Source organism: Ammodytes marinus (genome assembly GCF_949987685.1).
Source record: "Ammodytes marinus genome assembly, chromosome: 18".
Taxonomy (NCBI): Eukaryota; Metazoa; Chordata; class Actinopteri; order Uranoscopiformes; family Ammodytidae; genus Ammodytes; species Ammodytes marinus.
Window position 1 is genome coordinate 24,802,501 of NC_137222.1, and position 144,179 is coordinate 24,946,679.

The window sequence follows — 144,179 nt, forward strand, 5'->3', positions numbered from 1 at the left end:
ATCCCTTCAGTTGTACGCTAAATTGAGTTTTTCTCCACAGCTTTAGTTTGCCGCCAGACAGCCGTTTATCTTTGTTTTCTTGTGTCTCTTGAATAATCTGCAGTAGCTCTGGGTCCAGCAGCTGATTGGTGGAGTGATACAAAAAATAAATATCTGTCTGGTGGCAAAGTAAAGCTGTGGAAAAAAATCTCAGTTTGGCGTACAATTGAACAGATGTTTCGGTTTAAGTTAATATATACACTCACCGGCCACTTTATTAGGTACGCCTTGCTAGGACCGGGTTGAGCCTTCTTCGGCCTTCAGAACTGCCTTAATTCTTCGTGGCATACTTTCAACAAGGTGTTGGAAACATTCCTCAGAGGTTTTGGTCCATATTGACATGATACCATCACACAGTTGCTGCAGATCTGGCGGCTGCACATCCCTGATGTGAATCTCTGGTTCCACTTCATCCCTATTCTGTTGCTCAGTTTGAACTTCAACAAGTTGTCCTGTCCAGGTCTACATGCCTAATTGTATTGAGTTGCTTCCTCATTCAATGCACCCAACTTTCCAAACAAAACGTTCTTAAACCTTTCCACAGACATCACCAAACCTGTCCGCTTTAGTGTTAAAGATCGCATGTTATGCTATTTTCACTGTTAGAGTTAATGTATAGTTAAACACTTCAGCGACAGTGACGCTAATTTCAGTTAGCATGTCAATAGCGGTTTCCATTTAAACTAGCACGGTCTCGGATAGCTCTGCTACCGGTGAATGTAAACATGATCGCTTACACAGAATGTTTTAAATTAGTTAGAAACTAACACCTAAACGAGCTAAAGACTATGTAAGATGCAAAACTGCCCATCATTTTGTTTGCGAATATAAATGCTGCTGCCTTCAAGCCGCAATTACCAATAACAAACATTTTCACCTGCTTTGCCCATAAAGAATAGAGGATTATATGGCGCAACAAATATTAAAGAAAGAACATAAGTCACATTGACGAGCGATGTGACAGCCATTTCAATGACTGTGTGACACTGCCGTGTAGGCTACATCTGTTTCTGTGTCCCAATTTGATAGACGGGTTACATTTAAGCATACATAAGCTAGGCCTACTGCTTCTTACGGGCACTGCACTAGTCATAATAACTTAACATTTTACCCCATTTTTATACAGCTTTTGATTGAGAAATGCAAAGAACAAAACACGATGACAATCTACTCACAACCATAAAGGTGAAGTAAGCGTTTTATTTATGTTAATATAAGTGTTAAATCGCCCTTTATTCATATAGTGATCACTTATATAGTGTGCGCGTTTCATAAAGCCAATCTCTCAGTCACTCGCTCTGCATGTAATCGGCAAACACACTTTTTGGGGATCCCACTACTGTTACCAATCAGAAGAGAGAACGCTACAAACCAGCACAAGTCTCGCCGGTGCATGTGCAGAGTGACAGATGGGTGAATGTGTATGCGCCTACAATGGCGGAGCATGTAAAAATCCTTCCCAATGTCTGCTTTGATGGTTTTATCACACGAAGACCGCAGTGTATTAATGTGGTGACGTAGGGACGAGGGAGGGGACTGCTAACTGCAGTTACTGACAGGAAGTTAGCTAAACTGAGCATTCCGCTTACTGAACCTTTAACGCAGGATCAGGTGTTTTAGGAGCTTGACCCATACCAGGCATCAGAGGTCAGGGTCTCTCCTGCAAAAAAACGACCATGTATTACGTGAGTCATGAGTTCACAACGTTATGGAACACCAATACTAATTTCCAAAGTATCTCTTTAACAGTACAGATATATCTACGCTCCGAAAAAGTTAGAACATTATGTAAAACGTATATAAAACAGAATTTGGTCATTTGTTAATCCTTTTTTTCTTTACATACAATCAAGTTGAAAACAATACAAAGGCAATATACTTTATGTTTTACCCTATCTATTTCACTGTTTTTTGCTTATTCTTAATTTGAATTCTAAATTTGATGCCAGCAACACATTTCAAAAAAGTTGGGACAGGGGCAAGGTCCAAAATTAAAATGTAATGCCCATGACCTCAGGTGACACTGCATTACAGTTTTTACCAAATGCTTACATACATGTTGCAGACTTTGGCCCACTGTGTCAAAACTTAACACACAGGCCGAATAGGACAAAGCTCATGGAGATAAACTTCTAATTTATACGGCAAAATGAAACTCTTGAATCAAAACCTAACAATCCCATTTCTAAACTGTTTTTATCATCAAAACAATACACACATGCACTTTTGAATTACTCTTTCCTAGCAGCAACAACACACAGATGTGCTTTATGCAAAACACAGCTGTATTCAGTACTTTGGATGGTTTTTGACTTTAAAAGTCTCATACAGATTTTTTGTGAAAGATTGATCCACTACAGTTGATCTAGACACATGAAAACAAAATGTAAACGCTTCAGATTTTTATTTTGCCATTTCAGGTTTTTGCAAAAGTAAAAACACAAAGACACACAATACAGTAAATGGTACAACTAGAATGATCTACAAAACATAGTGTTGTAGGGGAATGATTGGAAGACATTTAGGCTATGGATCCTGTCTCCTGTTGGCATCTGGCCACATCACCTCATCCACGTCACAGGCAATGTCCTCCCTTGCCAAGCAACGGGGGAAATATTGCCTTGCCTGCCATATCCAACCTCTTGCAGAATTTTTTGGAAAGATTGATACACTATATTTTCAATTAGACACATGGAAAAAATATAGAAAAGCTTCTGAAAAAAAGTTTATATTGCAATTTCATGGTTTTAGCCAACAAAAGAAAAAAACACAACGAATAGGTAGGATCGCAGTTCAACAAGCAATTCAGTGTGTCACTATGAACTCTGAAACAATTACAGTAACATTAAAAAAATTATTGTTGTAAGGAATGGGGCGGGTGGATTATGAAACCTTTGGATACCGCCTCCCGTTTGTGTCTGGCCACATCGCCTCATCGACATCACATGCAATGTCATCCTTTGAGAAGCAACAGCGAAAACATTCCTGATATCCAGTCTAAATATCCTTATTATGGAGCTATTGTGTTGTTGGGCTGAAATCTCAGACCAGCCTCCTATATTGTTAGGCCATGATCTATAACATGGTCCACTATAGTGACCCTGTCTCCGTCTGTTGTCTCCTTTGTCATCGTCCTCCTGCCGCTCTCTCTTGTCCTCTTCCCCTGACTCTTTCTGTCTCACAAAGGAGCTGAGCTCACCTGAGGTCTATTTGTAATGCCAAGGCTCACACTGATTGGTATTATATTAGCTTTATTTTTTATTTTTCATGTGCGTGAGTCTGTGTGCTTTTCCAATTTTAGTTGTGTTTTGTATTTTAAATAGATGTGTTTTCCCAATGATTGCAGGAGATTTCATTTTTTTGAACAATGTGTCTTATGTGAAAAACAGTGTGTAGTGTTTTGCCAGAAGTGTTTTGGAGAATTTCAAACAGTGCAAAGCAATTATTGTGTTTGTAGGGTTGGTGCTTGTTTTTAGGGCATGGTCACCAAAAAGTTAGAGGTTGTGATGCTTTGGGCATAACAACCACTTTTAGTGTTTAAGCATTAGGTAAAAACTGTAAAAAATGACATGATGTTATAAAGGATATCACTACATGGGCCATGGAACACTTCAGAAAACCATTGTCGGTAAACACAGTTCGTCGCGACATCCACCATGCAAAGTGAAAGCCATATATCAACAACATCTATTACAAAAACAATTGGGTTTATCAGTTTGAACAAATACATGTGATGTACTGTATGTGTCTGTTATTCATTGAATACATGTCTTTTACACACATTTTACAAAATGTCTGAACTTTTTCGCCCCCTCGAAAACGCGCTGGAGCGCGAGAGCTTTTATTTGAATCGTGTTGTCATCTGATGACAGGGACCTACAGATGGAGAGGCAGAAAAGAAGCTCTCGGGGGCACATAACAGAAAACGGGAAGATTGATAAGGAGAATGATTGCGTGGATTAAAAAAAACTTTTCAAAGTGGTTGAATGAATAAATACACCGTACACAGAGTTTGCCAACCTTTGTTTTATATGGCCGATTGTATTGATTAATGCGCACTGATCCTGTACTCAATTATTATTAGGGAATTAAATCGTGCCTTGGAACAGTGCATACAGTTCCTATATTGTTCTGTGCTTTTGACCGCAGGGATTTTATAAAAACACAGGTCATCTGCCTTTCTTGTATGTGCAGGATGGTATGAGATTAAGGAAAATATATAGTCACATGGTCCATGCCAAATTCACTGAAAAATTTCAATAAAGTGTGCTTTATTTAACCAAACACTTCTCCTGTCTCAATGTGTGGTAACAATAAGATTATAATAAGGGGGGAGCTATAAAAGTCAATAAATGTTGGCCCCACTTAGATTTATTCAATGTTTTGCTATAGCCTATCAGTAGAGCGTCACTGGCCAAACTACATTTCCCTTGATTCTCTGCTGTGATTGGACTGCCTATAAAACGGTGTCATACCGACACACGTTTGATCTGATAGGCTACTGATTTATTAACTTTTTTTAAAGATATATTTTTTTGCATTTTTATGCTTTATTGATAGTGTAGATACAGAGTTGAAATGGGGCAGAGAGGGGAGTGACATGCAGAGAACGACCGCGGGCTGGAATCGAACCCGGGTCCGCTGCTGGCCGAAGCCCATGGGGGGGACGCACTACCAACTGAGCTAAGGACGCCCCGGCTACTGATTTTTTGCGTTTATTCCCGCATCACCTGCAGTTTATTTTGATGATGGCGTGTCCCTTTAACCAAACAGGAGGTAAGAGCATTGCTATATTTTACTTTAAGAAAAACAAATATGGAAACAATGTTGCTGTGTTAGCCCGGTTGTTATGTCACGGTGACCACTAGCAGACAGCCCCGGTCTGTTCTTATTAGGCTAATATTAACGTCAGCTGCTTATTAAGTATTCGGTGGCATTTAGATACATAATTAACTGAAAATGATGTAAGTAGCCTACATATGTAAAATGTGTCCTATACACAGTCGGCACCAAACTGAAGCCTGTCGTGTGTTATTTTCAGAGATAGAAGCGAACTTTAGCTTTAAAAGAAATAACAAGCACCGGACTAACTGAGCTGTGACCAACAATGAGTCTTCATCCAGATAATGAAAGTATGCTGTGACAGTTGAGTCCTGTTTCGTAGAGTTTAGATACGAGTAAGTGTTAAAAGCATAGATAGTATATAAAAGTTAATAGTCACCTTCCTCTGTGGTGTACTCTGCCACTGCATTGATTTGTCTTCTTCTGGTTCCCTTAGCGTCACTGCCCCCTGCTGCAAACAGAGGAGATGGGCAAGCAGTGTAGGCCATATGTTGGCTTCATATCCCGTCCACCGATAGTCAACAACTTATTCCTTTTCTTCCCTCACTGCTGCAAGAATGTATATATAGGCTACTTTTGAGGGGATGAATGAAGCATTGACTCTGTTTTTCAGTGAAGAGTGGGCTTACATTTCTTAAATATCTATGAATATTTTTATTTGGCATTTAATAATAATTATTATAAGGGTTATTTATATATAAAGGTCAACCTAAAAGTGAAAGACGATATCCATAAACCGTGCAAATTACAGTATAAAAAACAAGTCTTTGTTGGTTGCCGGAGGGGAAAATAGTTTTTTTTTTTAATCTAAATTGATGATCCAGTGGCATAGTTCTCTCCCCCTCCTGTTTTTTTTCTTACACAGGCTACACCCTATAAGTCAAGGCTTGATTGTCAAACTCGGATTTATTAGTAAAAAGGGTTAGTTAAGGTATTTTAACTGAAGACATTTTGAAGTCATATACTTTAGGAAAAGCATATAGGTGTACATGGTCAAATGTATTGATGGCTTAATTCCATGCAGCTGCTTCAGTGTCAGGTTCCTGGTGTTGTTCATTCTGGCTCACAACTAACGGCTACACATCACTACTCCACATGGCATTTTTGGTTGCAGCATAAACTGTGTGCCTTTCCATTAGCCGAGTTGAACCCAGGCCTCCTCCCTCTGGACTGGATTCTTGGCACCTGGGAGTCAGACGAACCTGGAGAGGGAGGTTTCCCCACCATAAAACCTTTCTGCTACGGAGACGCTGCACTTCACCCACGATGGACAACCAATCATCAACTTCATGTAGGTCATCTGTAGACTTTTGACCTTAAAGATAAACTCGACACCGTGTTTCAAGCCGGTTTCACCTGCGACCACACCTGGTGTCATTAGTGGGTGTTGTCTGAGGGGAACTTTGAAGCACCACACCCAGTAAATCACTGCTGTGAGCCGAAAGTTCTGTGAGTACCAACCATGGACTAGCTCACAAAATATGTTCCAATTCAACTTCATGGTTAATCTACCACAGTGCAAGCAACAAAAAAAGACAGACACCAGCCATCAATAGTCGGAAAATTGCAATTCAACTTTAACAACAATTTAGTGAGATGAACAAACGCTGAGTGTGTAATATTCGGTTATGTGAGGGCAACTAGATATATTAGTCAAGCCGAACCCCTGTATAGGTGAACTAGATTTGCTGGTAAGTTTCAATGTTACATTTACTGTCGGCTCCAGAGTAAAACAAACTCCTGTTTATGGACCATGTTGACAGACTTGAGCTGATTTGTCATGGTTTCTGTGTAGGGACAGGTTCAGTGCCTTCCACTCAGAGACCAAGAAGCCTCTGCACAGAGAGTGTGGCTTCATTCCAATGCAGCCGGGAACCAACAGAGTGGCCTTCATCATCGCACAGAACTCAGGTAGGTCCATTCATGACACTGGAGGTATCCATGTTTTTATTAACCAGGCTCCCACTTGTACTTATGGAATATATTAAGAGGGTCATTCTGGGAAACTGAATTGCTTAATGTAAATATTCAAAATGTGTGTTTCGCGTTAATTTAGCCTATATTAGATGCGACTCAGTAGCCTGGTGCTACCAGACCATCATACTTCATTTCATTTGTACAGAAGGTCTGGAACTGCAGTAATTGGGAAACGTTCACTCACTTGGAGGCGGGTGTCTGTTGAAGTTTAAAACTATTGGATCTGCTCAGTGCCACTCTGGATTAGCCAACCAATCGCATAACGTGTGGTCGTGCCGTACGTCATGAGCCGGCTTCTGACAGTGCGACAAATTTCCGACTTCACTAGCCTACATATTGTAGTCTATGGATCTACCGGCAACTTGCTAGAGCCTAACGTTTAGTTATTTGGATGAGAAAGGTTTTAGGCGTCCATACTTTCCCGAGCAGATGCATTGGAACACAGACAGGTCGGAACTCGGAACTACCAAGTCGGAAATTTCATGTGTTCCGAGTATAAAGGAACTCATCTGCTCTCTTTCAATCTTTTCTTTTCAGATTTCTCGAGTTTTTCAGCTCCGACCAGATGGGAGGCTAGAGCAGACCGTCTCCATGGCGACAGACAAGCAGCCACTGATGCAGCACTTGCACATCACCTACCGTCGGACCGACAAGACTAAAGGCTTTTCATCAATGATGGTGGGGGGCCGGCTGATAAGATAATTAAAAAATAATGATAAATAAATGCACAGCTATACTAAGCGATAATCCTGTAATGGTGGGTGTGTCGAAGGTGTTTATTGTTGCTATTCTGCCCTATCTGAACGTTGCTGCTGAGTTTGGCAGATAAACAGTTCTCCAAATGACAAACAAAGGCTTCCAGTTTAAGGTGATTTATTGCCTCTCATTTAGATAATTATTTTTGTAAAACTGAAATACAAGAAAACATGCATACAAAACATTAGCATATGCATTTGCAAAAACGTAAGCATACATGTCCAAACAATGTATTGTTTAAGCCAAAACATCTTCTGAATAGCTAGCATAACTGCTATAGGTAACCATTGGAAACAAGTGCGAGTGCCGCTAGCAATGCTAACATACATGGGAAATGCCATTGACGCGCTAACGAAGTTAGCATTACTAGCGTGGTAATAACAGTATTTACCACATTTTACTAAACATACAAACAACAACATGATTTTAGTACTTACAGATATATATTTTCTATGCTATGTGGAAACGAAAAGATGACTGCTGTCTGTCCTGCATTGAATGTGCTCTCCCTTGCTCCATACTGACCAACTGTGGCAGTTCTAACTGTGGCAGGCTTACATCAAACATTTATATTAACACTTGCTGCCAGTAGAGGGCAGCACACTCCCTGCCTGGTAGAATACTTATACCACTACACATTGTCATTATGTAAGAGTAAAATTACTTCTGAGATTGGTCGCAAATACACTTTAGGAGTGCCCTACTTGACTACCCTCACTTCTACCATACGAACCCTATTGTCCTGACTAGGTACAGTCTTAACAACATGTCCAGTGGGCCACTCAGTTCTCCTGTTCCGACTTCCGAGTCCTTTGACAGTTCAGCATCTACCACCTGTAGATTAGGCCTCTCGGAATGTCATTTTTTCCTAGGTCGAAACATTGTCGGTATTCCTGTCTCCATTTCCACCGGACTGCTTCGGCAAGACCTTGCACTCTTTCCCAGTGCTTGATGATATCGAAGTCGGGAGCAGACAATGTATCCGTCTTCAGTGGCAACAACATCTGAGGTCTCTTGGTTGAAGAACGTCGTAGGGATGAGAGACGTTGTACAGCTTGAGGTCTGTTGCTTGGGAGGCGGTTCAGTGGTGCCCGAACAGGAAGAGGGCAACACGGGTGCCTGAACTGTCTTCATACACTTGGTTCTCTAGCATATCCTGGAAGATCTCTTCTTCAAATGAAAGAGCAGGTGTATCATCATGCTGTGAGCTCTGTAACACTTGGCTGCCAAGATCGTCTGTTTCTCTCTCCAGATGATGCGTGGGGCTTGAGGACTCGGGTTCGGAGTGTGACTGAGCCTTTCTTTGACTTGAATGCTGTTGTTGCCTGGAGTCAAGACTGAAGCTTGTCCATTTTGCAGGATGTTGGTCCTGTACACGCTGACACTGGTTGGCTTATGTGCCTCTCCAAGACACACTTCTCCTACAATGACCCACCCAAGGTCAAAACGCTGAGCGTATGGTTCGTTGTGGAGCCCATTATACTGTTCCCTGACCTTGTGGACACAGAGAATGTCTCTGCCAAGGAGGAGGAGAATTTCAGCATCAGGATCGATTTCTGGAATTTTGCTCACTACTGTCAAAAAACTGTCTTGGCTATCAAAAAATGTATATCAATTTCAAATAGATTATGCAAACTGCAAATATTCCATTTTTCTCAAGTGGAGCAAAAACTCCCGGTGGCTCCAGCAGCAGCTGTGTGGAGCGTGAACCTCAAACTGCATCTTTACTAACTGAGTCAAGTGACAACACAGCATCGGACGAATTTAGTAAAGCCTCATTCACGCAGCCTTTGTGACGTTATGGTCGCCCCACGTGCCCCTAATGACCAGTCGCCACTGGGTGGTGGCATGTTTAGTTCGGCTGTTGTGGGTCTCCACTTTCCTGCGCGGATACTTCCCATGCTTGAGCTACTGCGGCTGCAGCTTCTTTCTGTGATTTCAGTATAATCAAGTCTGCGTCTAGATCATCTTTGCTTTTAAGCTGCTCAGCTTGTCGTTTCAAGATGTCTGCTTCCTTCTGTGCAAAGGAGAGTTTGACTTTTGCAGCTTCTGCCTTTGCACGTGCTCTGAGAGCAGCGGTAGATGACGTGGTGAGCTGGCTGGAGCGTGATGAACCAGTTTCTAACGATTCTTCCTTTGCTTCGTCCGCAGGAGTTGCCATGTTTGCAGAGCCTTCTCTGTTGCTCATAATATGCAACTGAAAAACAGTCTGTCTTGCTTATCCCAGCAGAGCGTGATGAGAAGGATGTCTTTTTACTATTCTGTCCTTCCTAGACGTTGGTGCTGAGTTTGGCAGATAGCTAAACAGTTCTCCAAATGACAGACAAAGGCTTCCAGTTTAGGGTGATTTATTGCCAGAAAAAGATTTAGGATGTCCCAATACATGCACGTCAATTGCAGTATGCCAAAAATACCTAGATGCCCACTAACTCCATTTGCATTTTGGAGTATTCATCTCTATTCTTGACATTTCTTGACATAATGAAAAAAAAAACTTCCTTATCTGATTTTTTTTACTTTAGTATGTAGTGTAGTGAAAAGAAAGAGTATGTGATTTGAAACGCAGGGCATGTGGTCCATGCAGTGAACATATATCCAAAACATATGAAGAAAGAAACACCTTAAACTTACAATTTTTTTTTCTCGTTATTTTAAGTATTTATTATTTATCATTTTATTTTTAGTATTTAATGTTATCTATCTATTTTCTCAGTGTGAAATATCACAAGCAGATTGGCAAATTAGATATTATAAATAAACACCAACACAAGACTCGAAAAGAAGATGCTGATTTGAAAATATATCACAGCTTTTGTTGGTGGGTGTAATTGTGTTTTAGCGGGTGCATTTATGCCAGAGGAATGTGCAAGGGTGTGAGGGAAACAGAGAATAAATAGATAAGGAATATAAGCAGGTTAGAAGTAAATACATCAAAGAAACCAATCACATTTAAATAATCAGTAGAAAAAAGGGATATGGAGTGGTGAAATTACGCACAAATACTGTTTGTATATATTATATTGATACTAATATGAGTAACAGTGACTCAGGTGGGCTAACTTTGATTTTTGTCTCTGTGTCTTTCATGTTCTCATCAGTTTCCCACAGGTGTCACTGTTTTTTTAGAGCACCCCGAAGTACAAAATATAAAAGAGAAATAAATGAAAAGAAAAAGAAAAGTTGTTACAATGAATAATGACTAATAATTAATTAAGAAATAAAGCGCTTTGAAATGGCATAAATAAGTCAAATAAGGACCACAGAAGAATAAATCAATAAGATATACAATCAAATAAATGAATTAGTGAATTAAGAAAAAGTAGGATTAAGCATGGATTGCATTCCTAACAAATCGAAACAATGAAACTTGTTTTATGCTAGATATTTTCTAAGTTATCCAGTAGCTGGGTTGCTAACAGTGCTCTAAAATGTACCTGAAAACCATACTTGAGTAAGAGTATAGATACCTAACTAGAAATATGACCGAGTCACAACTTACAAGTCACCTATCACATGAGCAAAAGAACAGAAGTATCTGATTAAACGTATTTAAGTATTAAGAGTTTTTTTGTATGTTTAATCAGGAAAATGTCCTCAGAGTATTAAATGTAAAAGTGAGTGTCCTTATATTAAATTGTTTTTACTCATACGTTTATTAAAAAGCAGAGTTTGTAATCGGAACTGCAAATACATTTTATTTTCATTGTAGATTTTTCTTCCATAGATTCATTGGTTGAGAAGTTGGAATATTTGCATTACAAAAGACTGTAATCAAAATAGTAATTAAAAAATACATTTTTTGACAAGTCAAGTTTTTGATTTATCGACTAATGTTTTGTGTTTGAAGGCCTATATACTGTTGGGTAGTATTCAATATTTTATAAAAATCTACATATGTTTCATGTGAAAGCATCTTAATTGGTAAAGTTTCAAGTAACTTTGGTTATCAGATAAATGTAGGTGAGTAAAAAGCTGAAAGTTTCTCAGGGAATTGTAGTGGAGTAGAAATGTTTGTTGCATCACTGTCTCACATTAGCTGAATGAGAAATGTGCAGCCAAAACATGGCAAGAAGGAGATTTGGATATATGATACATGATTCTATATGCAATTTAAAATTTTTACCAATGGAAATAAAAAGAGATGTCTTTTTACTTTTCAAATTCCATTTTAGTCTTGATTCATTTCCAATTTTATTGTTTCGTGGTCAATGTTTTCGGCGTGGAAAAAAACAACTATTGATGCATATATTTCTTTACAACGTCCAGTAACAAAATGAAAAGCACGTTTAAGAGGTGTTGTGTATTTTAAACAATTCCAAAGTTGAACTTTTTAAGAAATTCATAAAGCTTGGTCTAGTTGAAGATACAAATAAGATCAGGCAATGCAAGATGTTTGAACTTGTGGGCCTTTACAGAGTGGATCCTGAAGGGAGAGCTGGAGCATCTGGATGGAGTTCACAGGCGGTCAGAGCATCTGCTGGGATCAGGGGCAGCTTTGACTGATCCTGGAGCTCAGGGTGACTGTAGGCGCTGCTGGCAGGAGCCAAGGAAGAGCCAGGCTGCTCACGCTCCCAAACTTCCTTTAACTCATGGTGGCTATATGAGGTGAATGCTCTCCTACTTCATTTAAAGGTGGTGTCAGCGATTGTGGAGCATGTTTGTTGTCAAGTTTTGTTTTGTCAAAATCAGTGAATGTCTCCTCACAGATCCGCTTCCTGTCCGTACTGTGTGTGCAGTGCACTGAAACAAATTTGGTGTTAATACACAGTCTGGGCCCTCTGTTTTTTTAAGATGTCCTTTGTTTACGTTCCAGTTTACAGAACCTAGGCTGTATTTTAAGACCAGATTTTTTTTAAGCGCACACAAAGTACAGACAGGTAGACAAAGTGATTGTAACAACAAGCATTCTCCAAAAATCATAGAATTCACCTTTAAGCACAAAGTATGCAGTTGTAACCATGCATTCTGTGGCACTAACCTTATATTCATTAATGGCTTTGGTTGTTTAGTCACAATTTTTTCACAAGATTCAAAGCGATGGGTTGTCTCAGTCCAAAGGAATACTCCCAAACCAATAATTTTTTCATTAAACAACAATAAAGCATTTCCACCTGTTTTGAATGAGCACATCTTCTATCTGTATTCTGTCTAACCCTAGCAGATCTTTGGGGTGTGTGATCCATATGTAAAGACAGGAGGGATCAAGGTTGTTGCTCCAGCCCTGGCACACTCACTGAAATGGAAGCAGGAAAGGCCCTTTGGATGAGGTTAGGGGCTGTTTTGTTTTCTTAAGAAACACACAGTTGAGGTCCATAGTTTACATACACATATCAGAGAGATGTACTGCATAGTAGCTGTATTAGAATTAGATTTCATATTTTATACATATACAAAATCTAATGGGTTTTTGGTGTAATACAACACAATACACAATTCACTAGTCTGATAACATGTTTAGAAGGGGGTTCAATTTGAAACAAAAGTAATTTATTTAAATTGCTCTTTAAATATTTTGTTGTTTTTTTGAACAGTTTAAGTGCTTGTAATAATTTGCCGACGTCTTGGCTATATGTCATTTGGAGTAAATAAGAGTTAAGGGCGGCGTAAGCAATTCTGGAGAACGTTTGTTGACAAAATCACTTTTTGTCAAATCAGTGAATATCTCCTCACAATCTGCTTCCTGTCCGTGCTGTGCATATGCTGAAAACACAGCCTAGGCTCTGTAAACTGGCATGTAAACAAAGGGAATGTAAACAAAGGGGGCCCAATGTAGTGTGTAGACATGCCCGTTTACAGAGCCTAGGCTGTGTATTAAAAAAAAAATTAATGAGGGATGGACCTATGCAGCCTCGTGAAGCTTTGGGGTCTTTTCTTTGTGTTTGGGCTTCAAACTCAGCAAACATTGTGACATCTGGTTGCTCGACACACTGACAGTGGCCCGCGAGGACCGGGGCCCAAGAACAACCACACTTGACTGATTTACATAGTCTCATACATGTGCAATTCAAGTCCAACAAGCCTGAATGTTATTATTAAATCTCTATCTTCATAATGTCTGTGTTAAGCACAGCGCCAACGTTCACAGTAAATGTAAAATAAATGATTGATATTAAATATTTATATTTTAATAAATATTAATATTAAATATGGTGATGAACTGTTAAAGGGAGACCAGGAAAATGTATATACCAAATGTACTTGTCTCAGGATCTCTTGGACTGGACTGAACTGTTGGATAGACTAATGGCCTGTTATATATAATGTGATAAAGACATGTTTTTTTAACCAACTTTGAGCCACCATTCTCTGAGAAAGGACAGGTGGTTCCTTCAGTTGTGTTCTGTTATATTTTCATTTCAAAGGCCTAATCTTTTGCCTGGAGGCGGCTGCAGTTTGCATCTACTGCTAACATAACATCCTTAATGCTTTAAAAAGAAGCTGAGTGTGTCTGAAGTAAAGGACTTGAGGAAGGGCGGATCTGCCTTATCTATCTCTCTGTGGATTTCCTGCACTGAAGCCTTCTCTGTTTGAGAAGCACCTCAGTGGGGATTTAGAGAAACAATAGGAACCATGTGTATTTAGATGGAAGAGCACAGTGCCAGTCCAACTCTCACCATTTCTCTTCTATGTCGATGAACTGTAGCTTCTGGGTAATTATTTTTGGTCTCCATTAAAAACAGAATACATTGGAGGATGTGTTATTGTAACCCATGTTGTTTTATTTTTACGTGTGTACTTTCATTTTTTTAAATTGGTAATTATTATTATTATTATTATTATTATTATTATTATTATTATTATTATTATTATTATTATTATTATTAAACCTTATTTAAGTGTGTTAAATACACTCCATTTGAACTTTAAATTCTGTTTTGGTGTCCTTTAATGCTTTTCAATACTCTGGCTCTTAAAAATCTATGGTTTTCTGTTCACACAAATTCACTCTAATGGTAACTTGTATGACTATTGGATGCTATTAATCTAAATTTCACTCTTACTATAACGTAATAAGGGTTATATTATGGTTCAGAAAGTCATCCATTCATGTAAGACAGTGTCTCTAAGCCAAAACCTACTGTTACAAAACAAAACAAGTGAAGTTGATTTTCTGTCCAACAAACCCCATGGGAACAGTGAGTGATTGGTGGAGAGGTGACCAGTAACACCTCATATCCCCCTTATTGTTTCAGTGTACCAAGAAATGAAAGAAGATAAATCGAAAGCAAAGCAAATTGTGGATCAATTATGTCATTAGGAACATTCAAAGAGTACAGAGATCGGATTTTCAAGCACATATCGGGAGTTTTAAATATTAAAATCCTTCATAGGAAAACAAACCAGCCAAGTGTACCGAGACACTAAGCAACAATTAGCAGATAATTTGGGTTTTCTCTTCATTGATTTATGAAGCATTTACTTAAAGGTGAAGTAAGCGATTTATTTATGTTAATATAAGTGTTAAATCACTCTTTATTCATACAGTGATCACTTATATAGTGTGCGTGTTTCATAAAGCCGATCTCTCAGTCACCCGCTCTGCATGTAATCGGCAAATAAACTTTTCGGGGATCCCACAACTGATATCCAATCAGAAGAGAGAACGCTACAAACCGGCATCCGTCTCACTGCCGGTGCACGCGCAGAGCGACAGATGGGTGAATGTCACAATGGCGGAGCAGGTAAAAATCCTTCCAAATGTCTGTTTTGATGGTTTTTATCATGTTTTATCACACTTATGGATCTGAGATGATGCTAGATAACTAAAATTAATGTGGTGACGTGGGGACGAGGGAGGGGACTGCTAACTGCGGTCACTCTGACAGGAAGTTAGCTAAACTGACCATTCCGCTTACTGAACCTTTAACATTTGCAGTGCTTACATCTCATGTTGAACTTTGAAAGTGGCCCTTTTCTTCTTAAAGCAGGAAGCATGTTGGATGCATGTACCAGTCTTAACAACAATCAGTCTTTTGACAGTATTTTTCTGTGAAATTGTACAGAAAACAGTTCCTGAAGAGTACAATTTGGGCTAATGGTGGTGGTCAGTGGCGGCTCCTGACAATAATCTCAGGGGGGGCAATTGTTGCCATGATGGGAAATATGACCCAAAATTAACCTAAATCAGATAGCATATGACAATGTCATATTGCATTTAACTGTTTGTTTTTCCTGTTCATCTGGCATAACCACTCTGGCAACATTAGACAAGCATTGCACTGTACAGTATTTTTGGAAATTAAGTTAGTTAATTTCTTGAATAAAATTATTTTAGCTCTAAAATGATTAATTATCCGGCTGTGGCCATCACAGATAACTTGTCATCTACCAGTGTGCTCCTCAGATAGGCTTCCTTTAAAAGTTAGGAGACAAAAATGGATGCTGGCATAGCATGTGCAACATTAACAGTGCTAATCATCACATTGGTTTGGGTTACTACTGTCTACAGCACTTGGTAGGCGGGTTTATGTCGGACGGTGAAAGCAGCTGTCAGCTAAACGACGATCAACAGCTGATCACCGTTCAATAGCCGATCAGCTGTTGAACGGCGCTGGCTCGTATATGCAGATTGATGTTTAATGTTTGTTTTACCTTTTCTGAGAGATGATGCATAGGGGTGACACCCAAAGTTATCCATGCGGTCTCTGTGCTGCCATCAGGATGGATAAAAAGCCAGTATACAGTCCATATCATCATGCAGCGGCAGCAGGACAGAGCGTTAGCGCATTAGCATCCTGCTAGCCTCGTTAGCCGTTCAAACGAGCCCCGTGAAAATCCGCGTTTATAAGATCCCCCAATCCATCTTGGTAGATACTTGCTTGATGGTTACATTTTGTCTGGGAAAGACCTAGTCCGAGTCCGATCAAGTAAGTAGCTTGCCAGCCTAGCCTGAGTTGATATAAAGTTGTGTTGGTCTTGAATATGACCGCTCTGGGCTGCATACTGGACATGTGACTGTATCAGTCACTGTAATTGGTTTATTGTTTACTGTACGTATGACGACAACACGTTAGTGCGAGCACCCCCGGAACCCATAGAGATTGCATTGCGAGGCTTGCAGTTTGAAAAAAAAAAGTTTTACATTGATGTCTATGAGAGCGCTGGGGGCGATTTTCAACCAGCCCGACATCGCCCCAGAGTGACGGTACAGAGCACAGACGCTGATTGTACAATGATATTCAGACTTAGATGCAGGTAAAAACTGTATTGAAATCATAAATTATGATTATTAATACAAAAAAAACAAAAAAAAAACATTATTATTATTCATTATTATATTTTCGTTTTTTGCTGATATGGCTCAAGGAGGGCGGCGCCCTATCGCCCTCTATGGGCGAGCCGCCACTGGTGGTGGTGCTAAATACATGTTGTGACATCCACTTCTGACCCAATGATGATCAAAATTGGCTTTCCTGGTGGGCAAAGCATGGAATAAATCAGTGATTCTTGAGAACCGGGACAAAAGGCCGTCTTCCATATTTAACTGCTGTTATTAGGGATTAAATAGAATGTCTGGAGCACAATTAACCCCTTAAATGTAATTGTATCATTATTATGTCAAATATATGACACTTGTTATCTTCTCACAACGTCCAAAACAGAGAGGGTTTCAATCCTTCTTATGCAATAAAACCTATTAAAAATGTACTTTTATGATTAAAAAGTGCTTTTTTCATCAAAAGCAAAACTAAATAATCTCTCATATCAATAAAAACAGTTTTTCTTCAACACATTCATGTTTTATATGGTTTCAAAGTGGTGGGACACTTTGTCACCAATCCATTAAAATGTAATAAAATCAGCCAAAATAAGGGGCAGCTGTCACTATGAAGGACCTCTTGTCACATTCTACCTCTGCAGAGTACACTGTAAGAAATTTGCCTGTAAAAAAACATTAATCAACTGGCAGCAGGGTTGCCATTTTCTTACTGTTAAATTAACATTTTATGACTGTCAATAAAATTTACAGGATTATGCTGTTAAAGGCATCATAGGAGATTATCTGCAATATGCACTTTTTAATATGTTGTGAAAAGTGCTTTTTACACCCCAACAGCAATAAATGACTTATGGGCAATGAAAAAGAAACGAAAAACCCCCAAATTCTGTACCTTCTATAAACCTGTTAAAATGCTGACCAATCGGAGACGATGGACCCGTATCTAAAGAACCAATCACAATCCTGCGCGTTCTCTCCCCTCTGTGTGCGAGCCTGAGCGCGTTCACGGAGGGCAGAGAAAGCGTTCGTGCCATATCGTAGTAGGCTACCTGGCAGTGGACTAGACCTAGTGGAAGTAGCATAACAAGCTTACACAATGGAACCTACACAGAAGTTACCAGAGGTGTGGACTAGACTCGAGTCATGAATTTGATGACTTGAGACTCGACTTGACAAAATGTAAAGAGACTTGCAACTTGACTTGGACTTTAACATCAATGACTCGTGACTTGAGCCTTTTGACTTGACAAGACTTGCTACTTTCCCCAAAACCCAAAGATTAAAAAGTAGGCTATATTTTTAAGTAGGCTACTGCTCTGTATCTTTCATCATGTAGCCTAGTGTAGGGGAGGAAACTGGTGGATGTTGCCTACCGGTACCGCGCTGATCTGCTTATCACTGGTTTCACTTCAGAGGTGTCGGCCAGAACACCACTTAAGGCCAAAAACGTCAGACTATAAGCATGAGAAGAGGAGTATGGTTTTTCCGCTCTTTATTTTCCTTCTTTCACAGGCACAGCAGCATAGATCGCAGGAAAAGAGACACAGGCTTACATTCCGCTCGTGAGGAGACGTTAGAACAGCTGTTGCGACCTGCGAATCGCGGCCGTCAATAACATCCATAAACTGTAACTTATAACAGCGATCGGGACTGCATGTACTTACTCACACACGGGTGATTCACATACACGTTTCAACTGTGTCGACTACTGCGGCAACATGCGCGCTCACACACCTGACCGAGAGAGAAGAGAAAAGGAAACTTACTAGACAGACCCTCCGGCCGACTGACGTCACGGCCACTAACTGACAGCTATACTGTCATCCACACTGAACAAAACTCATCTCAACACTCTATAAGAAATAACAACACTGTAACCTATAAACTTTGGGGCCTTTTCTGCATGTAGCCTATGTGTGAGTGTTTGTGTGTGTGAGTTAAATGTTAACAATCACTGGTAAACAGTGCAATTGGGAAGTGCAGCCAGCAGCGCTCGTGCACGGCTGTGTGTCGAGGGGTGGGGGAGGGAGTCCCGAGGGGAGAGGGAGGAGTTAAACGGAACTCCGAGGACAAGCTAATTTCAAATCATGCTAGCTCTCTCAGATCGTACAGTATAGCTTTAATGAAGAAAACTGTATGAACCTGTTTTTTCAGTAAAAACAGTAATCAACTGGCAGCAGGGTTGCCATTTTCTTACTGTTAAATTAACATTATTTGACTGTCACTAAAATTGACAGGATTATACTGTTAATGAAAAAAGGGATGAACCTGGACTAAATGTTTGTTATGTTGTTTGCACCGTGAGCAAAGGGGATGTTATATTTCATTGGGCAGATCTGTTTCATTCCATATGTAAATGTACTATGTCCCCTATTTGTTCAAATGCTAAACACAGAGAGCAGCTTCTTTTTGTTACTTCAAGACACTTTTTACAATATATCAAGTTCAATGGAATGATTCATTTCTATTGTAAATTGTCTCCTGAGTTGAACTAGGGATCTTGTTTAAGATTTCCACAAACCGTTTGTTATAACCAAAAATAACAGTTAGTTCACACAGAAATGTTTTATTTAAACAAAATGCATAGTGAGGTAATGGAATGAAACATCCTCTTTACTGAGGGTGCAAATAGCAACATAACAAACGTTTAGTCCAGTGCAAGTCATTGTGGGAAAGGGGGCGTCTCTACAATACACTTTGTTGTGCTTACTTGATTTATCTAAGGCAATCCGTTTCCTTCATTCTACTGAGTAAACACAACTCTTCAGTTAAGTAAGACTAACATGGTTTAATTACGTTAACTGTACTTTCCATTTCCAAGTAGATATAACTCAACTTTAAGTAAACTTAACCAGAGGATATACAGTAAACAACACTTATTAGTTAAGATGTGGATGGATGAGGATTAATGAAGAAAACTGTATAAGCTTCACATGTGCAGGCAGCTCATGTCAAGTTGTCCCTTCCAAGTTTGATGGTAAATTAACAGGAAAGTTCAGTATTTTTGAAAAACATTACCGTTCCGTAAAATAACAGCAAAGGACTGTAATTTAACAGACTGCCTTTTATTTTAACAGTTAAATGCTGTTTTTATAAATAACAGGTAAATGCTGTTGAAATCCTGCTGTAAATTTACAGCAATTGTTTACAGTGTACATTAGAGTCAGACAGGCTCTGATAAGTGTTGTAGTTTCAGAATATTTTACATTCCGAATCTTGAAAGTCCTGTGTCACAACCATGATACGTCAACACCGACTTACAATTTCTGAAGAAGTTATTTGAAATGTTTCGATCATTTTATTTTCCTGAAGTAGTTCATACTAGCACCTATCATCAACAGAAAAACCAAATGGCTACTAGATAAATTCCATTTGTTATGTTTAAGAAACGTTAAATATGTCAACACCGTCAGATGTCTAAAAAATGTATATTCATATACATTTTTAAAATATTTGTTGTGGCCTCTGTCAGTCTTGGTGAATATTTGTGATCACTATACATATCATGGGTCTCGCATAAATTGAGGAAAAATGTATTTGTGTTTTTGGTGTCTGACGGTGTTGACACAAAATAAGGAATGGCAAGATAAAAAGCCCATTTTGATAAGGAATGGCAAGGTAAAAATGCCATTTTGATAAAAAGGACAAAAGCTGGGAGGTTGCGTCAAAGCTTAGCTCAGTAGTTTAGTATATGTTGGATACATACATGTAATTTAATTTGCCTAAAAATAGGTATTTTTTCAACATTGCACCCTGTTATGATTTATATGGGAAAGTTCGCATACAGAGCAAACAGGCTGCAACATCAGGGGATGTTCAATACCATCACACCAAACAGACTGCTCACCAAACTAATGGACAGACAGTTGAAAGTGAACTATGTAACTGAATAAACAAACTTTCTTCACAGGAAAATCGGATCACTGGTTTGCGGTTATTACGCTCCCTATAAAGTTAATGTTTTACTGTTTTTGCTTACAGCAGCAGGGCCTGTAATTTTGTGCACAAACATTCAAGTCTTGGGTTTGGTTCCAGGTTCCCCAAAATAATTTAGTTTTAAATAATAGTTTAGTTTTGATTTATGATGATATAATTATTCAATACTAAGAATGACATGTTGAGAAAATATTTTTTGGCAAACTAATCCCAGGCCCTGCATATGTAAACAAATCCCCCAGCCCTGAAACTGCATAGTGCACCTTTAACCTTAGGGATATCAAAGCTAACTTAATCACTTGTAAGGTCCCCCTTTTTTCAATGAAGATGTTTCAGTCTTCCTAGCTTACATCTTTATTAGAAAAGCTGTCCCCGCTCCTCTAAAGCGCCGTACCTATTCCCCAACTAATAATAAAGCAATCAATACATAGAGCAGATTTAATGCGTGCTGAACCATGTGGTCGCCATGGGACTCAACCTTTTGTCTGACAAAAGACAAATTACTTTGGTTATTTCTACACCTTTGATGTCTTTGTGAAAGCTTTCATAACATATGACACGTAAGTGCTGTGGTGGACCTGTGCTGTCTTATAAATAACATAAAGTAAAGTTATGAGAGAATCTGTTTTAAAATTGGATATTCTGTTAAAGGAGAAATAAGCGATCTGGTCCTTTAAGCTAACTTCCTGCCAGTGACTGCAGTTAGCAGTCCCCTACCTCGTCCCTATGTCACCACCAAATTAACACTTCGTCTTCATCAGATAATGCAGCGATGGAGAGCAGTGAGTCACGGGCACAGAGACCCGCCTCTTTATAGCGTTCTGTCTCCTTATTGGATTATTGGGATTCTCTAAATTTTATCTAGCAATTACTGCATAGCTGAATGGAAACCTGTGTTATGAAATGTGCACACTATTTAAAGGCCTACTTCACCGGTTTGAATATGAAGGTGTATTGAATTCTGAGATCCTATGTAGTATAAATGTGCAAAAAAAATTAAAATCGATTCATCCTAGCCTGAGAAAAGGCAGAAAGAGTGTTTTTTTTAACCCTATATTTCTCTTTCTCGTGACATCACAGAAAGAGAACCAATTTCAATTTTTTTCGCACATTTATACTACATAGGATCTCAGAATTCAATACACCTTCATATTCAAACCGGTGAAGTAGGCCTTTAAGTGATTTCTGTGTGAATATAGAGTGATTTAACATGTATATTAACAAACAAAATATCACTTACTTCCCCTTTAATTTATTCTTTGGCAACCAAGTTATAGTGAGGAGTGTCCCACTGGCTAGTGCAGTACCCTATGATGTGGTGGGTTCTTCTACTTAAAGGTTGGTCGTGTTGTGCGTTCAGAGATGGTACTCTGCATACCTTGGCTGTAACGAGTGGTTATTAATTTACTGTTGCCTTTCTATCATCCCGCACCTCCCCTGATCTCTGACATCAACAAGGCATTTTCATCCACACAAATGCCGCTCACTGAATATTTAAGGCTAAACCATGATGAAGGGAAGGAGGGAGGAAAAAGCGGTAAATGTTCTTAGCAAATGTGTGTGAATTTGCTAATAAAAAGATAATGTAGCTAGAAAAAAAAGCCTCACTTAGTGGCTTTCATCAAGCCAGAAGTTCTATACACCAGTTTCCAGTCAGAAATGGAAATTGAAATTCGAAGTGGCACACATCTGGGTATCAAAGGAATTGCGATTTAATGTTACTGAACTTTTTTTTCAGAACAAAATATCGTACTGCAATTTTTTGCAGTGTACAACATCAAGACTACTATAAAACCTCAGACTTAAAATACACTGTGATCTAGTTCAACTTTACAAATTGGATCATTATTATGGCTTCCCTTGTTTTTCAGCATTTGAGTTTGTGCTCAGAACTAGCACCTGGTTGAAAAAAGGAATGAAAATCACAGTATCAGCTAACATGGTATAAGTGTGCCAAATGGTGAGGAACATCTTTCAGACTCACCTGGAGCAGCTGCTTACAGAAGGAGCAGCCTCTCACACTGCTGGCCCTGTAGCAAACTGTGCTAATGTAGCTGCAGACAGGTGTCAGCCATCTTGAATGTTTATGGACAGAGCCCTTTTCCCTGTATGTTGGTGATGTCATCATGAGCCTGCTGTTATTAATGCATAATGTCTGGCAGCAGGAGCTTAGGTTTCTAGCCCTGGTTTAAAAAATTATTCAATAGCTTCAAATGATCTCAGCAGAGGGCGGGACGGAGCTCTTTATAGAACAATAAACAAATCAGCCTCAGAAGTCGGTGAAACAACTCCTATTACAACAGGACCACAGGGGCCTCATGCAATGACAGACGGTAAAATTGGCCCTGTTGGCTGGCCGTGACCCATATACTCAAATATTAGTTTCGTAAAGAAAAGCAGCATTTCGTTAGCCTCATAGCATAATTGCCTAAATCATATTTACTCTACTCTACTTTTACTGTATCTACTCTATTCTACATCTACTCTACATCTACTTTACCCTATTCTATAACCCTTAAAATACGATTTAGGCAATTATGCTATGAGGCTAACGATTTGTTTTGGAAGTGTACGCATTGATGAAATAACATTCTCATACACAGTTCAGCCACAATTGATGACACTAATGATGAATATACTTTCAGATTTCTGTTGTCATGGAGAATGTGTTAGCCTTAATAAATCATCCCCAGCCATGGAACTCAATGCTCAGGTTCTTCGAGGCATTGGTGAAGGAGTTGGAGTTGCAACTCAAGTCTATTAATCAACCATCTAAATGTAAGGCAGACTGTGCAACCTTTTCATGAAAATACAAAGTATGGAATCACAGAAAAATAATCCCTCTCCATGTCCACTCCTGCCACATAGGCACTTGTTGCTTGAATGTTTTAATTTTCTAATAGAAGATACAACCGTTATAGTTATCTGGTTATCATGTATGAAGATCAGGCTTCGACATGTTTGAGAGAATGCAGCCAGGCTCTTTTTGCACTCAACAAAAAGGGAGTCTGACAGGAAGTGTCAAGCATGGCAGCTCTGTTTTCAAAGAAGAGGGGTGAAAACCATCAAACATGGGAGAGTGTGCGCAACTACCTGCCCTCTGGCCGCTATTCATCTGTCTCAGACGCACACTGAATTAGGAGGGAGTGTTCTTCTTCTGTGAGGTGAGGAAAAGTATGGTAGTAATGTGACTGAGGCCAACAGGTTACAGAGCTTAGCAGAAAAGTGGGGTTGTTCCCAGGTCTGAGGAGACCCAAGGTGTCAGCCATTTATGCAGAGTTAACCAATAGCGTTGCTACTTCTGACAGGAAAGTTGTCCTCAGGGGGAAGAGAGCTGTGTGGTGACATGAGTGGCGGCTCAACCAGATGTATTGCTCTGTTCGCTCACACCTGTGATGTCAGATTACCACAGTGATAAGAGGCAGAGGAACAGCGTGCTGTCAGCATCTGTCTCACAGCTCAGTGCAGAGGGCCCAGAGTGGAGCCCTGGGGGACACCAGCCACAGACACTCACCATTTACCTCATATAGAAATGAGAACGCAAAGAATGTGTGAGGATTAGCATTCCTGTAACTTAGATCAAATCTACAGACATGTGAAGAGGCTAAGGTTTCTTATTGTAGGCAACCAAATGTCTCCTGTTCATCATGGCAACACACAGCCCTGTGATTTGTTAAAAACATGCTTAATTATTAAATGAATCCTTTTGTGAGCTAAGGATACATTTCTGGATAAAATTACTAATACATTTTCTGACCTGTCTGAACAAATATAGATTACTTTCTTAAAAAGGTGGTATTTGTTAGGTTGTTCAGGTGTTTTTACCTGAATTGAACTCATAAGGGAAGGCCTAACATATTGTAGGTGAAAGCTGAAAATGGTAAAGCAGGCTGGAAAAAAGATCTGCCGGTTCAGAGTCAAAATCAGCAAATAGTAAATGAGTAAAAAGCAGTCAGTCACCAAGTATGACAGGAATCAAAAAGTGTCTATACACTGCTGAGTCTATCTGAGTCGGATGATCAACTTTTGATGTCAAAATATGTGTACCCAGGAAGACACATAAGTGCTTAATCTGTACTTGAGTAGTTCAGTTGTACACAATAACATGGATGCAATATGTTTAGTAAATGATTCTTAAGATTCTTCCTTTTCACTTTGACTTGATTACATTTTGGTAGAGAAATCAATATTTTTACCCATGACATTTAGCTGCACTTTCAGGGACCTCGATAGCCACGGTCAGAAAACAGTCTATGGGTCAGAGCTATTCACGGCGCTGGCCGCACTTAGCTTGTGTCATTGTGGCAGTGGGACACAGTCTAGCCCGCTGATTAATTCAATGATTATTTGGAACTTCACAAATAAAAATATATAGACTAATATAGACTAATGAATGACAATCAATTCATATTTTACAGGCCTATTTTAAATAAAACAGTCCGTTTCTTAATTTCTTTTTCGTGTTTTGATTTCAATATGGATATAGATTCAACAGACTATTTTCCTAGCCTTCTTGTTTTCTTACTTCTCATGAGGTACCATGATGAAAGAGAGTAGCTGTGAGCTGTGTTTTTGTAATCTTGGCCTCTGAATCATCGGGGGAAATGTTTGCTGGTAACATAGAAGTCAAACGTTGTTGGGCGGCAGGTTTCACCGTGCAGAAAAAGCCACTGACATCTGTCTCACTCTGTCTCTTCCCCCTGACTGAGCTCAAACCATGAGCTGTCTTTGTGTGCAGCCCTGTATATGCATGCCTTTTTTATGATCAATTGTTTGGTAAAGAGGCGGCTGTTTGTCTTTCACCCAGCAGCTTGACGGGGCGGAAGAAAGTTATTCCACTCATTTACACCCACGGCTCATACAAAGAGGTGGAAGGAATATGTTGCACGGTGGGTAAATACAGTTGCCGTATGTCAGTCATGAGCTACAGTACATGTCACTGTTAAGTGACCCATATATAACATTGGCTTATTCAAGGTATATACGCCCTAAATTAGAAAATGACATTGCAGGAAAGATTGGATTCAAATTTGTGGTGTGGAGTTTTTGCAGAACCTGTCTGGGCTATATGTAACTGATCTTTCTAGTACGTACCCACAGGTAGGTGTGTGTGTGTGTGTGTGTGTGTGTGTGTGTGTGTGTGTGTGTGTGTGTGTGTGTGTGTGTGTGTGTGTGAGGACGGGGGGGGGGGGCTCCATTTGTTTTAGGATCAAATGTCTCAAGGGTCAGAAAGTGAGGGATTTAGAGTTAAGATAATTAGACTTAGAATAAGTTAAACATTTGCATAAATAGTGTATAAAATGGATGTAGCATCCGGGCTGACCTCAATTCTCCTGGCTTATGCGTCACCATCTTGTCAGATTTTTACTCCACCTCATTTCCTCTTACCGAAAAAGGGCATCGATGTGACATCGGGGGGAGGGAGATACGCCCATCTAGCTGACGTATACCTCTGAGGCTAAGTGAGGGCCAGCGGGCGGCTAGCTGTCACTCAAGAGACCGCGCCCCTAATTATTTGTACATTTTAACCTCCAAAAGTTTAAAAACTAGTGTAATCAAGCAAACATTTAAAAAGTTGAAGAATGGGTCAATGCAATGACTGAAACTGTGATTTATGAATGCATGTTGAACAGATAGAGGGACAATTTGGAGGATGGGACGTCCCCTTGGGAAGGGTTCTGGGACCACATAAAGGTGGAAAGTGATCCCAACTAATACAGCTATGACTGTGAAGGTAGCCAACTTCACCAATTCTATGGTAACAAATGTATTTATTTATGTATTGTCATTAGCTGGCCTATATTTGCTTGTGGGGTCTTATCATGGCACACTCCCAGGGTGACTCGAATGAGGGAGACCTGTTATGAACTGTGCATACTGTTTAAGTGATTGCTTTATGAATATAGAGATATTTAACATGTATATTAACAAAAAAAATATCACTCACTTCTCCTTTAACCAGGTTAATATTGGAGTATTGCTGTGCATGTAAATGTAGTCACTGAATATCTCCTCACAATCTGCTACCTGTCTGTACTGTGTATATGCTGAAAAACAATCTGGTGTTAATGCACAGCCATAGGCTCTGTAAACTGTTATGTACACAAAAGGTATTTAAACAAAGGGGCCACCGTATCACCGATTACAGAGCCTTGGCACTGGATTTTTTTTTACAGTGCGCACACAGTACAGACAGGTAGCGCCGGAGCGAGAGGAGATTTTTACTTTTATTTTAGTGTTTTTTCTGTTTTTTACATACGGACAAAGAAAAACTGAATAAGTAAACACATAAAATACATACACAACCCCCACCCCCCCTCCCTCACATAAACAGACAAGAAATACAAAAAAAAGTGAGATAAATAACTAAGACAAAATTATTAAGAAAATAAGCTATAAATACAAGATTTGGACATTCCCAAAAGTGGTGAGCAAAGTACCCTCGGCAATCTTACACCTGTTACCTAAAGGCAAAAGATCTGAGAAAATGTTATGCAGTTTAACCTTAGAATAGTGCAATCTAAGTGTGACCTTAAATTGAATTTATTTTAATTTTTTTTATTTAACCTTTATTTACCCAGGCAAGCAAATTAAGAACAAAATTCTTATTTTCAAGTGCAGCCTGAAGGGGAAGAGGGAGGGGAGTGCTAAAAGTGAAAACAAGGTTATATATATATTACACTTTTACAAAAATATATAAAATACACTTTAAAATTGAATTAGAATTAACTGAAGCCTAGAGTTTATAGAGCAGGATTTTATGCTTTTTAGCGCTCCCTCCCAGACATCGTCAGCTTTTCCAATGTTTAAGTCTTTTTCCCAGGCTTGCTTTATTTTTAAAGTAGATTTGTCCTGCCGGTCTAAAAATATTCCCACAAAAGATTAAATCAGGTTTTTAGCTTCTGGTGAGCCCAGTAAAATTTTGGACAATGAATCATCTGCGGGCAGGGATTCAAAGGATGGTATATTCTGTCTGACATAATTCCTTAACTGTAGATACCTGAAGAATTGAGCTTTCGACAGTGAAAACTTTGATACTAGCTGATCAAATGAAGCAAAGTGACCATTTATATAAAGGTCCTCAACTGTTACTATTCCCTTCCGACTCCAATCTCTGAATGCTGAATCTGTGAACGATGGGGGGAAGGCATGATTATGCCAGATTGGGGCATGTATGGTCGTGCTCGATAGTTCACAGGCCTTCCTAATTTGGTTCCAAGTTCTGGGAGAAGAGAAAAGGAGGGCAGTAAGAGAAGTTTTTGGTTTTTACAAAAACTTCTGTCGTTGAGCAGAGAAGGGCGTAGACGCCAATTAGCTCGCTGTTTGGATCTCCCTAAGTCAAGAATAATGGCCGCTGGGGCATGATCCGAGATCAGGATGTTGTGATATTTGGTGTCTATTACGTTGGGTATGAGTCTTGAGTCTAATAAAAAATAATCAATACGAGAATAAAAAGGAGTAGTCTCTGTCTGTGGGGTGCTGTATTCTCCAGATGTCAACTAAATTAGTAGTTGAAATTAAGTTTTTCAGAACTGTAGATGAGTTAGAAGGGTAGCTTGTTTTCTTTGATGACCTGTCCATATGCCAATCAAGGATTACATTGTGGTCCCCTGCAGCAATCACATTTGTGCCCGAAAGGTCGGGTAACATATCAAAGGTTTTACAGAAAAAGGCAGCGTCATCTATTTGGACAATAAATGTTAAGAAGTGTTACATGAACAGAGCAAAGGTACCCAGTTACTATAAGGAAACGACCATTCGGGTCACTTACTGTAGAGATATGTCTGAAATCTATGTTTTTCTTAATAATAATTGCCACACCGCGGGCTTTGCTAGAAAAAGTGGATTGAAATATCTGGTCCGCCCATCTGCAGCGCAGCCGGTTCCGCTCTGATGGTCTAATGTGAGTTTCTTGGAGGAACACAATATCAGCAGATAGAGATTTAAGATGGGAGAAAACCTTAGCTCGTTTAATTGGATGGCCCATGCCTCGCACGTTCCAGCTCACCATGGTAACCCCCCTGCTTGTATCATCCCCCCCGGGTATCATACAAAGTTATAAGCCATAATACACACGCAGTGACACAGTAGTTTGCCCCAAACAAAAAGACAGTTAGACCACTAGAACAAAAACACATACAGCCCTCGAACCTGCCCTCCCACCCTCCGCACTTTCCCAAACAAAGCGAGGGAAAATACCCTAAGGATAACCCTCCTCCCCACCCCCCAAACCCAATGTCCTCATCCCCAAACGATGAAGACAGGAAGTTGAATGTAGGTTTAAACTTCCGTTGCATCTTGACAGAAAAAAAAAACGCAATCCTCTCTTCATGCAGAGAGGCTCCGAGCATTCAGACAGAGCAGCGTGGGTGCATATAAAACACAAATGAGCACCACAATTGAGAAAAGTCACATATTTAGGCACTGTTTGCCTAGCATATCCAGCCAATAAGAGAGCCCGACGAGAAAGAGAGGGGAAAAAAATAAAAAATAAAAAGGGGCAAAGAACGCACAGAGGATCAGTGCTCGGCCACCAGGCGATGAGCAAAAACATCAGCAGCCCGCAAAGGACACCTTAATCTGGATGTACTGTATATTAGTTTTAAAATAACTAGGCCTATATAATACAATAAATTGATTTAAACAAAATAAAACTCTGGGCGACTGGATGGGGCCGGACAACAGTGATCGACAAAACGATGTGTAATAAACAAGAAAAAAAAGAAAAGAGAAAAAAAACACACGCAACTCAGCTGGGAAACCCCATCAACGTTCAACACCAAAACAGTGTGGTTTCCTAATACATATATAAGGCCCGTGTGGGGATGGAGTAGCCTAGATAAATGTTTTAAAAAAACAACAACAACAACACCCCACACACATCAGCTGGGAAAATATTCTTTAAGTGGCCAATATTTAGGGTAAAGTCTTTTTTACCTTACAGGATGAGAGAGTTCAGTAGTCTGAAAATCCTCAGCGAGCAGAAAAGTGCGATTCGTAAAATGCCTGGGCTTCTTCCGGGCACTTAAACAACCTCTTCTCTCCGCGGTGCTCTACGCGCAGACGGGCAGGAAACAGGAGGGAAAACCTGACTTGCTTCTCGTAGAGGCAGCGTTTCACACCGGCAAAGGATGCTCTCTTCTTAGCGATGTTGGCGGTCATGTCGGAGAAAAAGTAAACATTCTGTCCATGGTACCTGAGCTGCTGCGTGTCCCTCTCTCGTCTCAGAACACGCTCCTTATCGCTGAAGTAGTGGAATCGGACAATAAATACTCTCGGTCTGGACTCCCTGCCCTCCTCCGTCGAGCGCGCTGGGCCGATGCGGTGAGCTCTATCCAGAACCGTTTGGGAAGAAAAGAAGCCGGCGCCAAGGACCTTGGTGAAAAAGGTAGCCATGAACTTTACTGGGTCTGCTCCCTCGGTCTTCTCCTGGATTCCAATCACGCGTAGATTATTGCGACGTGACCGTGATTCCAAATCTTCGGTCTTAGCCATCAGCTGTGTATTTTCAGACTGCAAACGTGCACATGTCTGCTCGAGGGCGGTGTTCCGGTCGCTGTGGTCAGACAGGGCTGTCTCCATGGTGGTTATCTTCAGGTTGAGCGAGTCGGTGGTCAACTTGACGGCATCTAAGGCAGCGGAAATGGGCCTCAAGGCTTCACTCACTTCCATTTTCATGGTTGTAGTAAGGGTTGTTGTTAGGTCGGATAGCAGCACAGCGCGGAGCTTGTCGAGATCAGGCGGCAGGGAGTCGACTCCGCCATGACAGTCCGACATCGTGGCTGCCTCTTTCTCCGGCGAATTCTGCCCTTTCTGCTTCTGCCTGCTGCGGCCCATCATCACCAAACAGTCAGTGGTCGCAATAACCAAGCAAAAAAACGGCTTTCAAGTAGTGTGTGGTGCTATGATATATAAAAAAGCAGTGAACGCTTGGGAGCCCCGGCGCAACACGTCCTTCTTCTTCACATGCTGAACCGGAAGTCCCGAGATTTTCACTGATTTTGACAAAGTGTTCTCCAGAAACTCCCTCCACCTTTAGTGAAATGTTTCAGACATTTACATTTTTATTAATATTATCTCATTCATATTTATTGATGATCCCGAGATAATTATCCCAAGGACTTACGGTGATCCCCTGACTTGCCACCTAGCATCACATAGTCTGAAATATTTCAGCAGTGGCCTGTTTTGAGTACTTTTGATTGATTTTTACTGATTTGTGATTAGTTTAATGTACCTACCAGTGTTTGCATGTAATTCAAGAAAAGATGATGAAAATTCAAGAAAAGGCATTTTTTATTTGAAATACCAACATCGATAAGTTAGCAAATTCCAAATGGAAAAAAATAAATAGCAAATTGATTCTCATTTCCACACTCATAACACTAATACTATGATAAATAGCAGAATAAAACTAAACAGACTTCTGATGTTTTTTGGACTTTACAATAGGATCATATTGTCTTTTTAAATAGAAATTCTTGATTTACTGTATTGTACACCAGCACTTAGGTTATAAATAAATAAATGGCTGTCCATCCTAACTTGCACAACTGGATGTTTCTGAAGAACATAAATAATAATGTATAGAACATTATATACATTTAGCAACAGGTACAAATCAGTTGGCTCACAGGGTCTTGTTTGTTGTCTTTTTTACAGCAGGGAAGCTTGGTAGCTGGATACAATGACATCACCTAAACAATTGTTTTGCTTATTGGTCCCAAGGAAACATATAGTCAAATGTTTCAGCAACACGGTTGTTTGATTTGGACAAAGTTACCAACTAATCTCCGACTTGAACTTTATTTTAACTTTTCAAACATCTCCATTGTGATATCTGTACAAATATTAACAGCTATCTCTCTAACAAAATGTACTGCTTTAACCCCCCTCCCCTTTATTATGCTTAGTAAGCTTTAACTAACAGTTTATTAATGTACCCTTATTGTAAAGTGTAGGTGGAGGTCAGGCAGGTATATTTGGGTGGATACTGTCCTGCAGTCAATTTTCTCTGGTAACTTATTCCCGTATGGCAGGAGAAATCCAAAGGCCTGTGTATCTTCCGCCTGCACTGTTGAGTGTTCACTGTCTGAGGATTGGGACGTACCCAAAGGTAAAGGTGTTCTCAGGAGGCAAAGTAGGAGCTCTGCATGGAGTACAGGTGGTCCATGGGGTTCCCAGCCCCAGTCTGCAATGAGCCCATATCTGGAGTGGCCATGAAGCAGTCACTTAGACTAGTCAGAGACGTGTCACTGTCTATGTCCTGGAAGATGGAATCAGAGCCTGAGGAGAGAAGAGAAGTCAAGTCAAACACATATATTGCCTGTTTGTACATCATTTCTGGTTAGTCACCCTGTAGAAGGCCCCTTTTTGCCATGCATTAGCCGCTTCAATGAAGGCTTTTTAACTTGTTCAAGTGAACGCCTTGGTGTTTTCACTGTTTTGTTCCTGTTGGATCACCCCTGCACCAGATAAGAGAGCACCTTGTTACATACATTTTCCCCCCCACCACCAAAACGAAGCGCTCCTTTTCTCTGCCTCTCTTCAATGTTGTAAGGACTCTGGGGTGAGTCTTTTTTAAGGAGCTGAGCGGGCAGCGGTGAATATGACCCAATATGATCAAGCAGCGCGGCTCTCGCGTTTCTCACGGCAACCGTTGGCGGCGGCGGGTGCAGTGTGTTTGCACCTAAAGTCTGCATTTGCCCCACATAGAAACAACCACATTCCCACTCCAATCTGTACACTACATATGTGGTGTTGCAGTTCACAAATGAGTTGATGCGATATGTTCTGGGTTCGCGACAGTGTGATGACAATAGTTACAGTTCCCACATGGCTGGTTACCTGTGGGTTTAGGGAGCCGGCTAGGCTTGGTTAAGGGAGCCGGATCACTCTGTACAAGTTTATCCTTAAGGGTGGGTACCCTCCTAAAGGAGAATGCTGGGGGCTATTTAAACACTTCCCATAAACCAGGATCACTTTCAATAATGCTCCAGTTGAGTTTAATGATGTCCTTAACTCGAGTTGCCTCTTGACTGTACTGTTTCACAAAATACGATTGTTTTGAGTGCTTAGACCTTAGTGATTATTAATATAAAGAGACTTTCTCTATCTACAGATTTGACTTTTGTCATGGACTGGTTCAACAGACTAGGTTGATATCCCCGTTGCTGAAACCTGTTATGCATCTCCGCAGCCTTCTGCTCAAAGTCATCATCTCTGTCACAAAAACAGGTGGTCTCAATAACTTATTACTCACATAGTCTAAATGTACCAGCATTTGGCGAGTGTTATATTTGAGCCCTGCACGAGAACCTTCACTGATCACCATGATAGTGCCGTGGAGACACCGTGCATGTTGTCTTCTAACTTCTAACTCGCGTGTGGGTATTTTGACAGCAAATGTAATAACTACGCATTTGCAGAGTGGAGCCGTGACGTCAGCGTTACCAGAGAGACCAATTTCACTAGTTCACAGGGGCCGCTGCAGTTGCATTTATATTAAAAAATCCACCTTGGGAGGTGATTTCAAAAGTTTACGTTTTCAAGCCTACGTTTACTGTTATCATCAAATGATAGGCTGCATTCGTAAAAATACTTTTGCGGATGCACCATTACCATTTCCAATGTAAAAACTACCTGAGACCGCAATTTTAATTAATAAAAAATACAAATTAAATAGTAATTAAATATTTTACAGAGTTCATTGTGCCAGTCATAATGTAGGCCTATTAAAGGTCACTTTCATAAAGTTTGTTTATTCAGTTAGGAGAATATACCTTGTAAAAATATTCACTTATCTGACACACCAAAAGTCGCATAATGCACCTTTAAGCTATTGGTTTTTGCAAATAGCATTAAGCAGCAAATGTGCCAGATGAGCAACATACTGAACAAACGTTGAACAATGCTCACCGTAGGGATTCATGTGGTCCCCAGGCATCTGAGGCGGGGTGAGGCCCTGCTGGAAGGGGTCAAGGTTGTAGCCATTGTGCTTTAGGCTCACTAGCTGCTGCTGCTGGCTTGGAGGTATTTGCCTAGAGTAAGAGCTGAGCAGGCCCTCCATGCATCCGGGGATCACCTCTGGAACAGGCAGTGGCAACAAGTCAGACCAGGGTTACACATGCATATATTGTCTTCCTATATTTGTATCCTATTTTAATATCTTCACACACTGACTCTAAGTTAACCATTTTCACTCTGACCTTTTGTCCAATACTATTTGGCATTCAATTATGACTTAGTAACACAACACTGATGTAATTCCTTTTATTTAGTAACAAGTAAGGGTTAGTGTAAGTTAGAAATTCCACCTTGACATACTTTCTTGGGTTAATATCAGTTTGATGGGTCTGTGATCAGTGGATAGACTGGTCCAGGACCTGCTAGTTTGGTGCGGGGGCTCCAAAAGAGGAGAATTGCAACTCTCATTCATTCCAAAGTCCGGAGGTTAATCTTAAGTGTAAAAAACTATTTTACATTTGGCTATAAATTTGTTCAGACTAGGCCTATATAACACACATTGTTATTGAGCAGTCATATCATAATCTTCTCCAATTAACGCTGACTGCCTTTAAAAAAAAAATTGTCAGTGTGATGTTTGTTATCAATAGGGTATTATCGCCAAAGACTCTTCTGAGTTTTACCTTAATCATGAGCATATTTCAATCATTTCAATAGTTCATTCTTTAAGTCTTTCCTGATTGAATGGTGGTTACATGTATTTTGTATGTACATGTACTGTATGTAATTAGGGTCCAAGCAACGAAACGGTGCAAAGCCCTATTGAAATTGCTCAGATTTTTTTTTTCCTATTTCTATTATTATTCTTAGTGGTTTTTGGCACTTTTGACCCCCTTGCCATGCAGGAAAAGTTGCGATAACTCGACTGAGCCAGATCAGAAAATTGCCACTTTAAATTGGTTCCAGGGCTATACCTCAGAAAATTACATTTAGAATAGATAAAAATTTGCGATTAATTGCAATTAATCACGAGTTAACTATGACATTAATCGATTTATTACGATTTATCTGTAAAGATAAAGATCTTTTCTTTCTACAGTAGTTTATGTGCTTTTTGGCCAACTTGCCTAATGTACATGGTTGTATGGAATTACAAAAATGTGTCTATTCTTGCTTTTAAACATTGACCACCAAACGTCCATGTAGATGTGAATACAGACATCACATCCATATTTTTTTCCTACAGACTTTGAATGCTGCACCCCAAACAGTTTGATACAAATTTACATATCGTCGCTGTCTTGTATCTCTTATCTTTATTTTTCTTTATGTATCAGCGCTATTGGTCACATATGACGTGTGTGTGTTTTATGAAAAGTATGAAGAAGACCTTGCGAATTTGCGACGCAGAGTTGGTTTGCTTTAAAAATGCAGTTTTTTAATTTTTTATTCCGGACAAATGACCGTTAAGGAAATACAAGGTTTCCGACCGACAGTGACGATATCATACTGTTAACATAAACTGACTGGCTGTTTGATCTTGAAGTTATCTCCCCGCTCGCTTCATCTCATCCTAACATCAACTCCAAACAACCCCCATTTGTTGGTTTGCTTAGCTCATTTGGTTAACAGCAGCAGCCTCCACTATAATAAACCCTGTTGCTATGCCAATATTGACAAGCTGGGATTCCCTGAACAGATAGAGGCAGTGCCTGCCAAAGCACCGGGACACTTATCTAAACTGTCTGCTCATATCCGCTGTGAGACCAATAAGCCTGCTAGCTATGAGGAGCTGTGTAGCAGAGAGAATGGTGGCTGTGATCCACACTTTATAGCCCTGCCGTCGGAAAAACTCATATTTACCAGCTAAGATGTCACTCTGGCTTCAGAGGATGGGACTCATTTATAAAGTCTACAAAACTGGGAGTGTTTGCCCAGTGAATGTACTCTGTTTATTGTTCCCATAATAAATGTAATATCTCAAGCTGTTTCTCCAAATAATTCATAAATGACCATAAATTAAGCAAATTCTCAAAGTAATTGTCAGTAATCAGTCTAATAACAAATGTAATTGTACAATTTCATCTTGCAAATTGTCATCAATTGTGAATTTTCATTTGTAACACCAGAGAAAGCAGCAAACCAGTCAATATGATAAATCCTCACCTTGGCCTAGCCTTTGGCTATTGTGTTGCTCCTGCTGTTGCTGTTGTCTGCGGGCTAACTTCTTCATCTGTAAAACAATAGACAGTAAAAAGCTTAGTATGACAGGCTTTTATTGTGGAGACCCTGAAAAATCCTGCAACACACCTGAGACAAGACCAATGACCTAATTTATAACTTAAATATATATTTTTGGTTGAAAATCAGCCAGCTATAACTCATGTAGTAACAGTGTCTTTTGATGTATCTCTTGTTAATATGCTCATGTCTCTACAAAGAAAGTTTGTTTATAATGTTCAATAACAACTGTACTTTTTGACTTGATGATGTAGGCTAATGGATTGTAGACTTCAACCAGGTGATGTTAAAAAGTTGCTGATGGAAATGGCTGCTGCTGTCAAGTCATAACACGTGAATGTTACATTGTGTCCCACCTGATGTAAACACAGCATTAACCATGTATACAGTGTGAGTGTTGAAAGCTTGGATTTTGTTGTACTGTTCTACTGACCTTTGCCCTCTGGTTCTGGAACCAGACCTGGACCACACGTACACTCAGTCCTGTGTCAGCAGCCAGGGTCTCTCTCACCTGCAAGTCACAGCACAGTCACACTCATCACTTTAAAACCATGTTTTAACTAGAACATCACATGTGTTCAATTTTAGCTGTTGCTTATATTCGGAGAGATGTATACACAGTGCATGAAATGCTGCTCTGACATACCAACATTGTGTGCTACATAGAAATACGTAAAATCAATATATGAAGCATATTTAGAAATTAAGTTTTTATGTTATGTTAACTGGAAAAACATTGCTTCACCAGAAGTTTCAATTTTATTTTGTATTTTTCTGCGTGCATTTCCTGTCCCGACTGCAGGCTCAGTGTCCTGAGAGGGGAGTGTGCAGCCAGATCCCTCTCGGCATGTTATGGGGGCATCCAGTTGATTGTTATGCTTTTGAGCATTTCATCACAAAACTGATAAGTTAGCCAAGGGTAATTCACAAACACTACAAAAGGCCCACAGACAGTGGTGAAATGTTAGCAAGTCTCTCCTAAAATCCCCAAGATGTGCCGTTTCTGTTTCCCTTTGACCCTTTTGACATATATTAAAAACTCAAATCCTGTGTCATATGGAATACACATATGAACACTTATTTTTCTGCCCATGTTTGACATGTTTGTCATTTTATATGATTTTAAATACTTTGAAGTAATAATAATAATAATTGATAGGTTTTATATAGCGCTTTATTGCCGAGGCACTCAAAGACGCTTTACAGGGTTCCTGGTTCAATTCGTTCACACACAGTCATACCGGTGGTGGTAAACTACGAGAGTAGCCACAGCTGCCCTGGGGCAGACTGACGGAAGCGTGGCTGCCATTCAGCGCCAACGGCCCCTAGAGGGTAGAGGGTCAAGATTTAGGATTCCTTTATGTAGCCGATACTAATGTCTCATTCAGTTTCAAACTGGCTTTGTCATACCAAATTAAGTTATGAATCCCTGATTCCAGGGTGGTAACCCGCTTTGCTAATAACCTAACTTCCTACAAGAGATTTCACATAGGGAATGACAGAAAAGAAACAAGAGATTAACAGTTCAAGTCTGGACACCAAGCAGAGCTTTAGAAAGCCATTCTACAGTTCTATTATCTCAGTAAAGTACTGGATGCTCTGTGCTCACCTTTCTACAGGGTTTGGAGGAGACCTCGAATGAGGCCTTGAAGGCTCTCCTCTGCACCGTGTTGAGGATGGTGCGTGGGCGTTTGGGCCGGCGAGGGTCATCTCTGCCTTTTCCTGCTGCAGTGCGTGTCTCTGACTTCACATCCAGATCCTCATTCTCACTCTTATCTGTCACAACACACATACCTCATTTTTTTTAGCAGATTTGAATTGACAATGTGAATTTCTCCTTTTCAAACTCCATCTGTGATATTCTCCAAAGGAATCCTTCATGTTACCTGAGTCGGAGTTGTCTATCCTGGCTGTGCTGAGCGGGTCCTTCTCCCTCTCATAGTCACTCTTACACAGCAGCTGACCTTCCTTCAGAACAAACTGGTCTCCTTTGCAGAGCTGGCGCTCACACACGCAGCAGCAGAAGCAGCTGAGGTGGTAAACTCTCTCCAGGGCTCGGATCACAAACTCTGTGGGCGCTATCTTCTTCAGACAGCCGCTGCACTTGGTGGCAAACAACCTGTAGACACACAGCAGAGAGGACTGTAAACTATTCAGAAGTAACAGGGAAACGTGTTTATACCCACATTAAAGCTATGCTCACTCAGTCATATTAATCCAGAACACCTTTTTTTTTATCAAAATCAGCTAATATCCCAGGCCACTCACTGAAGTGTCCATCCCCGAATTACTGGCCGCAATCAGTTAAAAAATGTATACCCCACCTTTAATATCCCACTTGATTTGAGGCATTCAACCAAAAATACAAATGGAGTTGTCAGTGGTAAAGTCTCCAATTCTTCGATGTCGACAGCTGTCTGACTTTGCCTTTTCAGCCAGGTTGACCAGTCATAATTGGTGTTGTATAGCTCAGCACCCTATCAGATTCCTGGTCCGTCATTTTGTTCAGTTATTGTCAAGGGTTTTTAAACTACATATTCAGATATGATTAATTGCAAGCAGCAATGGAGCATATGGCAGCATCATTAGACACTGGAACTTGTTGCTAGCTCTACTGGTTGTTTCATTTAAACTATATTTTCATCTCTGTAATCTCCCTATGGTTTCGCACAAAAGTTACTCATCAAGTTCCTAACTTCACCTGAATTTACTTAATTTAATTTACTCAGCTCAGTATTGTCTTTCACCACACACTGACATTTACCAAACGTTGCAATCCAGAGGGGTGCTGTTTCACTGGGCTACCTTGAGAAGCTCAATAGAAAATATGTCTGAATTATAGAAAGTGTACGTATTATGGCCACTGGTATAAGGCATGTCTTAGTGGGACTACCACAGCTGTTGTTGTTGTTGTGGTTTTTGCTAAACCTTTTATTTACACTTTTACTATACTTCTGGCTCATGGAGGATTATTATTCTGTGCACTTAAAGACACCCTAAAGCTTTTCCCATCAAGGGCCTGTCAACTCTAAATTCTCAAGATCTTGGCTCAGAATATCCATATATTATATACAAATACATAGATATATGGACTGTCTTGAGATAGATTTGAACAGAAAGGAAAAGAGCTGGTGACAAGACAAGAAATAAGAAGAAATGCTATCTGTCTACCTATAAAGCAAGGAACGTCTGTGTGTCTGTGACTGCATATCTCTCTGACCGTTAGTCAGATCGGCACGGCCCGAAGGTGTGCATCCTTGATTGATTCAGAAGTTTTTGGGACCAAATATGTAGAAGTTATCATATTTATATAATTTTGTTTTGTTGTTTTGTTTTTCCACAATGTCATGTTTTCAATGATTTTATGACAATTGTATGCTTTGTAAGGTGACCTTGGGTGTCTTGAAAGGCGCCTATAAATTAAATGTATTATTATTAGTATAAATGGCAGGTGACAGTGGCACACAAATAGTACAAAAAGGTTTATGACACTGAATCAGTGTTAAACCATCCGCTAGAAATCTGGGCGTCATTTTTGATTCTGAGCTATGCTTTAAAAAGCAAATCTCATCCGTAGTGAAGAACAGCTTCTACCAGCTCAGAACCATCTTTAAAATAAAGCACTCCCTATCATATCACAACCTTGAAATAGTTATCCATGCTTTCATAACATCACGGCTGGATTACTGTAACTCCCTCTACCTTGGTCTCCCTCAGTCCCTCATATCACGCCTCCAAATAGTTCAGAATGCAGCAGCAAGACTGTTGACAAAAAAGTCAAAAAAGTGGGAACACATCACACCCGTTCTTGCTTCCCTTCACTGGCTACCAGTACAACAAAGGATCATTTTTAAGACAGTTCTCATGGTATTCAAAGCCCTCAATGGTCAGGCTCCATCTTATATAGCAGACCTTTTACACCCCTACTCAGCCCCTAGGTCAAATAAGGGTCTTCTCCACATCCCCCGATCCAGAGTCAAACAAAAAGGTGACCGGGCCTTCGCAGTAGCGGCTCCACGCTTGTGGAACCAACTGCCACCTGACAACGTGATGCCCCCTCCATTTATGCCTTTAAATCAAGGCTCAAAACCCATCTGTACAACCTGGCTTTCCCTCCCCATTAGCTATCTGACCTCTGCACTACTGCCTATTTGTGTGTGGATGTCTGGGTTATATGCCTTTTATATTTTAATTTTTCTATTGTTGTTGTTATTTTGCCTTCATGTTGGCCTACTGAATGCACTATGTACAGCACTTTGGTCAGTGCAAACTGTTATAAATGTGCTTTTATAAATAAATGTTACTTACTTTACTTACTAAACGATAGGAACCTGTAGGCCTACCTTGATAAAATATAGTGAAAAAATTCTAAATGTCTAGTCAAGAGATGCAAAGAAACAACCCGGGCGGGACGCGAACTCGGGTCTGCTGTTTCATAAGAGAATTACCTAACCGCTGAGCCAAGGGAGCACTAGGTCACAGTGTCACCCCCTGGTACATATAGCAACCTGCCTCTGTAGTCAAGGCTGTATAGGGCTAATTCTCATCGATTAGTCAGACCTGCTCAGGAGGCTATGCTAACTACCGTGACCGGAGCAAGTCTGACTGTTTTATAAAGAATCTGTCATTTCAAAAGCAACAACAAACAGATCGCACATATCCTTACAACGTAAAGGACCAGAGACATGAATTAATCAAAGGACGACAGTTTTAACACAAACACCAGCCTAATGGCCAATCAGTGCCAGCACAACGGCCGATAAAACCAATCCAAAAAATAATCCCAAAACCAGAACTCAAAAAAACAAACCAAATACAGCTGTTGAAATCCAACAGCATTGCTATCATTACCAAATGTATCATGAAATGTAAAGATTGTTTGTTCACTTCAAATGACCTACACAGTATTTGTGCTTACTGTATCTGACAAGCGTCCAGAGGTGGAGAGTACTTTTAAAAATATATAATTTTACTTGTTAACTACATTTACTTGAACATCTGTTACGGTTACTGAGTAAAAAAGAAAAAGAAAGTAAAAGAAAAGAAAAGAAAAAAACACATTTGTAAAGGTGTTTATTTAATTAAAAACAAACCAGTTTGAGATTAGGATCCCCTTATCCACCTCTGCCAGCGTCCCTTTTTTGTTTTGGACACTCCATGAGCCAAATCTCAACAATGCACAAAGGGTATCACAAAGTCCAAAAGGGAGATTCGTGAGATTTTTACTGAGCCCATTATTGCTCCCTACAACTGCTAAGGCTTTTATGAAAATTTGAATTCTGTCCCACACACTCTCTCGCTCTACTTAAAAAACTGAAGCTTCAAGGAGCAGCAAGTGATGCTTTAGACCTAAACAAACAGCTTCTAGTGAGACTCTGCTCTTGTTGATTTTAAAATGTTGTGTTGGTGCGGCTTTCAATGTAAGCAAACGCTTGTTCCAACACAGGATTCAGGAGTCTTGTGTGATTCCTTTCAGTGGGGAGAGGGACCACCGCGGCTAGGGGCCAACCTCTTCAGTGGGAGAGCCTCCTTGACCCCCTGGCCCTGTGCCCTGGGCCTACACACTGCTCCAACGGCTTAACAAGCATGAAGAGGTACAGGATTAAAGAGGATAAGAGAAGTAAAAAACCGACTGTGTGTGTTCCTTCCACTCTTCTCTTATTTGTTCTGCCTCCTAAGGGAGCCGGGTGACCTAAAGAAGGAGGCTGACAGGCTGTCTGGCTGGATAGGTGTGTGGGTGGCGCCTTGGGGGGGGCAGCTAGTTGGAGTTTTAATTAGTAGGGCTAATCAAAAGATTATTGTGAAGGAGGCAATGGGAAATAAAAGCAGGATTTACAGAGATGGGGATGTGCTGTTTGCTCAGCCAAAGCTCAAAAAGTCAGACTCTACTCACTACGTGTTTGGTATAGCAGGGGAATGATCTCAGCAGTCAATGAGATGCACTCGTTCATTCACCTGCTGGAGTCTATCAGAGCCGGGCGGAGTGGATAGAGAAATCCACTCTGATCCATTGTGTCATGCATATGGCTGCAGGGATTTTCCCCCATTCAGCATCAAGAGCATCAGTGAGGTGCAACACTGATGTTGGGTGGTGAGTGTCCGGCTAACAGACGGTGTTATTTAGTTTTCCTTATGGACAGGCTTTTTGTTACTATCTTAATCTCCAATTTTACCCTTAACATCAGGGACGTGAACAGACATTTTGGGGGCAGGGGCTAAAGCAAAAGAAAAACGAGCATGGACCCACACACACATTTGTAAATTGCCCTGCATGACAGGGACAATGTTTTAATGTAAATTAGACTACCTTGATTGTTAGCCAGTACAGACTATATACATGGTTCATAATGAGGGAATTACAAACAAGACCTTCTGACTTACTTCATTTTACATACTTTTTAAATGGATAACATAATAAGTCAGTTTTGTTTTGTCTGGTTTCATAACTAAAGCAGCGACTACCTCCTGATTGATATAATATAAGCCTACTACAACAGAACTGGGGTGGGGTTGGAATGATGCATACTTTCCATGACAAGTTAATTTGAGAGGGCAGGGCATGCCGAGTACTTTATAAATTGATAAGGCATATTAGTTCATGGATACTACGAATCATTTAATTTTTTTTTATTTTTAAATAATTTAAAAAAAGTTTTTTTACCAAATGTTTTCATTTTATAAAGGGAATTTTGGACTCTGGGGGCACAAGGGCCTGCTTAATGTTAACTAACAATGTACATAATGGTTAAAATGTATCTACTACTTCGTGCAGTATATGAATTTTATAGAAAACCAAATGATTGATGAATTATACAAACTTTGACCCATGACTGATTTCACACATGTATCACTGCTGACATCCCTGACTGACTCAGTCATTCAAACAGCTTCCTTGCTTTGACCAAACCAAAGATTCAAGGTCAGGTTGCCATGGCAGCTGTTGGCAGGTTATGTGATATTAAATCTTGGCTGTGATGAAGCGAGACGGGGGAATCTCTATGTATATGTGTCTGTTTGTGCATTCTAATTTATAGATTATGCTGAAAGGGTTTTTACCAACTTCAAGACTACAGTGCAAGACTACGAGTGACCAATGCAGTCTACACAGACAAGCACATCCAATCAATCAATTATTTTTCCACGTTTGAATCCGTAGATGGACATGGTTTTAGCACAGTGGGATTTTATTGCAAAGAAGGGAGGTGTGGGGGGAGGAGGGGGAGCTGAAGTTGGAATTGTCTTGAATTGTTGGCAACAAAGCAGAACAAAGTCTGATGCCAAGTACCACACACAGAGAGTCAAAGACACTGAGTGAGGGTGAGCCAATAGAGAAGAGGTCCTGAGGAGAAATTCAGGTCACTTTGATGACAGTGAAAGTAAAAGAAAAATGCAAATACATCAGGCATCAGCATCCCAAAAAAAGGACCGTTTCTAACAGGTCATGTATAGCATTGAGGATATGCCTAAATATTCTTTTTTTACAGTAAAAATTCAAAAGGTAATAAAAATCAGATGAGAGGTTTTTTAAACTTTAATCTCAGTATGTCCACTACAGAACTGCATCAGGTTGCCTCCAGTCTATTCGTTAAGCTAGGAAAACGTTATTCTAATCATATCAATCAGGGTAAGACAGCGGAGAAAAGGTTTTAGTCTCGCACAGCCAGGCCAAACTACAGCTTGCGGTATTGTCGAGCTCTATCCCTTCTGACATAGGGGGAATGAAATTGGCTGGCCTCTTTCCATGGCTGTGTTTGAAACGACCTACTCACGTCCTCCGTACTACATACTCAACATGTACTGTATATACTACATCTCAAGCTACCGAAAATGAATGCCACTAACGTTCATGAAGCTTTTGGTGTAAGCCAAGGGTTACAAGTATTGCAAATGACAAGTTTCCTGATTAGAAATCGTGAAAGTCGAGTCTTGAATGCAGTCCTGGGTGGGTTGTTGTGGGTATGGAATTAAGGACTCTTTTTATTTTTTTGTTTATATATAAAGAAAACAGTGTAATAACGCAGTGACTCTTGAGAAGTGGGACAAAACAGGGTGCAATGTTGAAAAAATACAAACCCTATGTTTAGGCAAATTAAATGACATGTACTGTATGTATCCAACATATATTCTAAACTACTGAGCTAAGCTTTGACACAGCCTCCCAGCTTTTGTCCTTTTTATCAAAATACATTTTTAATAGGTTTAATTGCACATGAATGATTTAACCCTTCTCTGAGGACACACTGTTTTGGACGTTGTGAGAAGATAACAAGTTTCATATATTTGACATAATGGTGATAAAAATTAAATTTAAGGGGATAATTGTGCTCCAGACATTCTATTCTTAATCCCTAATAACATCTACCATTTTAAATATTTTTATTTTTAATATTTACAGCAGTTACTATTGCAAGACGTACAAATTAATAATGGATAGGATTTATATAGCGCTTTATTCCCTAAGGACTCAAAGCGCTTACCTTTGAGTAAACTCAGGTAAACAACTGAGCGCCTTAGTTAAAAGAGTAGTTAAAAGGCACAACGTAGCATTAAAGGACACTTCCAACAAGCTAATAATAGACAATGAAATAATTAATAAGAAATTTGCAACATTCTATGGAAATTTATATAAATCTGATATAACTGAGAAATCTGACCCAATGCCCTTTCTAAAGTCAGTTAAACTTAAATGTCTCTCTGATGAACAAAAAGAAGACCTAAAGAAGGAAATAACAATATCAGAAGTCAAAAGTGCGATTGATGGTTTTCTCCCAAAAAAGGCATCAGGAAATGATGGATTCCCAATTGAATTCTATTCTATATTCTGGACACAGATTAACCCACTATTATTGAAAGTTATTAATAATGCATGGAAGCACCAGGCTCTTCCACAAACAATGTATCAAACAATTATTAACGTGATACCAAAACCAGGACGGGAGTGCAACAAACCATCTGATTTTCGACCTATAAGTTTAATAAATAGTGACAATAAGATTATTACCAAAGTCCTAAATAATCGTATAGCCAAATTATTACCTGATATAATCCACCATAATCAAACTGGCTTTATACAAAATAGGAGTCTCAAAACTAATATTAGAACTTGTATATCATTAATTCAATATGCTAAAAGGCAAAATATTGATCTGACATTGATGGCTGTGGATGCAGAGAAAGCCTTTGATCGTTTAGAATGGGTATATCTTTTTAAAGTATTAGAATTATTTGGATTTCCTGATGAAATAATTACCATGATAAAGACGATTTATAAATTACCAACATCACAGGTTTATGTTAATGGGACTTTATCTGAAATATTTAGGTTAGAAAGAGGCACTAGACAAGGATGCCCGTTATCCCCCTCCTTATTTGCGTTGGCCATTGAGCCCTTGGCTCAGAAAATTAGACAAACAGAAGAAGTGAGCGGTATTAGTGTAGATAAACAAAAATATAAACTGAGTCTATTTGCTGATGATTTATTGTTATATTTAACTAATATTAAAACATCTCTTCCAAAGGTAATGAAGATCATAGACAAATTTTCTAAAATATCTGGTTAATAAATGAATATTGAAAAAACTGAACTGATGCAAATTAATAAAGGAGCGTGCATCCCAGAAGATTTAAAGAACCTTCAGTGGAAAAAAAAGTTAAAATACTTAGGTTGCATCATAAGCTCTGAAAAAACACAATTATACAAAGATAACTTTATCTCTCTAATAAATGAATAAAAAATTAGTATTAAGAAATGGTCAGACCTGCCCATAAATATAATTGGAAGGATAAATGATGTGGTTACCAAAATTTCTCTTTATCTTCCAAACAATACCTTTAATCCCTCCAAAACAATTCTTCACACAACTAAACTCTTTACTCACCTCGTTTGTCTGGTCCAATAAAGCACATCGACTGAGTAGAACTCTTCTTCAAAATGTAAGAACAGAAGGTGGTCTTAAACTTCCAAATTTAGAACTGTACTTCTATGCATCACAGATGTTTTACATAGATCGGATAATCAATAATACAGCTGAAGAACCCTGGATTGATATAGAAAGTAACCAACTAAAACCCCAAAACCTGTTCACAGCTTTGTTTACAAAACGCAATATAAAAGTATCAAACTTTGTTACAAATAGTACTTTAAAATCATGGAACAAAATTGGAAAAATACTTGGAGCGCAGATTAGTATCCCTAGGAACACAGAACTTTGGAATAACCCATCAATTAAAATCCAGAATGACGAGCTCAATTGGAGCACTTGGAGTACAAGGGGTATTAATCAATTGTCAGATCTAATTTCGCACAATAGGGTTCAACCATTCACAGAGCTTCAGAATAAATTCAAACTGTCAAACCAAGAATCGTTTAGATATTTACAGCTAAAAAACTGGATAATGGAAAACTTTAATTTACAATATGATTTGGTTCCAGGACCATTTGAGGAGGTTATGTTTAAAAAAGGAAAGAAGAAACAGTTAATTGGTAACATATATAATATTCTCTTGAAGGAAGAATCTAAACACTACTCAATGCATAAGCTCTATGAACAATGGAATAAAGATCTCCAATTCAAAGAAGCCAATATAAAATGGAAGAAATGCTTGTATCTTACAAATAAAATTACTGCTAATGAAAATCTCAGGTTAATACAATATAAACTGATGACAAGAATATATTATACTAGAGATAAATTACATAAGTTTTATGCTGACTCCTCTGACCAGTGTGTGAAGTGTGGCTCTCAAGACTCTCTCATACACGCCTTTTGGCATTGTATGAAAGTGAACAAAGGATGGAATGAAATCCAAGACTGGATATCAACCATTTGTAAAACAAAAATGCAGTTCTCAGCTCAGCTGTGCATTTTTCAGAACCCTGAGGGTGTAAGGTACCCTATGGGATGGCTAATTATGTTTTCTTCCCTTGTTTACAAGAAACTAATTTTAAAATACTGGAAAGATGCAGAGGCCCCTACATTAAAGAACTGGAAAGAACTTATGAAATATTATCTGACCATAGAAAATACATTATCCGAAGACAACAACAAAACAAAACAATTTAATGAAGTATGGAAACACATCTACGAGGCACTATGAGAAAGAAAGCTTGTAGCATTGCTAAGAAGGGAGGGGGGGACTACGGTGGAGATCACAGGACATGGATTTTTCTTTTTGTGTTTGTGTGTGTCTTTGAATGTTACGTGTGTGTGTGTGTGTGTGTGTGTGTGTGTGTGTGTGTGTGTGTGTGTGTGTGTGTGTGTGTGTGTGTGTGTGTGTGTGTGTTCATGCGATGAATAACTTCATGTAAAAGTATTTTATTTATTTTATATATAGGTTTGAAATCTTTAAGGATGCATTTCTCTGCATGTTTTCAGAGGGTGTCAAGAAGATCAAATAATGAACAACATACACATCTGTCCACTTTCTTTCTTTTTTTTTCTCTCCCTTCTTAGTTTGTATGTACTGTTTGGTGTTGTTTGTTTGTTTGCTTATTGTTACAAAAAAACAAAATAAAAAGAATTATACAAAAAAAAAAGGACTCAAAGCGCTTACAGGGTTCCAGGTTCCATTCATTCACACACAGTCATACCGGTGGAGGTAAACTACCATAGTAGCCACAGCTGCCCTGGGGCAGACTGACGGAAGCGTGGCTGCCATTCCGCGCCAACGGCCCCTCCGACCACCACCTCAAACATACAGCAGTCATACACATTCACGCCAGGGAAGGTGGGTGAAGTGTCTTGCCCAAGGTGGGCATGCGGGGATCAAACCGCCAACCCTTGGATCATTGGCCAACCCGTTCTACCAACTGAGCCATGGTCGCCCCAAAAATTACTGAAAGTATTATGGTGGAGGTAGTGCTAAGTCAGGTTGGTAATGAGGGGGCGTGGCTCCTCCCCTAATGACATCATAAGGGGAGAGAAATCTGACTGGGTTTTCAGAAAGGTGGAGATCACCATTCCTTTACCCAATAGATTACAATTCTTTTTCTAATGGAGGTTTAAAGCTTATGGCCACCAAACACATTTCCTGTCCCTCTTGGATGTATCTACTGAGGAGGAGACCTGGGAGCCGCACCTGCTGCAAGTGCATGGACGTGCATGATTCAGTTTAAATGGTATTGAAACGACCTAATGACAAACGAAAGTCACTCAAAGAAATGGAGTTAAACTTCTGGAATGTTTGAATTACACGTTTTCTAATGTTTAGATTCATATTTTGCAAATAATTTAATATGAAAATCACTCAAATGTGCACCTTTGAATTGTATTTTTATTTTTACATTTAGATTTTTTTTTTTGTCAGATTATTTATAACATTTTGGTTAGAACACTAAAGTAAAAACCTCTCAGCTCCTCTGAACTAGTGGACGCCCACACACTGACTTAAAGCTGGGGTATCTGATTTGTGATTGGTCAAAGTTAACATGAGCGGTACACTTTGACCAATCAGAGCGAGGCTCCGATTCTCCGTTCTTATTGGCTGTTGGGACTGTCCATTAATTTTGGCACTGACGTTGTTGGTGTAGAGCGTGTCAGGGAGGGAGCATAGGGCAGGGACCAAAGAGAACAAGTGCAGCGGTTGAGGTATTTGGATTCAAATCGCTATCCCAACTGCTATTTTCTCCCCAAATCATATACCCCAGCTTTAAGTCAAACCTCTCAGCTCCTCTGCCGTGGCAGAGCCGAGAAGGACCGGACAGGCAGCTGGTGGGATACAGCCTTAACTGTAGACGTAACGTTGCGTGTTGGCGAACGAAAAGTCTCTCAACGGTTGTGAAATGTGAAATCCGTTCATGTGTTTTTACCGACGTAAGTTGTCGTAACAAAATTATATTAAAATGCGACTGCTAGGATAATAGTTTGCATAACTGTCTGTCTCCTAGAGAACAAGAGAAACAGAGCAGTGAGACAGGGACAGAGACAGACAATTGTCTCTGAGTGGAGTTCCCATGACAACAGCCTGAACAATAACAGATGGGACCATCCCCAAAACACAATTTTGCGACCAAATGACTAAAAGTGTATTATGTGTGTGTGTGTGTTTGAATGTGTGTGTGCGCGACTGACTGGAACTCAACATACTGTTTAGACATTGAACCACAAAGCAAAAAAAGCCCTTGAAGTCCAACCTTGTATGTCCATAACGGTCATTTTTCAGGAGTAAAAAAAACAACCGCATTCTTAGATCAAATCAACTCTGCGTCGCCAATTCACAAGGTTTTCTTAATAGGGGAGAATGGGATGAGTTGTGCCAGTGAGGAAGAAGTGCCGCCCCTTGTTTCTAGAAAACCATAGAAGAAATTGGTCATGTGCCATATGTTTGAAGAGCCATCCATTTGACTCATCTTGTAAAGAAGGGAGACACATGGAATGAGAGGTAAGCACATTTTTGCCTTTCAAAGTAAAATTTCTATGATCAAGGTTTTTTGATCATTTTGTCTGAACAATTATAGACAAGTTTGAAAACATTTGACACGTTTTAGTGCTTAGAGTATATAAAGTTATCACAATGTTAGCCCTAAACTGCTGCATTATGCTAGTTTTTCCAAAATGTTGGGGTTGGGGTGATTTGTGCCAAAGGGCCTGGGGTGAGTTGTACCAGTGGCATGGCTGTATACGCTGGTCACCAAAAAGAAAGTGATTGTCTACAGTAGCTCAGAAGAGACTGACATCTCCATTCCACATAACAACACCACTGATGAGAGTTCAGATGGCCAGAATGATGATGATGAGTCTGCTGGTGATGACTGTCATTGTAAGCTTTGCAGTAAAACCACCTAGACCTGCTAGGCCTTGTTAAAGAAAATTGACCTTCAATCTTTGTAAAATATTTACGTTAATAGCTTTAAATACACCTTAAATTAGTAATTTTCTAATGGATTTCTCTTGCTTTTATATAGCATTACAGTTTATGAGATATATACTGCATCAATGGCACAATTTACCCCAACGTATTCTCTCCAAATGCACAACTTATCCCGCACCGGGGGCAAGTTGTGCCACAAGACCACTTTTTTTTCCAAAAGCTATATTTCTTAAACAGTTTATTTCAGATCCAAAGTTATTGTTGTCAGGGAGGCACCACATACTGAAATATACACATATATTTTAGTTGGAGACATTACTGTCAAGGCCTCACTTTAAAGTCACTTTGAGTAAAAAGTGGCACAATTCACCCCACTGTCCCCTACTTTTAATTAGTAAAACTTAATAAAACCCACACACAGACGTCAAATGTCAAGAAATGGAGATACAAGGTTTACGCCAGACAGCGACGATACATGTTGATGTGGATCTTGGGGATTTCTCACCCCCTCTCTATGTGTTTGTGTACACATACTTGGGTGGAGGTCTAATGTGTGCTTATGTGCATTTGTAATCACTGTCTCAATCTTCATTTCTATATAGGGCAAGTATACACAGGTGTACCGACCAACTTCTCACACACACACACACACACACACACACACACACACACACACACACACACACACACACACACACAGAGGTCCAGATAAATCTCTATCAACTGACTGCTCGTGTTCCATCTCCTTTTTAGAAATGTAATGGTACTGTCTTCCCAGAAGGCAGATATAACTTTGGTTTAAAAACTATGTTACCAGATATTATTGAACCAGAATTATCCTTTAAAACCCTTCTATTATCAGTAGGCTAAAAATATCTATTTGTCTCTACTCCAGGAGACACACTGTAGCTGTACACTACAAATAGGAGATCTATGTTTACAGAACATTAAACAAACCACATCATTAGAGATGATTTACTACAGGTGATCACTTTGCTTAAGTTTGACTGAAATGCTCATACTTTGCAAACTCCATTATCATGTCAAGTGTTTTTGTCAACCTAGAACTCACGAACACCCTTAAGGCACCGTTTGAAATACTTGGAAATACAACAGTGTTATCGGAGGATATAAAACTTATTTTGTATCTTTTTTACCTTTTTCAAAAAAATAAATGTTTCTGTTGCAAATCAAAGTCAATGAAGTTAACATAGATGAGTTACATTAATTCTCTCTTCACTTTTTCAATTAAATTCAAATTAGCTTTAGCATAGCGGCTAGCTCTTTCTATCTCTAACTCAATCCTGTTTTTGCGGCTGCTGTCAGCTGATGCGACCCTCCTCCAACCAATTCACAACCCACCCCCTCCCCCCCCCCCCGCACACACACACACCATTCATTTATTGTTTCTCTTGCCCCTGCCTTGATGGAGTCCTGTAGCGTGATGACACAGCCTCAGGCTCCCTGGTACAGCGGTGGCACCAGCTGGCTGTCCCTGGCTCCAGGCCCCTAACCCTAACTCCCCTAGGGCACACCTCTCACCTGGTTCCCTCACTGCTGCTCTGCTCATGTCAACACATACATCCTTATTGCGTTTCCACCCAATGAGAAGCTCAAGGACTCCCCGTTGTTTGAAATGTAATCCACATGCAACGTGACTCATATTAAATAAAGAAAACACTTCAAAACTATCCAAATATGGGGGCACCATTCGCTCATGAGTGCGTACCATTAAGTACTTGTCACGGCAGTCAGCCCTGGATCTACTTCTGCCTGGGTCGTTTACTGCATGAGTTCCCTCCTCTCTCTCTCCATTTCAACTCTGTGCTTAAAACTATACAATGACGCTGAAGCTGACTGTGAAGCTCATGGTGTAGTAGTGTTTAGAGACAACCGACCATGGGTTCAAATCCAGCCCGTGGTTGTTGTCATTCCCCTCTGTGCCCCATTTTATCTCTGTTTAATGAAGCATAACAAATGCCCCACTAAAATATATATATATACAGAATGATCAAACCACAAAACTATCCAAATGTAGTATATAGCATTATAATTCATATTAAGGGTTAGGGGTAAACAAAAAGGGGGGGTACAATCGAGGTGAAGCACAGCATTGATCAACCGGGTAAAGTATGAGTGCACCCTCAATAACAAAATACCAGCTGCTGCTGTTTGATAAAGGCAGCAAGGCTCTTGAGACTGTGTTTGATTTGAAAATGATTGAGTGCTGACTCATCATCCCTCAAGCTGTCTCTTCAACCATCTACATTATAAGGCTACACTGTAACTATTGTGCTAATTGAGCAGGCATGCGAGAAGTTTAGCTAGAACATGGAGAGTATTTTTCTTGTTCCTGCTCACTCACACATGCACGTCTGAAAAAAATACTGTCACTCAAAGTCATAGTGATATAACACTAATAATGACAAGATCCAGTATTATTACAATCGTGCTGTAAAACAAGGGCTCGTAGCTAGCTGGAACATACATACATCAGGACCTGTCAGAGAACTGTTCCATGGACTGTAGGTAGAGAAAACATAGTCCTGGAGTGACATATCTCAGCTACTTCAATGAACGGTGGCAGAGCCTGGCCTATTGCAAATCTGTTACAAGTGAAATTACCTGGAAAATGCACTTCACTTAATTAAATGTTGAAGGATAATATTAGGATTTATTTATTGAGCCAAAGAATATAATTAGTTTTGCTTTAATTGCATTTTAAACAGATTCTCTATTTATGTTCTATTCATTGTCAAACGTAAGCTTATTGCTTGTGGTTATTGTGACAATTAGTTTAACCTTTATTTGTCTTTGTTTTCTTGGTTTCAAGGCCTCATATATATACGTAATCTAGCTACTTTCTTATGTCATCCTCTTAGGTCCGCCTGACCACGGCATAGTAATAAGAGTATGCGCCCACTTTGTCTCTATGTAAGCCATGTCAGCTAGTTTGTCAAAAACCGAACTATTAACTTATTAATTACGAACTACTTAACCTACTAAACGTATTACTTTTATGTTAAAACAAATATCTGTAAACAGATGTTTTTTCCCTACGCTTCAATTTTGCTTCATTGTTTACTGCTGTTTACACTCTTTATAGTTAGTTATAGTAGTTAAGTCATTCTTACATTTCTTCACTTATTTGTCATCCAGACTTATCTAAATAAAGGTTGTTCTGTCAGTCAGCGCGTCAGTCAGCCTGAACCTGCTACTAATAAATCTCCTGGAGGCTTCACAGCACTCATAGCCTCATAAATAGGCAATACAAGGCTTTGAGGAGATATAATAATATGAAGAAGAGGGGGTTGGAGGCAGACTTTATTTCCCAGGAGATCCATCCTCCCCTCTCGTCCCCAGCCAGATATATTGGTATGAGGAAGAAGACAACAGAGGCAGTGCAGCTTGTCTCTAACATTAAAAGTTTAAAATGATTTTTCATACTGTAGATGTAAGACTAATTTGGCTTAAAGGTGCAGATTAATGCTGAAGACGGAAATGCCTTTAGTGTCTGGTCTGCAGCAGAACATTTGTGATCCAAAATCTAAATGAAAATGTCTGTGTCAGGCTACTGCAGCATAAAGCAGCACAAGACACTGACAGCCATCTGGATCACAGGCAGAGGAAGCTGGATACAATGTGTGACTAACAGGATTACATGACTTATATTATGTTTCAATAGAAATGAGTGTCTTATTGGAAGAAATGTTAATAGTGAGATGTCCTGTCGTAAGATTGTCTCACTTAACAGGCTATACAGTATATTCCCAGTTGAGGGTATATGACTACACCAGTAGGAGATTATTTTTGTGATTGTTCTAAATATTTTTTTTTTGTGTGGCAACAATCATATACTGTTTGGAGAACTGCATTGCTTATACATAAGGACTTTTTGGAAATAAATCATGAAGTAAAAGTCTGACTTTGTGTTGTCACTCTTCATCAGTAGAGTGGGGGGGAGGGAAATAAATGAAAAAAAAATTAAACCATAGAGCTGCTTGACAGGGGATTTGAAATGTATATTATTCTAAAGTGGTGTTCACTACTGGCCCCAAAAATTGTACCCGTTCCAGCCAAAAACCTGATAGCACCTACACACGCATATGCTTACACACAGACTAGACATGTTGTAGGCCTACTACACATATATACTGTACATATTCCACAACACGAAGGTCCAAAATGTCCTAGTGTCCTAGTTTTCCAACAGGATAAGGAGAAACAGAACGTGCTATTGACTACAACTGTGTCCAGTTTCAGTGAACAGCAGTGGGTTTTCATGATGAAAAACAGGGAGAGAACGCGGAGGCAGACATAATAGTAAGCTGGCTCTGAGCCTCATTAACCACTGCTGCCCTTTAAACACCCACACTCTCAATACTCACCCTTTTATTATAGGCCTACAGCTCTTGTTTTTGTCATTTAGGGCTGGATACTGGTTCTGTTATGGTTTTGATGCAGTGAACCGCACAGAAAAAAATTACTTTATGAAGATGCCTCAGCCACTGTTCACACCAAAAATAGCACTGTGTTTAATCAAGACTTCGAAACAGTCCACAAGCAAAACTTTGTCCAGCTAGATACACATACATCCACAATGTATGCGATTAGCCGAGGAAATGCAACAGTTAATTCATGAATGAGCATGGGATTTAAAAAAAAGCAGAGGCCAAGACACCAAGATCAACTGTGTATTCCCACCAATAGAGAAGCTGAAACAATGATCTACATTCTTTCTCATGCAGTGTGTGCCCAGCAGGAACTTGACTTTAGCAGACCAGGGGCCTCATTTATAAACGTTGCGTACGCCCAGAAGAGGGCGCACGCCAATTTCTAAGCAAATATTGGGATTTATAAAAACCAAACTTGACGGGAGATGTGCGGTCCTCCACGCAAACTCTGACCCATGCGTACGCACAGAAAGTGGAGAAGGGAGAAACGGCGACTCCGTCGGCACATGTATGAAGTGCGAGAACGAATGTGTTTGTGTAAAATTTATCCAGATAGGCCTATTATAAGCCATGTAGGTCTATCATATATTGGGAGTTCCTTTGCAAAACCGATGAAGCCATTCTTACAACTAATGAACAAATGCCTCCACGGATTTTTCCATGGAGTGATACCAACAAAAACAAAACGAATTAGGATCTTAAATAGCCTACAAACGGAGACATATGAGTGCAAATAAAAACAAAATAGCAACGTTCGAATAAGCTCTGCAGTTATTAAAGAATAACCTATCTGCATGTTGTGGAATTAATTCTGATAATATTGAGGTGGAATACAGCCTATTACTTTTACACTGACGCTGTTCTCGATGCCTCAGTCAGGCAGACAGGAGTGCACCTTTTCATACACTAATGATAAGCCATACTGTACATCACATAGGCTACTGTGATTTTTTTCACGGCTTTTAGTCCGTTTTATTTATGTGTTTTTCTTTGTGTTTAAGCACGTCGCGATTGTGTTTTGAAAGGGACTGTGAAGTTTATTATTAACCCTCCGCCGCCCGTCACTGCCCCGGGATGAATTCTCCGAATCTGTATCTCATGGGGGGTCTCAGTGCCCCCCGCTCGTGGCACAAACACTGTTGTGTGAGTGAGGATATGCACTTGTTTGCGTCCACTTTTATGTCGGATCACTTTTTATTTCGGCCACAGCGTTCACAGAGATCGCCACAGGCTGCACTCTATCGCCTTTACGCTCACACTGCCACCAAACTATATTTTCCCTGTTCGCCACTTCTCCAACGGCTACTTCGGGGTGACCGCAGTGATCCACACCGTGTGGAGTTTATTTTTCCATTTCCCTTTCAGTCGGCGATTGCCACTACCGCCTTCATGCACTCAGTAAATGATATTAATTCGGGCGTGTCGATGACTATGTATGGGTAAATATGGGCGGTACGTGAAGCCCGCAAAGGCTGCGCCACATTTAGAGTTGATTGTGATTTATAAAGGGAAACAGGCGTAGGACGTGAGTGCGCACTGTTTTATAAATCCGAATATTTTTGTTCGCACGTACATCCTACATTTCTTCCGTACGCCAGCTTCCACGTGAATCCCACGCAAAGCTTTATAAATGAGGCCCCAGATGACCTGCATCAATAATTACATAATTAGATAATGGTTTCTATATTTCAAAGGGCCTTATTCTCCTCTGCAGAAAGCCTGGAGAACTAAACTGAGGCAAAAGGTGTTAATGTGTTAAGCGCAAAGACCTTGCTGGTAAATAGGGTAGGATTTTTAACTTATAGATATTGTGGTAGATTTGAATGGTATTCACCAGAGTTGCTGAGCGTGTATATCTAAAGGTTTGGGGTCACTGCTAAAGAGACGAAAACAGTCTATGTAAGGGTTTGTTATTGGTACTTGTTGTGATGAGACTACATGTCTATTTGCGAGTTAATAAACACCTGACACCCCACTCACACAGAGATATAAGACACTGGTTGGGGCTATCGACTAGTGCCATTGCGGCCTCAGCCTGCTGCTACTATGCTACTATGAAATCCTATGTCTGATATCTGATGGAAATCTCCTCTGCATAAACCTGATCACTGATGAAAAGTCCAGTCTGCCGCCTTTGTCTTTGTCAAAGCCATGGGGAATTCGGCCACCACATTTGGCGTCACGATGACGGATATAACAGGAACATAATGTATCTACCTGTACTTGGACGGAAATCATCTGATGAATAGAGAAATGCAGAACAAAGTGGGAATCCCAGAAGAACGCCCAAGTTGAAAGGTTCATGTCTGTTCCAGTATCTAAAAATAACTGAGAACTGCTACGGGAGATGATGTGTAAACGGCTGATAGTGCTCTGTGCCAAGTTCAAGGTCACGGCGTGAGCGTCCGGTCTGAGGGACTACACACTAGGGGTGTGCACGTGTACACGTGTACACGTGTAACCGTTTAGTAAATCATAACCGTTTAGGAAAAATCAATAAACGAAAACCGTTTTTTTTTTTTTTTTTCTTAAAATTTCAAAGTTTTTAAATATGTTCTGGAGACACGCGTTTATTGATTTTACATCACTAATAAACTAATTGGGGAGGATAAAAGCTAGTCTGCCGAGAATCTCTGTCCCTCGGCGAGTGTGTGTGTGAGTGAGTGTGTGTATCGGCGCACACACACACGGGGAGTCGCCGTGCTGGGACTCGACTCACAGCCATGGAAGAGTGATGAAAGATAACCTAAAGATTAAAGTTACCCAGTTGACGTGAACTACTCTCGTAAGTAGCCCGAACTTTATAGCACCTGTTCAACATGCATTTAACGTGGACATGTAGAAAGCGATAGGCTATATTAATCAGGAAATTAATGAAGCGCGATTATGACGGCGAACGTGTGTGTGTGTGTGTGTGTGTGTGTGTGTGTACCATGGACCTATTATAAGAGGTGTGTAAACGAGCGTAGTTCATGTCAATTGTGTGTTTACAGGCGAACGAACGCGTATGTGTGTGTGTGCGCGCGCGCGCCTACAAGACGGCGGGGGCACGAGGACAATGACGTAACGGTTAACCGTGTACACGAAAAAAAATTCGTCGTGTACACGGTTAGGCATTTTTGTAAACGTTCACACCCCTACTACACACAGAGGCTCCGTTATGGCCAGGTATCCACGTAGTTCCACTGTTATAACAAAGAAACCGTGTTTCGCGTTTGCGGAAATAATATTAATCTCAAAAGGAATCTAGTTGAAGTCTTGCAATATGAGACCCCCTGTCTTTTCAAAATCTCACTCTGTGACAAACTAATGACTAGTTGTCTTCAGGTGTGAGTTGATTGTCTTTAGCTGTAAGAGGGTTTCAGTCTCAGGGTTTTTCCTGGCTCAGAATGGGCCTTTGGGGGGTCAGTACGCGACCGACTTTTTTTGGGGTCGCGACAGTAAAGGCAAACGGTTTGTGTATTTTAAGAGGGGTGTTGGGTTGGGAGAGGGGAGTTTCTGTCCAGCTCAAGAGCATTTCAGTCAGCCTGTCAATCACTGCGTTACCATGGAGCTCACTGACGCTTATGAAATCACAATAAACAACCTGTAGATATGAAGTCAAAATACTAATAATGACTAGGCCTACCTGTTTAATACTTCAATTGTTTCTAATTGATCTAAACCATGGAAGAAGGTAGGGCTGCTCAATTATGAAAAAATCATAATCATGATTATTTTGAGTAATCACATTGTGTTATCACGATTATTAAAGACAGTTAATCATTGATTTAAGAACATTATGCATTTATTTTACTTTTAACAAGGTTTTTTTCTAAAAACACCATGACTTTGGACTTTAAACAAAGGCCTAATTGAACTGAAAACAGGGAGAATAGAAATAGGCTAAATAAGTGAAACATATTTTTAATAATTTAATAAAAATATGTCAAAATAAAAATAACCAGTTGTAAATGGTGTTGATAGGGCACGTCTTTTGATAGCATTAAATGTAAGGGCATGATTTATTTATGTCATGGAGCTGGCTGGATAGGCAGTTGCATTGTAGTGTTGACAGTTGTGGTGGCAGGAGTTAAGGAGCTTTAAACTTCCTGTGTTTTTATTCATTGATTGCTTGGTCATAGACAACTATGACTCGACTTAAAGTGAATAAACAAATTGGTCGGGATGTTTAGAGGTGCAGATCAGGTCGTGGTAGGCCTATATCACTTTTCTTTCTCTCTCTGTCTCTCGGTCGCGTATGTCATGTTACTCGCGTGTCCGCGCGTGACAAATCTTGCACATTATTTTAGTTTGTTGTGAGTCTGAAGTGTTTTCAGACAACACAATTAGTTTTACCTTTATTCTCGTCATCTAGAAGTTTTTCAAAACACCCGGCAATGCGCAACATCTCCCTCGTACTCTCTGGACTAGCCGTTAGCGAAACTATCAGGTGAGGGAGGGGCCGAGCGGAGCTCACGGCTGAAAGGGTTTGCTGCATTTATAAGCCTGCATGCCCCGGCGAGCGGAACAATGATAGTTTAGTTTAATAACGATTATCCCCGACCTGATTTCTTTTTTTACAACTGAGATTGCAAGTAATATGACTGGAATGGTGCGGAAATGGAAACACATTTGGAGCCGTTTTAAGTAGATTTTTATTTATTTAGCTATATATATAAAAAAAAAAACACTTTGGCGCTGAGGATTTTCCTTTGGGGGGCGCCAACATTTTTTGAATGCAGGAAAAACCCTGAGTCTTCAGTCTTTTCAAAGTCTTTTAAAAGTCCTTTAGTGTAAGCCCAGCATACACACACAAGTTGCTTTTATCCAAAGCGACTTACAACTGGAGCACACATTCATACACCGATAGCAGCAGCTACCACGCAGGGTGCAAGCTAACTTTCAGGAGACATTTAGGGTTCAGTGTCTTGCCCAGGGACACTTGGACATGTGGCGGAGAGACTGGGGATCGAACCACCGACCCTACAGTTGCGGGTCGAGCTACATCCCCCCTGGTTATTCCTCTGTGTTTTTGAATAGGGTCGTGGTAGCTCTAAGTCGAACAGCTGATTGGCGGAGTGATGCGCTGCACTGCACCAGCGTGAGTTAGCTTAGTAATACAATGGCCGAACTACGCTTGAAAAAAAAGTGCAACAATAAACAGCTGCCTGGCGGCAAACTAAAGCTGTGAAAGATATCTCAGTTTAGCGTACAATTGAAGGGATATTTATTTTTTAGGTAAAAGTTTTTCTTCTGTCCCTGTCTGCAACAGTAGACAAGGCTGGCTTCTGATACAGCAACATCTCCACTTAACTCCTTATAGTGACTGCACTGATAGCCATCTCCATAAGGTAACAGAATAACTATGCACAAGTACCTTCAAAAATACTATATCCCTTTAACACAGGGGTACTGATTCAGAATTTGATGGTCTCGTTTGCTGTTACAGGTTATTTATGATCATCAGAGACTGTTTCGGAAATATTTAAAAGTTCCTTGTTGCACCTTTAATATTAATGAGCGCACTGTAGATTTGGATGGACCAGTCTGCAAAGTATCAGCATTGCTTTAAAAGTTTGGAGCTTTGTACGGTGGCCCTGAGAGCTCACAGCACTGCAACTTAAATGTCACATATTATGCAAAATGCACTTTTTCAATGTTTTTGAACATAAACATGGGTCCACGGTGTGCCTAGAGACTAAGTAAAGTATAAAAAAAAAGAAAACTCTCCCCCTTTCTGAAACCCCCACCCCTCCCCCCCAATGTACTCCGTTCAGAATTCTTCCCGATATGTCGTCACTAGGGATGTAATGATATGAAATTTTGAGTACGATACGATACGATATTGCGATTGATATCACGATACGATATTAAGCGCGGAATTAATTTCAACCCCCTTAAATGAAATGTTCTACCGCTGATTTAAATAAAACACAAACGAATAATTCAAATTTTTATATCTTATTATGAAGAGATTTCTGAGAAATTTAAACAACACTGCTTCTCTACTATTTTTTTAAAGAAGCATTACACCTATAATTTTAAAATTAAATACGAATTTTAAATCTAAACTTTAGGCACTTGTCTGTAACTGTAAAAGTATGCATAAAGTAAAATAATTTAACAATAGTGTGATAATTTTTCCATGTCTTATTTGCTTATCAACTCTATTTTATTCAACACTATTTTTGCAAGCCATGCTTTTACCTTAATAGGCCTACATTATGACAGGCACAATGAACTCAGTAAAATATTAAATTATGATTTTTATTTGTTAAAATGCAGTCTCAAAATCAATGTTTTTGCAGTGCACTCCTCTCCCTCCTCCCTTCCTCACACTTTCGCAACTTCACACATGCGCAGCATTTGGAAAACGCGCTGCAAATAGTCCACAACTAAACGGAAGTGTTTCCAGAGGAAACTTAAAAGTGATGCACACGTTTTATATACTATCTATGGTTCGGACGCAGATTTTGACCATGATTTTGACTCACAGTGCTATTAAGGTTATCTTTCCGTCTACACTAGCCTACGCTGTGTAGCAAAGGTTGGCAATCTAAAAGTGTGATTAAAGCCGTTTTACTGGACTGTGGAGGAGACTGTGTGCAGGAAGACTGAGAGACACCATCTGTCCGAAATGTAAGTAGTCCTATTCTTAAAATAATTCTGGCCCATTGTTAGTTGAATGTCCGTATCCCTCCTATAATAACCAACACTGACTGAAATGAGAGAATGCCGCTGGGTTTAGTTAGCGTTAGCGTCCGCTAGCTTAACCGTTAGCTTTAGGCTAACCGTTTGAGCTGTGGAGTCTTTGGCAATGACTGTTTGTTGTCGCCTGCGGCTCGTTTTTGTGAACTCACATTAGACCTGCAATGAAGGTCCCTGTGTGAAAAACAAATGGTGAAACTGACTGGTGTGTTGGAAACTGTAAAGAGTATTAGTTTTGAATATCTTCAGGCTGCTACCTGCTAGCTGTCTGACTGTAAGCCGTAGTGGTACAAGCAGCAGTATATATCTCCAGTGTAATGTGTATACAGCCAAGCTGGAGCTTATTTTCATACGGCCCGTAGGCAGATTTCCCTGTCCACACAGTATAAGCGGCGAACAAGATTGTGTCTCCGCAAACATTTTCTGAATATCAATCATAGGCTTGTGGCGTGTAAAGACGGGAGTCGGAGGCGGAGTGTCAAAAGACGGAGCTAACTGCTTTAATGACCTTAAGACACTTGTCGAGTAACAACAACGGAGCAGAGTCAGACATGTCAACTCCTGCTAGTCTCCACATGCCAACAACACAAAAAAGGAAATTCCCCCAGTCATAACAGTCCCCCCGGAACCCCGGAACTTCAGTTCCATAGGTGAATTATGTAAGATCACTACACAAGCCCCCCCAGAATTCACCCATAGTCAAAGTCCCCGCGCCGGAAAGGCACGCTGGCCCGGCCGCGACTAGAACGAGTGGCAGGGGCCGAAGAGGAGAGGGGCGTGGTGGGTGCGGCAGGACCAACATCAGTTGCGGTCGTAGCGACTGTGGCACCGATGGTTACAGGAGCGTTGGTTACAGGAGCGCTGGTAACAGGAGCGTTGGTTACAGGAGCGCTGGTAACGGGAGCGTTGGTTACAGGAGCGCTGGTAACGGGAGCGTTGGTTACAGGAGCGCTGGTAACGGGAGCGTCGGTTACGGGAGCGCTGGTAACGGGAGCGTTGGTTACAGGAGCGCTGGTAACGGGAGCGTCGGTTACGGGAGCGCTGGTAACGGTCGGGCGTGGTGGCGTCATCTAGGCCATCCTGCTTCGGAACCATGTGGAGTGGCGAGGACCACGGACTGTCGGAACGGCGAACGATGCCCAGGCGCTCCATGTTGGCGAATTCAGCCTTAGCAACCGCCAGTCTCTCCGGAGCGAGCCGTCGGGCCCTGGCATGGACGGGGGGCCCTTTCGTCTCAATATGGTGCTCCACACCGTGTTTCGTCGACGTGGACGAGAAGGTCGGTTGCAGCAGGCTAGAGAACTCTCTGAGCAGCCGCTGGTACCCGTCACCCTCAGAGAGCGAGCTAGCAAGGCCGTCGTATGTCCCCTCATCGCAGACACGTGCGAACGAGGAGAAGGTCAATGCGTCATGCTGTTGCGATCGATATTCAAATCAGTCTCGGAATCTTCAGCGGGACTGACGTCAGGGTCACCAATGTGGCGTGTAAAGACGGGAGTCGGAGGCGGAGTGTCAAAAGACGGAGCTAACTGCTTTAATGACCTTAAGACACTTGTCGAGTAACAACAACGGAGCAGAGTCAGACATGTCAACTCCTGCTAGTCTCCACATGCCAACAACACAAAAAAGGAAATTCCCCCAGTCATAACAGTCCCCCCGGAACCCCGGAACTTCAGTTCCATAGGTGAATTATGTAAGATCACTACAGGCTCATACTTCTCTTTAGACCATATACTATTGAAACTGAAGTTTTTTCATTTCAAAACGCCACGTCAAGCGTTTTATTAGCCCAACGGCTTTTAACGGCTTTCAGTTGGTTTTCGAGGGAGGAGGAGGGAGTGGGCAGCCGTGGGCAGCTCGGCTAAAACCTTTAGCTTACAATGCTAGATGCTACGGATGCTACAGAACGAGAATGATTCTACATCCGCTACCAGTCCGCTACGTCATGGCTACGCTTGCCGCCCTCGTTTTCGATAGGTCCATAATGCCGCTACGTCATGCTTTTGGGCCGTATGAATTTCCGCATTAACACTTCCTTGTGGCTTCCCTGCGCCAATGAGCAGCTTTCATAGGAATGAATGGGCGCCATGTTTCAATACGGTGTCCATTTCTTTATATGTCCATGGACCTGAGGGAGCCTGTGTTTGATGAGGTGTCCATTGACCCACCCGGACCTTCACACAGCTATCTGTTCCATCAGAGGAGGACGTTTTCACGGTAAATACAGTTTAAATATGTCAGTCAATAACAGAATATGAACTAAGTATTTATGCATAAACTCTCTAAACTGGTAACATATACCCTGTTTTACGTTTGTCTTTACAGGTTCAACGGAGGAATGACCTGTAACGGTTAAGCTAGCGGACGCTAACGCTAACTAAACCCAGCGGCATTCTCTCATTTCAGTCAGTGTTATTATAGGAGGGATACGACAAAGGACATCACAGACATTCAACTAACAATGGGCCAGAATTATTTTAAAAATATGACTACTTACATTTCGGACAGATGGTGTCTCTCGGAAAGATAACCTTAATAGCACTGTGAGTCAAAATCATGGTCAAAATCTGCGTCAACAACAAGCGTGTCCGAACCATAGATAGTATATAAAACGTGTGCATCACTTTTAAGTTTCCTCTGGAAACACTTCCGTTGTGTTGTGGACTATTTGCTGCGCGTTTTTGTATTGTGTTTTTTTGTGGACTATTTGCTGCGCGTTTTTGTATTGTGTTTTTTTGTGGACTATTTGCTGCGCGTTTTTGTAATGTGTTGTGTTGTGGTCTTTGCAGCGCGTTTTCTAAATGCTGCGCATGTGTTGTCAAATTAATGAAGATGTTTTCTTAATTTGCTTGTGTTTTATCTTTGTGCATGTGTTTTCTTAAGTTGCAGTGCTGTGAGCTCTCAGGGCCACCGTAGCTTTGGCCTGTATTACACTGTGTGGTGACTGTTTGGTGACCAACGTGTGGCTAAAATGATGTGGGCTGGAAGCACAAAAACAGACAAGCTGTTGCTGTTGTGGGAAGTGAACCTAAAACAATAAAGCAATCGGTATAGTCTGGCCAAGCCTTGGGTGAAGCCATGACATAGTAGGGTGGCTATGTAAATATAGTGTCAACACCAGGACGCCCTTTGTCTCATATGAACTATTGTTGCGAGGGATGGGGTGGATATGGTTCTTATTTTCTCTCTGGCTTGTCCCTGTTAATACAAATAATGAATTTGACACACTCCTCGGACATGACATGCCAGTCGCCCATGCTCCCATAAATCCAAGTGTTATGGGCCACACCGCAGAAGAGCTCCACACCCCCTTGGCTTGGTGGTTTGGCTGTGCTGCTGCTGTGGCTCACTCTTTGAACCCCAGAGCTGCAGTCAATCTACTGCATAAAGCTTCAGGTCAGAGACGCCTTTAGATGGTGGTAGGATGGCCCTAGAGAAAAGAGGGGCCGACCAGTAACCATGAGGTCTCTGGTTGGATCCCTGGCACCGGACAGGAGGGTGTTAGTAGTAAAACTAGTAGTGGCTGCTATTACATCTACGGTGCCCACCATCTCTTCCATTGTGTCCTTGAGCAAGACACTAATGCCTCGTTTCCACCGAGTAGAGCGGGTCGGGTCAGAGCGGCTCAGAGCAGGACAGCTCACTTTTAAGATTCTCCATATTGTTTCCCCCGCCGACCCTACCCTTACTGGTAGGGCGGGGTTTAGGCTGGACTGCGATAGCTGCCGCCAGAATATGGGTCAAACTATCGGCCTGTGGAACAATTGTGGTCAAGCCAGCGGTCTCTCGTTTTTTGCTTGGTCAAACCAGCCGCTTCTTTATTTATTCCCCCCGTGTTGTTGTGAGCGTAAACGCACAGAGACGGCTTGGTGCAACTGAGAGACAGTGAGCGAACAGTGAGCGCTGGCTGCGGCAGCTACGTGACATGTCACGTAGCAGTGGGACACAGTGTAGCCAACTGATTAATTTAATGACGAGGAAAAACACCACACAATAAACAGTGCTGCGCTCACATTTTCGCCATAGCACAAGACTCTCTTCACTCTTGCCGAGGTGACTACACACGGCAGAAATGATTCTTTCGACCAATAAACGGACGGCATGTGTAGCTCCGCCTTTTCGGCACCCTTTCAGGCGGCTGGTACCCCAACGGAGGAGTCCCGAAATTAGGAGCAGCTTAGAGCGGTTAGGTGCGCTTATATCCGTACCCTACCCAACTTTTGGCAGATGAAAAGCCAAAATACCCGGAACCGCTTTGACCCGCTCTACTCGGTGGAAACGAGGCATTATTCCCAAACTGCTCCAGAGGCACTGTACTATGGCTGTCCCTGCGTGAGGACCCCCACCGAAGTGTGGTTGCTTGAGAGGGGATATGTGGAAAGACAAATTTCAATGTGCCATGTGTAAGTTGACAAATAATGAAACCTAACTTAACATAACCTTACTTAGAGCCCCACACTACTAGGTGCTGGAAGGTCCTGGAAGAGGGACTGTTAGCGGATAGAACTGTTAACAGTAACAATGTTGTATTTTCACTAGAAAGTAAAACCCACAGACCAGACCCCATTCACTGGTTATTGACTGTCACGCAAAAACAAGACAAAGGCAAGGTAACATATAGTGAAAAACTGTCCAAAAAGGGCTTTATTTTCTTAGATACCCCTTCCGGAAGCAAAACACAACAATGTTTTTCCTCATATATAAGGTCTCCCTTGTATGAAATGGATTCTTGTAATTCCATCTTGGAAACATCCTTCTCTATAGACGTAGTGAACCCAACATTCCTTTTCCTCTTCTTTGTTTTTGCACATGCAACATGTCACAATTCCACAGAATGGCTTTTGTAAAAAGAATCAGAAACACGGGGAAACTGGATAGACATTATGCATTTTTTTTGTTATATTCTAAAATAGGATGTCTATTTGTATCAGTCAGGTCTTGTATGCTGAATTACAAAAAGATTCAATAAAAGGGGGGGGGGGGGGGGATTAAATAATAGCAGAGTGTTGTACATCCCTTGTGGTGGCTCTGGTAATAGTAGTATATTGCAGTTAAATCCATATACCTCTCGTACACAGCCCGGAAGGATATACCGTATTTGTCTCCAGGAACTTATTAAAACTTAATTGCCGAACACAATATTTCAACGTAGGGGTAAGAGTAAGGTTAGGCAACTAAACTTGGTTAATGTTGGGTAAAAATTGTGGATATGGTTAATAAAAATGATCAAATCAATTCAAGTTCTAATGTATTTATATAGCACATTAAAAAACAAGCATAGTTGACCAAAGTGCTTTACACAAATTACCAGTCTTTGATGTCAGACACTGTCCTGACCTCCACACCCTTACTGAACTGTCTTCCTCCTTACAGGAGTTTACCTGTAGGCACGCTGTTCACTTTAAAATGAGTGCACAAACTTTTAGAATCATTATATTTATACCATGTAAATCATCCAATGCCTAAAAGTAGATAGGAGCTCTGATCACAAGCTATCTCTCTCAGAATCCCAGAGAAACCTTTGAACTAAAACCTGATCATTCACACAATCTGCCATGTTGGGACTAGTGCAAAGAGCCAACATAGTGCTGTGTTGTAGTTGTAACAGCTCTGCTGGGGTACTAAGACATTATTGATGGGCTGCATGTACGTTCATCATCATCCACTCATTCATCACACACTGCCTGCAGCCCCCTTCATGATTTGTGGCTCTCTCAAACTTTAGACTGTGTCCCAGTGTGGTAGAGGAATGCCAAGCTGTTCTGGCTGGGATCAGTAGGAGGGAACACAGATCACTTCCTAAATACCTAACCTGGTGTCATAAAAGAGAAAGCTGAGTGAATCTTATCTAATATATAGTGTTCAGTAGCGCTATGCTGTGTCCAACTAGTTGACACAGCAGCAACCAGTCCTGGTTGCTAATAAAGGCATTTATGCAACCTTTATATTAGAAAATCTAACATTTATAGTGCAAATTGTTGAATGTTATTTTTCCCCCAAGCTTTTGTCTAATTTTTCTTTTCATGAATATAATCAAAACTAAATAACACATGTAAGCAATTGCAGCTTTACTGTGTTCATGACGAACTATACAGGTTACAGTTATAGAGACCTTTGGCATATTGGGTCAGTGTTAAACATATTGATTCTCGTTTTAGGGATGAATACAAACAGCCTTGACTAATGTTACACAGCTGTTATTGTTACTTCATGATTCAAAGTTGACACTGTTTGTGACTTGACAGGAGACAGGAAACAAAAGAGTTGGAGTTAATAAAGTTCACCCAAAGTGCATGCAAAATGGCCAGAGAAGCTATTCAGATCTGTGTCAATGGCTTTTACATGCATCCTGGCCTCCTCCCAATATGTACACACTCTGCAGTAAATAAAATCATGCAATATTCTGAGATGTATTTCCCACTGTAAAACCTCCTCTGTTTTATTTCCACCTGGATCATATTGACACTAAAACAGCTTTGATTCAGACTCGGTTTTGACTTACTTTTGTCCTTTTCAAGTTCTTTAGTATTTTTTGTCGGCAGCTAAACTATAACATAGAGATTCATTGAGTATACACGTCTGTAGAAAACTAAGCACAACATCCACTGAAGGATTGCGCCGGTTTTGCGACCGCTAAACCAGTGCAAAAAAATTAATATTTAAAATCCAGTGCTAAATTGCTCCATTCCTATGCAAATAATCCTTGTCGCAAATAGCACTTTATCCTCAAAGGCCAGCGCTAATTGCAACAAGCCGTTTTAGTGGAGCAAATACCACTTATGAAAAGCGTGTACAAAATCTAGTGCAATCTGATCATCTTTCTTAACTACCCCTTCTATCTGTCTCTCTCTCTCTCTCTCTACAACACTTGGGAGCTTTGAATGATATTGAATAATATTGAGTCATGTTATAGGGAAAATCTACGGGAAATGGGTTGTACTATATAGGAAAAAACCGTTATGATGGAGCTGAGGCTTATTTAATAAAGGCTGCCTGCATTATTAAAAACAATGTCACTGTATAAACCTGTGATCTGTGTGTAACAGCCAACCTGTGTGGATGTTAAGCAGATTATAAAACATTCACAGAAGTTGTTTTTTGTTTTCTCCTCCGATTGTCTCCCTGTGCCTCCCAGCCCTCCTGGGCCCAGGACAACTGTACAGGTGTTTCCCCCTTGACGGCGAGCCTGCCCGCTTACTCACATTTACAAAAACTGAGGCAAACTGCGTCCAGCTGTCAAACCTTGTGGCCGTGTTAGCGCTGGTAAAGTGCAAATTCCTTAGTTGATACTGTGCTAAACCAGAGCAGATTGCGGACACTATTTTGCTGCTATTCGTGGAGCTATTAGCACGCGCAATCCATTCTCAGTGGATGTGGCCCTAAGATTTCTAAGTGTCTTCTAACAACTTCAAAAGCAAGCACAAGATTCAAGATTCAGCTTCAATTTGTCATTGCACATGTTACAGAACAACGATAATCTGTTTACAGTTATACCCCGCCAAGAGACATAGAGTGACAGTAACCAATACACCACACAACAGCTTAGCTCAAACACTGGTAGTCAATGGGAGCAGGTCAAAAGATAAACTTTACAACATCACGTTCCTGTGTGCATGTTGGGACTTGTTTATTTAGCACTCTATATTTTTACGCATTATGTCAATTAAAAACAAAATACATACTGGAAGGAAACCATGAAGTGCCTATGACGTTCACGTATGTATTTGATTCTCAAATTCTTGAGCTGGAGAGTGAGGCAAAAAGCTCAAATATAAAAATGTTGAACTATTTCTTTAAATATGCAATGGCTCCTCAGACAGAAGCTGAAAGTTCTCCCTCTTCAGCTCCCCGTACACACCGCGTCCACACACTGTTTCATGTAGCTCTGTTTGAAGTCAAGCCTGGGTCATTGGACCAGTGGCATAAATCACTGGAGGTAGATGATGTTGGAGGCTGTGTGAGGAGGACAACCTGTGGCTGCCCGGGCCAACAGTCTACCCAGGCAATGAAACCCAAGCTGCTAACTTTAATGAAGGCTTGTTTTTCTAGTGCTGAGTGCGGCCGTTGATCAGCTGTGGTATCCAAACAGAACAGGGCTTTAAGGAGCTCCTGCTGCTTCCTGTGTTGTTTCTTTGGCTTGATGTTGTACTCCCGCCTCTCCACCCCTCTCTGCCCCATGGCCCTAGGGGGACGGACAGTATTTAAAGCCCTGGAAAGCCTGCTGTGTCTGGGTCCAGGATTTACTCCTGGACCCTGGCTCTCTGCTTTGATTTATGCTGAATACACCAGCTCCTCTGGTTTCTAATCAAATAAACCTGCTCACTTTTACAATGACATATCCCACATACCTCCTCGTTTAAAAAATGAATAATGGAGGGCTTAAACAGAAAGCCAAAGAGCAAAAAGGTCTTGTGAGGAACACAAGACCGACCAGAACAAATGTAGCAGTTTTTAGCACCTGTTTTAGCATCACTTTTAGCCCAACAGACTTCAAAAAATGTAGGACAAGAAACACATTCCTCTTGTGTGAAAGCTGGTTATCCAAATGTATCAGTATAACTACTAAAATAACAAGAGAAAACCCTTAGAAACACATCGATGAGCCACAGTGCACGGGATGACATTCATTACCATCAACACACACACTGCAGCTTATTTGGAGTCACAACTACATACATACGCGCTGATTGGTGATTTTAATTGACAGACAAATGTCGAATCCTCACCAATAGACTACAAGAGGGGACAAAATGAGGGCCAAGCTAACTATTGAAATGTTTTACAAGCACACATTTTGCCACCTTGACAAAATGCATATATGTATACTATGGCTGTCAAATTAACGCGTTCATTTTGATTAATTAATCACAGAGCCTGTAATTAATTAGATTAATTTTTTGAATCGCTTGACAGCCCTAATGTATACATTTACAGGGCATCATGCAAGACAGACTTCTGGGGAAGCACTTCAAGAAGGGGAGCAGGGACTCCTTCCCCAGAAAAATATTTATGTAATATCAAAAAGGATGCTATGCTACTTCAAGTCACGACTAATTTTGCAAGCAAGAAGGCTAAAACACTGCATTGAGGGATTGATGACCACTCGCTTTTGCTAATGTAATTGGGGCTACTAGCCAAATATCTTACAAAGACAACTATGGCTGCATTCCAATCCCCATACTTCCCTGCTATTTAGTATCATAGAAAAAGATTTAGGATGTCCCAATATGTGGTCCAATGCAACATGCTGAAAAATACCCGGATGCCTTAATACATCTGCTCTTGATTTTAGTGTGGAAATCAGCATGCTATTTGGCCTTCTAATCCACTGCACACAGGAAGTGACGTCACTCATCGACGGAGGCTCCGAGTGAATACAACCAGCAATGAGACGGATATTAAAGCAAAACGCAAGTTCAAGGAGCCATCTTATGATGAAAATAAATAAGAACAATTATGTCCCAATTGTATGCCTACTGCATGCTAACTAGATACTTTTTATGGTCATGTATGTATGTAGAATTGTAAAAGTGCCAATTTGTATGAGTATTTACGTATATTTCTCAAATTCTATCAAGTGTGTATTCTCACTGCATTTTATTTTCACACATTTGATAAGGAGTTGCTGCTAATCACTTAAGCAGGACACCATTGCGGTGTGGCCAGCTGTCACACATATCTCCTCCTGTATAGTTATGCTGAGGGAGAGCGCACAGTGCACGCATTGAATCCGATACCATAGAGAAAGAGGGGTTCATGCAGTTATAGGTATAACAACCTTTGACACTCAAAATATAGATTATCAAATTAAATATAAGAGAAGAATATTCGTAAATAAATAAATAAATCCAGATATAAAAAATGTCAATAAAAATAGTGGGCACTTGATTTTGGCGCCTCTGATATATTATTCCCATATATTTTTTTTAGTGTTGGAGAGAGTCAGGGAACACAGAAACCTAGCTGCCAACAAATTATTTTGTAATTTGTGAGCGCATGACAAAAAAATTAAAATTATTCTGCAAGGACAGCTTAAATTGAACAACATAATGATCCAAAAGGCTTCAACTACAGTTTGTCCTGTCCAAAGCGCCTCAAAATACAGTGAAAGAGATGTGTTTGCCAGTTGGCTGTTAGTGAACAATGAAAGCAGAAGCCACGTCAGGATCACAGAAGAATAATACGAAATATTGGTGATAATACTTGTCCATGATGTATTGTGTCTTTACCAAATGATAGAGTCTTTTCCATTCATGGAATTTTCTAATTTTGAGAAGGAAATAATGACATTTTAAGATATTGAGGAATTTTGCTGTGATCAAGACAAAGAGCAAAAATAGGCAATGAAGAGATAACACAAAAGAGAATGTATGGTAGAGAATCCAAAAAGAGCACTTGGTAGTTTCTAAACTGCAAATCGTAGTCCACAACCAAAAAATCACAAGTTAAGGTTTTATGCTGTTAAAATATAAGCGTTATCTAGTATACCATTGTTATCATGTATATTTAATTTATAAATGAATTAATTACACACTGGAATAATTAGTTATCCTCCTAGTATTTCCTTCCTTAAACCATACAGTGTGATTTTTAATAAAATACAATTGAACGATATTTTACTATAATGTAATATTTTCCATCACTGCTATGCCCTTAATAACATCTTGGAGTTGTTTGATGCCATTTCATGTCATTTGGATCAACATGTAAGTCCAGTACACCAAGCTTGCAATCAGCACAAATATTCCTTGAAAATGCGGATTTAGTTTTTAGGGACTCATTTCATCCTTATTGAAGTCAATTGAACCAAGCCAAACTGAAGCTGCTTCAGAGTGACGTTTCAACATTCAAGACCTGCATTGGATTTTTCTCCTTATTTCCATCCTGCTAACCACATGAGCCTGGCTGTAGCCTCAGCGCTAGCTCTTTGTAAGTAGTTCCCAGGTCAGGACTTAAAACAAGATGGGACTATAGGCCTTATAGGACCCCTCAACTCATCAAACCATCTGTCAGAAGATCAGGCAAGGCAGCTCTTTGAAACACATTATATACACTATATATATGATATTCTTAAGTTTTCATTACTTGTCTTGCTCTCCTAATTTGAATATTAATTAGCATTTTTTTTTATTCTTACTCTTTGCATTCTTATTATTTTAAGTCACTTTAGTTTTTTTGCATTTCTTGCTTCTTACGGCTCCAGTGTTTCTTTTTTTATTATCTGTTACACATTTTCTTTAAATCTTAAACAACCCTTAAATTAAAATTTGCATATATATTTTTTTTTAAATTGCCAAGAATAGTCGATCGTCAAACTGTGAATGGTCCACAATATCAAATTCATTGTTTATACTGAAAGTGTACGCGCTCATGTGTCTGCAGTGCAATATTATGGTAAATGCATGTTTCCCATTGTAGCCAAGCAGACTTCCAGCATACACTAACATGACCATGGCAGTTAAAAGCTGCACGACAGGACAAAGGAGAGGCAGACAGGCTCACAGAGACAGTGAGACGGCCCGCTGTCTGTCTGTCTGAACCTCAATACAACAGGCCAGACCACCCAGCTGCAGGGTCCCCCCTCTGACAACATGATCACAGCACACAGCACACTAGAACCACATTCAAATATAATACATCTAGCTGCTTTCTGATCAGATTTCAACACAGTTTCTTCTTTGTCTTTTTTACACACCTGTTAAGCCAAATTATTTTGATGTGAAACTGTTACTAACACTAACGAGAGCACATTTATATGCAGTCACCTGCAATTTCACAAGATGTGCATACATGTGTGTATAGAATAACTTATTCGGGAAAAACAAAAAATGTCAAAGACCCGTTTGAGAACAGTTTGCTACCAAAACCTTTCATGTGTCAAATGGTGTGAAATGGTGCCATGACATTTGTATTTGTGAACTGTTAAAGTATTTTCATGTAGCCTACATTAGGCCTATATGTGACAAAAAAGTCATCCAGTGCATGCTTCTCTTTAAACATCTTAATTGCTGAATTGAAAAACAAAATCCTTATATTTCAGTTGCCCATTATTAATTAATTGATAAGTAACAAAATAAACTCGCTTCAATATCTGCCATGAAGATTTATTTTACATTTAAAATCACAGGTACTCCAGAGTGAAAAAGAAAGACAAACAGATTTGACTGTCTTTATTCTCCTCCAGTCTTTGAATGGATCTGAGATTTGTGACCATTATGCCAGTAATGTGAACAACACAACGCAGTAAATGATATGCATAATCATTTCTTTCATTCATTTTGTATATTTTTGTAATCTTAAAAATACTTCCTATTTTCACAGTTTTAAAGTCATTGTCTTTGTTCAACACGTTTGTTTACAGTCTGAAGGATTCTAAAATTGTAGGTGCAAAGAAACGGTGGAGAAAATAAACGTTTTAGGGCAGTGAACTTGAGGCTGAAATTATAATTTTTTGAATGAATAGAGACTATAGCATTGAGAAAACGGCTTAAAATATAAGCTGCTGCTTAAAAGAAAAATTAACAAAGACAAAATGAAGAAAAAAAGGAAGTGATAGGCCTTCTAAAACATTTCCTTTCAGCTCCATTCCTTGTGCGGAGGCCGAGCGGTGCCGCACACACACTAGTGAAGTAGAGCCGGTAAAGGGCGCCTTGTCTTACCGCTGGTAGTCGGCCTTGCAGTACAGGCTGCTGTCTCGCTGGTAGCAGGTGGAGGCGAGTGGCTGCTGGCACGCGGTGCACTGCAGACACTCCTCGTGCCAGGACGCGCCGTTGACGCGCATCAGGAAGCGGCCAGAGATGATCCGCGCGCATCCCGCACACACCGCCTGCTGCTGGACAAGGTCCCCGCCTGGAGGAGAGAGAGAGCCGGGACATTCAACAGCGGAACACAGGGGACTGATTTTCCTTCGGTCAGCAGTGTGAAGTTGGCTCAGGGGAACAAGTGCCCTCTCATCATAGCCTACTTTAAATATGACAAACATTATTACACACATTGAGGACACAGTAGAGGTGTGGCTTTCCTACATACTTTCTGGGAAGATTTACACACAGGCCGAATTCCAAGGTGTCATTTTCAAAGTCTGTCCAGATAGCCTAATATAGGACGCAGAATGCCGATACAGATAGGCTAGTTTCTATTGTATTGGTCCAGAAGTCTATTGTGAGGACTGGAGACTGGACGTTGGCGTAAGTTAGCCTACATTACATTAGGCCTACATGTCATTTTAGCAGACGCTTTTATCCAAAGCGACTTACTACTGGAGCACACATTCATACACCGATAGCAGAAGCTACCACGCAGGGTACAAGCTAACTATCAGGAGACATTAGGGTTCAGTGTCTTGCTCAGGGACACTTGGACATGTGGCGGAGAGACTGGGGATCGAACCACCGACCCTATAGTTGCTATAAGTAATATTTTGTAATTAAACATCATGTTTTCACACACACACACACACACACACACACACACACACACACACACACACACTCAGTAATTACTCTATGGCTGCACAGCTCACCTGAAACTGATAAAGATAAAACGTTGTGTTAAAAAATGTATATTTAATTTGACCTAGGAAAAGATTAAAGTGGCTTTCGAGCAAAACTCTTTGCTCACAGGCAGTTATTTTCACATTCAAATGTCTGCCATTCATAAAAAAACATATAGGCCTACAATTTTAAAATTAGGCTATCAGAAGAAAAAATAGTAAAGGCCTATTATTAACGCAATAGGCCTGCAGCAAAAAAAAATAGACGCGTAATAATCTAAAGGCAATTGAATAAGCCTACGGGCTACACGATTTCTAACTCTGGTTCCAGCGTTGGCAAATGGAAAGAAGAATATAGCCTTAAAAAAGAAAGACTAGTTCTACGAGGGGTGATTGGCACAGAAAAAAATAATTCGGTGGAGTAAATAAACAAAGTTCACAGTTCCCCAAACCTGAAAAGTGTCCAACTGTGTTGTAGCTGGATTCATGTGGTGTATCCTAGACAAAACAACAACAACAACAACAATGTAAACTGACCTATCTTAACATCCAGACAGCTCGCATCAGTCCTCAGACGGTCTTCTAGTTTAATGTCGTTGAGCATCTTACAGCGCGCAGCAGTGAATGGACAGATCCCGGGCCTGTGCGCTCTCACCCCAGAGCACTGGCAAACAAATCCCCTTTGTACAATACGCTAAAGCTGAACACCTTCTAAAAGTTTTCGTCCATCTACAAGAAAGATTGAAGACCGGAGCCGATGATGTAAATCCAGATGTGTGCCGTGAAAAGGCTCCGGGAGACGTGCTTGACTGGACGAGCCATCACTGAGCTAAAGGCACTCCGCGGAGACTCTGCCCCTCTGCGCGGCAAAGCAGCGGTGATTGGTGGCCCGCAGTCTGGATGGATCCGCCTCCAAAGAGTGAGTCCACCACATCACGAAGGCTGTATGAAATCACATCCAATATCCACACGCATTTCAGCACCATGGAGTGACACTGCGCTAGCTTTAAAGCAGATAGCCTAACAGCGCATTCAAAAAGCCTGATAATATAGTAAACCTGTAGCCTATAGGCTAGCGTACTGTAGGCTAGCACTGGTGAAACTCAAAAGGCCATGTATCACCTTTATATGATTAAGGCCAAATAAATAGACTGAAATTAATATAATAAAAAAGATCTATTCCTGGAAGCATTTAGAGCAGCCCTGACACCCTACTGGTTGCCTACCACCCACTTAGATTTGGGTCATTCAAATAGGCATGTCCCCCAAAAAATATAATTTAACATTAATTTGTTATATGAAAATTCGAAATAATACGAAATAAGCAGGCAACGTCTGACATCACACAGCAAACATCGTAATTCTTACTTGCCCCGATAAGGTAGGCCTTAGACACTAGGTTTTTAAAAAAAAAAGAGTAGGCTACCGTTTAAATTCCCTAGCCTAACCTTCACATGTTTAATACCTTGTAGCTACACAGTTAGTTAGAACGGGGAAGAAAATAAGACAGTAAATAGAAAAAATAATGACTCCTTTATTATGGGCCGCGTTATTAAATGCCTAGTATCATTTGAAGACTTCATTTATAGGGATTGTGCTGAGAGGAACTGGCTAACATGAACTTTGACAATTGTTTGCTATGGCCCTGTCGGTCCTGTGTCAATATATAAAAGCATTCGTGTCTGCTTGAGAATACGTTTAATTAAGCCTGGCCTATATTGTGTGCTGATTTTCATGATGGAAACAATGACAATCCCTATTTCCCTCTTTGAATCATTATTTATCCTAAGCAAAAATAGATAGGCCTAGAGAAATGTAGGTACAGCCTATTGTTTTTTAAAGGGTAAAAATTACATGCTGTGGATCAGAAACGTATGAGCTGACTCGTTCTATCTCTTCCCGTGCAGTCTGACTGACAGTGCATGATGACCTGCACTGTTAAAGGCAATAGGCGCCATTCATGTTTCCTATTTAATATTAGCCACGCACCGATTAGGCTATATCGCATCGTTCTTAACGGGGGGATATGAAACGTTTTAAGTAAAGCAATCAGATCTCCGCTGATATCAGCAGCTGTGAGAAAAATAGCCTAATAAAAAAACCAATATTCATAAGCTGTCACAGATAGAAATCCTCATGATAGATGAGCGGCGCCGTATGAAGGTTTTATTAGAGGGAAATTAAATATTGAAGGGAACGCGCGGCGGACTGATCAGTAGGCCTAGTGACACCTTCTACTAAAGCGCCGTGTGTTCAGTCATGGTGGACCAACTATAACATCCTTCCAACAAGTAAATATTCTGCATTGAAAAATGTTATAATATGGACTTAATTAGCCTTATACAATTGGCTAAAAGCAGACCTATATCCTATACTCAACTTGACTTTTATAATATTATAATATAATAAGATTGTGATTACTCGACTGTTGTTGAGATGTTTCATTTCAAACAAACAATATTTTATAAGTTCTTTTTCTTGTATTCAAAATCTTCATTTGTAAAGTAACCAGTAACTGAAGTCACAAAGTACAGTATTTCCCTAGTTGAGTAGAAGAGAGAAAGTGATTTAAAAGAAAGAGTTCCAAATGTGAACTGTAGTAAAGTGTTTAGCAAGTTGTGCCCATAAGCTACACATTTGTATTGTTTTATACTTTAAAATAGCCTTTATATGATTTTACTCACCAACAGCAAAACCATGAAATAACAACACAACTTGGTACGCAATGATCATCTAACTTTTGTGAGAAAATATGTTGATTGTATGAGTGTTGTTTTTTGGATGATTGTCCATGCAGTGTGTTTATAACTATCTCAAACATATCCATATATGTTAATAATATTCCAATCAATTTCACATCAAATAAAATTAATATCTACATTATATTTTCAACGGAAAAGAATACTAGGCTATAGAATTCAGGTAACATGTATGTTCATCATACAGAGGGCAATGCTGACACCCTGTGGTCAAACACTGAAGCTCAGTGAACAAGAACAGAGCCTGATAAAATAAATTTAAATCCAACAATGGATTTCACACCGGACTTACAGACAGGGAATGGTATAGGATATACAGCTCTGGAAAAATTTAAGAGACCAGTCTGGATTTTTCTTCAATCTTCATCTCTACATAACTTATTGAAAATGCTCTTAATGACAAAAAATGTATTGGAATTAGTTATAAATGTCATCAGTAGTTTATATAATAAAACCAAAATGTTCATTCTACTCAAACATATGCCTATAAATAGTAAAACGAGAAACACTGAATATTTGGAGTGGTCTCTTAATATTTTCCAGAGCGGATATAGGATTTAAGTCTAACGTGCTCTCATCTTAGCTGTGCTTAGGTCTTCACAAGCCCTCACTGACCATATGGGATCCCATTCAGTGGCAGTTTTTCTTTACAAACTACTTTATGCACCCGAATAAATGATAAACATGACAAAACCTGTAACTTTATATTTGTGAAAAAAAAAACAATTTAACAAGCAATCAACCAAATCAGCCTCTAAGTATTTATGTGCTTGTGTTTGCAGCAGATAAACTGGCCATGGTGCCATTCTAGATTTGAGTGAAACTTAATTGTTGCTCTCCCTTACAGCTCATTCTGCTAATTTTCCAGTTGCTTGTAAACCAAGATAAAACAGAAGCAAAAGAGAAAAAAAAAACACTTTAACCCACTGCCTATAAATGCACCGCAGTGCATGTATACACTAGCATGAGACAGTCAAAGCACAGTGGAGTCTCTTTGATGACATGTGTCGCACAGATTGGATTTTAACTAGCAGCTTTTGTCAAAGAGAGCTCTAAAACAGTTTGTCAGGAAATCGACGGCCGCTTTAAACGTGCAGGTTTTTTTTTCATGAAATGAACATGGTGTGGGATCTGTGCTGGTGGCCTCCATAAACTGTAACCAGTTCTCAGATAAAAAAAAACTAATGATTAAGGTGGGTTGTGCACTTTATATACATTTTCTGTTTTCATTTAACTTAATACATGTGTTAAGTTATAATGTTTTTTTTCTAATGAAGTCCATGTAATGTTGTCTCTCGTTGGATGTACAAAATGTTTGTGTTGTTTAACCAAACATTGACGTAAAGTGAATAAGGATTGACATACTTCTTTGATGTACCAGTGAGTGCAATGCATTATGGGATTTTTAAGTGATGGAGTTTAATTATTCCCTGTGTTCCGAATCGCATACTCTTTCTTTACTACATCCCACGATAAAGATAATCTAGTTACGATGCAATAGGCATACATTGCGCCTTGATCTTGCCTCTTGCTATATATATCCATCGCATCCCCGTTTGTTTTCATATGGAGGCTCCAGTGATGTGACGCCAATGACAAGTGACACTGATTTAACATGAAACCAAGATACTGCAGGGTTTCCCACACATTTGTTCACAATTAACCTACAATAGCGCCACATAGGTCTATTAATTTTAAATTTTACAATGATTTGAATCGGAAAAATATCCTCATTGAACAGCTGCACGCCATGCACTCTCACTGTATTTCTCTCAATGGCGGACTATGCAGCAATAGTCAGACAGCGACAAACCAGGAAATTCACAATTTAGAAACAACAGCCGGCGAAATCGTAAAGTACATGCGGAAGGAAAAAGGCGAGACGCGCAACTATACAGTAGCGGATCTGTGGAACGGAGGAGATGCTGCGAAGCGCCGCATATAGGCCTACTCTAGTAGGAAATTAAACCCAAACGTGACACCAACAGTAACTTTCAGTGCATGCATCATAAACTCAAAGCAACTGGAGGAAAATTAACTTAATAAATATTTTTTTATATAAATATAATAAATATAAATGTGTCTATACTTTATAAATATAGCTTTACTAAGATCATTAAACCCTTACAGCTATTAAAGGTACCTTTTATAAAGTTCACTAGCATTAAATCTCTCCAAAACACCATCAAATGGTTGTCTGTGATTTACTCTTAGTGACTTAGGAGTCCTCTCGAGGACTACTAGCTTTTTATAGATTTAGGAGCTAGTTTTAGCGCTAAAATGCTTTGTGAATTACACTTATCTTAAAAAGTTAGGAGTCCTAAAATTAGGAGTGAAACGCCCCTTATTTTTGAGAGTTACTCCTAAATCAGCACGTTAGGACCTACTCTTAGCCTTAAAATGTTTTGTGAATACGGCCCCTGGTCTTCATCTGCAATCAACTCCTCTTCATATAGCCTACTCCTGGATTCTCTGCAGTCAGCTCCGGATCATATTTCGCACTCCCGTGTACCCCCAGATCATTCACTCCAGCCTGCCTGCCGCACTCTCTCCCCTGCTTCCCCATTCACCAACAAGCCATTTCCCAGCCCCGTTCCAGGGGCCTGTTTCAGGTAGCTGGTTTTGAGGCAACCCAGAGTTTGTTCGCTCTGAGTTAGTGGAAACAGTTAAGGTACGAACACACTGCACTCCGCGGCGCGGTGGTTGGCCGCGCAAATCGCAGGTTCCGCGCCGCGTGATCATATTGGGTCATATTGTGTATGCCGCCCGACCAGAGTAGCCTTCTCTATTCCGGGGATATGCTGGTGCTGGTGCTAACCGGTGCTGAGAGCACCAGTCTGCTGTGCTGATGGTGCTTTACCCAAGCTAACCGGTGCTAACTTGGTTCATAAAGCTGCACACAGCAGGCAACAGACACAGAGGCTATTCACAGAACTTATGGGAGCAAACTGTGACTATTATGTTTTCATCCATCTTAATTTCCTCTGTCAGTCGTCCCGAAGCGAGTGACGTCGGGAGGAGCTCAACGCTGAATGGCTATCGCGGCGCGGCCGGCGGCGAAAAGTTCAATATATTCAACTCCTGCGGCGGCCGTGCCGCCCTATTCGCGCCGCGTGAACCGCTCGCCGCCGGCCGCCCATTCGCGCGGCGGCGCTCGAAATACATTGACTTTCTATGTAAACTCGCCGCGCGGCGGTGTGCAGTGTGTTGGCACCTTTACTGCGGCAACATATGCCGTGGGTCTAACCTGCTGGATAGGTGATTTGACCTAGGCCTACTCTGAGTTTGTTTTCACTTTACGCTGCAGCTCCGACTGAAGAAAGAGTGTCACTGTCACAACGCGACCCTGTACCCTGTACGCGACCTACATCGGGATGTTTTTATAATTTCCTGATGATTTTACGTTTGATCGATCATTTATCTGATCAGTAGCATAGTTCTCAGCCCTCGTGCCGTTCATATGCGACCACCTTACACATCGCGAACATGCTCTACATTCAGATTAATAAACCTATTGTATTGTATGTAGCCTATTTAAAAAAAAAATGATTAACAGGAGTTTTTTAACGTCTGTGCCACTGAACAGACTCTGTCAGTTTGAAATGTAATTCTGCAGCTGCATGCGATCGTTTCTGTTCACTTGCGTAATCACAAAATCACAGACAAGCCTCGTTAAATTGCCTATTATGAATATAGAAATTATATAATAATAATAAACTGTGATCACTAGAGGACAAGGGATCTGGTAATAAATCAATCAGGCTCTACAATGGAAACTGTCACCTAATGTGTCTGACGTTAATGTCTTTCACTCCCCATTTATAAAACACAAAAAAAACCTATGTAGTAGGTAACACATATCTATGTAGTAGGTAACACAAAAAAAACCTATGTAGTAGGTAATGCATATCTATGTAGTAGGGGAGAGTGGCCTATGTTGTGCCACTTTTTACTCAAAGGGACTTTAAAGTGAGGCCTCGACAGTAAAGTCTCCAACTCAAATATATACATATATTTCAGGGTGTTGTGCATCCCTGGCAATACAAACTTTGGATCTGGAATAAACTGTTGAAGAAATATAGCTTTCGGAAAAAAAGTTGTCTTGTGGCCATAGACGTCGATTACGGGGGGATGGGGGGTACATGTACCCCCCACTTTTTGTCAAGACTCATTTTGTCCCCCCCACTTTTTAAGCCGGACATGGAGTGCGTCCAGCCGTATTAAAACACAGCGTCAAGGTCTCTCTCTCTCTCTCTCTCTCTCTCTCACACACACTAGTTTGCACACCAGAGAAAACATGCTCCGAAGTCTCCGCTAGTTTGCACACCAGAGAAGACTGATGCATTTCAAGCAGCAGCAGAGAGACAACTGCGAGTGGCTTTATAAGTGTCCCGTTGTGAAGTGTAAACTGTAGGGATTACCATCCTCTATGCCCACTAATGACTGTTAATGTAGCGGACACTAACAGCAGCTTGTGTCGCGGCACATGGATACATGACGATGTTGTTTACAGTGATGTGCGGTCAGGGTACTGCCTACACTGGCGCCGTGTGCAAAATAAATAAATAAAATAAAATATTTTATTTATTTAATAAACTTATATTTGTATTATTACTGTTACTGTTAATTATTTCGATCTTTACATGTAATCCGCGATTACTTTAAAAAAGTGTAGACGTTTTGATTCGAAACGTGGCAGTTAGTAAGTTACGCCCAAAAAATATTGTGCCTTTGCTGTTTCCCATTCATTGTGAACGGCAAAGAATCAGTGCCTTTGCGCCTATTCATTGTGGACGGCAAGAAAAAAAAAAGTTTTCGTGCATGCGCACTTGATTCTGTATTATTTAACATGTACGCAAATAAGCAGAATTCTTTGTGCCTTTTTTACGTAAATGGTATGCCACATAAGCCTTTACATTACATATCATTCATGGACCAATTAAAATCGAGATATTACTAGACATTTACGCAGCTTAGGCCAACGTCATTATGCTCATTCACGTCGCATTACCCCCGCGGATTTTTAAGTCAACATTGCAGCTGCCGTGCCCGCAGATATTTCAGACTGGAGGAATTTTAACAAATTGGATTATAATTTAAAAAGGAACAGAATGAATAGCAAGAGAAAGGCCTGCGCCAGCCTTGGACGGTGTACAGCAGCAACAGGGACAAACAATGTTCGAGCATTTCAAACGGACAGGTAGCCTACATGAACGGAAGGATGCTAGCTAGCTGTGCTGTCAGTCAGACTGTCACTGGATTACTATCGTCTTGCTTATTTCTACAGCCAGGGAGTCAGATTGGTGAGTCAGAAACTTTTTTGGGGTTTATTTAATAATAAAGTTGGATGAATTGATACCGAGTGCAATCCATTCTGCATTTTATATTCAATTGAGCAGTTGTGTTTTCATTGTTACTGACGGACAAACCTAAGCTCTGCAATGTGGATAAATGGTTACATTCTGATGCTGGACAGGTCCATGGGGCATATGTTACTGGTACTTTATCTATTAAGATAAAGTTTATGGAGTGGAGTTGCCATCAGTTATGCTGTAGTCCTACATAATGATGAATGCTGTCTTTTATTTTTAAGTTGAATAGAAGTAGTACCGGTAGTTTGAATCGGCGAAGGTTTGACTTGTTGCCTTACGTTTTTTCGGCCCTCGGTGTGAGGGACGAGTCCGTTAAGTCGATGGATGCGATGTTTAATCATTTAGACCAAACTACAGTAGGCTACGGGCAAACCTGAAGTCACCGTCGTGACATTTCATATACGTCCCGTCTGTGTGTGTGAGTGAGTGAGTGAGTGAGTGAGAGAGAGAGAGAAAGAAAGAAAGAAAGAAAGAAAGAAAGAAAGAAAGAAAGGGAGGAACTTATTTGAAATCGGCCGTGCGTGCCGTATATATGTCTATGATCAAGAAGTAATTGAAGCTGATCATGGCTATGCTACTAGCTAGGTTGCCATGGAGACCGAGGCGGAGTAATATTGTTGTGCGACAGTCCAGCCGTGCTTCGGCTCGATTTGAGCACGGTCAAAATGCCTTCGACCAATCAGATTGCTCAGTCGGAACTACCTTTCCAAGCTCCCTTTGTTTACGTCATGTTTGGTTGGGCTACGGGGAGCAGCTAGTGGCTCATATGTCCGCTGCTTTTTGAAAATGCTTTTTTCATCAAATGTGTCAGACATCAGTGTTTTGTATACATTGTATTCATTAGTGAGCGGGTATGCCGTCTTTCAGAACCGTTCATTACCTGCACTAAAGAGAAAAAAAGATGTTTCCTCATTGTCCCCCCCACTTTTGAAAATGCACTCCAGAATGCCTGTTTGTCCCCCCCACTTGTTTAGCCAAATCGACGTCCATGCTTGTGGCACAACTTGCCCCCGGTGTGGTGTAATTTGTGCCATAGGAGAAAATACCATGGGGTAAATTGTGCCATTGATATACATCTCATAAACTGTAATAAAAGACAAATCCATTAGACAATCACTTATTTAAGGTTTATTTAAACTAAATAAAGTAAATATTTTACAAAGATTGAAGGTCAATTTTCTTAAACAAGGCCTAGCAGATCTAGGTGGTTTTGCCTGCAAAGCTAACAATGACAAAGTCACCATCATCATCTTTCTGGCCATCTGAACTCTTGTCAGTGGTGTCGTTAAGTGGAATTGAGATGTCAAGTCTCTTCTAAGCTACTGTAGACAATCACTTTCTTTTGGTGACCAGCGTATGCAGCCATGCCAATGGCACAACTCTCAGAAATGTACTTTGCACTAGCTGCTCCGCCCTTGTAGAACCAACTGCCACCTGGCATATGCGATTCCCTCTCCATTTCTGCCTTTAAATCATGGCTCAAAACCCATCTGTCCACCCTGGTTTTTCCTCCCCATTCATTATCTTACCCCTGCACTACTATCTTTGTTAATTTTTGGATGTCTGGGCTTTATGTCTTTTATTTTGGTTATTGTTATTTTACCTTAATTTTTTACCTACTGAATGCACTATGTAAAGCACTTTGGACAGCGCAAACTGTTATAAATGTGCTTTCATATATATTTTACTTACTTACTTACTTATAACTCACCTAGGCCCTCTGGCACAAATAACCCCATCCCCAGAATTTTGGATAATAAGCATGATGCAGCAGTTTAGGGCTGACATCGTGCTAACTATATGGGGCTATATAGGGGCGACTGTGGCTCAGGTGGTTAAGCTGGTTGGCCAATGATCCTAGGGTTGGCGGTTCGATCCCAGCCCGGCCACTTGTGTCATGGTCGTTGTGTCCCTGGGCAAGACACTTCACCCACCTTGCCTCGTGTGAATGTGTATGACTGCTGTATGTTTGAGGTGGTGGTCGGAGGGGCCGATGGCGCTGAATGGCAGCCTCGCTTCTGTCAGTCTGCCCCAGAGCAGCTGTGGCTACTATGGTAGTTTACCACCACCGGTATGACTGTGTGTGAACGAATTGTCTGGAACCCTGTAAAGCGCTTTGAGTATCATGAAAGGCGCTATATAAATCCAAGCAATTATTATTATTATTATTATTATTATTATAACTATATAGACACAAAGTGTAGCATAATAAAGCACTAAAACATGTGTCAAATGTTTTCAAACGTGTCTATAATTGTTCAGACACAGTAATCAAAAAAACCTTGATCATGGAAATTTTACTTTGAAAGGCAAAAAACTGTTTTTTTTAAGCTTAAATGTGCTTATATCTTATTCCATGTTTCTCCCTTCTTTACAGGATGAGTTTAATGGATGGCTCTTCTTAAATATGTGGTCACATTTCCAATTTCTTCTATGGTTTTCTAGAAACAAGGGGTGGCACAACTTGCCCACCGGCACAATTTAGGCCACTCTCCCCTAGGTACTACAATTTTGTGTACCTTATTGTAAAGTGTTACCGCCTTCAGAATAGTGCTTAGAATGATTAAGTCAGAAAATTCTTAGTCAACAATCATATCGTACTTTCTGATATGGGCGGGCGTAACATTATGATGACAGTGCTGCGCAGTCAAAGTCGTGATAGTAAACAACAAAGATGGCTGTGCATGTTTGAAACGGCTTTGGCCTCAACACTTAAAAGCCTACTTCACCGGTTGGAATATGAAGGTGTATTGAACTCGGAGATCCTATTTAGTATAAATGGGCAAAAAAAATTTAATCGGATCATCTTAGCCTGAGAAAAGGCAGAAAGAGTGTTTTATGGTCTCACTGTCTAACCCTACAGTTTCCTTCTTGTGACATCACAGTAAGGGTCAGGATTAACAGGACAGCTGGGCCAAGGGAAGACTGAGGAATGACTGAGGGAAGAAAAACCTCATTCATTATATTATAATAGCGATTTTATAATGATAGAACACCAGTTCCGTTTGGGTGAAGTATTCCTTTATACGATTTGGACAAAGTTCCTTTTTTTAATGATCAAAAGACGGCACTCAAATCTTTCATTAGCAAGAAAGATGTAGGCCTATTTGCTGTTTTGCCGACCGGATATGTCAAAAGTTTAATTTACCAGTTAGCCCCGCTGTTCGCTAAATGAACAGCGCTTAATATGTCACCTTGTTCATTACTCTGATTGGTCATAGTGCTATCCAATTGCATGCAGTGGTATTTGAAATGCATGCGTAGGTGCCGCCCCTTTAGTTAGGAAGGTCTATTGCTCATGGCCAGACCCTACATCGTTCTAGATGTGGGTCTGGATTTCCAGGCTATAGCTTTGCTGATGTCTAGTCAATCTTCCTGCTCTGTGAATTGCGTTTCACTTGTTGCTCCTTCAGTGCAAAAGCTATAGCATGGACCACAAGCACATCATGTTTCTGTGAGTCTGGGCTTATGGATGGACTTAAATATGTATTTTGTGACCATCTTGTAAGCATCTAATTACTTTATTATTAATTGCAGACAAAATGAAGATAAAAATATTTTTTTAAACAATAAAAAACAAGGAAAACCACACACAATATTTACGATAATGGGCATTGCACATAGTGTCCATATGGACCGTTGGAGAGGATTTAAGGTGCACTAGTTCTCAAGGTGCCAACACACTGCACTCCGCGGCGCGGCGGTTGGCCGCGCAAATCGCAGGTTCCGCGCCGCCCTGGCCTGAACAAGCTGACCGGAAGGTCAACAACCCCAGCACAGTGCCCCATCACAGCAAACTCCATCGCATCGCTACTACTCAGTAATGGCCGGTTCCCCAACGCCGATAAGGCCTTCACCAGATCAACATCTACAAGAGCCCATGAGTTGCTCAGGGCCCCAGGATGTGACTCCAGTCTATCCATGGACTTCTTGGCGCAAGAAATGGAGTAGGCCATCCAATGCCTGAAGACTGGCAAGGCCACAGGATGGTATCCATGCGGAGTACATAAAACACCAAGGGAAGAATGCAACCGACTGGCTCTGCTCTTTCCTCTCCGCATGCCTTCGCCACATAAAGCTGCCAAAGATCTGGCGTCGTGCCAAGGTGATAGCCCTGCCCAAGCCTAACAAGCCAGGCAACAACCCCAAAGGATATAGGCCCATCTCACTGCTCTGCATCCCATTCAAACTCCTGGAACGCCTCATCCTGGCTCGTATCACCCCAGTGGTCGACCCCCAGCTACCTAAAGAACAAGCTGGCTTCCGAAGCGGCAGGTCTACCACAGACCAGGTAACCCTCCTGTGCCAAGACATCGAGGACAGCTTCCAGGCAGGGGAGAAGGCTAGCGCCGTCTTTCTCGACCTTACAGCCGCCTACGACACTGTCTGGCTACGTGGGTTACACCTGAAGCTACTGATGATGACCATCCCAGATAGTGAGCTTTCTAATGGAGATGCTAAGCAACCGCAGCTTCCGGCTACTGACCAACAACGGCCAAAGCAGCAGGGTGAGAAAGCTCAAGAACAAAGAAGAAGTTCAGTGTTGGCACCTATGCTGTTAAACATCTACATCCATGATCTTCCCCAACAACTTCTAGGAAGTACGGTTATGCAGATGACCTGGCCATCCTACTCAGCAAACCATCCTGGCAGGCAGTGGAGGAGGGCCTCTCGGAGGACATGAACACTCTGTCCTCGTACCTGAAGAACTGGCGCCTCAAACTCAGTGTGGACAAGACTGTGTCCACAATGTTCCATCTTAACAACAGGGAAGCGTCACGCCAGATCAACATCATGGCTGACGGCACCCGGCTACAGTCTCAAGCCTCCCCTACGTACCTCGGCGTAAAACTTGACAGAACACTGTCATTCAAGCAACACCTGGACAGTGCCAAGGCAAAGACCACCGCCCGTACTGTACTTATACGTCAACTAGCCGGTACCATATGGGGAGCCATGACGAGGACACTGCGCATCTCCACCGAGGCCCTGGTCTTCACTGCTGCTGAGTACTGTGCCCCAGTCTGGTGCCGCAGTCCGCACGTAAAAAAGCTTGACACTTCCCTCAATGAAGCCCTACGTACGGTCTCCGGATGCCTACGAGCCACCCCAACCCACCAACTACCGGTTCTAGCTGGAATCGCCCCAGCCGAGATCAGACGGGAGGGAGCCATGCTGGCTCTTGCTCAGAAGGCACTGACGAGTGAATCCCACCTCCTCCACAAGACCATCACGGAGAGACCGCAGCGCAAGCGCCTAAAATCCCGCCGCCCATTTGACATACATGCCCAGGAACTGCTCAGCACTACACCAGCTGACACCAGCAGAGCTTCCTGGGTCAAGGCCAGATGTACGGAACAGTGGAGAGCAGCAGTACCATCCAGACTCCACCGCTACATTGAGGATCCCACAGACGTCCCCGGCGAGCACCTACCCCGCAAGCAGTGGACAACCCTCAACCGCCTGAGGACAGGTGTGGGACGCTTCGGAGAGTCGATGCAGCGGTGGGGCCTTGCGGACAGCGGCCACTGTGAATGTGGAGACCCCCTACAGACTGTAGATCACGTCCTGACCAGCTGTCCCAAACATCGGCCACCAAATGGCGACCCTGGCCTAACGAACCTGGATGACCAGACGCTGGAGTGGCTTGCTACAACCGAGCTGAGGATCTAAAGACATACGCAAGAAGATACGCAAGAAGAGGCAGTTCCAGGTTGTATTTGAAGGTGTATAAATGATACAACATTACTGGCTGCCTTCCTCACAGTTCACTTTAACAGGACCATAGAAGAAGAAAAAAGAAACTTCCAGGAGTGTTGCAGTAGATAGATACATACTCAAAGCAGGTCGTCTGACACTGACTATCTGACCACAGTCAAAGTAACTCAGATCACACTTTCTCCCCTTTCTGATGCCTAGTCTGAACTGCTGAATCTTCTGACCATGTCTGTGTGCTTACATGCATTGTCATTGAGTTGCTGCCACATGATTGGCACATGAGATATATTTGTATATTCCGACCAGTAATAACACCGGACAGGAGGGTGTTATTAGTACAATTAGTGGTGGCTGGTATTCCGTGTACGGTGCCACTATTTCTACCATTGTGTCCTTGAGCAAGGCACATAACCCCAAACTGCTCCAGATAGTGATACACCTTTATCACATTAACAAGATCATTCTCTTCCCCCCCCCCCCCCCAGAACAAATATCTGTGTTGTGTGCCATGTTTTTCTTGTTCCCATGCAAAACGTCAAGTGCCACTCCGTTTAATACTGGACTTTGTAACAATTTAAGGTATCACGTTAAGTTGCGATGTGATAAGCTTCAATCATTATCTCATTATTACTTGATAAATATCTCATGTATAACGTGATAATGCAGTGTTGTGCTGCTGTGTGTATTTGTGCTTTATTGTGTCCACCAAGTCAATCTTATCTATTCACATTAACTTGAACAGTTCCACTCCTGTGTTGGTCTAGTGCCACAGCTCCAGATGTTGTTAACGTACTCTATAAAATGTGTGGTGACAGTGAAGGGAGAAGAAAACGTTTGACTCAAATTTGTGAGTGAATCATATAGAAAGAGCACACTGAGATGAAATGCTGTGGGAGCTATATGAACCACCAACTGTTTGTTCTCAGAGCCTTTGAAAACAGTTGAAGACGACCACAGAGAGGGCTGTGCTGGCTTCTAAAGGAAACAGAGAAGTCTGAGAACTGTGTTGAAGCCCTTTAAGGCTAGTTTTTCATCACACCACAAGAGTGTTGAGCAAATAACCTAACAACTTTGTTAGACCCTTTCCACTAGTGTCATGTTTGCTTATAGTGGGACTAGATGTAAGATAGGTCATAAAATAAAATAAAAATAAAAAAGGTTAATTCCCTTTGGAGATTAAGGGTGTATTCACAGGGAAAGTCCGCTAGTTCACTTGCTTTGGTCCAGACCAAATAGAGTTGAGATTTCTTTTGTTTGGTGTGGTCCACTTTCATATTGCCCCTTTTGTAAGTGAACCAGCATTACGAAGCAAAACCACACGTGATCTGAGGTCATTCATTCATTGGACAGACATTCTGGGGTGGAGAGAATTGCAGGAAGAACGAAGTAAAAACTGCGAAATATATCATTGATATAATATGGGGTTAAAAATAATAAAAAGACCTACATCTAGCCTATAGATATAGAAGAAAAAAATAAAATTACTGTTGTTTCATATGGTTATAATATGAAGCCATATGACAATGCCACGTTACTGTATTTTTGCTGCTGGACGTGCGGCTCGCGAGAAGAATAGGCTCATGCCGACACTCAGCTGATTAAACTGTGTATCAGCTGGGTGTCAGTTCGGCGAAGTTCAGCTCCAAACTGACACGGGGATAGTATTGACGGTCCCGTACATGGGAAGCAAAATAAAAACACACTTCTTGCGCAGCGTGAACCTGTTGGCACTGTGCGGGAGACGCTCTCCTTCATCTGATCGCTGAACACATTCAGCATTTTTACGCGTCCTCTCGATCAAATGTAATATATTGTTCTGGGCTCCCGGTCAAACCACAACTTATCGTCCTAACAATGGCGATAACAACACTTTCCCATAATGTGAAGCTGACGGCAATTTATTAAAAAAGAAAAGGCACAGTGCTTCCTGCATTTGGGTCGGATCGAGTCCGGACAAATTCACACCACAAACGAACTGCAGCAGAGACTACCTCTTCAGCTGGGTCTCGGAGCGCTTGTTTGGTCCGCCCCCGAGTTCGATTGCTGTATTCACACCTGCCTGAAAGATGCGCACCGAAGGCAGAAGTGCATCTGAGTTAGTTTCAACCGAACTACAAGGCATGTGTGAATACACCCTCAATGTGTGGGTAGATAAATACCTGAAAAAAAGATAATAAAAACAATATCCAGACAAGAAACTTCATGATCTAATTGGCAAAAAAAAAAAATTACTAGCACACTACTTTCTAATTATTCTCTAGAATTATCTGTGCTTTGTCTAAGTCATCAAACTTGTGTAAGGGTGTATTCACACAGGGAAAGTCCGCTAGTTCACTTGCTTTGGTCCAGACCAAATAGAGTTTAGATTTTTTTTGTTTGGTGTGGTCCACTTTCATATTGTCCCTTTTGCAAGTGAACCAGCATTACGAAGCAAAACCACACGTGATCTGAGGTCATTCATTCATTGGACAGACATTCTGGGGTGGAGAGAAGCAGGAAGAACGAAGTAAAAACTACGAAATATATCATTGATATAATATGGGGTTAAAATTAATAAAAATACCTACATCTAGCCTATAAATAAAGAAGAAAAACATAAAATTATTGTTGTTTCATATGGTTATAATATGTAGCCCTATGACAATGCCACGTTATGTGGCTTGTAGTCTACGATGTGAAACATCCTTTTTACTGTATTTTTGCTGTTGGACGTGCGGCTCGCGAGAAGAATAGGCTCAAGCCGACACTCAGCTGATTAAGCTGTGTATCAGCTGGGTGTTGTGTTGATTGGATCTGATAGGTCACGGGATACGTGACGTGGGGGGAAGTCTAGGCGGTAGACCTGTAGACCCGACATGAGAGTTACCACATGTATTAAGATGGTTATTGAATAAAGAGTACCAGAACTACACATGCTGCTGCGCCCGGTTTGTAATAAGGAACAAACATAACATGGTGTCAGACGAGGATTTTCCGCCGGAAGAAGAAACAGAGTTCTGCACGCTGCAAGGATTAGCAGGAGAGGCTAACGCTAGCAACAAGTGTCGGCTCGTCAAAGAAAAGAGACGGAGAGGAAACATGGATAAGCTAAGTCCACCAACACCTATGCCGCTAACAGGAAATCTGGCTGATAACTGGAAAAGGTTTAAGCAGAGATTCAACATATATATGGCTGCAAGTGGATGTGGAGCAGAGGAAGACGATAAAGTAAAAGCGTCAATCTTGCTGCACGTGATAGGTGAGGATGCATTGGATATTTACAACAGTTTCCAACTCGACGATGATGCTAGCCTGGATGAGCTAATGGACAAGTTTGAAGAGTACTTTGTGCCAAAACAGAACATTACATTTGAGAGATATAAGTTTTTCTCATGTGATCAAAAACAAGGAGTAGGTTTTGATCAGTATCTAGCTGAGTTGCACACACTGAGTAAGACGTGTGAATTTGGAAATTTGAAAGACTCGCTAGTTAGAGACAAAATCGTCTGTGGCATACCCGATAATGGACTAAGAGAAAGACTGTTGCGGGAGCAAAACTTGACATTGGACAAAACTATTAACATGTGCAGAGCAGCAGAAACCACACGTGCTCAAGCCAAAGAGCTGCGCAAGGATGAGACAGCAGTACATGCGATAAAAACAGGAGAACAGTACTCTAAGCATCCAAATAAATACAAGTCGCAAGGAGAGGCTAAAACAGACTTTAAATGTGGTAAATGTGGAGGGAGCCATAAACCAATGTCGTGTCCAGCATATGGCAAAGAGTGTCATAACTGCGGGAAGAAGAACCACTTCTCAAAGTACTGCAAAGCGGACGCCTTCAAGAAAAAGAAGGTACATGCAGTTGAAGAGGAAATTAAGGAGTTCTTTGTGGATGCAGTGCATATGAAGGAGGCTAAAGATGAAGAAGAATGGATAGTGCCATTGACTGTGAACAGGACTATCATTCCATTCAAACTGGACACGGGAGCTTCAGTCAACCTCATATCTGTGAATGAGTATGAGAAACTCTCTGTGAAAAGCAAAATATTCCCTGTGAAAACAAAAGTGAGTGGATACACTGGAGAAAAAGTGCCGGTCAAAGGAGGCTGCATCGCAACATTCGAACACAGCGGTAAGCAAATAAAAGCACTGCTGTTGATTGTTGATATGAGTGTCAAGCCAATATTGGGATTACAAGCATGCCAACGACTAAACCTTGTTAAGAGAGTCTTTGTAGTCTCATCTCAACCTGCTAATGACCATGACTCACTCATGGAGGAATACAGTGACTGTTTTGAGGGACTTGGATGTTTACCGGGGGAATACAAAATACAAGTTGATGAAAATGTGCCTCCAGTAGTTCATCCATGCAGAAAAATACCATTCAAGCTGAGAGGAAAACTCACAGAGGAGTTAACTAGAATGGAGAAACTAGGAGTGATAAAGAAAATTGATGAACCTACATCATGGGTCAGCTCACTGGTCGCTGTGGAAAAGCCCAATGGAAAGCTGAGAACGTGTTTGGATCCAAGGGATCTGAACAAAGCAATCAAACGTGAACACTTTAAGTTGCCGACAAGAGAAGAGATCATGGCACAGTTTGCTGGAGCCAAGTGGTTCAGTAAACTGGACGCGTCGTCAGGGTTCTGGCAAATGAAGCTAGACGAAGAAAGCTCCAAGCTTTGTACTTTCAACACGCCAGAGGGAAGGTACAGGTTCTTACGTCTACCATATGGGATCCTGTCAGCACCAGAAGTCTACCACAAGAAAATACACATGATCTTTGAACACATACCAGGAGTCGATACCATGATGGATGACATCATCGTGTGGGCGTCCAGCCGAGAAGAACACGATGAGCGACTGAGACAGGTGCTCGACCTGACACGGCAAGTAAACTTAAAACTTAACAAAGAAAAGTGCCTGTTTGGAGTTAAGTCATTGACATTTGTGGGGGATGTAGTCTCTGAGGCAGGGATTAGTCCAGACCCAAGGAAAACGTCAGCCATTGAGAACATGGAACGTCCTGAAAATAAGGATGACGTCAGAAGGTTTCTAGGTATGGTAACTTACCTTGCAAAGTTCATACCTCAGCTGTCAACAAAGTCAGCGCCACTCAGGTGTCTACTGGAGGAAAAAAATGAATGGACATGGTCACATGAACAAGAAGACTGTTTTAAAAACTTGAAGAGAATACTCACCAACGAGCCTGTGCTTAAGTTCTATGACCCGGAGAAAAGCACACGGATTACAGCTGACGCGTCACAGTACGGACTAGGGGCAGTTTTGCTACAGCTGCATGACAAAGACTGGCAACCTGTCGCCTATGCGTCCAGAGCGTTGACATCAGCTGAAACTAGATATGCACAGATCGAGAAGGAGCTACTAGCCAGCACCTACGGATGTGAGCGATTCCATCAGTATGTATATGGTCAAGCTTTTGAAGTGGAAACGGACCATAAGCCACTGGTGTCAATCATGTCAAAGCCACTCAATGACTGTCCTATGAGGATACAGCGCATGATGATACGGCTGCAAAAATACGACGTAACTATGAACTACACACCAGGCAAGTACATGTTTGCCGCAGACACGCTTTCACGCGCAGTTGACAAAAATGAAAGGACAGATGAAACGGGAACAGCACAAATAAAGGCTTATGTGGACATGATAGTGTCATCTCTACCGGTTTCTGAAGAGAGAAGAGAGCACATCAGAAAAGAGACAGAGAAAGAACACAGCATGAGAACACTAAAAGAGACAATACTGAAAGGATGGCCTGAACAAAAACAAACATGTCCAGCTGCAATACAGGACTACTGGATGTGTCGAACAGAACTCACTGTTGTGGATGGCATCATATACAAAGGAAACAAGTTTGTCATTCCACCAGCAATGCGAAAAGAAATGTTACAAAAGATACATGAAGGACATTTGGGAGAAGAAAAATGCAAGCGGAGGGCAAGAGAAGTTATGTATTGGCCAAGATTGAACACAGATATCAGCCATACTACGGCTTCTTGTGAAGTATGTCTCACATACAGACCCAAACAGCAGGCAGAGCCGCTGATGCCACACCCAGTGCCCAAATACCCATACTACAAGGTTGGAGTTGACTTGTTCGATTGCAACGGAAAAAATCATATCGTGGTTACAGACTACTACTCTAACTATCCAGAAGTTGCAACATTACAGTCCACAACCAGCAGAGCCGTCATTGCTTTTCTGAAGACTGTTTTTGCGAGACACGGAGTCCCAAATGAACTGTTTTCAGATAATGGACCACAGTTTTCAAGCTGCGAATTTGAAGCATTCGCTAAAGAGTGGGGTTTTAACCACCACACATCAAGCCCAAACTACCCAAGATCAAATGGACTTGCAGAAAGCTCAGTTAAGATCATCAAAGGAATAATGAAGAAAGCGCACGATGGAAATGAGGATTTTCACAAAAGTTTATTGATCTACAGGAGTGCGCCACTGCAAAATGGCCTGTCACCAGCCCAGATGTTGATGGGACGTCGCATTCGCACTAATCTGCCTATGCACGACAACCTGCTAAAACCAAAGGGAGCAGTAAAGGTCAGGCAAGCCAAAGAAGAGGAGAAGGTGAAGCAGAAGAAAAGGCATGACAAAAGTGCAAAACAGCTGCCTTACCTGAAGCCAGGGGACAGAGTCCGCCTTCTAGACTACTCGACAGGAATGTGGACACAGCAGGGACTTGTACAACAGGAGGTTGCACCTCGTTCTTACCTCATCCAGACAGATCGTGGATCAGCCCTGAGGAGAAATCGAGTGGACATCCGTCTACAAACCAACAGCTCAGAGACTGTCACAGAGCCACCAGAGGTGATAAACACCACTACGGGCAACAAAGACTGTCCGAGTTCCCTGAACACTACTGACTCTGGTCAAACCGTACCCAGTTCACCAGCTGTGAAAAACAGACCCAGCAGGATGGTTAAACCACCTGAGAGACTGATAGAATCCTGCTGAAGGAGTTATGGACTATGGGGGGAAAAAGATGTTTAAAAAATTAAAATTAAAATAAGAGGGGGAAAAGTAAATAAGTGAATGTTTATAGCTGTGGTTATGGCAGTATAATTTGTTTGGTTTTGAATATTTTATACTGAGAAAACAAAGTTTGATGCTTATGTTTAAGCTAAATAATAATGTAAACAAATGTTGTTTATTTGTTATGTGGTAATGCAGTTACTTGTTTTGAATGCATTTGTTTAGAAAGAAAATGCTTAACTTCTAAAGGAAGGGAGATGTGTTGATTAGATCTGATAGGTCACGGGATACGTGACGTGGGGGGAAGTCTAGGCGGTAGACCTGTAGACCCGACATGAGAGTTACCACATGTATTAAGATGGTTATTGAATAAAGAGTACCAGAACTACACATGCTGCTGCGCCCGGTTTGTAATAAGGAACAAACATAACAGGTGTCAGTTCGGCGCAGTTCAGCTCCAAACTGACACGGGGATAGTATTGACGTCCCGTACATGGGAAGCAAAATAAAAACACACACTTCTTAAGCAGCGTGAACCTGTTGGCACTGTGCGAGAGACGCTCCCCTCTCCTTCATCTGATCGCTGAACACATTCAGCATTTTTACGCGTCCTCTCGATCAAATGTAATATATTGTTCTGGGCTCCCGGTCAAACCATAACTAATCGTCCTAACAATGGCGACAACAAAACTTTCTCATAATGTGAAGCTGACGGCAATTTACTAAAAAAGAAAAGAAAGAAAAGGCACAGTGCCTCCTGCATTTGGGTCGGATCGAGTCCGGCCAAATTCACACCACAAACGAACTGCAGCAGAGTGCGTTTGGAAACGCACCGAGACTACCTCTTCAGCTGGGTCTCGGAGCGTTTGTTTGGTCCGCCCCCGAGTGCGATTGTTGTATTCTCACCTGCCTGAAAGATGCGCACCGAAGGCGGATGTGCACCTGAGTTTGTTTCAACCGAACTAAACACGGCATGTGTGAATACACCCTAAGTTTCATATCAAACCACAATTTGCTTCCAAACTAATCACTTTTAAAGCACTGCCTGGAGAAGCCTCCTGCTACATTACTGAACTGCTTATGACCCCAGCCGCTGCCTGCGTTCCTCAAGCAAAACCCTTTTGGAAATCCATGCATCCCGCCTTATCAATTAAGGCAACCCAGCTTTCTGTGTTCCAGGCCCAGTACTGGAACTCTACCCCAAGAACTAAAACTCAATATCGCTTTTAAATTACTTCTCAAAACTCACCTATGAACTTTGGTTTGCTTATAATGTTCCCTGTTATGGACTTTGTGTAACTGACTATCTCTGCGTTCCAATACCCATACTTCCCTACTATTTAGTATGCCAGAAAAAGATTTAGGATGTCCCAATACATGCACGTCAATTGTAGTATGCTGAAAATACCTAGATGTCCCACTTACTCCAATAGCATTTTACAGTATTCGTCTTTATTCTTGACATTTCTGGACATAATGAAAAAAATCTTCCTTATCTGATTTTTTTTTCTCCTGTGGCCCTAAAACACTTCTGTATTTTAGTATGTAGTGTAGTAAAAAGAAAAAGTATGTGATTTGTAACGCAGGGCATGTCTTCAACCCCAGGCAGAATAGCTTCAGCCCTGCTGTAGCTAACGGGGATCCTAGTAAACTAAGCCTTTACAGGAAATCATTTCTATTGTAAATCTGTGTTTTGCGTTGAAAGGAGCCAGTTGAGGTGGTTCGGGCATCTGGTAAGGATGCCTGGGCCTCCCTAGGGAGGTGTTCCAGGAGCGTCCAGCTGGAAGGAGGCCTCGGGGAAGACCCAGGACTAGGTGGAGAGATTATATCTCCACACTCGCCTGGGAACGCCTCGGGATCCCCCAGTCAGAGCTGGTTGATGTGGCCCGGGAAAGGGAAGTTTGGGGTTCCCTGCTCAAGCTGCTGCCCCCGCGACCCGATTTCAGATAAGCGGTTGAAGATGATGATCTGTGTTTTTATGCCCATTATCACCTTCACTGTGTATCTATGTGTTCTGTGCCTTGTAAATGTTTGTGTATCTCTGTTGTCTGTCTGACCATGCTTTATTTACTATGTTTTTGTTGTCTTGAGCCTGACTACTGTTTTAATCTTGCTTTGTGAAGCAACTTTGTAACTATGTTTTGACAGGGCGCTATACAAATACAATTATTGTTATATATTATTCTGATTGTGAACACACACGCACGCACGCGCACACACACACAATCTCATTGTTATGAAGCATTGGTAACCAGCCTTATACTGTCAGGGCTTTAGGAACCACATTTAAGAGATCCTTATCAAAAATACTCTCAAATAGTGTTATCACTATTGTCCTCATATATCCAATATTGATCAGGCTTGAAGTTGAGGGACATCATAAATTTCATCAAAATAAAATCCAACTATAAGTCAAGGACCATTTAATCACAGTTTAATAAAATCATCCTTAGAATACAAACTCAACTGATGCCGTTTTGTCCGGGGCTTTTGATCAATTAACAAAAAAAAAAGTTTCCTGTTGGAACCGCTGCCATGCAAACTAACAGACAATGTTGTTTTCTTGTTAATGCATACGCCATATTAGTTAGCTACAAACTGTTATAGCAGAACAGGCTGGAACTCAATACCACAGCTGGGAAATGATACAAATGTAGATGACAACATCTCAGCAGTGTCATTCACTCTTTTATGTTACACTTGTGAAAATTAGGGCCACAACAGGGTCACAATATTGAAATGACTAAATAAATTAGACAAACAGAAATAGATCAAATAAAACGGAGTTAATCATGCATTTATAAAGTTGATAATACTGAAGACACAAGACAAAAATCAAAACAAGGCAAAAAAGTGTCATTCTTCCTCCAAAATCCTTGATGCTGTTCCAAGGCAATATTGTCTTAACTTGAAAGAAAAGTGGCACTGAATACTCTGAGACATCTTTGGAGTGAATTTAAGAGTACTGTCTCAGTGAATGTATTGATTGATTTCAGTGTCCTTCATATAACAGCCTAACAGAAATTTAAAAGTTTTATTATTTGAGAAATGTGTCGTCTTTTCATTTGAAACATCTACAGACAATTTAGGTCAAATTGGCAGTAACAACAGAGGGAATATCTGAATGAAACTTGTATTTATGGTTTTGAGTGAGACATCAATCTGGTTTTACTTATGGACATTTTACCACGTTGTGTAATCGCATTAAGAGAACATTAAAACAGGAGCCAGTAGGGAAATAAAATATGTGACATACAGTATATCTATAAAACAGAAGAAAAGACAATAGTATTTGAGAATTTGTGGTATATCAGTCTAAGTATTTATGTTTGCCCATAAGTAACAAGAAATGTCATTTGGATAACATGATTACGCTAGTATCCTGTTACTATACACTCGAAGGTAAAATTAGATTAAAAAATAAATAAATTAGTAATTAGATATTTTTCGTGGCATGATACTTTTTAGTTTGTCACGTGGCATGGTAGGAGCTGGTTACTGAAATATATCCCAAGTCATTTGAATTATTTCAATGCCATAGAACTGGATGTTCTAGCCAGCCCCTAAAGGCCACTTCTGTGTGTCAAAGACCCACCAGTCTAACTAACTTTAGTTTATTAGTTCTAATATTACAAGTGAACACTAGTGGCTCTGAGTTGGTAGTGGTCTTTACATATGAAATGGTTATAAAAAATATAACGGCAATTTTAATTTCAACGGATGGAGAGAAACAAGCTTAAAGTAAGACCTGCCATTACTAAAGAGGATAAAATGCACTGTAGGCACCAAGTCTTCACATGTAACCATTGTACTCCAATACAATAAAAAAAACACTTTCCTTGACTTTGTATGATGAACTTTTTGTTATATTTACACTGTAAAAGTAACCTAGTAGTGAAAATAATTCTGACGACGTACAGAAGCAAGGACTGGGTATCAAACTTCAACACTATGTTTGGTGCCAGTAGCCATAACAGTTTAGCAAACTGACAAATAAAAAAGTAAAAAAAGACAAGAATTGTGACTGAAACACATTGTGGTTAGACTAGAGCAGATTTTAGTGCATTTTTTAAAAACTAGTGTTGGAGGAGTTTTTCCGTTTGTTGCTCCACTCTACATGAAATAAAGAAACATTTTTATACCGTAGTGTGGTCTTTAAAGACAAAAGGAGTGGATATGGTACCACAACTTGTGTGTTCTATCACCAGTAATAAAGAAAAATGATATTCAGGCCTCATAACATATCACATTAGTTATGGCTGAGGAAAAAATCTGAATAGTGGTGTGTAGTTCAGCAGTGTGAGCCATAGCTTGGTTCACAGTAACAGTGTTTCTATATGGAAGCCCAAACAGGCCAGCTCATGTTAAAAAAAAAATGAAGAATCGTCAAACGGTAAATTCCCAAACACAAAGTGTAATACTCACAATCACACCAGTAACATCTAAGACTATGGGAATCGTTCCACATTGAAAGGATAACTACAAGGTTGGAAAGAAAAAATCTTGACAAGAAGTTTCCTTTTGTATTTCCAACACATGAATGAATGAGTGGGATCCTGTGCCCTCTTGGTATGTCATGGACGAGGCAGGAAAACACCATGGCTGCTCTCAAAGCATTTCAGAGAGCATAGGCCTAACAGGTGTCCTCAATCAGAACAAAGTCTCCTTTTTACTCCATTTATCTGAGATGGGGTTGTTGAGAGTATAGGGAACAAAACTTCCCACTTCTTCAGAGAAGAAAATCCTATTGAGTGACATTTATTTTCCATTTTTCTTGATGAAGAAAGGTCTGTTTGTGCAACAATGGGAAAGTCCATCTCATTGTTTTAATGCCAGCTCATCATTTTGTGTACAAAGTGGTTTTTCAGCCAGACCCACAGAAAATCTTTTGTAGTTGTTTTTCGTTCTTGTCAGTGCAGGTGTATTGGACAGTTAGTTGCAGGCCGGTCCTCAGTAGTTGTGTGTGGGTGAGTGAGGGGAACCATCAGGCCTCGGAGCTCAGAGATGTCCGTGTGGGGCTGGGAGGGAGGCGAGCTGCTGCACTGTGCTCAGTACGGAAACTGTAATCATACTGACACATGGACATGCAAACGTTATTTGAAAATCCTCCAATTCCACACTATGTATTTAGAAAATAAACAGTAAATTGTGTGATGTAAAAAAGAGTGGCAGTGGCCCAAACAAAGGATAAGACTGGCCTCTGGTGGATATTCAGTGTTAATACACAGCCTAGGCTCTGTAAACCGACATGTTCCTAGCTATGATGGGCCTCTTTGTTTACATACCAGTTTATAGAGCCTAGGCTTTGTATTAACACTGGATTTTTTTTCCAGCACGCACACACAATATGGACAGGTAGAGGATCGTGAGGACAAATGCACAGCTTTTGACAAAAAGTTATTTTGACAACAGCAACATTTCAGGTGCACTTATTAGCTCATGTCTTTACACTTGACAGACTTTGTTGGAGAGAGATGTCACCATGTTTCCATATCCAGGGTTCCCACACATTTTTATCAATGGATTTAAAAAACTTTTTCATGACTTTTCCATGAAATTTTACCAAATTTCCATAACCTTATTGAGGCATATTCCAGCATCAGAAGGCTCAATAATTAAACATTTAGTCTGCTCTCTTGAGCTGTCAGTTGTATCTGTCATTTAATTAAACATTTAGTCTGCTCTCTTGAGCTGTCAGTTGTATCTGTCATTTAAACGCCATACATTATTAAACACTTCCAATGCATTCTTGTGGATAAGCAAACAAGCAACATTTTTACCAATAGTAATTCAAGGAACTATTTTGCATATGGTAAGACATGTCTTAAAAAAAAAATATGAGCATGTTTTAAACACTAGCGGAAATAAGAGCAATTTCAAAACTGTTCCAAAACATTCAGTTCATTCTAAGCCATTTCCAGGCCTGGATAAAGTTTTTTTCAAATTTCATAACCTTTCAAGTATTTCATGACCAGGGGAACCCTGAATATCTCAGCTATGACTCCAGTGACTACCATGTTATCGTAACCATTAGAAATGAAGGACAAAGCTGTGAAAATGAGACTTCATTTGTAATGCGCTACATTAGCAGAAAATAAATTAAGTTTGGCAGAACTGTAGTAACTCCTACTAATACTGGTCGACTCACCTCTTTCTCAATCTCTGCCAGTGACTTGATGGTAATGCCCATAAGATCCACCTGCTGCAGCTAAACATGGAGGGCAGAGACAGATATTTGGTTATGTAAAAACAGGTTCATATGTAATAACTACTTCCCATACAGTTCATTCCTTTCAACCTATTACTCAGATCTATTTTACTTGAATTTTTGATACTTTTACGAGATAAAAACTAGTCGAACATGAGGCCTAGCTTACAGGCTCAGTATTCATTTTTTTATTCTGTTTTTTATAAACATAAGTTCAGAATGTGAACAGCGTTGTTAAGGCATAGGACAGGACATCTCTACTGTAGAAGAGTCAAACTGAGACCACGCTGTCAGGTCAAAATACCACCAACACACTGAAGACTCAACTGGGCCAACTTACATCAGAGGAGGCACAGGCAAACTTCTCAGAGATCATGAAAGGAACTCCGTCCATTGCTGAAAGACACAGTTCAAATAAACATCAACAGGTGGGTTTTGGTTCAAGTAGCAAAAAAATGACACAAATTTACGGATACAACCCACACGCACTACAAGTCTATCCACCTGGAAGTAGGGCTGGCCCGAATTATTCGAATATTCGAATATTCGTTCGGAAAATTAGTATTCGGAGCTTAAATTAGTATTCGGAGCTTCGTTTTTTTTTTTTTTTTTTTTTTATAATTTTTTTTTTTTTTTTTTTATATAATTTTTTTTTTTCAAAAAAATGTTTTGCAAGAAGCTAGTACTGCAATATAATGTCATCAAATAATTTTATATTAGGATATAAAAGTTAGTAATATTGTAGTAGTAGTAGTAGTATTGCTCATTTAGGAGGATATTACATCACTAAGTGTCATAGCTCATCCATTACTTCACCTCCGAGCGCGTAAATCTTCAACAAAATATGCAGATACTGTCAAAATCGGTTCCAGGGAGTATATAGGGATTATTAACGTTTAAAAAAAAAAAAAAAAAATTTTTTTTTTTTTTTTTTTTTTTTATGTATTTTTTGATGGTGTGTTTTTCTGGAACGAATATTCGAATATTCGCTCGGAAAAACCAACGAATATTCGAAGTCTGAAAAATGGTATTCGGGCCAGCCCTACCTGGAAGTTAGGATAATTTAAAAGGTGCTGTAAGTGGAATGGTTCTTTTAGCTAACTTCCTGTCAGTTACTGCAGTTAGCAGTCCCTTCGCTCGTCCCTACGTCACCACATTAATGCACTGCGGTCTTCAAGCAGCGAGTTATCTGGCATCATCTCAGATCCATAAGTGTGATAAAACAGGATAAAAACCATCAAAACAGACATTGGGAAGGATTTTTATCTGCTCCGCCATTGTAGGCGAATAAACATTCACCCATCTGTTGCTCTGCGGGTGCACCGGCAGTGAGACGGGTGCCGGTTTGTAGCGTTCTTTCTTCTGATTGGATACCACTTTCGGGATCCCAGAACAATTTAATTTGCCGATTACATGCAGAGCGGGTGCCTGAGAGATCTGAGGTATGAAACGCGCACACTATATAAGTGATCACTGTATGAATATAGAGCGATTTAACACGTATATTAACCTAAATATATTGCTCACTTCACCTTTAAGTGCAGCAGCGCTACATAGTCTGGTAGCGTGGTCACATTCCCACTTAACAGGACATATAGCAGAGGCTGATGGGAGCTTAGTTTAGCAGCTATACGTTATTCAGCTTCAGGGGAACATTCATGAATATACCAACCTTCCTGCAGCCTAACTATGGGGAACTTCAACTTGGACCTACTCTAATGATGCCATCATTTAACTGCTTGCTAATGTTTATTTACCATATAGGGTTGCATATTGTCTATTTTAATGTGAAGCTTGTAATGCATGTGATTTTATCAATATAAAGCCCCTCTTTTTTCGCTCTTTTGCAAATAATGAATCGATTAAAATTCTCAGAAGAAAGGAATCTGGAGAGTTATGGTTGTCATAACATGGGCACACATACTTCAGTCTGAACAGCTGTACTAGTGTGAATTTACTTCAGATAACTGCATAGTTCTAATATAATGCTATCATCGTTAGCATGCTAATTAGAACTCCTAACTGGAAGGCAGGTGGTATCAGGCTTTTTTAAGGCTGACTTTGGTTTTTGCCCAAAGTTTTGCTGTTCCCAGTTTGATCTTTTTAAATCTTTTAATTATATTATAATGAAGATAATAGAGGAACATGTAGCATCTAACATACCATGTGTGGCATTGGTTTGACTGGACCATTTCCAAAGTACATGTGTGATGTAGAGAGAAGCAGACAGGATGCTGACCTGATATGGCATAGAGGTTGGAGTTCTGGTGCTCATAGTCTGGTCTGGTTGTGTTCTTTCCTCTGAAGCTGGCTGGGAGAGTCATGGAGATATGCCTTATGGGGCAAACAAACAAAAATACAGCATCTAGTTAGCTCATTTTAGCTTCCCAAATCACTGAACATACCTTCTGAAAAATAAATACTGATACTTTAGAAACATTTTAAAATGTAGTAGTTTTAAATTCATAAATATTCATATATTTCGAATTCTCTATCCTCCAGGGAGCAGGAAAGTGTCATCGTCTCACTTTATCTCCGTCTTGTGTTCAGGACGCAGAACAACCGTCAACTTACATTTCCTGTTGAAATGCAGGTTATTACCATTCAAACAGCTATCCATACCGATTTAACCTTTCAGGAACGCAATGCACATAAGTTGAATAACTTCATAATAATAATAATAATCATAATGCTTCCATTTTGTTTTGTCAACCTGGCAGCATTCATAATTTAAGAAAGATAAAACTGTTACACTAAGGACAGGAAGTATAAAGGAAAGTGGAAAATCCTCTTTCCTTGATTGAGGACTGAGCAAAGAGTTTGAGCCAAGCGCAGGAGACATGCGAGTTAGCTGGATGAGAGTAGAGAAAGCCGTTACATGATAGGGTTGACATACTTGAGCAGAGGAGCTGGTGGGACCGGCGCTGAGCTGGAGGTGCTGTTCACATTCTGACTGTTGTTAGTGGCTGGTGTGTGTGTGGAGTCCTGGGCCCGAGGTACGTTTCCCATGCGATACCAGATTCCCATGTTGTTGAGCTCTCTGTCATAAAGTCAAGAATCATTATCAAGCAACATAATGTAGAAAGGATACAGCATTGTCAACTTTGTAGAATGTGTTGCATTGCACCAATGTACAGGAGGGGAATTCTGGGATGACTGTGTGTATGTTTCTTTTATATAAAATATGACACCATTTTAGGTACACACCCACATGTTTTTTTTCTTATCAGTGTCAAACCCATCCCTTGAGACTCAAGTCTACCTAACTATAGTTACCACAACATCCTTCTCTGTAGAAGTCTGCAGAAATGGTTACAGGCATCTCTGCAGAAGCACAGTTCCATTCAAGCAGGGACAGCTTTTTTCAAAATGGTAGACTTCAAAGCTTTCAATTCATTACAATACAGTGACGTTGGATAGTGTCTGATGATATTAAAACAACACAATTTGTAACTGAAAAACACTGTTCGAGTCATTAGCGAAAACTGATGTCCCATGAGATCCAAAGCTGCTCACCCTATAAAGGTGTACTGAGGGGGGGCCTGCTTAGAGCGGCCCAGGATGCGGATGTCACAGATAGCTGCCTCTGTGGAGTCCCGTGGAATAAACTTGATGCAGAGACGCCTCTTCCTGAAGGCCTGCTCTTCTGTCGGACACACAAGTCACACACAGTGCCACATTACATTTAGTTTAAAAGTTCTCGTCACTAAGACACAACTCTTTGGAGGATTCAAAGATTGAACCTGATTCATGTGTAAGACACATTTCACACACAGTGAGGCAATCACTGCCTTTCTTCTAGACTGAACTTACGAGTGTCAACAGTCTCCTGGATTGGGATGAAACCCACCGGCAGTGTGTCCTTTATATCGATCAACTTCATGTCTACAAGGACATTGCCTAAATGACTCTGTAGAGGAATGGATAGAGGAGGGGGAAACATTATGGAAGGGCCAACAGAGAAAACAAAGAGAAGAAGAAATTAAACTAGAGCACAGTGTGAATTAACCCTCTCAAAATCTTCACCAAACAGTAGGGCCCTATGATTTCCGCGATAGCGGAAACGCGGACGGAATCACGGAATCTGGAAACAAAAACGGAATCTACTGTTTACACGGAATGCGTGAGATTCACCATTATTTTGGTGAAATTTAGTTTCCAAGGCAAAGCGAAACAACACGGGTGGAATTTAATCAGAACTAGGGATGAATTTTGGTTTGGCGACATATAAAGGCCAAAATACTGCCGTGAAAAGTAGAGCCTGGCTGCAGTACAGGTAATGTAACATGGCACCAAACCCCTTTTAGAAATTTGTCTATTTAATGTTTACTTATTAATTTATCCATATACATAGGTCTTGAATATACATATTTTAATTTATTGTATATATTGTTTATACATTCGGCATATAATTAAAGCATCTAAAAGCACGTAATCATGTTAAACGTTTACTGTTCGCTCCCGCAGATACACAGCACAGGGAGGTCTTATATTCAGCCATTGCTAAATGGAGTGTTGTTGTATTATGGAACGGACGCTGCGGTACGAAATTCCAGTATCAACAATGTTTCCTTACACGCAATTATAACTAGCGTCTACAGCCCGTTGTTTTCATGTAGCAGGGGTTGACACTAAGGTTTCAAATGCACTTGCCCATAGGGCAAGTACAGGTAATGTTTTACTTGCCCGAATGTTGTGTTCACTTGCCCAAAAAAAACAAAAAAACTGTTAAACAATGATATATACAGTATAGGCTAATTGAATAATACATTTTAGCGATCTCTTAAATGCAAACACTGCTTACTAGTCTCCTCCTGACCACATACAACGAACAACAATTCATATAAGCCTATACATCATGACATCACACACTATACCAAGCGCTTGGTCCTGCTGCAGCATCGTGAAAGGGCCTCTTTTTGCCATGCACCTTGCCCAGGGGCTCAGAAAACTCAGTCTAGCTCAGAGTCAAGCTGAATGTTAGCTTCCACAGAAACATTTTACTTATTTAAAAACGGTCACATTGTGCCAAAAAGTGATCGTGTGCCATAAAATGATTAAAGTCCACCATGTTAAAGCTATTTCCCAGTTATACTGTAAGTAAGGAGGGGGATAATTCATTTCTATTCATATTGATACCATTTTAAAGACTCCACAATCCAAATCTTTATCGATACCTTTCTATTATTTTGTTTAAAGAGAACTGGTATTATTGCTTTAATTGCTTATAAGATGAGCAGAGCTCAGGATAGGACTTTAAGCAGGTCATAATTCCATATTTAGGCCTACTATTTAGTTTATATTGCTGGGAAAACAAGTTTTTTACCCAAACTGCAGGCTATTATTCAAGCTTCCCGCGAAAAACTCAAATTTCTTATTTTCTTGATGTTACATTTGAACACATCATGATGTCATTTTATTGACCTTTGCCTAATAATCATTTTACTGAGCCGACCTGAACACATCACATTTGAACCGTTTGCGATTTTTTTAGCTAACTAAGTCTTATCCTGCAGATTTTAATATGGATTTAAAAACTATCCGATTTTTTAACTGCGGGACTTGCTACAGAGTCTCGTTTGTTGATCACCGCTGCATTGAATGAATGATGAGACGGTGCCGAGCCCGTCTGCAGCGGCAGCGGCTCAGCAGACAAGAGTTTTTTTTTTTTGGAGACGGAGGGGGTTGAAGGAGTTTCTTCAAGACAGTCGAAGGTAGAACACTTTTACAGTCCATGATGCGGACCAGTGATGGAATAATACGCTGAAGTAGGCCTAATTAGATGAAGATGACCCGACTCGATATTTAAAATTATATAATGTGACCTAGCCTACTGGACTCCATAGCGGTATCGATAAGCTCAAACGTTATTGATTTCTGGGTTTTGAATATAGCGGAACCAGGTCCGTAGGATAGAGCCGGCTTTCGGAACGTAGACAGCGAAACTGCGTGCACACAGGCTGTGTGTAGTGTGTGTGTGAGAGAGAGATAGAGAGATCGAGTGCGAAAGAGCGACCGTGATGCTGCTGGCTGCCGCGCGCAGCTGCTCAATTGCGAATATAGCCGATCTATTTTGTGTGAGTTAGCTTAAAATAATTTTTTTGCAGACTGTAAAACACATGAATACATAGCCTAGACTACAGACAAACCCTCTAAAATCCACTTGCCCGTCCGGGCAACCAAGAAGCAATCTCAACTTGCCCAAACATTATTTTCAGTTGCCCCGGGCAAGCGGGCAACCGTTAGTGTCAACCACTGTGTAGTGTAACTTGTGTTTATGTGTTACATTATTCAGCTGTTGCCGTGATGTCTATAGGCTGTGGCTAACGATGATGCTAACGTTATTAACTAGCTTGCCGTCGGACAATAGACTGTAGGTTGGTTTTGCAGCCCCCTGTTGGGTGAAGCTCTCTCCCACATGTAAAAGCCTGTCCACTATTCACTCTAGTCCAGCTTCTTGAAAAGTTTAAAATAACTTTAATATTTATGTAAGAAAAACTGATTTAATGTTTTACTTGAAGGACAAAATGAATGGCTTTATTTTCTGTTATACCCAACAAATCTGTTTTTCGTTTTACAGTCATGTAGGCCTAGTTGTTTTTATTTGAAGCACTAAAAACAGTGCAATGTTGTGATGTTTTTTAAATGTAGTCTTATATCTGATTAAATTGTAAGAATATCATTCGTTCGCATTATTAGACACTCATTCTGATGATTAAATGAGTGTTAATTGTAAAAAAAAACGGAAGTCATGAAGATTAAAACGGAAGAAACGGAATTAGTGAAAAAATTAAATGGAATTTGGAAAAAAATAAAACGGATTTCATAGGGCCCTAAGACCCTATGACATAATATTATACCATGTATAGGTGGTTAGTGTGCGTTAACTTACATTTTCTTTAGAGAAGACCCTGGTGAAGCAGAGGTAGCGTGTCACCTTGGACTTGAAGAGGCCATCTTTCCACAGGTCGGCATCTAGGCCATCTGTTGTTGTAGAGACCTGGAGACAGTGAAGGGAGAAGAAAGAGTTAATTCAAATGTACAATATTTTGAACTGACATTTTTCATCAACCTTCGTACAAACATAATATTAATGTGCGTGAATGTTGAGCACTCCAACGCGTAAAGAGAGGGTCAAGCAATGTAGAAAGGGTTGAGAATACCTTTGTCACAGCCAAGGGCTTGTTTTTTTGTGTATGATCTTTGTTTTCAATAAAGGCATTACTAAAGATAAAAGAAGTGAAATTTCCCCGTTCCTTGCCCCCTACCTGGCATGTCTCTAAAGGCCCTTTCCCACCGCTGCGTGGAAACATGCCGCTTCCATTCATTTCAATGAGGGAAGGGCGGCAGAGGGGAGGCGGTTACAGCCGCAGCGGTTGCCGCCCACTTGAACGCACACAGATGTTGCCCAACCGCTCAGCTTTCCCTATGTTGAAACTTTCTGCAACAGCCGCCCAGCGGCAAGGCAGAAACACAAGACATTGTTGCAAACTGAGTATCCGGACCTAAACAACTCGGCTCTATCTTTTATTTCTTCAATGTTAAAGTGTCTGGCGTTTAAAAAATATTGAATATACCTATTCTATGTTAAACACAAACATGTGGAACCAGCGATTGAAGCCAATTTTCTTAGGGAATTATTTTTTAGACAGAACTGTATTTTTTCTCTTGACTTTATTCTTCATAAAAGCTCATATAAAGAGACTATTACACGGTTTACATGTTGTAAGAGAGAAATAAGTGTGGTGGACCCGGGCTGTCCGAACAATCCGATCACCGAAGCACCTCGCTGTCATTGCTGCTGCGGCAAGGAGGTGGTTGAGAGGGCGGTTGCCTCGCAGCAGTTTGAAAAGGCCTTGAGCCATTCCCACACACTCATACACCAATGGTGGCAGCCATCAGAGGAAACCTTGATGCTCAGAACCATCCTTCTTTGTATATCTTGGTGAGGTCATTCTGGGTCGGGGTTTGAGGGTCATGGGAAGACGGGTTTGGTAATACATTTTTCACCCTTATCACACCTTTGTTGATTAGGTAGTCTTGTAGTACATCAAACATATTTAATTTGATAACATGGTGGCCATGATTATGGCTTGCATTCTGCTCTTTATCTCCTCTAAGTTGTGTTCAGTCAGTGACCTACCACGTCATATCCAGTGGGTGCCCTGTTTCTGGAGGCCACTACTCCGACTCCAGTGATGGGGTCCATGGGCATCTCTGGCAAAGCTTCAGAAAGCTCCCGGACTTCAGGCATCTTTGTAGAGTTCTGCAGCAAAGAGCACGACACTTAATCCTCTTGGAAACCGATCTGAAGAATGTAGTAAAAGGTGAGATTTACTGTATTGTGTCGGTATGTGTGTACTCTTGAGAGACTTTTTCAAATGTTGTACTATAGTATTCATGTCATAATGTTAAGCACACACAGAAGCTCAAGCTATGATGAGTGATGTGCAAATGTTTGACACTAAAAACCAATACAAAAAAAATACAAAAAAGAAAAAAAGAAAAGTGAGATTAGCCTGGGAAAATAATTATCTAAATCAATTTACTTGACATGAAAGAGAATTGAAACCTGTATTTCTCTGTACTGCACATACTGGGACATTTCCTTTAATCTACAGATAAAGCCAGGGACAACTTTATTGTTACACTGCTTTATTTAAAACAATGTGACAGTATGAACCTGTGATCTGTAACAGCCAACCTAATTGTGTGAAGCAGATACTAGAACATTCATCGGCATCAAATCCTGCCGCAATTAGCGCACAGAATCCATTCTTGGTGGATCTGGCCCTAAGCAATCGTCGTTTTGGTCAAAAATGAACCGGAGGGGCGGCCTTAGCTCAGTTGGTAGGGCGTCCCCCCATGGGCCTCGGCCAGCAGCGGACCCGGGTTCGATTCCAGCCCGCGGTCGTTCTCTGCATGTCACTCCCCTCTCTGCCCCATTTCAACTCTGTCTCTACACTATCAATAAAAAGCATTTAAAAAAATGCCAAAAAACAGGAGGATCCAAAATCTAATGTTTAAGATCAAAGTATGTGCTCTACAGCAGTGATTTTCAACCAGTGTGCCACGGCACACTAGTGAGAGATCGTCAGGTGTGCCGTGGGAAATAATCCAATATCACCTAATTAACCATTGTCTTTTTGTGAGGAAATGGGAGCAGAACATAAAGTCGTATTGCTCCACACGGAGGTCCGGTGGCTGTCGCGCGGCAAAGTGCTGGCCCGTGTGTATGAGCTGCGAGAGGAACTTAAAAGTTTTTCTGACAAACGAGAGGTCCGATTACTCAAAGCTGCTTGAAAGTGATGAGTGGTGTGCAAAGCTGCATGGCTCCAGACTGCGACCAAATGCTCGCATTTTGCGACCATTTTTTGAGACAGTGCGAGTAGGCTACTTTTTTCAACTAGGGGCACGCGCGCGCCCGGGAAATTCGCCGACATATTTTTTAAATTATTATTATTACATCCATTATTAGTGCTTTGTGTTTGAGAGAGAGCAGTCCGTGACTGATCAGTGAAACGATCAACAGCGCGGATCACGTGACCTACTCTAATCTCAGTGTGCCGCTGTCGTCAAGACTTTAACATGTTGCCAACTGGCGACTTTTTCCGCTATATTTGCTGACTTTTTGCGATCAACCAGTCACATCTTGCAACTTTTTTTTTAATACCGCGCTCACCAGAGCCGAGTAGCCTACTAGCAACGGCTGCTGTCTCCTCCTCCTCACCGTTGATAGCCCTCACTCACACGGTTTGTGTGTCTGATAACAGGCCCCTACTACCTGCAGCAGCCAGCAGACAGCTCTGAGCAAGAGCTGCCAGGTGACGTTTGTAAACACGTAAATAGTTTTATAGGTCCACATTCAGTTGGCAACTGCATATCTATTTAAAAAAAACCTAACCTTGTAGTTATGGCAACTAACAAAGTTTTTAAAGTTAGTTTGTAAATATGTAAAGAGGCCTAGGTAATTTGTTAAGGCCTACTACTCAGCATTTTCTATTCATTTAGCCTCTTTCAAAATTGCATATTATGCAAATTAGTTGATTATGTCATCTAGCTACAACTAGTTAATGTTGGGCCAATAACTATTTCCTTATAGAGGAGTCAGCAGAGATAGAGAAGGAAAAATCACAGGGCTCAGGTGTCGAAGGGGTTGAGGTGAAAATGGGTCAAAATCCCGGTCTTTCTACCATTCCTGCCAGGATATCCATTTTGTGTTCATCGAAACAGGCCCAGGTTTCACACTAAGTGAGTATTATACATTTAGAAACTATATGATTAACTATATGTATTATATGTACTGTGTTAGAGTGTCATTTTGGTTGGTGGTGTGCCCCAGGATTTTGTAAATGTAAAAAATGTGCCGCGGCTCAAAAAAGGTTGAAAATCACTGCTCTACAGGGCTGACAAGTGTCTTCTCTAGTAATGTGCGGTCTAACCTAATCCCCTTTTTTTTCTTTTTCATGTCCGGTCGGTGTAATCGGTGTTGTCAAGTTTAATACCTGCTGGGAAGATTTCCACATCATGGCATCCCTACAATACAACAATACAATGCTATGAAACTTATAGTACACTGTAACAAACCGGAGCTGTTGCTATCGGACCATAACCTGCATATCACCGTTACAACACGTCTATCATATACAGTATATAAATTAGGTTATGACATTTTGTGAAGTTTTAATGTAAAATCAATACACTTTTCGCCTTCCCTCAACAACTTTGCCTTACCTCAAGCTCAACTTTCACAGTGTTAATCGCTGTAGCAAACCCTCAATGGTTAGCATTCCCTTCACATTACATCATCATAACAACACCCAACAAAACTAATGCAACATACTATCATACCCACACAGGCACCATTAACTTTGATAGCACGTTGTGGTTAAAAGTTGAATTGACTCAACTAAACCTTGTGGAATACTGAAACACAGCAGCATGATGATAAGATGAGTAAGTGGGATAACTGTGGGACTGTCAGAGCAGGAAAGACTCTGGAAGCAACAACAGAGGCCTCCTGCATGGCATCTCCTTGACTACCATAGTCCTCTGTTCAAAGACATTACACAAAGAGAGAGAGAGAGAGAGAGAGAGAGAGAGAGAGAGAGAGAGAGAGAGAGAGAGAGAGAGAGAGAGAGAGAGAGAGAGAGAGAGAGAGAGAGAGAGAGAGAGAGAGAGAGAGAGAGAGAGAGAGAGAGAGAGAGAGAGAGAGAGAAGACTGACTGACTAAATGTCTCCATGAGGCTTAACAGGCGAGATGTGAGACACTAGACCCTTGATATGCTCTTCCTCCAGACAGCACACACAGGCCTCTATCTCAGAGGATTTATTCACATCAACATCAGTGTTCAGAACCTTGCATTGCATTGCATTTAGAGGGACTTGCTGTGTCAGCAGCAGGCCCCCAGGATGCTGCCTTCTCCGAGCAGCCAGCATGGACTAGTGGCCAACCCATTGGTACTGCATGCTGTGAATGGGAGCTTATTTTCATGGTAGCCCTAAGGCAGATTTCCCCGTCCACACCAATACAAGCGGCGAACAAGATTGTGTCGCCGCAAAAATTTTCTGGATATCAATCATAGGCTCAAACTTATCTTGAGACCATATACTATTAAAACTGAAGTTTTTTCATTTCAAAACGCCACATAAAGCGTTTTATTAGCCCAACGGCTTTTAACGGCTTTCAGTTTGTTTTCGAGGGAGGAGGAGGGAGCGGCACGTCATACACTTGGGCGTGCCAGGGCTTACATGAAAGCAATATGGCAGCTTCCTTGTTGCTTCTCTGCGCCTGAGCAGCTTTCATAGGAATGAATGGGCGCCATTTTTCAATACGGTGTCCATTTCTTTATATGTCCATGGTCAGCAGCAGCGTTATACTTCCTGGTAACAGGCTACGGCAGCAGCGGACTGATATTACCTAGGGTACTGACTAGTTGCTGAGAAACTAGTTCCACAAAATGCGATGATTCATGCGATGCGAGGTTAGTTTTATTTCTAACTAGGGCTGCTCGATTATCGATGTGATTGTGAACCACTCATTGATTTGCACGTATATAAGAGGAGGCATTATTCTACAAAAAGATGGACTTGTTGCCTTTTTTTGTAGTGCAGGTTGAAAAAAATTCCGCACAGATGCCACCGTTATGTTCAGACTTCAGAATTGGCATCAAAGCCCTAATGATCATAAAAATTAGGGGCTTTTTTAAAACGATGTCCATGCTTAGGTGGTGATCGTAATTTTTCACCTGTAAATTGAAACTAACGGAGGGGGGTGGCTCTCACTGTCAGTTTGTTGACATGGCCCCATGTATTCAGGCTCGAGAAACGCAATCAGATCGCGGAAGCCTTTCCCCTCAATAACGTTAACGTGCAGGAATCCCCAATTATCATTTATAGCCGTAAAGCCACAGAGTTTTTCTGTGCGGCGGCTCACACCGGCGAGGTATCACTGTGAATGACACCGTTACTCACCGTCACAGAGTCTCACACCATGTTTCAACGGGTGAATGGCTGCTTCGCTCGCCTTGCTTTTGTGTTTCGGTTTAACATCAGTCTTGGACGAGTGTTTGAACTTAATGCTGAATAAACCATTGCACTGCAATCGCTGAAAGCAAAATTGTTCAGACGGGGGCGGGGCGTACTGGTGGAAGGGTTCGCTGCATTACCACACAAGACACGGCGTGCTGCACAATGATCGTTTGATTACGATTATCTTGTTTTCATGATTGAGGGAAGCCAAAATCGAAATTCAATTAATCGCCCAGCCTTATTTCTAACATTATTCTATGAACAGACATTTACATCGATGGTCAGGCGTTATAATTGACTTGCCTCGGGTGTACTGTGGAGTGGGTAAGGGCGCACTCACACTAGGCAAGTTTGCCTGTTCCGTGCTGCTTCTAGCAAACTCTCCACTTCGCGATCGCACCAGAACCCACTTGTGAACCTCTTGCCGCCATTGTTTACAATTATTGTGGGGAAGAAGGGTCGCGCATGGACTACGTCAGCCAGCTCAGGTTGCGTATCTGTGCGTGTGTCATCTCATTAGCATCTGTACTTTAAGGGGCTGTTCCGTGCTGGAATACGGATGGCGTGGTCACACTAGCCAAACGTTCTAGACTTTAGTATGCAAATGAGCTCGGGCACAGTACAGCGGCACTAGTGTGAGTTAGCCCTAAGAGTGTTTTTATTAGCAGGCTAGCCACAGCCATTGACTTGCACTAGCCTAGCATCAGCGAACTCTGCAACTAGAAGGACAATGAAATTTGTTGAAAACGTCTCCAATAATAGATTACACACTAGCTTTAAAATTAGGCCCTATGTCCAAAATTCCAAACTACCCCTTTAAGCCTTTGCTATGAGCCCCTTTGTACACAGATTGAAGCAGTATAGAACAATGAGGGGTTCCCATCTGCCCCAACTACATGCAACATGCTACATAATGTTACTTTTCTTTACTGATACCCCTTATTGTTTAGCAAACAGTGTTGGTTTGAAATACTTGACTGCCACTGTATGATACTTTGATAGCCTGTTTAAGCTGCTAATACTACTGCCCGTTGAATACAAAAAGTAAACAATGACCATTCAATAAGAAAATTATTTAACATTTCACATCATTTTTCATATTGGACCAGCTGTGTATTATGTTCTGTAGTTACACATAAATTATAGCTAACCGAGAACGGCGTGTGGATAAACCCAACTAGTTAACCCTATCCTTGTAAGAAAATAACATGTCATCAAAAAATATGGAGCTTGCTTTAGCCGCAGTTGTTCTCCTAATAAATAGCGTGGCTTATCAGCTGTTACCTAGTGAAGATAGGTTAAATATTGGTTACGGCTAACAGGCTCGTCAGCTAGCTAGCATGCTATCTGTAACCAAACACCAGATGCGACAAACGAGCAACCCTGTCAAGACAGATTCTGGCCTGGCCTGTTCGCAAACAGTATCCACCGGACTATATAAGAGCGTATCACACAAGTCTAAAGCATAGTAATATCCCACCATCCTGGTCAAAATAAGATTTGAATGCCATGGTGACGCCTGAAGACAGTAGCTGCTAATGTTAGCAATCTAGCAGTGTAGTACACTTACCCACAGAGGCTAGCAGTTGGATATGACCAGTCGTCGTGTATTTTCTTCAGCGTTATTCTGTATCTCACCGTTTCATAGCTTTGGGGAGACTTGCATCTTTACGCCATTGTTTAAAACAACGAAGCGATCCCAGACATAAGCTGTTTTGTGTGATTTCGCATAGTGGTTATTTAGCTAGCGGTTTCAAGAGGGTGCCATCAGTGGTGCTGCGGGGGTGGGCTGAACGGAGGCGTGATCTCCCCCAATCTCCACACCCCACTGCATGCATGTAAACATTGGCTAACGGTGCAGTTAGTGTGTGTGTGGGCGATGTGTCTTTAGTTCTTAATAAAACCTGGTAGTTAGCGGGAGTCAACCTCCATTTTTCGATTTTTTTATTTATAAAATACATTAATTATTAAAATAGAACAGATGACACAACAGTAGTTTATGGGTCATTCTATGAAAACGTGCCATTTCCCTCTCTGAAAATCAGATTTTCAAAGTATTATTTTTATTGTGTTTAAGGACTAATTTTGTTTAAGTAGACCCTTACCTGTAAGAAAAATATGTGGTGCCATCTCAGGCTATTTTTATTTATTTTCTATTTCCCTAAAATAATCAACATGGACATGTGCTTTGTCAATCACGTTACCAACACCAACTTGTATTAAATAAGTAATGAAGTGACACTATATTTAGGGACAAAACATGCTATTCTTAATATAAATAACATTTATAATCATGTATTGTATAATTATTCTGGTTTGGACACACAATAAACATGGGGTCATGGCGGGGAAAGGGTTAATAGTAACAGGTTTGACAGTAACAGGTTTGACAAAATATCCTTTTGGCAGCCATTACTAGCCATGTGGTTGACACCACAACACCACATGGTGTGCATTCTAAAGATGCTAAAATGTGTTATTATATGTACATTTTAATTTAAAATGTTTAACTTTTTAATACATGATATAATGGTAACGCAGTTTGACACACTATGACCGTCCCCTTCAGTCAAATTAAAAACAACTCAATGAAAATTCATTAAAATAGAGGAGCACTTTCTTGTCTCTTTGGCAGCATCCTGATAAAAGGCAGATGATGACACTCCCTGAAAATGATGTCACTTATGGGATAGTGCATTGTCCCTGGGGGCGTGTTTATCCAAAGTAACGCATTTGACGTAACACATAGGGACATTACTTAAATGTAATTTTTTTCAATATTCCAAAAAGGTCAAGAATAAAATAAAAGCATTATCTGTTAACTAACAATTAAGGCTTTTCACAAATTAAAGTTGTTTTCAGATAATTTGATTTTATCCTCTCTAAAAAGCTGCTTGTAATAGAAAAATGTAACCGAGGGACAAGCCATTTTTACCATATTTAACAGATATACAATTGTAAAATCTTTAAAATGCAAAAAAATATCAATGTATGAGTATTTAATGAAGATTTAAAATGAAGATTGTTTGTTTACCATATCATACCAATGATTTTTTTTTAAATTGTGTTGTTAATACAGTTTATTGGGGTAGATTTTGTGTCAGGGACACAAAATGGCACGTTTTCGTAGAATGACCCTTATGCCTAGTTTCGGTGCGGCTCAGATCGGGACAGCTTATGCGATCGTTTCCACCGAATTGGAGAGGGGGTTGTAGCTGATTCAGTGGTCTGTGGTCAGTGTACACCAGGGGTGCCCACTGTTTTTCAGCTTGTGAGCTACTTTTAAAATGACAAAGTCAAAGTGAGCTACCACCTACTATTAGGGGGCAAAAGTCATGGTTCGGTACGTACCTCGGTTTTTAAGTCACGGTTCTGTTCTGTACGGTACGGTTCTCAGTTAAGAGGAAAAATGTGTGCAGAATTGCAGCCTAAAGGTATTTTCCAGTATAGAAAAGAAAAAACTGCTGCATACAACCAAAGTCTCCAATAAATAAAATACTTCTTAAATAAAAGTGTAAGTTTTGCACCGCAAACCAAACAAGCCTGTACATATTTATTTAAACATATTGAAAATGAATGTACAATAAGTTGGTGTACCTTGCATGAACCTAGGGATGCACCGATCCACTATTTTTAGTTCTGATCCGATTCCGATATCTGGGTTTTGGATATCGGTCGATACCGATACTGTCCGATACAATATCATAATTGTTATAAATTTTTTTTGTTGGTGGTGATGTTATGTATTAGGCTAGGAAGGCTTAAGCAATTCTAATTTAAAAGAGCAAGAAATATACACAAATGCATATCGGTTGATCTTAAAGGCAGAATTATAGTCATACAAAAAAAATCCTTCTCAATGATCACTTCTGTCCCACTAGAATATGTGGTGGTCTGTTTGTCTGAACAGTCTTCCTCTCTCTGGCCGTATTTTACATAGTAGAATTTGTCACAGTGCAGAAGCCTCTCCACTTCCTTGACTTGGATTAGCTTTGGTTAGCTCACTGGCTAACAAACTGATATGTAGCCTACTGTATGTCAAAATAGAAAGTGGTGTCCTCTCTCCCTCCACCGAACGTCGGCGCATGCCTGCACGGCTCGTTCACTCTTTCATAGTAAAAAAAATAAAAAAATAAAAAATAAAATAATTTTTTTTTTTTTTTTAAAGAGGACCTATTATACTACTTTTCTGGTCTTAATTTCTTGTTTTACACTGCTATAGAGCAACCTGACACGAATCACATCACAAAAAACTATGTAGATTTTCGGGAAGCTCTTTCTCTTATTTTGGCGATCCAGCACTTCCTGTCAACACTTGAGTGTGTGTGCTTCGGCAATCTCCGCTCCCTCCTCTATTTCAACAATACCACCAAAATATTTCAAATGATTTATTGTCATGTGCAGAAATACAAAAGTTTTTTCACAATTTGCACGTTTTCTATGCTACTAGTTTCTGGTATAAGATACATTTACACTAATTGACTGCACCAAATATTGCACTCTTTTGTATTTCTGCACATGACAATAAATCATTTGAAATATTTTGGTGGTATTGTTGAAATAGATAACGCTTAAAAATTAACATCAACAACAAATTCTTCACACAAAAAAGAAAAAAAGGCAGTTCTCTACATGAATAGCCAAACCAACCTACCCTTCAAAACTATAAAGTTGGCCTATATTTGGTTGCAACATTTAGGCTTAGTTCATTCTGCTCTCATCACTGCAAAATTACTGAAAACATTACTGAAATCATTACAAAAAATGTCTTAATCTTTGAACACAAATCTGTTCCTTCAGTAATTTCCAACTTCTTTGTGCCTTGTATCTTTCTTTGCATTAAGAACTTTTTAAGGTCTATTTTAATTTTTAATTTTTAGAAACAATACAGAAAGCAGGAGCTTGGTGGTTACAATGATTAAAAAAGGATGATGCTGCTCGTCAGCTTCATTGTGGTATGACCCGGCTGGTTGGTCGATTGGCCAGGTTTCTGAAAAGCTGGTCAGACCTGGCTGGCCGTGTCAACCTGAAGACTTATGTCAACGCCTTTAGAAGTTATAGTCCCCAAAGGGAAATTCTTTTTCACAAAAATGTATTTTATGGGAAGAGATAATTTAAACCTGTTTGTAGACTCAGGACAATGACAGAGTAACTAGCCTGTCCTTTTCTACTGCTTTTTAAATGGCCTTAAGCGGAGCCGCGGCTCTGTGTAAACACCCAACTTTGAATAGATATTGACATAAATATCTAAAAATAAAGGTTATCTAGGTAGGTTCTTGGCTTCCAAAGACCATGGGCCCCCCAAGTGGCTGGGCCCTAGAAAGCCTTCACACTTTCTACCCCTTATGGGCGGCCCTGTCTGCACATACTGTAGATGTGAGCTGATTTTGTGTAGAGATTATGCCCTGATACTGCCATGAAAGGAAGCATTTCTGATATTGTTTCAAGGTGAAGTTCCCAATTCTCAGAACCTGGCAAAATATGTCTACCAATGGATTTTAAGGATTCAGTTTTGCATTCGAGAAGTCATCTTATTCTGAGAATCATATCAGAATGGCAAGCCTTCTCTGCAGACATCGTCTATCAGCTTTGCATATATTGCAGCAACTTAATTGACACCAGAGTTTTATAAACGATCTCCAGCAGGTATCATCTGCTGATGACATCTCTTCATAGTATTTTGGATCTCCTTGCAGCTAATGGGGAGTTACAACAAGTGCATCAGGCAGAATCAGGCAATTTAGGACTCTTTAAATGCAAATCCCATCCAAACATCTTCCCTGTCATAATGTGCACAACGGCTGCATAGAAAATCATTATCACTTCCTCTTGCCAGCATCAACCATAACATTCCCAATGGACCCCAACAACTAATATCAGTGTGGAAGCCCCCAAGTCACTAACCTCTGGCTCAGCTGCTTTCATAAGAAATGCCTTCCACCAGTGGTTGATAAAATGTGATGATTGGGGTGGAATTGTGGCAGTGGGCATGTTCACATAGGAACTTACATGCGGAGTAGATGCATGTAGGGTCACTACGTCTCATATCAACCGATGGGGTAAACACAAAGGATGTTTTCCCCAGGTGATTGCCATGCTGTGCAAATTGCATCATACTAGACCATGCTGGCCTTTGTGAGACAAACAGGATGGCAGTTTTCCATATGAGTTCCAGGTCTGCTGTCGGGTCATATGGTTCTGATCTCTCTCTCTAACTAATAAAGGCAAAAATAACTTGACATTGTTATCTTGAAAACGTTTAATACATTTATGGCAAGAAAATTAAATCAAATGAATATTATGACTTCATAGTTAATCATTTATTTTCACATGCATTGTACCATATCTCTTGTTAAACAAAGTTGTCGGTTGATTTGGACAGTAATGAACGATTTGTGTGCATATCAGAAAAGAATGTATGTATGAATAAATAAAAAATAACATTGGATTCACCCTTAACTATTGACCTTAACTGTCTATGATGGTGTATGTGGTATCATAGTAATCCCTGACCATGAAAACATAGGGTTAGACATCACTAGTTATGTGGTATTATGTTTGGTTCAGGAGTTGTGATGAAAAATGCATAATTAGGCTATGGCGGAAAGTAAAATGGTCTCCATGGCAACCATGATTCAATTTTGCAATGGCTTAATATCTGAAAATGTTCAGAGCCCCAAACTGTATGAGTGTACCAAGTTTCAAGCTTTTTTGAAGGGGTTAACAATTTTGCACATATCCCCTCTACCATAAAACAGTACTTTAGGAAGCCGAAAATTGACATAAAGGTGTGGTTAAGAAACCCCTTAGAAAATAACTTTCCACCACTTGGATTCCTTAAGACTTTTAGTATGTTATTAATTACATATTCATTAGTCAAAAACAGTTGAAATGGTTTCTGTTGCAATTTTTGAGAGGTCCACCCATATTTTCTCACAAAATGCCTGTACTATAGTATCACGCAGAGCCAGGCGGATCTTAAACTCAGTTGGGTAGGGCTAGGCATATTACCTGAAGGGCCACACCCCACCCCCAGCCCCTCATGTGAAAGAACGTGTCAATGAGAATGTAACATACCCTCGGGGATGTAATGGTAAAAAGACGCACGTAGTCCGGGCATTTTGGCTGAATAGCCTGGGCGCGGTTACTCCTTGTATTACGGGAGCCAGTAGGTTCATGACGCTAATAAAGGGGGAGCGTCATGTCAATATGGCAGCTTCCTGGGTTTGTAAACAGTGCCGGGGGCCTATCCGAAAAGTCTAATCTCCTAACCTATAAGCCTCCTTTCCTATGCCTTAACCCCTAAACGTCATCGGGGTTAAGGAGAGATGAAAGGTGCTTCCTATCGAACATAGGAAAGGACAGCGCTGTTTCAAATGAATTCGACTCCACCTTTCCTAACCGACGTCATTGCGCGACGGCGAGTATTGCTGACGTGAGTCACTAGCGTGAAACTACACTATTCTCCGAAAATTGACTACAACAAGCGCTCGTTTGATCCATGTGTTCTTTTCATATTGATTTTAATCAGGTTGTCGCCAACAGATTGAGAATCACTCCCATATATCCCAATTCACATGTGGAATAAAAAGAGGCTACACTTGTGTTAATGTTGAAATGAACTGCCCCCAGTAACTTCATTAAATGTGAAGTTGGTATTTTATTTTCTTATGGTGTAAATTATGTGCTACGAAAATAACTAAATTATGATTGGTCTTTTATGAGTTCTTTATTATCTTAATGGGGGGGGGGGTATTTTGTTTTAGCTGAATTAAATCTTCCTCTCTTCTCTTCTCCTCTCCTCTCTTCTGGTTTGCCTCTCGTTCGTATTCGTGTAGAGTCGGTAAACTCCGGCGGTGGCTTGTTGCTTTAAATCTTGCCGCCGTAAAGGATTATGGGATACCACTATCTCCTTTCCTTTAGCATAGGTTGGTCAGGAGTAACCTATGCTAAAGGAGGGTTAAAGGATGAATCGAGGCTCCTTTCCTATGCCTTTCCTAAGCATTTTGGGAATTCGGATCACCTATCCGCCGAGTACTTCCGGTTCATCTCGATAGGAAAGGAAATTTCCTATGAAAAAAAAAGTTTTCGGATAGGCCCCGGGACTCGGCAGCGTGCGGGGGAAGCCGATCCGTTGCACACAGAACTAGATGCTATGTCACTGTTTTCCCTGTCCATATGACACAAATTAAAGGAGTATATGATGTACACTTGACTTGCCTTTATTACTACTATAGATTCTTAAAGTCCCGGGTGTTACAAGAAGATGGGGTGAAAGCACGGACGTAATTTGGGGGGGGGACACAGGGGACATGTCCCCTGCACTTTTTCAAAAGGCCGTTTTGGTCCCCTGCACTTTTTACCGTCCAAAAATAATGTTGCGCTAAAGTAAACAGAGACATGTCAAGCACTAGGACCAAGCGGAAAACCGCCGCTCAAGCTGAAGCCTGTTTCCCTGAGTTTAGACCGCCCACAAGCTCCTCGATTGGCTCTGCCGTTTCTTGTGTGATTGGCCGTCCCCGCTGTCACTCCATCTTGCGTGCACACTCAGTACACCCAATACATCCATGATGAGTACCAGTCTGCTAGTTGTCCAGAGGCCAGGGTATACTACGAAGCGAGATTAAGGGCTGAGCGAGGTCTGTTGAGTCTAAAGCCAGCATTTTTAGTATCACGAAAGGTTTATCAGTATTTTCCGCTGCTCTCAGTGTATAGCTCTTACCCCATGATATGAATATCAGAGGTTTCATTTACATTAATGTTTGAATCGTGTCCATGTGCGTGCGTGTGCGCGTGCGCGTGTGTGTATGTGTGTTTGGTAATTAGGCGCCGACATGTCTAAAAGAAGAAAAGTGGATATAAGAGACTTCTTTAGAAGTCAAAGTGTAAGTTACTCAAATAAATGCATTACACCCATAGATAGTAATTACACCCATCCTGCAACACCTTCACTGGCTCCCAATAAAGCAGCATATCCACTTCAAGATCCTCCTCATCAATTAGCTACAACGATCTCAATAACCTTGTCAAGTGTCTTTGAGTTTTATTGAAAGTGCTGATAAATAAAATGCATTATTATTATCATCATTATTATTATTATTTTAACTGTAGAGCCCCAACAATGCAAATATTTTAAAAAGCTTATATTTAATGCCAAAGAGATACACTTATGTTCATGTATTATTTTTATGTTGAAAGGCAGCAAAAATGAAAAAACACCAACAATGAAAGATTAGGGAAATTACAATGAAATAGATTACAAATGTGATTTTATACATCAAAACTCATGATAATTGTGAAATTAGAAGTTTTTTCCTCTATAACCATATCATCAAAATTGATGATTGTTGCACCCCAAATTGTCGCACTGTTCATGTTATGCATCAACATATTTTTGTCAGGTGACAGAAGGAGATACAGGAGGAGAGGCTAGAGGAGGGAGAGCAGGAGAGGCTGGAGGAGATGGAAGACAAGAGGGTGGAGGAGGTAGAGGAGGAGAAGCTGGAGGAGGTAGAGGAGGAGAAGCTGGAGGAGAAGAGGCAGGAGGAGGTAGAGGAGGAGAAGCTGGAGGAGAAGAGGCAGGAGGAGGTAGAGGAGGAGAAGCTGGAGGAGAAGAAGCTGGAGGAGATGGAGGAGAAGAGGCAGGAGGAGGTAGAGGAGGAGAAGCTGGAGGAGATGGAGGAGAAGAGGCAGGAGGAGGTAGAGGAGGAGAAGCTGGAGGAGATGGAGGAGAAGAGGCTGGAGGAGGTAGAGGAGGAGAAGCTGGAGGAGAAGAGGCTGGAGGAGGTAGAGGAGGAGAAGCTGGAGGAGAGGCTGGAGGAGGTAGAGGAGGAGAAGCTGGAGGAGATGGAGGAGAAGAGGCAGGAGGAGGAGAAGAGGCTGGAGGAGGTAGAGGAGGAGAAGCTGGAGGCTCACAGGTGAGGTTGAAAGAATAAACATATGTAAGTCATGATGATACTTAAAAGAAGCAATAGAAAACACAGTGAACAGTGAAGAGTTAGAGTTTTATTAGAAGAAAAAGAAAGTTTATATTTTGGTCTTGCACCTCTTTTGTTTTCAAGAATTTTTTGGAGAGTGCGCATTTTTCTTGGTTTTTCATTAGAGTTTTATTAAAAATGTGTGTGTCCCCCACTTCTGAAATCAAAATTTCGTCCTTGGGTGAAAGATATATCCAGCTCACGGAAAGAGAGAGAAATAAAAAACACCATCAGATAAAGTTTTGTTTCCTCCGAGTTCGATGTTAGCAAATACCAGATAGTCTGTCAGTTCTGCACATTGACTAAATGAAATGCCAGGCGTAGTTGACATTTAGTCTTGAGAGTATTATTGAATTTAAAATGTTGATTAGAATTAGCATACTGGGCAATATGGATTGGTAAATAATAATAATCACGTATTCAGCCAAGCCACAATATAAATGGTATTTTATATTTCAAAATGTATAACCAAAGGTTTTCAAACAGCTGAATAGGTTTTATTTTACTATTTTGTTTCTATTCCTGACATTAACCTGACTGCAAAACAAACAAAATACTATTAATTTGCCTGCGAAACATTAGTGGGAAGATCTCATTCACGTCAAGATCGGACAACTCATGCATCTTCCGTTACACAGAAGACACTAGAAATGCAAAAGTTACAAATAAAAACACTGAAAACACTTCTGTGCAGACAACACCTTGGCCTGTTGAAAATTGTAAAAATGACAGTATATATATAAAAAATTAAATAATAATAAGTTGATTAACTTTTTCTTGCATATTCTTGAAATTGAGCAAAACATTTAAACAAGGCTGAGATGGTGTCAGTTGGGAACCGGCACCTCAGTGATGCCGTGTGGTGGCTTCTTTAACAGCATTGTTAAAAGTGGGTCAACCTGCATTTCACAAAATAAAACTTGAAACATGAGGAAGTGTTCTAAGTTAAACTCTACCAATTGTGTCATTGTCCCTGTATGTTTGTCCTGTCATTCATACTGTCTCTGTGGAATTATCTGAAGGAGGAAATTGATGAACCAATAATGGTGCCATTGTCCCTGTTCTTAATGGTGAACTTGGTCTTGTGGTTTGTAAAACTTCCTCATCCTTGACATTTACTGTCAGTTAATTTGCTGTTATCCAGCAGTCAGATGTTGTGTCTCTGTCAGGCGACTGTGAGGATGACATGCTCTTTTTTTAATGGTTGGTGCACTGGAGAGGTACAATAGGAACATGTTTATAAATTAGTGGAGTAACATTCAGGCTGTAGGCTACTATGGGCATCTTGTCGCTTAGCGGGGAAAGCAACATGGCTGTCACTCGGAAAATTTTCCATTGGATCTCGGGGCCGTGGACCAATAAGAAATGGGGGGTGGGGTTATCATAGACTACTGCTAATGTGGGGGGGAAGCATGGACATATAAAGAACCTTACATTTTTTAACTAGATGGTGCATGGACATCAACTTGCTGAAGGGCTGCTGGGATAATTTCAACCACAGGACAGTTATATCCATTATCAATGTGTTCATAAATATTTCTCTATCACCTCTCCGAAAGTTTGTTACAACGTATTTAAGGATTATTTGAATCTGAATTGTATCCACAAAAAGTGATATGACTAGAGATGCAACATGTTTTGAAAATAATATTACATTTTCTTTCAACATAAAAAACATTTATTTAGTCAGCTTTCTAAAGATCTTTTTTTTCCATTAATGTCAAAAGAATATAGTGAACTCTTCAAATTGATTTTAATAGAACAATAGAATTATATAAAAACTAAATATTTACATTATATAACAATAACAACAAGAAAAATCAGAACAGATGATGATGTTTTCCATCCTTTACATCGGAGGGATTGCCAAATTATTTGCCTGAATTCTGCAAAGGATAAAGGAAACATTGATTAGTAGACTAATGGCAATCAACATCTTGGTCTAAAACCTAATCAAAATTGTTTCTACACATGAAGTCACAATAACCTCATTCTTGTTGTGCTTTATATATTAATTTCTGTACATTTTGCTTCTTTAAATATGCTCTGCCATACCAGAATATTTGCATTTAATTTTGGTCAATATATAATACTGTACTTGCTGTACTCTTGCCTCCACCCCTCTCTTACCCCCCACACTGCCACCATCCTTGTCCAACGTCTCGTCACTTCCCGTCCGGATTATTGCAACTCTCTCCTCCTCGGCCTACCTCACAAATCCCTCCATAAACTTCAACTAGTTCAGAATTCAGCTGCCCGCATCATAACTCGAACCCCCTCCATCCATCACATCACTCGTGTCCTCCAACAGCTCCACTGGCTCCCGGTCCAGATCCCTATCCAATTTGAAATCCTACTGAATACATACAAGGCCATCCCCATATTTGTCTGATCTCCTCCAGATTCCCACTGGCTCCTGTTCCCTCAGTTCATCTTCCTCTATACACCTGTCTGTCCACTCTGCCCGTCTCACCTCCATGGGGAGCAGAGCATTCAGACACTCTGCTCCCCGTCTCTGGAATTTACTACCACCCCAACTCAGAAACATTGGTTAATTTCAAGTCACAACTCAAAACTCATCTGTTTAAAACTGCCTATTTCATTTGATGTAAATTGCTCTGCTTCTCTCTGTTGTTTTTATTGTTGCTTTTATTTTATATTGCTCACTACTGCTTTTTAAAAGTTTTAAATGTCTGTATGGTGTCTTTGAGTGCAGTGCGCCTTTAGATAAAATGTATTATTATTACTCTGGAAATATTTTGTCTGTTATGTTAACGATCTCTACATTAAATTCAGTAATATTATGTTCTCTGTGTGTGCTGGCATTTAAATACATTTTTTACAGCGTAATATATTTTAAATGCATTATTTTAAATGCATTATTAATGAGCTATAGTCTATATTAAGTTGTGTTAAAGTATGTTTTACTGTATGTTTTATTATACTTTTAGTGGCTCTTCAAGTATACTTATAGAGCTCCGCAACGCACCATCTCTGGACACCTTCAAAAGACTCCTCAAAACCCACCTCCTCACCAAGGCCTATGGCCTCTAGCTACTGTTACATTTGTTGTGTTTATTTATGTCTTTGTTAAGCGTCCTTGGGTTTCATGAAAGGCGCTATATAAATCCAAGCTATTATTATTATTGTTATTATAATAATATCATGAAAAAAGAGCAAATTTAAATGAAATTAAAGATCTACACAGAGAGCACTTCAAATGTGACTGAAAGGGTATTTTAAATATAATTTAAAGTAATACACTAAATTGCATTAGCAATACGATCAGCCACCAAGTATGATGCTCTCAGTGCACTCGCATTTGTTGATGTGGTGGCCCTCAGTAATTGCTTCTGTCCTTCTTGTTCATGCTTTTTTCTTTCAAAATACTCCAAAGGCTTGTCTTTTAATGCAGGGTGCTTGGTCTCCAAGTGGTGAAGCAGTTTTGAAGGCTTCATTGCCTCATTGGAGAGCCGCTCGCTGCATATAATGCAAAGCGGGCTTGGTGCACGGGAATCACCTGTTGCGATGAAGCCATATTTTAAGTAGGGCTCCTGATAGTGTCTGTTAAATGCAGCTTTCTTTTTCTTGGAAGTCGTAGGCTCTTCTTCCGTCTCCTCACTAGGCCTTTTCCCCTTCCCAAAGAAACTTTCTAAAGACGTTTGTTTTTTACTCATTTTGTTAGCAAGTTGTAGGTTTCATTTGAGCGGCAACGTATCGAGTAACCGAGACAAGCTACAAGAGTACGTGATAGACGGATGTAACAACCAGAGGGAATCCGGTCATTTTTCAAAATAAAACATTTTTTTTTTTTATAAATAAAACTGAAATAATATAATTATTTATTCTTTGTCTGCGGACCGGTACCAAATGACCCATGGACCGGTACCGGTCCGCGGCCCGGGGACCGCTGATCTACACATCTTAATATGTTCATAAGTCTAATATGTTTTCTGATTGCTGTCAAATGTAAGTGAAACAATCCAAGCTTTGGAATAAGTACTTTCCATGTGATGATAAGAAATACACAAGGTTGTACTGTTTTTTAATTAGAAATACTGGTGACTACTGCATTAAATAAAAGCACATGGTCAATTGAAAGGTGCTCTGTTGTTGATGTTCATGTTTATTTAAAATTCACCATTAAATTTGGAGAATGGATGAATTTTTAAATACTGCATAAAAACAACGGTGGTGTTGAAGTAATCCAAATACTTTATAACACTAATTGCTAACATTTTAAAATTGAAATAGAAAAGTAAGGATATTTTTTCAATTAGAAAAGGTATTGTTACATAACAGCATTGTTGCATTTTGCTGGTAAAATACATTATTTTAAAAGGTTGAAGAGAAAAGGTCAGCTGCAGAAATTAACTGTTATTGTACATTCTTTTAAACTTGTCATGATCCCGCTTGGGCCTCTTGGCCTTGTGTTGTGTTTTCGCTTTTACCCTTGTCTGTGTGCTGGTCTAATTGTAGGGTTGGAGTCAGGTGTGCTGGAGTCAATTACCAGCATTCACAGCTGCCATCAATCATCATCAACTGCTCTTCATATACCCGGGCCTACCTTCCAGACACTGCCAGATTGTAGCTTCTGTTTCCACACAGTCAGTTCTCTCTCTAGCTCACCTGTTTGCAGCTCCGCTTTTTTGCACTTTTTCCTGGCTAACTCCTGTTTTCTCTGCCACAGTTCTCCCGGCCTGACTCCAGCCACCAGCTCCAGCCCTCGCCCACCAGCACTACCCCCCGGACCCCTCCTGCCTGCCTGCTCTAGCCTGCTCCCACTCAGCCTCCTGGACTTGCCCCGTTGCTCTCTCCCTGGACCCCCATGCCAGCCAGTTTCCCTCCCCGGATCACGGTCCTAACATCCTGCTGGGTTCTCCTAAAATAAATCTTCTTTTTTACTGATACTGTCTCCGCGCCTGTGTCCTCCAGACCCAACCGTTACACTAATGGCTTTCCAGATTTTAAATATTTCAATACGCCAGCTTTTCTAATTTCTGGGCCAAATTACCAAGTTTGGGAACCACTGTTTATGCAAAAGTCTAACAAAGCTCTGATGGGATCCACTTCTGCTTCTATGAAAGGCACTTCACATTGTCAGTTTCCTACAGTCAATATCATTTAGCACTACTTTCCATTAATGGCATGGCAAAGACAGACAAATGGTGAAGCCAATGGCGACTATTTCTGTCATGATGAGCCATAATGAGCTGTGTCACAATATTTCAGATTTGGTTTTGAACAGAACTGTCCTATCCATTGTGTTATTGAATTAGATTGACAGACGTGTTAATGATTTGAACATATTACTTGCACTAATGCCTAAATAGTTTGGGAGGTAAAGAAACTAATTTTGCAATGCTCACTGTTTGTCTTCCTTTTAGTCTGCAAGATAGGGTCGCCCCTCCAGGGGTTTCGGCTGTGGTTGCTTCCCGTGGCAGCGGTGCATTGGCTGTGTATTCTTTCGGACGCACCCTGGCTGCTAGTGCCTCACATCAGCATTCATTCACCGTCCATCAGGATAGTACTATTTCTACTCAAATGCCTGTTCCAACTTTAAGTTCATTTTTGCTTCGCTCATTGGTTGTCTGTTTGTCCTCTTCCAGTTTTCCCTGGTGGAGACGAGACGGTGTGGATCCCCCCTGTGGCAGTCTTCCTGCATCCACACTATTCACACTTTACTTTAGTATTACCATGTAAGCATCTGGTCAATGATCAAATTCCTTCGTGAATTTTCTCTACTTATGACATCTATTGCAGTATGTCCGTCCTGGGAGAGGGGTCCCTTACTCTGTCGACTCTCCGGTTGCGTTCAGAATCGCATACTTTCTACTATATAGTATGTAGAAAAAAGATTTAGGATGTCCCGATTCTTGTGGCCAGATTTAGGATGGTTAGAAGTACCCGGATGACCTACTTCATGCGGCCAAGATTGTTAGTGTTGAAAAATGCATCCTATTTGGGCGATTCTGACCCACAATCCAGTGCGCACGTGAAGTGACGTCAGCCTCCATGTGAAAACAAACGGAGATGCGACGGATATAAAAGCAAGAGGCAAGATCAAGTCGCAATGTTATGATGAAATAAGAGAGTAAAGTATGTCCCAATAGTATGCCTACTGCATCCTAACTAGATTCTTTTTATCGTCGGATGTAGTATGTAGAATAGAAAAAAGAAAGAGTATGCGATTCGGAACGCTATCTCCCTGAGATTTCTCAATAGTTTTTTTTAATCCTGGTAAAGGGTTTTTTCTCCGAGCTAAGAGTATAAGGGCAGGGTGTCATATTGTATGGAATGTAAAGCCCACTGAGGCAAATGTCTATTTGTGATATTGGGCTATACAAATAAAAATTATTTGATTTAAGATAGCCTACAGGGCCTTACCATGCACTCTCAAACACTTTTTCTGAAAGGGCCGAGCATGAATTTGAATGTTGAAATGGACATACCAAATTATAGGACGCATAGAAATATAATCAATAACATCTTGATTTTCTTGGTGAATGAGGTCAAAAGCCTATTTAATTCACCATCTAGACAGAGGGTAGAACTTACGGAAACATTCATCCATTGCTGTTGGAAAGGCTGCTTCCCTCATGCGCACAGAGGGGCAGAGAGCATGGAGGCAGAGAGTTCATTGGTGGAGTAGTGTCTGTTTGTGTGCGTTATTGACCAAAACGTGAGTTTGTCCATTGTGAACGGCACCTAACATGCTTACCGACCGTGACATATATATTTCTTTAGCTTTATGACTGTTCAAAGTGAGGTTATTACTTGTTTGTCACGGCCTGAGTTAAGTTAGTTATTATGTAGAGAACGGCGATTTTGCCCACTTGTCATAATTTATGCATCCTTAGTTGAAGTTACTAGCCTGGTGTCACACTATTATGTGTAAGCCCCTGATATTAATGTTATTTCGCTACATATAGTGCCATTTCGGCGATCTTTTGTGTGTGAATTCGCGGGTCGTTTACTAGTGTAACGGTCACGTTAATGAGCCATTAAGCCCTTTGTTCTATATGTTTCCCGCCTTTGACCCAGGCCCCCAGGATGCTGCCTTCTCCGAGCAGCCAGCATGGACATGTGGCCAACCCATCGGTATTGCATGGTAAGGGGTGGAGCTTATTTTCATGCGGCCCGTAGGCAGATGTCCCTGTCCACACAGTACAAGCAGCGAACAAGATTGTGTCTCTGCACATTTTTTCTGGATATCAATCATAGGCTCATACTTATCTTTAGACCATATACTATTAAAATGGAAGTTTTCTCATTTCAAAACGCCACCTCAAGCGTTTTATTAGCCCAACGGCTTTTAACGGCTTTCAGTTTGTTTTCGCCAGGCTAGATGCTACAGAACGAGACACCCGCCTCCAGTCCGCTACGCTTGCCGCCCTCTTTCTTGATAGGTCCATAATGCCGCTACGTCCATGCTACGTCATGCTTTGGGCCGCATGGAATTTCCGGATTATGCTTCCTTGTTGCTTCTCTGCGCCTATGAGCAGCTTTCATAGGAATGAATGGGCGCCATGTTTCAATACGGTGTCCATTTCTTTATATGTCCATGCTTTGACCACTTCACATTGGTTTGTGTTTCACTGTGTTAGTGAAGGAGTATGTTTGTTTAGCCTACCTGTAGTAATGCACAGGCAATACTGTTATTTCCTTCATCATTTGTACTGTAGCCTATATTATTTGATATTAATGTGAATGTGGTTTCTTGCTTACTTCCCTTTCAGACCACACACACTCTGTGTGAAGACACCCTGCTCTAACCCAATAGCCTTATACAGTCCACCCATTCAACAATTGCAATTAATAGAACAAAATAGAAGAAAACTGATGTCACTTTTCAACAGAAAGTGTTTATTCACACAACAAAATAATCATGGTCTTGCAGGTGTGGGGGACATTCTGTCAGGGCAGAGACATGCGCTGCCAGTCTGTTCCTCACACGCTGACCTCCACTCTCCTCTCTTCTCTTGCCACAGGAAGAAGCGGTGGCAGCTGAGGAGGCTCTGGATCTTCCTCCACTGCTGGCTCCAGGACATCCCCAGCAGTGATGCAGATATTGTGGAGCATGGCACACACCGCAATAACCTTGGGGCCGAAGAGGTGGCTGACCTCCAGCGCTTTGGAAAATATCCCCCTCCAGCATGCCTTCATCATTCCAAAGGCTCTTTCGATAATGGATCTTGCCCTGGCATGGCGAGCGTTGAACCGGGCCTCCAGTCGTCCTTGCAGAGGCTCCCTGAAAGGGGTAATGAGGGTGATAGGAGCCTGAAGGCATGGGTGGCCACCATCCCCAACAATGAAGAACCCAGGTGGTGGATAAGCAGCTGAGGTGAAAAAAAAACTATTTCTAAGTACCCTGGTGTCATGTACTGACCCAGGGTAACCAACAAAAATATCCAGGAACTGTCCTGCCGAGTCGCAAATGGCCTGCAGCTGCACATAAAAAAAAGCTTACGATTAAAATAATCTTGGGCATCCGGCGTACTCGGTGCCTTTACCCTTACATGGCACCCATCGATGGACCTAACGCAGGTGCCAAATGTTGGGTTGTTAGCAAGGAGTTTGAACCCCCTGCCGACCTCACCGCACTGTTCCAGTGTTGGGAACTGGATGACCCTTCCCCTGTGCTCCAGGATGGCATCAATTTGTTGGTGAACGACATCACACACAGTTGCCTTTGGCATGTCAAAGACACTGGACACCACGCTGTACGATACCCCATGGGCGAGCCAGTAAACAACAACGAGGACCTCAAGCTCCTGCCCCCATCCATGCATCTTCTCCCTCTTTAAAAGGATCATCAACGCCCTGGACAACCTGAAGTCCGGCCTGAGGTCTCTCGACCGGTCCAAATAGAGGTGCAGCATGGGGACCTCATTATTGGGCACTGTATATAGTGTTCCACGTTCCTGTGAATTACCAAAAAGACAACATTTAAGATTGATTGATAAATCAATATTTTTTAAGTGTGTTGCATTATTTACTCTAGCAAACAATTTTAACAAATAAAACATACAAAGTTACAGTTATATGTTCATAGACTGTTCATTGTAATTATGTTGTAGATAATATATTCATTATTGCCTTACCCTTTGCGAACACAATGCCACCATTCGACGTAGTCGCGCTCTCCTCCGGAAAATGTCCCGTCTGTTAGTGTTAAAGGTGTACCATGCTGCCATCGCAACAGCCACATCAGTGGTGTCTTCCATTTTGCCACCTCACTTGATGCTGACAGGGTGGCCTTTTATAATCAGGCCAATCACTGATTGACATGTGTCATTAATTTTGTAATCATGTGATTGTTTGAAGATGGGCTAATTCGGATGTGCCAGCCTACCACTCAGCTTGTGTCATTTGAGTTTGGGGCAATGTACTTCAGCACTGTTGGGCTGTACTTTAGAAGTATGAACGCCATAAACTGCAGTTTGAATAAACTATTACTACGTCAGAATGTGTAAAGTAAATATAAACTGGTTCCACTTTAAAGTTTGTCCAGATTCACAAATATCATTAAGAATTGGCTGTTAATCCACAGGAAGGTATGTTTGGATAAAAGCATCTGCCAAACACCGTGACCAGGAGGATTTTCCCAATAAAACTCAGATAATTTTAATTTAACAGCTTAAGTTTAAAAATAAAACTGATATACAACATTGATTCAAATAGATTGCAAATAGGATTGATTTAATGAACACAGTAAATGAATGTGTTGCTGCTGATAGCTCTAAGCTTAGGCATGCTCTAAAGGCAAAGCTGAGCCATCTGCATTTAATGTCAATACAAATTAACTGTATAGCCTAGTTTTGGCATAGGCTATTTATCCCACATCTCAATAATGCTTTTCATTGCACATTTATTTCGATAATAATGGATACAAATTCAGGAATAATTATTAGAAATCGAAATTAATTCATTTATTGCTGGTAAGTAAATACAATTACATAAAACAAACTACACAGTTGAAATCGATATGACATGCGCAATGACGTCGGTTAGGAAAAGTGGAGTCGAATTCATTTGAAACAGCGCTGTCCTTTCCTATGTTCGATAGGAAGCACCTTTCATCTCTCCTTAACCCCGATGACGTTTAGGGGTTAAGGTATAGGAAAGGAGGCTTATAGGTTAGGAGATTGGACTTTTCGGATAGGCCCCTGGATGAATTGGCCCTTGTTGGTGAGAGATCGGACGTTCAGCAGAGCGAAGTGAGCGGTGGCGTCAGACTTAGCCATAGCCTTAGCGGTAGCCACACGGGCTAAATTGGCTAGCACGCTGCGGTCCACAGCTCTGCCGGTGGTCCTCTTGGACCTGCGTGAGGTGGACCAGAATGACTGTATGGGTTTGGACGAGTCAGTGTGATGAGTCCGGCGGGAACCACGGTGGATGTATCTGGGTGGAGGGATGTAGAGAATGCTCGGGTGGAGGAGAAGTCCTGATGGAGGATCTGACAGGCGAGACCGGAGCCGGAGGAGTTCTTCAGCGGAGTACTGGAACAGTCCAGCCACAGGAACAGAACAGAACAGCCGACAGAAGGATCCAGGCGAGCACCGACCGGGAGGTAAATCCTTGTGGACCACATTGTGTCCCGTGGTCGGGAGGTTCAGACAGCGGCAAGACAGGTAATCCGTGCAGAGCCGCAGGCGAAATGTTTGTAAGGTCAATTATGGTGTAGCGTGAGGCAGTCGACTTTACTCTCCGCCAGAGAGCAAGCTCAGAACCCAGATAAAAACCCAGATACAATATAACATTTTAAAAACAAGGTAAAAAGGTACAAAGGTACCGGTGAGCAGCGGCAGCCAGACGCGCCAGCGTTCACTCAACCGGGACACAGTTCACTCAACTTAAATATATAAACCATAGCATAGTAACATTTACATCCACATGCTAATTTAAACGTGATTAATTCATTATTAGCCACTGTCTGTAAACCTGCTCCGAAGTCGGCACAGACGCTCTCTCCCCACCATCTCCCCTCTGATCCTCTGACAGTCTGTGTCTCTCCGACGTGATCAGCGTGATTTACATGTCTTTAACACTTCTCCCCTTCAAATGGCGATCATGTAATGTCCGTAGCCAATTGATTAAGTATTTTTTTGTGTTGGTTTGGCATATTTTCGACGTTTTTCACATTTTATTTTGTGATTTTCGAGCTACCCGCGGCTAGCATCACGTGATGCCTTTTAGCGAATCACATCGTCAGAAATGTGCATTAGCCAATGAGGTCGCGTTCCTAGCATTGAATCCCTCCTCACACTTTCACGATTGGTTACTGATACAAAGGAAATGACCATATTTGGATCCGATAACGTTGCAGTTGAGATTCAGAGCTTTCCAACAGTACCATGGTTATTATGATTCATACAGCGGTCGCGGTGCTGTATGTTACGTTAGAATGCTCACTTTTGACGAATTTAGGAGCAAAATACAGACGCAAGCAGTCAAAGTTTAGTAAAATAAACACCAAAAACTTATATTTTGGACCTTTTATCCATACTAGTATGAAAGAAGACATGTTATAGAAGCTAAATAGACACAAATCTCAAAATTGACCAGTGCTTGAAAAACGATGTTTTTGCCTGCCGTGTCTCGCCTTAAGTCAGTGATGAGTGCACTATATAAAGGGTCCCATCCAGATGTGTTACGTCTTTCACAATGGCGTGCCCTTTCCTAAACAAAGTCCAAGACGAAGAAGCGGGCATCATTAGAAGGGCCTTCCAACGAGAAAGAGTTTTCAGGGACAGGTCTGACCCCCTGGCCATGCCTGACGACTGCCTTCACGAGCGATACAGATTCTCGGGCGATGAGAAACATACTATGTTCAATTAAAACAGTGGCAGCGGGATAACAAATTTTTACTCGCGCGAATGGGCGGCCGTCGGCGAGCGGTTCACGCGGCGCGGCCGCCGCTGAAGTTGAAAATATTGAACTTTTTGCCGTCGGCCGCGCCGCGATAGCCAATCAGCGTTGAGCTCCTCCCGACGTCACTCGCTTCGGGACGACTGACAGAGGAAATTAAGATGGATGAAAACATAATAGTCACAGTTTGCTCCCATAAGTTCTGTGAATAGCCTCTGTGTCTGTTGCCTGCTGTGTACAGCTATCAGTTTTGCTTTATGAACCAAGTTAGCACCGGTTAGCTTGGGTAAAGCACCATCAGCACAGCAGACTGGTGCTCTCAGCACCGGTTAGCACCAGCGCCAGCATATCCCCAGACTAGAGAAGGCTACTCTGGTCGGGTGGCGGACACAATATGACCCAATATGATCACGAGGCGCGGAACCTGCGATTCGCGCGGCCAAACGCCGCGCCGCGGAGTGCAGTGTGTTCGTACCTTAACACCTCTGGCTGACCCTCAGACAGCGGCCCAGCATGCCTACAATCTTGCCCATGCAAGAACACGGGCCCGGATAGAAATGACATTTGGTCTTTTGAAGGCGCGTTTTCAGTGCCTGTGCCACCTGAGGGTCACACCAGACCACGCATGTGACGTGACCGTTTCTTGCGCCGTCCTGCACAATATCGCCTGCATAAGGAAGGAAAGGGCTCCAATTGTCAGGTTGGAGGTTAACTGGGATAATGCTGGGCTATACCCCGATAACCCAAATGGAAGACTCGTTAGAGAGCAGTACATTCTAAATTATTTCAGTTGATTTTTTTTGCAGCTATTCTGCATACTTTTTTTGTCCAAAAAAAGGAATGATTTTTATATTTGACCATTGCTTCTTATTGAAGAATGCCACCCGCATTTTGTTTTATCCTGACTGCTGTGAAGGCAGTTTAACAAATGTGTAATCCTTCTATTAATATGGAGCAGAGACTTTACCTTCCTGTATGTGAAACAGATGATTGCTATTGTTTGCAATCAATAAATTATCTGAAAATCGGAACATTGCGTCAACTGGTATTTAATCACCAACCCTTATGCACTAATACTAATAATTGTTTCAAAGACAATGCAGGGTAGCTTTAGTTCTCACTTCAAGTGTGGAGTAATTGGTATTGGGTTTCTTAACTTATTTCCTCTCTTTACTGCACCAAAAATTGTCTAGTGTACTGAATGTTGTATACTGAATATGAAATAAACAAAAACAATGCGTTTTACTTTTAAATGTAAACTTGAAGTTTATTTGTCATATGCACCGCATGTCAATGACAATGACATTTGTTAGTCTCAACCCCCTAACAATGCAATGTAAAACAAAATGTATCAGAAACAAAATCAAGGAGAAGCTGGGACCTGAATGAAAAAAAAGAAAAATCATACAAAGACAGTGCAAATCAAATAAATGGGGTCATATTGTAAGCTTGAGCTTGGGGGGAGAGAAAAAAAACAGTATTAATACATTATGTCATGCTTCAAGTGTGCACTGAAACTTTTTTTATTTTATTTCCCCATCCAGCTCAAGATCCTGCAGCTTCTTCTGGTTAACTCTGACTTTAATACCAGCCAGCTCTATCTGCCTTTTTAAATGGGTTGCATAAAGCTCCCTGACAGTTTGTGAATTCTGTAAAAACACCTGTGAATTAGCAAAGCAGTAATTGTGCATAATTTGGATTTCCATTAGGCAATACTCACTATGTTGACCGATTGCCTCTCAGGCTGTACATCTTCTGGGTCCTGTTATAAAAAAAATGTCCATTACCACTGCATCATCAATGACATCTTGGCCGTTATGGAATTAAGTTTTCCTACAAGATTGACATGATACCTCAAGCCTCCTGGAGTCCACTGACACAGTCTCCTCCTCATCATTATATGCTCCAGCAGAAGGGCCTTCCCCCTGTCAAATTCAATAAAACATTTATTGATAGAATCAATGTGCCAAGCTTATGCTTTTACTGATTTGTACTCACTGCATCATCATGGGGTGGCTCCAAAAGGAAAATTGTGTTGCTAGACACTGCAAGGCAAGCCAGAGTTGGACAGTTAACATACAAATGGTTTATGTAGGCCTACCTTCCATAAAGGAGGCAGTGGCTGTAGGTGGGACAGAGTCTGTGGATGTCCCCCCGAGGATCCTATCCATTACTGGCCTCCCTTTGTTTAAAGCGAGGGCCAGCTCCTCCGCTGGTGTAAATTCTTCTTTTGACGGGCCACCCCCCCCCCCCCCCCCGTTCCGGACTGATGAGCCTTTTTTTTACTGCTAAAAAAAGAGTGAGCAGACAGCACTTAATGTATTCACCTCAATTGTACTGTATATTGGTATGATATCAATAATCAAAACACTTACCATACCAGCCTGCAAAATATTCTTATATTTGACCTTAATTTGTTGCCAGGTCCTTTTTTGTCCAGTCATGTTTGTTCTGAATATTTGCAGGGAGAAAGTTGAACATATGTGTTTGGCATATTCTGGCTATTTGCAATTAGTTTGGCACATTTACAATGGCAATTCAACACCTGAATTTTGCAGGTTACATATAGGTTACACCTTTTAAATTCAGAAAATAACAAATTAACTCTTATTTAGAATTATAGCTTATTTAGTGGAGTATAGCGGTTATTATCTTTGGACTACTTACGCATTCAGTCGGTCCTCAATAGCTTGCCAGCCAGACTCCCTGCTTTTTATAACAGCGGCTGTATTGCCCTTTTTACAAATGATGCGTTTCACCTCCTCGTATGTTGACATGAGCAACTGCTGCTCGGTTGCCAAGAAATAAGCCGCACGCATCTTTTCCATTTCTGCATCGGTGAATCTGTGCTCGAACCCGCGGTCTATTTAAGAGAGCTGTGGGCTGGCACTTAACAGAATGACTTACACCTGGCTTGACAAAGCGGCCCCGTTTCATCCTGGATTGGTGTTTATGCAACCAATTAATCCTAATTGCCCAGGCTAGACTTTGTCAAGGCTGGCTTTATCAATCATCCTGGATGTCTTTATTCCACTTTTATGCAATAGGCCCCGGGATTGTAGGAGTTTAAATGTTGAAGTGGATCATTGATAAATTGATGGAATATGTGCATGTTTAGGTTGTTTTGGTTATATTTGGGCTATTTCCAGTGTTTGTACCATCTGTGTGGATAGGACAGCATAACTTTGTTATTTAGCAATGTCGCCACCATGACCAAAGTTAACCTGTAAAATATTAAATATTGACCAGGTAACAGGTAGTTATATAACTAAAATAGCGCCCCCTGTGGTCCAGCCATGTAATTTAACCGATTTAATGATCTGTGATAGAGGTATCTAGTATATTGTGGTCTGTCCACTGACCATGGTCACATCCACCACTACTAGTCATTACCAGTAGGAGCGCCATAGCCGATTCAGTCAATAGTATCCAGCTGCATCCCCGGAGAACACTACCCTGGCGGGACAACCAATAGTATCCAGCTGCATCCCCGGAGAACAACACCCTGGCGGGGCGGAAGTACTGTGGCTGGGCGGAAGTTACCTAAGAATTCTTATTTTTTTAGACAAAAACGTATTTATCGCTGAAATTAACATTACAAAAAAATTAAAAAATATTTCGAACGCTATTTAGACAAATCCCTCAGGAGTTATTTAGACAAATTATATTGTTTTGGCGATTAAGTTCAGGCATCACAGCTCGGTGGTTAGGGTTAGGGACAGGGGACAGGGAGAGGTTAGAATATATATGGGCCCAATCCCAAATGACTCCCTAGGCACTCCCACTCCGTGAGCGAGCGTCACTCGCTGTGGAGTCACACTCGATCATTAAGGGGGAGGGTATAACAACGGTGCGACTTTGGCAAGCCCTCGCCTCTGTCAGACGGAAACAGGAAGTTTGTTCAGTCTTTATTTCTCACCATAAAATAAAATTCCACCGCATTTATATTTTAAACAGCAATATTTAAATTCGGTAACGATAAGAACCTTGTATTTTTTAGGCCTGTTTTGCTATCACTTTACCTTCAAGTCCCAGTTATTTTATGCTTAACCTGTACACAGAACATTTCAGAAAAGATAATGATAATCGTATAAAAAGCATTGACCTGAAACACTCTTTAGCCTACCTTCATAATAGGCTAATATACGCATGTGAGAATAAAATGTAGTATTGAATAAAAACAAACTCACTCCCATGCTTCTTTGGCTGCATAATTTATTTTTTGTTAAACATTTTATAACTGCATATTCTAAATTTTACCAGCTCAGTATGTAGTGGGTGTTTGATCCACTGTTTAATTATCCTTTTAGTTTAAATGCACAGCAGCATACACAACCAGGGAAAAGAACAATAGTCTGCTAAGGCATGTATTCCACTTGTCATACGTTAACCTGCCATTACACCCGCGAATCGCGGCAGTTAATTAGCTTGCATAAATTATAATGCACTGCGAGGGTGGTCAAAAATAAGAAAAGTCATGCATAGACGCTCCGGCTGACTGACGTCACCGCCACTATTACTACCCCTCATCGGCTTTAAATAACAGTAACACAAATCTTACTAACAATATAAGGAAGTAATAATCACTGTCCCTTATTAACTTGTGGGCATTTTCTTCTTCTGCTTCGTTTTATCTTTTATCCACGGTCCTGAAAAAACACTAAAGGTAGACAAGTGGCATAGTAGTCCAGGCAAAATAGCGTTTTTCGACAGACAAATTGTAAAAGAATTTTTTTCAGCTCAGATCATTTCTATGAGGTGTCCAGAACAACATACTAAAAGTCCTAAGAAATCCTAGTTGAGGAAATATGTTTAATTCTCATCAATCCGAGATGTGTGCCAATAAGGCGAGACACCAATAAATCCCAATAGGGCTATTTTTTCCCTTTAGTCCTATCAAAATGAAACTTTACACAATGACAGTATCCATGATAATTAACATCTTTTGTATGGCAAGTTTCTTTGAAAATTAATTGTAATATGCAAATGAGCTATACACTAATCGTACACGCCCAAAATAAACCCAAATAGGCTTAATTTTTTCCTTTACTCCTACCACAATAAAACTTTACATAGTAAAAGTATACTAGAAAAGTCACTTTTTTTGTATTACAAGTTGCTTTTTAAATGCATTTGAATATGCACATGAGCTCCACACTTATTGAATATCCAATCATCCTAATGCCAATGGGTGATGGCGATGCTGTTTTTAGACTGGCCTCTAACCTGAAAAACTGCCTGGCTTACCTGCCAGGGGTATAACAGGTGCCTCTCATGAATTAGATTAACCCCTCCCTTAGCTAGTGTAATTTTTTACTTTTTTCAGTGCCATTCCCTTTCCTATGCCAAATAGACGAGACTGAAATGGCATGGATAGAGGAGATTGTCAGACACCTTGGGACCAAGTAACTCCTTTGTCTACTTTATGCACCATACAGTGCTGCTTGAAAGTATGTGAACCCCTTGAGCCTTTATGAATTTTATTTATCAATACCAGTATTTTTTATATGAAATAACAGATTTTTGTTTATCAATTAAACATTTTTCTTTTCCAGAAATCAATTGTTAAAACAGATTTAAAAAAATGATTTGCCAACTTTTGTATGTGAAAAAGTTTGTGAACCCTGAGCTGCATTGGTAATCAGGTGGGCCAAATTTGTGATGAAATGGACCAATGTAATAAAGAAATTGGGTGGCACTAGATAAAACAGAGATCAAACCAGGTCAGTGTAGGCCCACCAAAGTGAACCCATACAGATCAGACTTGCCAAAAGGGAAAGACAATCTCAGAGGATCTCAGGAAGAGAGATGTGATGTTGCACATTTGTCTGGGGACAGCTATCAATTAATTTATTTGGTTCTTGTGCCATAAACAGCTTGTGTGCATTAAGATCAGCATGATGAAACAAGAGTACTAGCAAGTCTGTGTCATCACCTACTGAGACTGTGTCTTTTGTTCTGGCAGAGGCAATGGCAGTTTGGACAATGAGCACATCTGCATCGTGCTTTGTATGGTTTGTGATACACCATTTTTTGTCTTACAAGTTTCTTTGAAAACGAATTTTAATATGCAAATGAGCCATACACTTATCAAATATAGGCTACCCAAATTATATCCGCATAGGCTTAATTTGAACCTTTACTCCTACCACATTAAAACTTTACACAATGAAAGTCTAAATGAAAAGTAAAACATTTGTATTAGAAGTTAACTTATAATGGTCAAGGCTTTCCAGAAGGGGTTGGTCGAACGTCAGAACAGGGGTCACATCATACTGCAGAGCTTGAGTTGCCACAAACCTCAATGTTGAGTATATGCAGGATTAATCACTGGGATCAAGATCAATCATTGGAAGGAATGTTACTGAAGCTCTCCCAGGGTGTTCATCTAGAAGATGCAGGATCTGCATCATACCAGACCATGATGGCCTTTGAGAGTGAAGGAGGAGGGTTGTCTTCCACAAAACATCCAGCTGTGATGTTTTGTTATCTGCTGGCAACAGAGCCAGTGGCTGATACACAATAGGTTCACGTATGGGAGGAATCATAAAGTACTGAATGTGTATGCGACCAACTGCAGCAATATCTGCAGCAGTCACTTGGATCTTTAAAAGAAAAAATGAAGCCTATGCGAATATATTTTGGGTAGCCTATATTTGATAAGTGTATAGCTCATTTGATTATTAAAATACATTTTCAAAGAAACTTGTAAGATAAAAATGGTATATCACAAACCATGCAAAGCACGATGCAAATGTGCTCATTGTCCAAACTGCTATTGCCTCAGCCAGAACAAAAGACACAGTCTCAGTAGGTGATGACACAGACTTGTCAGAACTCTTGTTGCATCATGCTGATCTGAATGCACAGGAGCCGTTTATGGCACAAGAACCAAAGAAAGCAACAAAAACAAGACGGATATGGTGCATAAAGTAGACAAAGGAGTTACTTGGTCCCAAGGTGTGTGACAATCTCTTCTTTCTCCATGCCATTTCAGGCTGTGATTCTACGTCTCGTCTATTTGGCATAGGAAAGGGAATGGCACTTGCCTGGAAATCCAGACCTGCCACTAGGCGCTGGCAAGTTAAATGTGCTGCGCCTGTTGGTCTGGGCACTCTCCATTGAAGCTCATTAAATATGTCAAGAAATCCTGAGCTACATTTCAATTGGTTCTATCTGATATGGGCGGGCCAGAGCCCTATGTATGGTGCTCTGGGGCGGACGTAAACGGATGACGACAGTGCGCCGTCGAAGCCGTGATAGTAAACATCAAAGATAGCTGCGGATATGTTGTTTGAGTTTGAGACGGCTTTGGCCTCGACCCTTTACAATTTGGAAGACGGCACTCAATCTTTCATTAGCAAGTAAGAGGAATATTCTGTTTTGCAGACGACCACGGCAAAAGTTAAATTTAACAGTTAATCCCGCTGTTCGCTAAATGAACGGGGCTTAATACGGCACATTGTTCATTGCTCTGATTGGTTGTAGTGCTATCAAATTGCGTGCAGTGGCATTTGAAGAGACAAATCTAATTCATGAGAGGCACCCCTGGCAGGTAAGCCAGGCAGTTTTTCAGGTTAGAGGCCAGTCTAAAAACAGCATCGCCATCACCCATTGGCAGTAGGATGATTGGATATTCAATAAGTGTGGAGCTGATGTGCATATTCAAATTAATTTAAAAAGAAACTTGTAATACAAAAAAAGTGACTTTTCTAGTATACTTTTACTATGTAAAGTTTTATTGTGGTAGGAGTAAAGGAAAAAATTAAGCCTATTTGGGTTTATTTTGGGCATGTACGATTAGTGTATAGCTCATTTGCATATTAAAATTCATTTTCAAAGAAACTTGTAATACAATTTTTTTTTATTTTCATGGATACTTTCATTGTGTAAAGTTTCATTTTGATAGGACTAAGGGAAAAAAATAGCCCTATTGGGATTTATTGGTGTTTCGCCTTATTGGCACACATCTCGGATTGATGAGAATTAAACATATTTCCTCAACTAGGATTTCTTAGGACTTTTAGTATGTTGTTCTGGACACCTCATAGAAATTATCTGAGCTGAAAAAAATTCTTTTACAATTTGTCTGTTTTTTGGCCCAAAAATGGGTTACTTTGCCTGGCCTATAGTCAATTCAACAAGTGCAAAACAACATGTTCGTTCCAATATGCTAAATTGTAGGCTACCCTCCGGTTCCGTCATTTAGGGTTATGCATACAAATTAATCAATCAAATGTCTGTTTGAGGTAAGAGCACGTTTAATTTATAATTCGGGAAACAAACTCCATGGAACTCTCATTTGTAGGTTTGGCTCTTCCATTCCGG

General features: G+C 40.8%; 2 protein-coding genes across 3 annotated transcripts; both read right to left on the bottom strand.

Annotated features, from left to right (window-relative positions):
* Positions 1 to 31,898: 31,898 nt before the first annotated feature.
* On the bottom strand, positions 31,899 to 75,087 carry LOC307264738 (LIM homeobox transcription factor 1-beta.1-like; the record flags this gene model as incomplete). The annotated part of the gene is made up of 8 exons (XM_080046224.1): positions 74,960 to 75,087; positions 73,590 to 73,779; positions 37,864 to 38,096; positions 37,587 to 37,753; positions 36,411 to 36,488; positions 35,903 to 35,969; positions 33,689 to 33,856; positions 31,899 to 32,056 (listed from the first exon to the last, which is right to left on the bottom strand). The coding sequence occupies exons 1-8, from the start codon at positions 75,024 to 75,026 to the stop codon at positions 31,899 to 31,901; spliced, it is 1,128 nt and encodes a 375-aa protein (XP_079902350.1). The 5' UTR covers positions 75,027 to 75,087.
* Positions 75,088 to 97,670: 22,583 nt separating this feature from the next.
* Positions 97,671 to 115,774, bottom strand: mvb12ba (multivesicular body subunit 12Ba). Of its 2 annotated transcripts, none has more exons than XM_080046323.1 (10): positions 115,574 to 115,774; positions 109,616 to 109,738; positions 108,365 to 108,472; positions 105,286 to 105,382; positions 104,989 to 105,118; positions 104,369 to 104,512; positions 103,712 to 103,806; positions 101,813 to 101,868; positions 101,413 to 101,472; positions 97,671 to 100,335 (listed from the first exon to the last, which is right to left on the bottom strand). In XM_080046323.1, exons 2-10 carry the CDS (start codon positions 109,724 to 109,726, stop codon positions 100,249 to 100,251), a joined length of 888 nt encoding a protein of 295 aa, XP_079902449.1. In that variant the 5' UTR covers positions 109,727 to 109,738; positions 115,574 to 115,774; the 3' UTR covers positions 97,671 to 100,248. The 2 variants fall into 2 exon arrangements, with proteins under 2 accessions (XP_079902449.1, XP_079902450.1); XM_080046324.1 differs by having other exon boundaries at positions 109,616 to 109,780.
* Between the last annotated feature and the right edge of the window lie 28,405 nt (positions 115,775 to 144,179).

Coding starts and splice junctions, on each gene's coding strand:
- mvb12ba (XM_080046323.1), bottom strand. CDS start 109,726: ATGCCTGAAGTCCGGGAGCTTTCTGAAGCTTTGCCAGAGATGCCCATG. Junction 105,383..108,364: donor GGGTCTTCTCTAAAGAAAAT/GTAAGTTAACGC, acceptor ATTCCTCTACAG/AGTCATTTAGGCAATGTCCT. Junction 100,336..101,412: donor TGGCAGAGATTGAGAAAGAG/GTGAGTCGACCA, acceptor TCCATGTGTCAG/TATGATTACAGTTTCCGTAC.